The 144179-nt window shown below is 33.7% G+C and overlaps 3 protein-coding genes across 5 annotated transcripts; 2 read left to right on the top strand and 1 right to left on the bottom strand.

The window, feature by feature from the left end:
* Positions 1–28089: 28089 nt before the first annotated feature.
* LOC113497362 lies at positions 28090–115539 on the bottom strand. Of its 3 annotated transcripts, none has more exons than XM_026876898.1 (8): positions 115211–115539; positions 93327–93479; positions 49028–49140; positions 45781–45876; positions 37591–37726; positions 37137–37270; positions 31288–31504; positions 28090–29953 (listed from the first exon to the last, which is right to left on the bottom strand). In XM_026876898.1, the coding sequence occupies exons 2-8, from the start codon at positions 93388–93390 to the stop codon at positions 29814–29816; spliced, it is 900 nt and encodes a 299-aa protein (XP_026732699.1). In that variant the 5' UTR covers positions 93391–93479; positions 115211–115539; the 3' UTR covers positions 28090–29813. The 3 variants fall into 3 exon arrangements, with proteins under 3 accessions (XP_026732699.1, XP_026732701.1, XP_026732698.1); XM_026876900.1 differs by having other exon boundaries at positions 115237–115539; XM_026876897.1 differs by lacking the exon at positions 115211–115539 and having other exon boundaries at positions 93327–93561.
* Positions 115540–123842: 8303 nt separating this feature from the next.
* LOC113497542 lies at positions 123843–125480 on the top strand. The gene is made up of 3 exons (XM_026877128.1): positions 123843–124024; positions 124110–124226; positions 124768–125480. Exons 1-3 carry the CDS (start codon positions 123920–123922, stop codon positions 125254–125256), a joined length of 711 nt encoding a protein of 236 aa, XP_026732929.1. The 5' UTR covers positions 123843–123919; the 3' UTR covers positions 125257–125480.
* A 99-nt stretch (positions 125481–125579) lies between these two features.
* Positions 125580–128399, top strand: LOC113497693 (zinc finger protein 782-like). Its single transcript, XM_026877376.1, has 6 exons — positions 125580–125758; positions 126112–126244; positions 126629–126865; positions 127237–127345; positions 127647–127876; positions 128145–128399. Exons 3-6 carry the CDS (start codon positions 126675–126677, stop codon positions 128380–128382), a joined length of 768 nt encoding a protein of 255 aa, XP_026733177.1. The 5' UTR covers positions 125580–125758; positions 126112–126244; positions 126629–126674; the 3' UTR covers positions 128383–128399.
* The last annotated feature ends 15780 nt before the right edge of the window (positions 128400–144179 follow it).

Below are 144179 nucleotides of genomic sequence, written 5' to 3'. Positions count from 1 at the left end.
AACTTATGAAGCATCTTATAAATCTACGAATAGCAACCTTTTTAAAACTTGTACGTTGATATGACTGGGTGTTATAGGTTATTGAAGGCCTGTATCCAGCAGTGAACTGCATTGCGCTCTTGAATGAATGACGTTGCTACAGCTTTCCAGTAATAAATTCTGACTTAACTTGTAATCATGTAAAGTAGTCCCGCATCTGACCTTCAAAAAAGTAATGTTAACATGCGAATTTAAATAATTCCCGTCTCTATATTAAAGTAGTCTGAACAAGTGACTAATGACTTAGATTAAATCTTATTTTGCTGTTTGCGTCACTAAGATTATTTAACAGTGCACACTAGTGTCACTAGATTGTTAATTCAACGTTTCTTAAACGCCTGTTTAAGGCCTATTAGCAATAAAAACCTTTTTTATTTCGTCAGTTATTATGGCAACTTACTGCCAAAAGACCGAAAGTAAAGTAGCCTCTAATTCTCGAAATATAGCCGCTAAACGTTTACACACTTACTTCGCCAGTTTACATAAATCTTTCCGTGAAACACCGACTCATTTTGTCGCCAAACAACTACATTACCGCCTAAATATTCTAGTGCGTCATGGAAAATCGCAAAAACTCTTTGTTCTTAAATAATATTCATATAAACTGACAATTCTGCGGTATTCTCTATGTTTTAAAGATAATTTATTTGTTTTCTTCTCTTCTCACAAAAGGATGTTAATTTCGAGAATAATATTCTCGAATTGGTATCTAAATGTCGATAACATTATGTTATTGTAAGAAATCTTTTCTTGAAGAACTATTACAAATATATTTATCGAAAACTGTTATATTTCTTTTAAATATGTATCATTTATTGAATAAAAAAATAGTTTTTAATAATAAATAAATAGTGATTGTGTACTTAAACCCAAACTTCTGAGTGTAATTATATTTTAAGAACACAAATATTGGGATAAATGTATTTTTGAAATTCTATACAATTTTAAGTATACTTTTATTGTTTCAAAAACCGTCTTTATTTTACGAGACAAACAAAAGCCTTATTAAATTAGTTACGAATGTAGACTTAAGTGTTTTCTTTACTTAATATAACTTTTTTATAACAACATAAACTGCTCAAGTAACTTGCACACGTTTATCACAAAGATAATGCAATTCTACTTTCTAACTATTCAACTTTGATGTCGTCAAACAAATGTGTTTACTTCAGAACACATTAAGTTTTCAGTCAAAAAGCTTTTCGGCAAATTTCCCACTTTGTTTAATAAAAAAAATCTAAGAAAGTTAAAGGCGACTTAAAAATAATCTGAACCTCACGTTGATTTACGAGTAAAGTTCTCCAAACGGATTTATTAAAGTGGGGTTGAATCAAAGTTCGGTGGCCTTTTTAATAATGTTCGAATAACAGAAACCATTCTAATTAAGATGGATCCGGTTTTTTTTTATATTTTCCTTCCGAAACTCTGGTTATTATTTTGACAGAATCATGAAAGCTACTGTTTTTTATTTTGACAGTTGTTTTAATAGAATGTCATTCCAGCTCTTGTTTTCGAATTGAATTCATTTTTTACCAAGCTTTAGGCATATAGATGGCTACTGAAACGATTGCAACAGACGCCAAATTGTTAGGCATCGTATTTCTTGAATAACTCAGCATTTGACCAAGAACACCTACGTACTTTCATTTTAGTCCCATACGGCAAAAAAAAAATAACCACAGAATAACCAGAGTCAAGGGTTTTTGAAATATTCTTTACTTACTTTCAACATTTTAAATTAGGGTGGGAAACTAAATACTTTAAACAAAAATTGAACTATCAGTAGGCAGTATTGTTAATACAAGTATTATGTCAAACTAAATCCTAAGAAATAAGTCGTTCCCTAGTAAAAGCTGGTAGAGTAAGGGCTTAGGGTTTTTCTATTAAGAAGTACTCAGGACCTTAACAAGTCGGGTTTAACTTTGATAAAGTTTAAGCTGCGTTTGGGTTCTCCACACGAGTACTTGTTGTTGTGGCATTAATTATGGACATGGTGACTTTTTAGTGGTCTTACAAATGGCTTTGTTACTCACCCTACATGTTATATGACATGGCGGTGTCTACTCGTTGTTTAGTTAATAAGTTCCGGAAGGTAGAGTTACTGTCTTGTCAAATATTCTAAACGAATTATGATTGACGAATTCAATATTCATTTTTTTCTTTTTGAAAAAGACGTCAATGATGTAAGGAATTGAAACCTTGTGTCGCAGGGAGTTTCAGAAACATATGCGAAAAGACACATTTAGGACAAGCATTCGTGGATGACACAAATGCAGTATTTTTCTTATCATCTAATCAGAATTTTCGACAGTCATTTTGACTTTTGATACATTTTAAATAATTATGACGTCATCATCTCGACGATGACGTGTGCACGGTTAACGGTTGTATACTTCTCCACTGCCCCGCCATTGACGTAAAATTCCGAATGTAAACTTGCCTCCAATGATTGACTGACACGACAGTTATTATTCAAATAATGTATACAATCACGAGGCTCTCATTCACCTTAATACTCGAATGACGAAGGCGCCACTCGAATCGAGTTTACATAACGAAATGTAAATTTTATTCTATTAAATCGTTCCCAGGAGCGATGTTTACAATACAATTTACACATAATTTATTGGAGCCTGCGCTGCTATGTTTGTAGCTTGGGCTTCGTCAATTTCGCCAAATTACCACTTTCCCTCGAAATGTATGGGAGTCACGTGCTTTTCCTTCACTTGGGTTCAACGTTTAGAGATAATTTCCGTATATCATTATTAATTTGAACGACTCATGATTGAAAATGTCTTGAATGATTTGATAGCGGAACTCTAACTATTAGGCGTAAAAATGATACAGCGAATATGATCGAGGATTCCATTTTTCGCGATGCATTTATTTTTGGATATCGAATACATCATTTAAACATAACTAAAGAGGGATTCACACTAAGGTTTTTTGCACAAAATGCAGTCGGGGTACATCGTTAAATTACATTATTTTGACATAATCGCTAGTTTGTCCGCTATGTGTATGCAAACATAGATAACAGAGCAAACGATTTTGATAAGATTTTTTCTTCTCATTCGTTGCAAGACACGATGCATCTAGTTAGACAAACTATTTACAATTAGTCGCGTAAGAATCGGACTAATTATTTTCAAGATATGGCGGACAAACATGGTGATGACCAATCAAATTTCTTCATCTTAACACCATATTGAAACGTCTAACATAAATTACATCTTTGTTTCTTTGAACGTAAGTACAGAATAAATGGACGTCTCCAACTAATGAGATAAGTTTGTTCTTCTTGTACAAGTGCGTTCTCGATGGAATGTTTAGTCCTCACCATTAATGTAGCTACTCACAACTTTTTCATTGTGATATTTATTAGTTAGAGTATTGAGTTATTAAGAGTAAGAGTACTAGACTTGCGAATACTTAGCGTGAGAAGAACTTTTTGTTATATATTTATTTAGAGGGAGAAAAGTATTAGAACGATTGTAGTACCGAACCTGTGGGATATAAATGAGATGAATTAATATTTAGAAGTACTAATGTGATAATAACAGTCTGCAATTTTCTAACTACTGCATAAAGATCTTTATGTACGTAGTCGACGAAGATGCAAGACGCTTGATAGTCGTGTGATATGGTTTATCAATTTCGCCCGAATAGCTTCTAACCAAACCATCTTTACCATAATTTTGGACTTGGTTGAGCCATAGATATGGGACATGAGATACTCAAGAAAAAAAATATGTAAAAAGACAAAAAAACATCACATAATAAAGTAAGGGATTTGTCCTAACCTGTTACAACAATAACACTAAAATATCAACCGTCAAAACGTAACTTAACTTTAATGAAGATTTAGGAGTCTTCATTGTTACAGTTCCTTCCATCGCGATCTTTAAAACGTTTCGTTTTAAATGTTTTTGTAACAATCTTTTAAGTTAATGGCTCTGTCCAAATTGTCCCTCGTAATTTAATTTTGGATGTTAAATAAATTGTGGGCAATTCCGCGGGTCGCCTGATAGTAAATGTAACACTTATCACTTGAAAAGCGTTTAACTAAAATTAATGCTTAATGTTTTAATCGTTTTTAGGCTAATTCGGGCGTTAATGTTGATTTGTGACTTGAGTCCTCGTTAAGGAAGACTAATATGTAATTCATTGATTAGTAAAATATGTTATATTTGTTTGTAGGTTTGATGATGAACTTCAGTTAAATTTTGTTAGTTCAGTTAAATCATTCTCACGATAGTTTAGTAACTAAATGATTCATTATTAAATGATGTAACGGTTTACTCACGCGTATTTATCGGGGTAGCCCGACTAGTTTCGGACCCAACGCGGAGTCCTTAATCATGAGCTGGCGCGCGTCTAGACCGTGGGTAAACCGTTACATCATTTAATAACTTCAGTTAAAGTGAGATAAATAGAACTCGTTTTTTTTTTAATATTGTAATAGAACTTTACTACTTTTCGATGTTTAATTTCTTTACGTGAAAACATGAAAATAAATAAATAAAGAGCGCCAGCAAAAATATAAAGTCTGTACATCATTTCAATTTAATCTTTCTGGCTTTTGTAGAACATACCTTCTCCGAAAGGTACGGCATCTGAAAACAAAAAAACATCCAACATGGTGACGTGTCTACAAGTAAGTTTTTTTTTTCTTTTTATTTACGGGGTTTTTTCTGAATAGAAGATGTAAGTAAGTTTTAATAATTTTAAGTAAATAGAAATGCTAAAACACCCGCTCATGTTGCTTACCTGTTGATTGAAAGGAAATTTCTTGGTAGTTTCAGTGTTTCCAATAAATGGTAATTTGAAAGGCGTGGTTTCCAAGAATGTCAACTAGTGTAAAAGGAAAAGCAGTAAAACTGGTGCAGTCGCTTCGTTGCATGCTTCTTATGTCCAATTGGACTACCATAATTAACATAAATTCTTTCAGCTGATTAACATCAGTTAGGTTAGTACCTAACCTACTAGTACCTATATAAGAAAAATACATATTTATACATGAAAAACCAAAGGTCATAAACAATATTTTTATCTATAATAATATATAAAGCTGGAGAGTTTGTTTGTTCAAACGCGCTTATCTCAAGAACTACTGGTTCAAATTGAAAAATTCATCAAAAAATTGTTTTGAATAGACCATCATGCTGCGACCAATAGGAGCGAAGATACATTGGAAAATGTAGAAAACCCGGGGAAAATTATTCATCTTCGAGGGCTTCCGTTCAAAAATTCCTAACTTATGTGTGATAGACACATTATTGAGCAGACAAATGTGAAATACAATATCACTTAGACTCATGGAGCCCATCATTTGATAGTGAATATAGTCTAGGGAATTCCGAAGGCGAGAATTTTTTTAAAAAGACAAAAAACAAGTTCTAACGGTTTTATTTACTGAGAGCTCCGTTCGCGATGACGGCTGACAGACTAGTGAACCCGAGCAGCGGTACGCGCTGGCTTATATAGCAACATTCAGCGGGTAGTTTCTGGATCTCAATAGAGTATCAAAGTGCTTCAACCTAAAACCGATAAATTGACGGAAATAACGGTGAAATAGTTTTTTAATTTAGAATTCTAGGGCTATACTGTATGTAATATTGAAGTTTGAGGTTAATGATCAAAATGGAGTAGTTCTTTTTTAAACTGTCTCCCTAACCTCTGTCGTAAAGGTTAACTTACTCGTAGTTAGACTCAATTATTAGTAAGTACGTATTCGTAGTAATATTACTCGTCGATGAGAATATTATACTTGTATGACTCTTATATACCTAACTTAGCCTATTGTTCTGTAAACTTACATCTTTACAAATATTTTTTTAGTCGCCAATTAAATTATTACTACTATGTAACCCAAAGTTACATGAGGAACATAGTTTCCCCAAAACACGTGATGACTTGACAGACCCACTTAACCAAACACCCGTAAGTTAGCGTAATATTATCAATATGTGGGCGAAGAACAGACTAACTTTACCCATAGCTCCGGGCAGAATAACATGACGTAATATACATACAGATTAAACTCATTTCTTATAAACTCTAGTCGAGTTCAACATGTACGTAGGCGTGGGGTTAACCAAACACACACACTCCTGACCTTCAAGTTACGTGAACTTTTACTACGTAAGTCGTTAATTAAGAACGTCAAGGCTGTAAAACATGGAACTTTATGGGCAAACAACACTGCAACACAAACAAAACGTATTGAAACTTTCGGTTCAGAATACTGGGAATGATTAAAAATTCTTGTTCCCGAGGGATTTTGATCGTCTCCTAATCTAAAGTGCTTGCCCGGTACCATGAGATCTGTAGTTCGCCGTGTTAAGAGCTCGGAGTACAGGTACGATAAAGATTCCTTTGATTATAATGTCACTACCACATACACCACTATAGATTTGTGACAAAGCTAGATAGCAGGCAATATATTTGTGGAAACTTAAAAAAATAACATTAAAAGCTTAAGAATCAAAAGAAACTTGTCGGTAATACATAGTGTATAACAACCTTCTTGAAAGAAAATTGAACTACAAGTTATATTCCAAACTTAAAAACAATGATTGACAAAACAGAATTTAACAATTTACCGTCCCAAAAATACAGGTTGTACAAAATTCATAATTACAAGCCACTAAGTGCAAGCTACATTGAGCAAACTAATTTCCATGCAGTCAAAATGTATGAATTCTAATAAGTCTGTTGACACACAGATGGCGGTGCTAATCCAATTACATCTACGCGAGCCAAACTTCACCGATATTTTAATTTAACTTTCATAATTCCAATAAAACCAGCGCTGGGAAACATTAACATTTGTAAATATTATGTCTTGTACTTGTTTGTAATGTAAAAGAGTGTCGTTGTTGCTTTATTTATTGGAACACTTTTTAAGAAGAATGGTTGCAGAATTCAAGGCAATTAAGTTTTGAAAAAGAATTGATTTCATTCAACTCTATCCTCTTAACAACCTAAGTTTGTATATATGGACGTTTGTTCCTCTTCCACGCAAAAACCACTGAACGTATTTTGACGACGCTTGGTACATAGATAGTTTGTATCCAGGATGAACATATAGAATAAATTTTATCCCGATTTTATATTACCGTAGAATCATTTTCGATGTTAGCGGGTGGAGCCGCGAGGAACATCTAGTAGGTAATATAAGTCATTGACTTTGTCAAGTCAATAATTAATTAAATACTGTATTTTTTTCTACTACACGTAGCTTCATAAAATTGGAAAGACGAAGAAACATTTGAAAAAAGTAAGCCTTTAAATTAATCCGGGATGTCACAGGTTTAACAGTATATTGAAGTAAACGAATCAAATTGTTGGGGAGAAGGCAACGTCAAGGAATGATTGACTTGTAGCTTTGCTCCGAGTGCGTGCAAATTAAGTCAAGTTGCGTTTACAGAAGTTTCTTTGTTTTTGGAAGTAATTTATTTGAAAATAATGCTCACTTTGTTATACGTATTAGCCTGACAAATAAATCACGATGTTATTTGATAATTTCAATATTTATGCTCAAAATGAAAGTTTAGTAATTTTACAAAGTGAATGTTCTAGGTAAGTGAGTTGAAATGGCAGGCACCTTTCACACCGACAGTAAAATTGACATTTTACCTAATATATTATGAAGTTAACTATATTTCATACTATCAACTAATGAAGTTTAAACAAATTTAAACTAATAATGTTCTGGATTGGTCATACTGGAACTTTTGCCCACCGGGGGATTTTGTTAAACCAGTTAACTCTTTATGTAGTTTAAATATTAACTACAAACGAACGAGGATGAATGAAAAATAGAACCATAATAAGTCATAAATATTAAAATGTACAAAATAAATACTACCTTTAACCCTCGATGCAAAAAAAGCAGGGAAGGTTTACTTCAACATCAGTGTAAGCTGTCTGTTTGCCTGTCTGTGGCGTCGTAGCTCCTGATCGGATTGAGCGATTAAAGATGCAATATAGGGTACTGTTCCCAGATATACTTGTTAAAAAGTTATGGGGGTGAATGTTTGAAGTTTTTTTTTTATTAACTGCTGCCCTCATATTACAGGCACTGGTTACGTTAATTACATAGATTGTATAAAAATGCCTACACCATTTATTTTCAAATAGTCCTAGATCATGTTACAACTAAATATTTTCACATTCTGGCAAGCAATTAATTGCAGTATCATTTTACAATTACAAGCACATTAACACTTACGTATCTGAATATTGTAAGAATGCTATATGCGTGGTAAGCACTTTGTGTAGTGTGTATTTAATGATCCCACATCAGACATGTCAGCGTGGGGTCTACAACAAAATAAGGGTATCTATTTCAATATCAATTGTTATATCAAAGGTGAAAAGGTGAGGTTGAAGGCTCAAGTCCTTACAACACAGGGCGACTGCGTAAACAATGGACTTGCGAGGGTTTCAATAACTCATTCAGAAGTTGTACTGAAGGAGATTTAAATAATTTGAATAATTTGAGTTCTATCGTATGTTTAAAGCGGGTTAAATTTAATTATAAAGGGAAAATAATTATAAAGCAGTGTAATGTTTAATTATTACCCCGCGTGCTCAATTTTACTATGCTATTTCATTACGTAAATTTAATATATTGCACTATATTTTTAATGAAGCCTTGCATTATCACATGAATATACTCTGAAAGAGGTTCATTTAGGAAACCTAGAAACACATAATATCACTTGCGAGAGAAAATTTAATATCGCTTATGACATATTTTTTTATAAAAAATGCAAGAATGTAAAATATGTTCCTAGTTTCATTAGTCACCCTGTTATGTTGGTGGGTTTTGTTGTTATCTATTGAGCTGTGGCCAATCGCCTTTCACGCGTCAGGTTGGCTCCAAATATGCTCTTGAAGGCCTACCACCATCTGTATAAGTAGCACGTTTGCAGGTGTGAGAGAGAGACGGTGTTCTACGTAGTGTTATTCTCTATCTCACTTGCACTATTACAAGTTTTATTTTGACAGGTGTTAGTAGGCCCCTGAATGTTTTATGGTGAAATGATTTGCACAAACCTATATAAAAATGAATAGATTTAAAAATGGAGTGTGGTATGGACTATTTACGAAACAATGATTTTGTGACTGTGTGGGTATATTTTTTAGATTTGTGGGTTGATAAACTCTTGGTAGACTCTACCGTTTTTGCAGAGCAGAGGCATCGTGACCGACTTTTCTGGAAGGACTTACTTGTGCTCTACACAAATTATTTCTCAAAAACTCAACCGGTATAGAAAGCCTAAATGCCTAATTAATTTTCATACACCACTTGCTAAAGCAACTTACATTCTCCTTTATTTATAGACCGGCGATAATTATTTTACAAAATCTTATGTAACGTCTATATTCCCTCAACAAAACCACTCAGCTATTTTATCTCTAAGAAGCCGAATAATGAAAATATATGTAAGTATAGTCAAGTTCGAAAATATATGAATTCTTTCGTTTGTCAAAAATATATGATCATCAATAGTATTAAACTATGTAATATCTATATCTCATTAAAATATTGAGAGGATTACGTTCAATAATATGTGATCGGATTTCTTTACACATTTGAACTATTTATAACACACGTCAAAACAGTTATAAAATAACATAACTATTTGAATTTAAAGTCATTTTTTTTCAATTCAATTCAAAAGTCTTTATTCTCTTATTGCATAGAATGCAATTTACAACTATAAAAACGGCTGGACCGGTTTTGATAAAATTTGAAAAGAGTGTCATTTAAAACGTGGGTTTTATTCTATTTATTATTTTCTTTTTTAATACGCAGTAACGTTGCCAATGCCTTTTTAACAATGCCTACATATTCACGTACTCGACTGTACATACACAATAGGTTGTATAGTAAGGACCCTTTGGGTGCCATAATTACTTACGAAACGACTCCATTACGATGACTGATGTCTGTCTAGGGACGTAGGCTTTTATACAATCAATGTCATGGGTCTTTGTGCTCGTACAATATTGTCAAAGTCTCTGTTGTGGCTTGTTGATAGGAACATAATGCTAAGGTATATAATAGTGCTGACGTTTGAGTGGTTATATTGATATGTTGATTATATCTGAGTAAAAGCTTGCATGTATATGTGACAAGAAGCTTGAATTGTCGATTTCATGACATGCAGTTTAAGGTGACTGTTGGTGTCGTCAATGGCAATGACAACTTTGGTTCAGATAAGTTTATTGTTGAAATCAATGAATGTATAATTGAACTTTTTCATACGAGAGTAGTCTTTAAAATTTGCCTTTTGGAGTCAAAATCGCGTGGAAAGAGCTGGACATAGATGTTTATTAAAATCTTAAGAAGAAAAAGCCAACCCCGTACTACATAATTAGCCTTGTGTTACGTAGAAGTTACAAATATTATAAATTGATGCACGAAGACACTCAACAAAATATAAGCAAGGAAAACTTTTCGGTCATTGGAGTCATGATTTCCATTCGGCTATCGGTGCAGTAAAACCAATAATTATACTAAAATACCAGATCATTTATTAAAAAAAGCTAATCCTCTAGAAAATAAACTTATCAACAAAATAAGACGGGTCAACGCACTGCTATAAATCAACATTTGCCTCTTCTACTTCAGCCACATACGGTGAATACTTAATTTTATTTAAAGCAAAGTCTCTATCCAATCTAACTTGGAATGAACCGGCGTTGACTCTGCGTCTTGTGCTCAGAAACAATTTTAAGCCTCATTTAATGTTGTTTTTTCAAATAATCAAACTTAACTGTTCAATACTCATTTATTCTTAAATAACTAGGTACTTACTTGATACTAGCGGTTGCCCGCGGTTCCGTATGCTAAAACCAAAAATTATCCCACTGAATCCAAGAGAACATGAAATTTTGATAAAAACCGTTCACTGGTTTTTGCGTGAAAGAGAAAGAAACATCCATACATACAAACTTTTGCGATTATAATACACATTATTTAGCAGGATTTTATTGCCATTAACATTTATATTCAATCTATACTAATATATAAAGCTGAAGAGTTTGTTTGTTTGAACACGCTAATATCAGGAACTACTGGTCCAAATTGAAAAATCTTTTTGTGTTGAATAGACCATTCATCGAGGAAGGCTTTAAACCATCACGCTGCGACTAATATGAGCGAAGATAGGTACAATGGAAAATGTGAAAAAACAGGGCAGGTATAAATCATAACATATATCTTCTACCCCCGGGAACGAAGTCGCGTCCAACAGCTTGTTTTTAATAAAACGCAATTTCATTCTCCTTCGATAATAATTTTGATGACTTACAAGCTTAGATTGACTTTTAATGAAATATGTAACATCTGATTCGCGGTAATAATTAATTAGGCTCGATGAAGCCTGAGCTGAGGTTAATGGTTTGTTATTAATATGATAATAGAAGCCGTCTGACATTTAGTGAGTGTAATTACAACATGGCCGCTTAATAGATGTCTTTATAATCGGTCCAGTCATTATAGACAGCCGTAAGTGGCTGGACTGCAAACTACAGATTAACTTTAGGCCAGGGTTTAAAGGGAGACTTACCAAATTGCACCCGAACGTCGAATGACTGTAGATGTCCATTCAATTAATTTAATTATACTTGTAAAGAAAATGTAGATGATTTGAAAGCTGAAAATTTGCGGCTAATAAATGCATATGCTTTCGATACTTAAAAAGAAACATAGCAAGCTTACCTTTGCTACGAAAGTTGCTGTGAAGCTCCAACTAGAAGTAGATCTAATCCTCGCAAAAATTAATCAAATTAAAACACAAAACTAAGTTCTTTGATTAAACCGTTCTCTCAAGATCACACATGGTACTTAAATAACAAAAAATAATATTTGTCTCTAAATTTTGAACTTCAAATTTCAAATATTGTGGTCGAGAAACCTAAACTGCAGTCTTGTACTCGTATAGGTGACATTCCTCGCCTCCGTTTGTTGAAGTGATAAACTTTGACAATGCTGAATGTTTTCTGACAACAATTTCTGAGTGCGATATGTTTGACTCGAGACGGAGAAATGAGCGGTAAATCTTTAGAATAGAATTGTTTTATTGTATATCGTCTTGTTGGTTTGACAATTTTGTTCTGTTTAATATTGTTTCATTAAGGTAATGTTTTTCGACTGTTATACATTTATTATTCGAATCTACTAAAACTAGCCCTAAATTAAATGTCTTATTTACATGAAATGTGAATTACGTGTGAATGATAACGAGACTGTCTCCAAAAAGTAAGTCTATAAAAACCCTGCAACGTCCCTTTTCTTCTATAGAATGAGGTTTGTGCTCAACAGTGAGACATTTAAAGGCAGGTATTAACATTATAAAATTTATACGATAAAACTTTTGCACACGCCGTGAAACTGTCTATGTAAATGTCTAATAAAACTTTCCATTATATTACTTTTCATTCATAGCTCCTAGGAAGTCTCATTATTATTGAACGGCTATTAATATCAGTAATTAATATGAGCTTAGACCGTTTAGCACTTAAACGATATTAATGGTAAGTGTGCTCGCTAAAAGATTACTAACCTTTCGTTGCAATAATTATATGCAAGTATAGTACTTACTTTTTATCACGTACCTATAGCTAATGCGATAAGCTATGATGTAACACCTATAAAAAAAGTTTTCATTAAATTAAGATGATTGTTGCATTTATTGCCAGCAATAATGCCAGAAAAAAATTTCTGACATAGGGGAATGAAAAATAGGTAATTCCACTTAAAAGGGTAGATAATAACCAAAACATCAAATTTCCCCGATCGGTAAAATTCACAAATTTGTTCGGCGTAGTTACCAGCACCTATCAGGTGTACCATAAAATAAATTTCAAGTATAAGAACAGTTTATGGCGGTCGAACATGAGATCTACAAAATATTTGTAACATTACCGCCTTGGAATGTTTTCCCGGCTTCGCAGGTACATTACAACGTTATCAGAGTGGTAGATACCTTTTCAAGTAATATTATTGCAAATTTTGACTGGCCTGTTGGTCCAGTGGTTAGTGGCCCTGACTGCTAAAACGGAGGTCGTGGGTTCGATTCCCACCCAGGACAAGTAATTGTGTGATAATCGTGATAATTTGTTTTGTGTCTTGGTATTATTTATCTATAATATGTATAAGTATGTATAGTATTTGTCTAGTACTCATAATAGAGAAAGTATTGAAAATAAAATGTAGAAAAGAGATGCCGCTATCGCGATAACATTAAGAGGAGGTGCTACTCTTTCACGACTAAAATAATTTCGTTCACTTGACGCGCAATAAACAGTGTTTACGAGTGGTTTTAGGATATAAATATGTCAGGGTAGAGCCTAAACGAAGGGTGAGATTGTGTCGCGTAGACTTATGTACTTGGAAACGTCTGGCTCGTGTTATTGATAGCCTTCGTCTGATAACAATTGAATAAGAATTGTTTATATTAATGCGAATGTTAAGACTCAAGGCTTTGAGCTGAAAATGATAAGAGTCTATTTTAGGCGTCAGAAATTTAAGAGTATACTTATTTCTGTATATTTCAAGGAACAATAATATGACTTTTAAAAATGTATTGTCATCATCGGCCTAGCCTTTTCCCAACTATGTTGGGGTCGGCAACCAGTCTAACCGGTTTCAGCTAAGTACCAGTGTTTATCTGACCTCCTCAACCCAGTTACCTGGGCGGCACGATACCCCTTGGTTAGACTGGTTGTCAGACTTTTCAAGCTTCTGAGTACCTGTAACGACTGTCAAAGATGTCAGAATAACAGCCGGGACCCACAATTTAACGTGCCTTCCGAAACACGGAGGAACTCCTTATGACACAGATGGTCACCCATCTACGGACCAACCGCGTCAAGCATAGCATATGTAATGAAAAATACAAACGATGTGTTTTTTAACCGATAAAATGCACTCGGTACAATGTTTTTAGTGAAATACCTCAGCAAAGTTATCCAAAGGCAAAATTTTGATTTACAGTCGTTTGAGAATACGATGAAGAATTTTTTTATATTTATTAAGACAACAGCTTAAATAGAAAGCTTAAAAATCCTTGCAAAGGTTTTGAGATAAACCTTTTCGATTTCTGTTTTCTGATACAAATATTATTGAAACATGACAAAGGATTCTCACATGAACCCTATTTACACGGCTTGAAGTCTTAGAGATCTCTTTCCTGAAATAAAGTCTCGCGTCAAAAGTAATCCCCGAAGAGTTCTTGAGATATATTCGAACAATGTGTTGTATCCATGAGATTTATTTGAACACCCCGGTCTTTATAGCTACGTTTTGAAATTGTGGAAGGGAGATGGAACTCTACACCGTGCAGTAAGCTGTCCTGCTTCCACAAGTGTATTAATTGAAGAGGCTGCATTAGGCCCTTTTTTGCGCTAGGGAATCCTCATGGACACTCGCTTCCTCGGTGGAGGATATGGTTAGTATCAGACTCTCACTGACTAAACCTGAACCGCCGTGCTACGTCATCCGCGTTTTTATGTCGGTACATGGCAATGCGTTGCAATCCTTCATACACTCTTTTTTTAAAATTCTATATTTAAAACTACATATATGCATATTTAATTCCATACTTTGTTTAAAATGTAAAATTATATTTTGTTTACAAACAAAATATAATTTTCCAAGTGTTTGTAAGTAATATGAAAGGATATTGTTGGTTTTAAATAATTAGTTTTTTTTCTTATGTTTTTCATGGTATGTTTTATCAGTCACTTGCAGTCGGGACGGTATTTTTTAATTGTATTTTTTCTCAATTTTTTAAGATGAGCAGTTTGTAAATATTTCGAGTGAAAATAATTTAAATGAAAATGAAAGTAAACCCATCTGTGCTCAGGTAAACAACCAGTAACAATGAATAAAGTTCAATTCTGTGCAACATAAACAAGTGCGTTCTAAGTAAGTTATTTGTGAGAGCAATTTAATATCCTATTCCCTTCGCGTGGAACAGCCATGGGGGGTTTTCAATTATATGATTTTCTCCTAATCTCATCTGTTTTGCGCGTGTTCGATGCTCGGTTCGGTTTAATCGCCAATTAATTTAGCGAAACCTTTTCCTATGTGACATAGGTTTCAAACCTTTTATGAATACTGTGTTTATATTATCAATGTTTATATTTTTCAATTGGTATTGTGAATACTACTTGCTGATGATGATGATGATCTTTGCGTGTTTCGTATTGATAAAAGAATGTCAACAATAGTAAAGAAAAAGTAAAATATTGTGTAACTCGACCTTTTTTATCTTCAAATGACAAAATTTTTAACTTTAAAAAAATAATAAAAAGTCGGACCCAATTTATTATGTAACAAAATAGCTAAGAAAACAATTAGAATTATTTGAAAGTTAAAAAACCTTCTGGATTTCGTAAACAGACCGTTCCGCTTCAGCCCTCTTAATACAAAACAATATCAGGCTTATTTAAATATAATTACTTTAAACGGGCTGAAAAGATAATGATCGCATCCTTGTTATTTAATTATATAACGCTTCAAAATGCATTTGTTTCTATAACAATTTGGTGAAACGTGCAAACGACGCGCTAAATCTAAGATGGCGACCAACATTTTGCTGTGTCTTTAGAGGCTATTTATTGTCCTTACTTGCGGGTAACAAATATTCATAAATGTATTTTACAATGTGTATATGGATGTTAGTAATTTACAAGTGATACAACTATCTCAATAGTTTCAATGGTTTGAGGTGTTGAAATTTGCTTTTGGTGAATTGGTAGAAAGTAGATGATTAAGTATTTATAGTTTTAAGAATGAACCTCGACAGTTAGACATTTGATTTTTTACGGATGATGTATGTATGTCTGCTGCCGTTATAACAAGAAATACTAAAAATAAAGATCGAGTTTAGGGTCATATTTTATTTGGTGGGTGAAAACCAATTTTTAGGCAGGGTACACAAATTACTTTTCGACTAACCTTTTCTCTTTAGTCTATTTGTACGAAACCCTTTTTGTCACAAGTCCTACCCACACTTGTACAAATATTTTTTTAAACTAAAAATATTGTCCACAAACTTTACTTAATTGAAACTGACAATGCAGGCTGTAATCTCCGCTACGAGTTTAGAACAACAAAGTGTCCAGCGCCGCTGCTTCGCGAACTACCCATAATTCATAGCTATAGTTAATTTACGTCGAGCTTTATTAGTTTGTGAGAGGGAGAAAACAATTTATCTAGTGCCACTCATCGTCCAGACTTCATTTTATTATAATTAACAAGACGATTAATCTAAAAGTGACAACACTTCCTCAGACTCAACAGATTACATATTACGATGAGCGAAATGTTTTTTCATTTTAATTTATTCGGTGAATAATTTGCGGTGTTACATCGAGTTTTTTGAGACCCCTTAGAATATAATTTTAAGTAAATAGAGGTAAAGATGAGAAAAATTAAGCGCGTAGGTAATTTATTATAGGGTTCTATATACAAAGTGGTACACGTGTAGAGCTTCCACTGGGTTTGCAGATTGAATACAAAGATTATTTAGCTGTATGTTGCTATTTACGTACTAATTTAAAATAAGTTGACTGCCAAGTTAAAGTAATCCAGTTCATTCCCAAGGCACGCAACGACTATTTGAATGTGGTCTTTTAAGAACTGAGAATACCCTTGTGTTAGCGCCCACGCTGGCACACTTTAATATGTCCAACCTAGCTGACTAGTGTCTTGTGGCAATAGGAGCCATGGCCAAAATCGATCAAGATATATAATTTTTGACAATTGGCTAATTTATGATATTGTTAAAATATTATTCATGTTTAAATAAAATATAAGAGCATTTTGAAACGCCTCTCATAATTTCATTTTGTTCTCATATTACCTTATTTTGTCTCTGCTACGCTGTAATATCATTGACCTTTTCAATTAGAATACAAAGTAACTAAAACTACATTCAAATTAAGAAATATGAAACTATTTATTAACATAAGTGTGTACCAGCCACGAAGGTAACGTATATTTTATTTCAACTTTATCCAAGTTAAATAAAATAAAACAAAATTGCACGTCGGTGTAACTAGAAATAACTATACTCCAGCTCTTTGTTTCACAAAATATACAGTTTAAAATAACGCAGACGAGTTTCAGCGCTACTCCGAGCGGGTTTTTCCGACTTCCGAAAACAAGGAGCGACTCAATTGTGTAATTTAATGCGTTTTGTATAAGCCTGCGAAAGTATCAGGCCGCTTGTGAATAACCTTCATAAAGAAATAAATGACGGATTTATTTTATTGGAAATCAAAAAAGTGTTGATAGTCGTTATTAAGTTAGAGGCCAGAAAAGCATGTCGAAAAAATAGTTGAGAGATTTATTATTGTAGAATAAGACAGAGGACATACTTATTATGAAGGGAGAGACTAGGAATAATTTTATTGTATGAATTATTTTCAATCATTATTTCGTCACAATAAATAAAAATGTACTACAATGGTATGTAATTTATTTTGTGAATACGGCACACTATCTACTGCTCTCAACTTACTCTGGCAAAGTTGGACAAACGGAGATACTAAAAGGGTGTTCAAAAAAGTATTAAATTTCGCTGCTCAAGTTTGGAACAGTATCCGCACAACATTCCATTATAAACTAGAACAATGGTAGAATGTACGATAAAAGGTAATTAACAAATTACTGGAAACTTAGCTATGTCGTGACGGACGCATTTACTTTCTACTACGAGGTTCTGTAATAGCGTTTTCGTGTTCTAAGGCTTCCATAAATCCCGCTGTCACTTGATAAGGAAAATCTTGATACAACCATCAGAATAAAAATCAAAAAACCTTCCTTTACTAGTGAAAAGTAGATTTCAATTTATATTGGAACTGAGCCTTGAAACAAGGGTTTCTATAAACAGTGTTGGAGAAAGAGAGTTTGAAGTGAAGATTAAGTGGGACATCTGTAGTTTTAGTTAAAAGTTTTTATGGACGTTAATGGGGCTAAGGCTAAGTTAGTATCGATTTGTGGGTATTCCTTCGAAGACAGCTTCAGATTGTAAACTTGTTTAACTTTGGAATGTCGAACTTCTGTTCTATGTAACCTTTACAATTTGCAGTAGTGCAGAGCTTGATGCAATATTGTAGACATTCGAGCGGTGATCACCACTAAGAATCCAATGTTCACAACGTGTCGCGGATTCGGCACAACCATTTGTGTAAGCCATAAATAGTTCTGTCTGAGTAAGTCTGGGTATCTTTGTGTTTATCATTGTGAAACCTTCAAGAGCAGGGGTCATATTAAAAAAAAAGCTATAATATATTGAATATTTTCACCACCCTAGATCCCTTTGCTGCTTTAAAGGCACAGTTTCGTCGAAACCTCTGTCAATTAGCATCGATTAATTAAAGCGTTCTCTAAGCTCTAACTACACAAATACTTCAAAGGATTTAATTCGAACACTCGTTAATTTCTTTCCGTCTGACCTTTTGTCTCCCTTTAGTTCGTCTTTAAGTTGGTAAGTTGAAACTTTCCATAATTACAGCCCTCGGCAAGACAGTTTCGTATGGACGCCTCGAACGACTCACCTCACTTAACTAACCTTTTGCTTAATTCTCAATAAGTTTTTAATTGTTATTAGTTAAAGTCTAATAATTTTAAGACGACATAAAATTATTAAGAATTTAGACTTGACAAAGAATCTTGGATGTTATCTGAAAACTTTTGTAATTAGCGAGAGCTGGCGATAGGGACCCTAGGATTTAGCTTTTGGGCAGAATTCAAATCTTGAGTTTTCTTAGGCCTTTAAGTTTTGCGAGTTATATCTTTTTCTAACTCCAATAAATATTCGGGAACAATTTCTTAGAAAAATAGTCTTCATTTTCAAGTTATTTTTTGAGTTAGACTCTCTGTTGCCTGTTATCAAAGATAATGCTGGCATAATTGAAGCTTTGTGATTCCTTTATGCGTAATATCGTCAACAACACGGAGGCATTCATTGGGTCGCACCTGTTGGTCCCGACGCTACCCAGCGGATTACTTTGCCCCTCTCTGAATGCAAACAAGTTCATAACTTTAGAATAACAAGGCTCGTAACATTTGAACTAAAACCGGATAAAAACAACGTGTCCCTACAATGTCAGGCCTCCCATACTCCCGGAATTAATTCATTTCTTACTAATGTCTGGAAAGATAATTTTGTTTTAGTGGAAGTAGGATTTACTTCATCATAATAAATCTCTGTCTAATCATTTTGTTTCCATTTTTTGTTAGCAGAAAACTAAAATCTCTAGGTAGGTGGACTCGGGAAAATTGTCGAAGCCGACTTTTTATGCAGTCAAATTTCGTACCTATCTATGTATATACACATAGATAAATACGTATATTTCAAAATGAGTGTCTGTTTGTATTATTGAAATAACTGTTAATGCATATGAATATATTATATTTATATTATTTTGTGTGTGTGTTTATGCCAATCTCTAAAATGGCTGGACCAATTTCGACGAGATTTTTATTGGTAGTTGATTTAATAAGGAGTAGTTAAGGTTTTTAATTTATAAAAAAAAACTTCACTTTAGTAATAAAAGTAATACATCTAAAACTCGCAGAAAACCTTAAAAATTTCACAGTTATATCTATTCGAAAGCCTAAAGGGAAGGACGAGTATTTTAAAATCGCCGTAGTTTGTCGAAATGAATGGTGCAGTTTTATTAATCCTGTTCTGGTCATATGTGTCCCGAACCTATATCCATTAGTCGAACTCAATATCGGGAACTGCAACTGAGAATTTCGCAACAGAAAAAATCCAATTAGACTTTTAGCTTTGCATGGGAAGTGGACTCATGTTCAGAGTGCTAGAATAGTAAATGATTTAGTATGTCCAATTTAATAGATAAATGTCTATTTTTCACATTTTTATTTGTGTCCCACTGTAAAGCAAATGTATTTCTACCTTCTTTTCATTTATTTCTATCTAGGTCACTTTCGCTCTAGTTTAAAAAATAAACTTGCAATTTTATTTATTAAAAGTTTCATAGTTCAAAATATTCAATGCAAAATTCTCATTCATTACAATACCTAAAACCGTTTATCCAATTCGTAATATTCATTTCACAATTGTGAACATAATCAAGAAGCACAATTCATACATCCATACGACTATCGATTACTTAGCTAGTAATGTGTTGTTGTCAGAGCAACTAATGATGTGAGATTAGGTTGAACGTCGCTTACGGCTTCCTAGCTAAATGAGATGTCCCCGGCTGTAATCTAGGCACTGATACCAATTCCCAGCTACCTGAACACACATACACACAGATACAGGTCGTAAAGGGCTGACACATTGAAGGATTTAATACCAACATGTAGAGTCAGCAACAAGAGTTTGCAGGATCCGATTCGTGAAACATGTTAAGGCAATAATTCAATAGTAAATTTTGTTTGTTATCAATGTGATGAATAAGGTTTTGTTGCCCTATTGTATTCTGGCTTGAGAGCACTAACTTGTAGACTCTACCTACTATTACAATCTACACATTGGTAGAATATATGTCCATAAAATTCTAAGAACATCATCTAATTATATAGTTCTGCATCATTTAGTACGGCTCACATGTTTCATCAGAAAACACTCAACCTTCCGTTTACAAAAGAAGCCATTTACTGCGGCAAGTTTCGTTTCAATCGCGGCGCAGTGCGTTTACTATGAACCTTTAAAACAAAACTATTGCCTTAGTGGAAGCGAGATGCCACTACGCGAAATATAATCTACCTTCTCATATTATGGAAATGATCCTGGTTGAAGAGGTCTCAGTAAAGCTCTTTACAGATAAACTAAAGCGCATTCACTCACGTGTTTTACCTCAAAGCAATCATCGGCTTGTCGTGTTTATAGAAGCCATGATTGGTGAAATTCGAGTCGTGATACTTCAATCTCTGGTTTATTAGCTCTCGTGGTCGTAGGTAACGCGATCTCTCCTCGCGTTTTGTTCATCTTACGTAACTTTTTGAGAGGCTTCCCTCCGCATTTTCGCTGCGCATTTGCAAGTTTAGATTACTTTTTGATATTCAAATAGAGTTTTGTTTATGATAGTTTGTTGCAAGTTTTGTTATTTTGAGTAGGTAATAAACGGGAAGATAGTTAATGTTTCGTGTTTATTCATGCGGTGAGCTGTTCATAGAACGAAATTATCATTGTCCATATTGAAAAAGAAGGAGAGTATATCATTTAATCGACTACGTCTGTATCTTTACTGAGAATAAGGCATTATCGTAACATTTTATTGGATACTTTGTTAGCGAGTTAAGTCGTCTCTCTATCCCGTTTACTTTACCTCCCTAATATCAAGATATGAAGCCTCCTTGATACATTCGATATCTAGCAATTTTCTAATATTAATACCGTAATTTGTTTGGGCCACGTCGATGCGTAGTGAATATAAAAGTCCATAACAGTGGGTATAACAAGATTTTCTGCGAGCCGAGGGATAAAAACAAAAGGCGCAATTTGCCCTTCGAACGCGCTTGACTGATCCTCAGCATTATCCTATAGACCAAATCTCACAAAATACGAGTGTTTATATCAGTTCAAATCTGCCGGGACGCTTTCCGATGAAGGTCGGAGTTAACGGCGCGATGTAACAACTTTACTGTTCAACTCTCAATTGTTTTGGATTTATTTCTTCCAAACATGTAGCGAGTTCCTAAACGTGAGCCATTTCTGAACTATTAATGTAGACCATCAAACTTTTCCTTAGAAATGTGCCGTTCTTTTTTGTGAAACAGGCCTCTCGCTATACAACCTATACAAGTGGTACACTCGTTTTAAAAGTTGGGTAATGAGTTAAGCCCTCGGGTGCTGTGAACGGCCGCCGGTCGACAAACGTTTATCGTCGGATGGCTCGCACAACTTTTTACCTATTTTATTTTATTAACTTCTTGCGACGGCCATGTTTTTACAGTCTGCATTAAAAAAGCTATTTAGTTGAAACGTAATTACGCTTTGCTTTCTTCATTTTGTTATGAAACAGTCGACTAATAAACGTTGTTTTAAAGCCTGTTAACTTATATTTAAGTCTTGATTCGGTCTTAAATGTAACTTGGATCTCGAAAGTATTTTAAATACTTACGAAACTTTAGATTCCTTCGGGTAATGAGTTCCAAAAACTGGCACTAACACTGGTTTTACAAATCAGCTTACACAGTCTTAAACTGGATTACAAATGTGACTGGAAAGTCTGCTTGTTAGCACCAAAAACTCCTGAAAAAACGCAAAAATAATAAGGTATTAAAAGTAATAAAATTACATTTAGTGTAGGTAGAATTACTTACCGTATAACGAAGCAAATTAGGGCCTTCTTCGAATCTACGTGTAGGCGGATACACAAGCATTACAAACTCTAAGATCTTAACAATAGATTGAATTTATATGTCATCTAAATACGTTGAGATTGAATTCTTTATAATTCTTGAAGGAAAAGGGAATTCGTTGGTACGCATGCGTTGAATGTGAAGAATGTGTAAGAGGTTTTGTAAGGATTCAGGCGCCTTGGATTTTTCCACGATTCTTGTGGAACGTATTTATTGAAGTCTGCTTTTTCACATGACTGATAATGGAACTTACCGGCGCCTGTCAAATAATGTACAGGAACAGGCAAGGATGAGAGATGGTGATGATCATTAACTGGAGATTATGAAATATTTGATTTTAACGTTATATTTTGAGTAGCGCTTTCGTGTTTGAAAATTGCCTTTCTTAAAAGAAATTGATGAATTACCAAATAATAAAGAATTAATTATTATTATTATCATACAAAAGTCATCAGCTGATCAAAACTGAATATGAGGATATATTCTTTAAATAAACTTTTACCATGTTATCATAATATTATTTGATTTATAACAAAAACATAAAACGTTAATGAAAAAATAATGAAGAAAATAGGTTCACCCAATCCGAGGTCCTAAAAGGTTAGAACCAAAACAATACAGAAGAATTGAGAACCTCGTTTTTGCAGTCGATTGAAAAGTAATCGACACACAGGAACCATGTTTAACCATGATTTGGGTTTGCTGAGACACCCTATGTTCTTATTCTCATTAACAGTCTTATAAGCAAGGTATGATGACTTATGCTGTCCAGTTCACTTTCGTTTACTATAAAATAAATTAAACAAACATGAAAAAAATGAGCGAAACAACTTTTTTTACATCGTACATCGTTCTGTAAACAGTTTATCGATACAGGAAAAGTTCAAAATCGTCCCATCTCATCGTTAAAAACTTTTCAAGTGGCCAAGTGAGCCGCCATAGTTGGGCGTCACTTATACGAAGTAGCGACGTCCGCGTGTTATCTCAAAAAGGACCAGAATATTTAATGGTGTTGGTTTTCTTACTAACTTCACCCAGCCAACACTTGAGAACTCACGACTATTTATTTTGTCTTTGCATTTCAAGCTCTCCCTGTGGTTGTGTACATTTGAATTAATGTGACTCCCAAATGTATAGGGAAATGTTTGTTTTAATATTCATGATTTGAAATACTTGTTATTTTACTATCTAATAATGGATATTACTTATTTGCTGCTATAGTTTGGATGGCTTATTTTGTAGGCCTTAATTAACCAAAATCACATAATTTACACCTTTTTATCCGATTGGAGTAAAAATTGACATAGTATTATGAATATGAGAGCTGAAAACCTGCAGGTTTTGTTTGCCCTACTAACTGTTATTGTAGAAAATTTCAGATAAATTGTATGGCCTTTCATATAGCATTCCCTTTTGGATAGTAACTTAAAAAAAATTGAAAGCTAAGAAATTACTGAAAATTGATTATGAAAGGTGAGATAGCAAATGAAACAAACAAGTTATGTGTAAACCAACGTGTAATACATTTATATTATAAAGAGATAAAATTTCACATCTTGTAAATATTAGACATTATTTTTCATACAAATTTAGCGCAACTGACTGTTACACAAAACACACGATATAATATTACATTTACTCAATACTATCGGCGCAGCAGACATGCGTATTACATCAACTTCATGAGATTTGACAATAGACGACGCACTAGGAGTTTGAACCGCGACGATTATACTGACGTACTAACTGCCCCTGTACTATGAGACCATAAAGTCACGATGTTGATTTTGTGGAAGCAAGATGGCACTGTTAAATGTACGTAGCGATATCTTTTATCTCGCTTCCACAACAGCTGACAGTCATGCTTTTGGGTTGACAGTAAGCGGGGGGCTTGAAAAGAGGTTTTGTTTGGTGGTTACGTCCAGCAAACGAAATACCTAGTGCGTCTGTATGGAGATTCGAATAATACTCAGAATTGGGCTTTGTCTTCACTTGACCAAAGGATCACGTGAATATTGATAACATGACAATTATCCGGCTCAGTGATATGTTCTGAACTGCTCTAGAAATACGCTCGAGTGTTATACAAGAATCCAATAATCTGAATCAGTTATCGTTACGTTTAAAACATCATCAGAAATAAACCTTCGAAATATACATCCATTTATATACATTTAACGCTAAAGGGAGGGTAAAGGATATGAATAATAAAACATATTACGCAATTACAAATTACAATGCGTAATTGACAAATCCTTAATCTCTTTAAAGGCAATCTATGAAGCAACGAAAACACCAATTTCACTGTTTCCAATTATTACTATTACGATATAAAATCTAACTTACAATAGGACTTAAAGTTTATATAAAGAGTGTATAGCAATAAGGAAGACATCGATAGCCTGCATGAATTACATTTTCAATATAGAAAATACAGTAAATTATTAACTGATTTCTAATGCGTTTTGGGTGAGGACAGAAGTAAATTAAGTTTAGAGATTTGCGACAGACGAACAAATGTGTATATGATGGACATATGAGTATTTTCTTTATTGTAAACATGACAATAAAATAGTAAAATAAGTTGTTTATGTTAAAATTGTGCTATGAATATTAAAGACGAACGAGATAGGTACTTAAAATAATTGGGATGACGTCAAGTATTTGTTTCAACTGAGTTTTGTTTTGTGAAATTATATTCAGTTCCTTTTTTATTTTTATTAAGAGAAGATACGTCCTGATCTTTTTCAAAAGCACACCCATGGACAATGTACCATGTATTCAACGTGCAGAGGCCCTGTTGAGAACATTATCCTTTATCATGATAGGGCTACCAGGCATCATCCACAACACTCAATGAGAGAACAGAATTAAGTTTTTTTATCAATCATGTTTATAATACAAAAATCGAATGTCATTAATGAAATCTAGATCGATAGAAAACTTGAAACAAAAATCTAGCTGTTATAATTCTTGTTTTTCATCATTTTAGCAACAAAATTAACACTAACTTTACATATTTATAACATTAATACATTGACAGAATTACTGACATTGATCAAAAACAATAAAACACGTACATCAAAGATTATGTCAATATACAATTATAATTATTTATATTCCGTTAATATCTACAGAAAGTATATTAGCTATTTTATTAGTAATTCTTACTTTAAAACTTTTACACACATTATATTAATCTAATCAATTAACGCTTTAAGCTTCACTAATTACGAGTTTACAATAAAAATTAAGTCGTTCACATATTTATACAATACAATAATTTATATATACTTTCTTTTCGGCTTCCAAAAACAATGCATTCAAAGCTTTCAAGAATCCCTATAAACATTGTAATACCAACCAAACGGTGAAAGCCTCTCCAATTTGACAACATTTATAAAATTGTTTACAAATACTCACTTCTAATCATGATATGTTTTTGTTACACAATTGCTCCTTACCGTTTCTTATTACGAGGTATGGCATCGCGCAAAATGCCTCGCGTGCTGGTATGCACAAGTATTAAATGTACGTCCACAATGTATGGAGGAAGAATGTTTTTAAATGCATAAATATGTACCTAGTTAATAGTATGACTACATGCTTGTAGCTCATATTTCATACTTCTTTAATTCCGTGTTAATACGTAGGTAATTATATTTAGCCATAATTCTTGCGATGTCGACACTATCGCTTGCTGACTTAAGCAAATGACGTGCAAATATAACTTTACGATCGAGTCCCGGCAAAAAACGGTCGTTAAACGCACCGATTTACATAGCATTAAAGTCTCCAACGACTTCGTCCTTAATGTTTCTCGCGGTTTTCCTGATATAAAAAGTAAACAATGTCCTTCCATAGTCTACCTTCGAAACAACAATGGGATTGACAGACGGGTAGACTACTTTCTTATTATTAATGGTGGCTGTGGACCATGGGACATGGGAAAGTAAAAGAAAATGATACTTAGGGTTACGCACACTTGTCACATCAAAAGGTGACAGAAAGCTTTAGAATATTTTGGAAAAAGAACGACTTCTTTTTAATTTTCACTACTAGACGACCAAGCAGGATGAATACTTACTACCTACTACGTTACGCGTTTCTGTTCTATGGCGTGGACGGTAACAAGACCCTTCAGTTTAGTTTCAAAATGGTCTCAGAATATGTCGCTTCGGAATCGAGAGCACAATCATTGTTAGATCATTAGGCGTCGTGTTGCATCCGAGCATGGACTAACGCTCTGCAGCTTCGCCCGGCTTTGTCTACGATGACACAGATTCGTATTACTATACTAGCTTTTCGCCCGCGGCTTCGCCCGCGTCGAGGTCGGTTATATCGCGTTTCCAAGAGAACTCTTCAAAAGTCCAGGATAAAAACTATCCTATGTTCTTTCTCAAGGTCAACTCTATCTCCGTACCATATTTCATTAAAATCCGTACAGACAGACAGACTGACAGACAGACAGAGTTACTTTCGCATTTATAATATAAGCATGGGGTCTAAGTACCCATAACTCTTCTACGTGACTTTTGATTTACCATAAAACAAAAATTCCAAAATGCTGCTCATATCAATCATTGATCTTCTACAAAGTTTGAAAATCGAAAAGCTGTCTAGACAGCCAGCTATCAAACTTCACACGCGTTTTACTCAGAGAGTCAGAATAGAACCAAATACGTAGACAAACGCAAAGTTTTCTCATACATATTTTAGAACAAAAGTTTTCTAGAATTCTTTAGCATGATACTTTATTTCGTGAATAAATCCAAGAGCATTAAGTGTTGTGTATAGTGGAGTGTGCTTCCACAAATGGACGCGAACGCCACTGGCCCACAGGGCTTTCGCGCGGCTTTGTCTTCGCCGTACGGATTGCACCACTGTGCAAATACACTCGCAGTTTAAATTGTGTGGAATTATTCTGAGGAACGATTCACGTACTGTTCTGGTTGATTATCTGTTCGGTATGGAGCTGGTATTTGAATGAAATTTTGGTTTAGTTTGTAGTGTGAGGGCGTGTGTTGATGCCAGTGTGTTGGCTTTAATTTACGCTTTCGACATCCGTCGAATTCTTCGTTCGGCATTTGAAACAAATAACATGGAATCAATTCTCATTATTCGACCTCGGTTGTGTAACGTTTAGGTTCACATAGGTAATACGTTTTTATTCTTTTCTAGATCCCAGGCATATTGCGCGATGCCTAACAACATATCATGTACGTAACAAGTGCCATACTCACTTCAATTCACTTCCATTTACCAAGAACACTTTATAAAACAATTGACATAATATATGATATGCAAATACGATATAATTTACTAAAATTTATAATTTAAAAAACTATCAATTATCAGAATTTTCTAGTCAAATTGATGACATAAATCTCTACAAATTATAACATTAAATAAATATTAATTTAATCTTTGGTTTAGTTCTTAATATGATCAACGAAACATATTTTTCTTCCTTTTAATTAATTATATCAATTAGTTTTGCGTAATAAGTTAAGGGCAACTCACTAATTGCATTTAATAATTTGCCTAAAATATTTCGCTACACTAAAAGCAGTACATAAAATAGACGTGAAATAAGAATTTATTTCATTCTTAAAATGTTACATTTATTTTATTTACAACTTGTTTCAAGTGACATTTTTATTAGCCTAAAAATATTCAGAGGAAAAAAAACATTTACTTTTACATGTAGGTACAACATTCCTAACACTGTAAAAGCCAACATATTTTAAATTACGCAATTATACATCTTTCTGTCTCTGGCTACGCCATTACATTTATATATTACAAAATGGACATACGTGGGTTCTAGCGTCGGAGGTGGGTGTCGAATCGGGTCATTTACATCTCTAACTTTCTAATTCAGTCTCATAATTGCGCATACATAAGTCAAAAGGTAAATATACAGAGGATATAAAGCGCTGAGAAGCTCATCAATAAATAATTCGAAAAGTAAAATCCGCGTACAAATATCTGCCGTCTCGTACAAAAAATATTTGGTTATTGGTCTTGTATTATTCAAAATCACCTGCATTTGATCACGTTCTGCGAAAATAACGTCGGAATAAAGTTTGGAGTTAAATCCGTTATGACATATTCAGCGCGCAATTTGTTTTAGCTTTAAATTGCCAATAACTGGCCGTTATGTTTTACGCATAATTTATTATAGATTGTTTCAGTTCATGCAGCTTTTCATAAAATACGTATTCTGCATTAAAATATTACACGGAAAATGTTGAATCATTGCTCAACGCGACGAAATTAAGTTTTCCAAATTGGCTTGACGTAAGACGGAAGTTTTACCATAACTTCCTTGGTGTTCTTCATTAGACAAGCAATTTTGATATTGGCGACCGAAATTATAAACGTTGCCTGGCCCTTTATTTTGAAGGGATTTGCCTAAACGTCCATAATAAGATTATAACTGGCGTTAATTAAATTAATATTTGTTTGCCGAGGGAATCGCGTTATTTAAAGTTATTCGAACAGATTTTAATAACGATTAGGAGTTTGAACGATAGTCGCCAATTGAGCGGTTACGAAGTTTATTGTTTGGAAATAATGTTACTTTATTATGAACCTTATTTAAATTCGCTGAAATAAACTTTTCATTCGGTTTCTAAATACAGTATGCTGTTATTTTGACAACACAATCTTTTAGAATTCTTATTTTATATTACAACAGTTAAAATATGTTCTCTAATAATATAACACCTGTCAAATTGTATTATACCAAACGAGGGTTAGGACCCCGGTCTGTAGTTTCTGCGGTTTGTGTCGAATTAATACTGGCAACAATGCTTTTGTGGTAGGAGTATTTGGTCATTGATACGGACATTTCGAAGCAAGAATTATATCTCAAAAAACCAAATGAAGTATGTACACATATGCAGCCTGATTTTAATTTGACTAGCCTTTTTGTGTGTACTTGTGATCGCATGTTTTTTTATCTCGTTTTTTCAATTCATTCCTCATTTTAGCACCACACATTTCATTTTTCACAATAAAAAAACTTTGATAACTCACCATACACATACTAAGCTCGTAAATACGTACTAGTAACTTGCTCGTAATATTTATAAAACGTCTATACGACACACCGAATATCATATATAAGGAGGTGATGTGCATATGATATAAAGGCTCCCACACATTATTGCCTGGGCGGGTTTTAATGCAACGCAATCTGTGGCGAATTGAAGCCATTTCAAACAACCGCTGTTAGCCCCGACCTGCCCGTAATAATATGGATCAGCCTTTATGAAACATTTACTTCAAAGCATTACGCCGACGATGTAACTGCGAATGTTATGCTCAACCTAACATTACACGAGAACAAATTTGACAGATGTTATGTTAACAATGAACGTCATATCCGAGTTTAGAAGTAAATATGGCACAGAAATATGACTAAAACGAACAAAACACGATCTACATGACATCGAGCCGATAAATTCAGTTTGGAACTAACAATTTTGACAGGCAGCTGAGTTGGCACTGGTTCGATGCGAACCACGTTGACTGAAAAAGAAAAATGTCATTTGAAAAAAGGAACACTAAATTTCGTTGTTTACAAATGAAGGTAATTTAGCAGGCTGGAATTTAAGCTAACATACGCCCCAGGACTTAATTTCCTGAGGTATTCTACCGTTATAATTCCTGAGTAAAGCGTGTCGCTAGGTTTTAGGAGAATTAAGCCCAGCATTATGCACAGGTATGTCGTTTTAATGTCGCCAAATAATAAACGCCATTTACCTCTTGAGTGTTGACAAAAACGTATTCGAGTTATTTAAGGCTAGACATAATTAAAACTTATTTTTACTCTATAAGTCTTAAAGGTGTAATTAGACTCATAATATGGTAACTACTACAAAATATAATTAGTTCAATGTAACGGTGATTGTCGTCACTAATTTGAATTTGTCACGTATGATTGGAATTTGATTACATCTCAAATTAGGAGCGATGTAAATAGATTAACGAACATCCTTGTTATATTTCCCAAGAGGCACTGAGAATGCAATAAAATAAAACTTTGCATTTCGACGTGAAATACAACTAAACCGGGCATTTGGACAGAATTGATAAACCAAAAATATTTTTTACCAAGAATTCTCTTTTAAATGTAACACGTAACTAAGTTTATGAAAACCCTATTTAAACCGACAAGTCTAGAATTTTAACACCGGGTAGTTTTAGGCAAGGTTTTAAAATTCAAATTACTGCGAGTTCCTCTTAATTACATTAGACTAAATTTATAATGTCAGAGGAGTTCACGGTTCGTTTTTAAAACTGTTTAATAAAAACTCTTTGTGACGTGTAACGTAACATAATTGTCTCAACGTTTAAAAATGTCGCGCTTGTAATTGGAATGTCATTATAATTTAAATTCCTGCTTCTGTTTTGTTCCAATTGTTCCTATTTTAAACCTATGCCTTAACGTGGACCTTTAGTAGAAGTACACATATTTTTATTAAATAAAATTATGTTATCTTGATTATAATTTCCAATACATGTATAATAATGCGATTTTGCAGTTTTGTCTACTTTGCTTATCTTTTATCTCTGTACATTAGATGCATGTTATGTTATTTATCTAATAATTTTATTATATTATTTAAAATTAGTTTTGTTTACATAAGATTTGGCTAGCTCGTAATGCCTGAAATTCAGTATCTCCTAGTTCAGGCATTATTTATTAAGATTTATATCTTTATATAAATTGTAATAATTTTTTTTCAACACCAATGAATGAAGTCCTAAAATCAAAAGTACATTCTATTTCGCTTGGAAACCGATTTACTGCTCACCCCTTTTTACTAAACTTACATGACCAGCTATACTTTGTTTCTTACCTGTGACAGTATGGTTCTGTACATCAGCGAATCCCTCTCCCATACTCGCGTAGCTGGGGATGGTACTCAGACAAGTGATGTCCACAGTCTGGTTGGGGTACAGCTGTAGTGTCGTCAAAGGGAAGTGGAGCGACGTGTTGGTCATCGACAGCGGCATCCCATGATGGTGGCGATGGACCTTCAGCGTCCCGTATGGTACTGTTAGGCTCTCGTCGACCTGTGGGTTAGTGGCTGTTAGAAGGCTGTTGTGGGCCAGAAAAATGAGATTAGGTTGCCCACATAAAATTTTGATGAAACTATCCTATTTATTCATCCAGGTTATAAACTATCTATGTAAATAAAATTTCGTCCAAATTTGTCCAGTGCTTTTATCAAGACAAGATATAAAACATCCATCGAAAAGACGAATTTAGTTAAACATATCTTTCTAAATATTTGATTGTAACAGTAATAAGGTTTATTCTACTGAGATATTTTTAGACTTAACAAGCGAGGAACAAACTAAAATATTCACGCACATTTCCGAACTCCTTTTACTCTCCATATTTAGAAGGGAAAAAAAATACCCGTCGTCGAAAGCTGGTGAAAGGAGTACCAAAAATAGAATTGTCATTCTTTTATCTCTGGCAAGAACGATAAATAATTTACGATATTGAGTCTAATTTTGTAACGAAAGGACTGAAGATTTTTTTCCATTTAGGTATTATCAAATGTCTTTTAATAAATATCGCCCTTCAAATAGCTCCCTGAACGATATTCAGTCATTAGTCCAAAAAACTGAAGTTTGTAAAATATTTGCTGTCTACAAAAAAGATCTTTAAGAGAAATCTGGCATTAAAGGTCAGAATTCCGACGTTTTTTTACCCGGTGCTGGTACCCGGTAAATCCTCGTGGACTTCCTTCGCCCTGGAAAAGGTGAAGGGGTGTGAAGGACTCTTACTGTCTAAAACCACCCTACACAGTAAGCAGCCAAATTGGGGCGCTTTGAATAACCTGATCCTAATCTAGCCTAAGTAATATTTAAGATAAAAGAATACTTTTTTATGGACAACCATTTTAACGAGTATCCTTTTAAAATGTACTATTTTTATCATTAGGCCAATTTGAACTAAAAGAAAGTCAGTCACTTAGGAGTCACTTAAGAGTAGTTCGGAATCCATAATAGCAGTTTAAGTCATACCTTAGAAGTCTGTAATTTGCTGTAAACAAGTATCGATTTCCTTTTTTCTAGATTATTCACTAGTCTTCTACCTTACCGACTAGGCTAATAAGGACCTGGCAATCATAGTTTAAATAATAAAGGAACAAAAATACTTTGACCTAGTTTAAAGGACCGACTACGCCTAGTGATTCTGAACTTCTGCATAAAAATAAAACTGCATTATTCCAGTTTTATTATTCCGCAAAGAGCTCTTTTGATTTTTTATGTGTGCCTGTATTATGATCTCATAACGCGTTTTGTTACTATTGTGGAAGCTAGATGGCGCACTACATTGTGTATAACAGTATCTCACTTCTAACTGCAAAGGCCCTGGTTTGTACTCTGTCCGCGCTAAGTTGACCTTTTTGACAGTTTGTCAAAATGTTGGTGGAGTGATGGACAGTACGCTAGTAATTCGATTTAAAGTAGGATTTGATTTTATGCTGGTATAGGAAAGTACAGGAGCATAAAATGGACGTCCAGGATTTAGAATTCAATATGTCCTGATGTGTTCCAATAATGGACGACATTTTTTTAGGGATTATAGCATACTACCTGGCAGAATTTTTTTTACTATGCCGTTCCGTGGCTTTTGAAGAATGGAGTAACAAACATCCATCCATACTTACAACCTTACGGGTTTATAATTTTAATAGCTTTGTATGCCCATGTTTTAGTATAAATACATCTTTCTAGCATTAAAATAAAGCTCAAAGTAGTATGCAACAACAATATATTATTGTCCGTCTGTATATTTTCAGATAGCCTTTCAACCCTTAAAGAAAAGCCTCATGTTTTAGCCACAACGAACCCTAATCAAAGCGAAATATAAATACTACCTCATTATAGCGTCGTACGTTCAGAAAATGGTCAACTAAACTAAAATTAGCATTCTTGGTGTGGCTAAGCGTTTCCTTTGGGCACGAACTCAAGGTTAATAAAACTGTGCACGCGATACTCATTGGGTTAACACAAACCAACCAATTTAGTTTTCAACAAATACATGGAAACATCGATCATTATATTTTTTTAGGAAAAATAAGTTACAAGCCTTTTGGTTATAATATTTAGTGCCAGTAATGCGTGACCAATTTACCGTAAGTTAAAAATACTATTTTAGATTAGATTTTTTTTTCCTCTGGAGACAAGAAGTAGGTCAAACCTATGTTCGTCTATTATGAACCTATTATATCCTAGTTAATATTCAAAATGCCCTCTTATATGTATTTGAATACTTTAAAAGTCCATCTTATTGTAGCTATTTATTTGTTTGTGATATTGGGGCAAGACGTTTGTATTCGTTCCAAATTAAGATACACTTAAACCGTCCAGAATATTAATATATCACTCTCCATTGTTAGTTTTGAGGTTATTATATTTCCTACCAGCTATGCCAGCGACTGCGATCGCATGGAAAATTGACTTTAGGCAGTGTTTTTTGGATAATAATATATACTTTAAGAATTTATGCTTGATTTTCTAAATTGGCGTAACTTTTTATTCACTTCGATTGGCATAATATACACTAAACCACTGGTAAAAAGACAAAAGCATATATTTCGCTTTGGAGTTTTTAAACCACACAACAAATATTCAATATTCTAAAATCTGTATTTCACTTTTTTACAACGTTACATATCACTATGTAAATAGAATAACATCAGAAATCCAGATAGTAATACATTTACACGCGTCAGTTCGTCATGCTTTGCCCTGGAGGCACCTTGGCACTGTCTCACTTCTGATAGTTCCTGGCACCGGCAAAGCTTTCACATCAAATCCTCCGGCCAGTTGAAGGCTCAATTTTGTGGCATTATTGACAGGCTAATGGAGAATTTCAGCATTTCAGGCGATACCGACAGTTCTACGAAACGGACTGATAGAATATTTACACGGATTTGACGATAGGATAAATCGATGGAACTTCAACCGTTCTAAGTGTTTAAAGATGGGACTTTTGAAACGAATATGAACTAAAGCAATTTAAGAAAATATAGTATATATTTCACATTTCACAAAGTAATTATATAGAAAAAATTTACTATAATCTCAGAATGCTTCGTATAGACAAAATATACCACAAAACCAATCTTCGTTTCCAACATGCACCAGTCTTGATAGAAAATATAATATTTTAACAGTCAATTCAGGTATTCTGAGAAACATTTTAAAATAAGGTATAGCTTTATGTCGTATTTAAAAAAATGTATATGAATATCTAAAACTAGCTGTTGCCCGCGACTTCGTCCCCGTGGGTAGAAGATATCAGTTATGATTTAGGTATACCTGCCCGGTTTTTTTCACACTTTCCATTATATCTTAGCTCCTATTAGTCGCAGCGTGATGGTTTATAGCCTAAAGCCTTCCTTGATGAATGGTCTATTCAACACAAAAATAATTTTTCAATTTGGACCAGTAGTTTCTGAGATTAGCGCGTTCAAACAAACAAACAAACAAACTCTTCAGCTTTATATATTAGTATAGATATAGATTAAAGCAATATTATGACTTCATCTTTTTAATACGATTTACGTAATTTGAAAACATATATTTTACATTTTCACATAGTAAACATTTGTTATTGGACAAATTCACAAAAAGCCTACATTTCCCCGGGATCAAAATTTATGTGACGTCAGATCCGTTCATCCGTTCAGGCGTGATAGATTAACTAACATCCATCCAAACTTTTGTATAGTAACGAAATTTTATTTAAATGAACTCGACATTTCGAATAAGTTTTAATGAATCTGGTAGGTCTATTACATTGTAAACCTGTGGTACAGCTAATAGCGTTGGACTTCCCCTGGGAACTTTACATCTGATTCTCTGACCAACTCAGAATTTACATTTTGATTCAATGTTCTGTAACCGAATTATTCGAGAAATGATGTTATATTACCTCTGAATATAGGGATAAATATGTCCGAAAATTCTTGTTTAGCTTTCAGTAATTAATCTGAAAACTTTATAAAATAATTAATACTTTGTGATCAAATTCATGCTACAAGCATAGTAAAAAGTCAAAGGAGTAAAAAGTCCATCCATTTCATTCTCAAATGACTTAAAGTTTCTTTAAACGTATGCATAACACCACGCCGCTCCCCATGGGTTAAAGCAGAAACTTTACTTACCACGTGCCACTTTTACATATATCTTTTCCTTATTCTGCATTCATGGATATTTTCACACATCCGCTAGTTGCAAACTTTGCCACAGAGCTGGTTTTAAAATCGACAGACTGGACGAAAATTGTTCAATGGTTAAACCATCCGTAAAGTTCTAACGAATCGACGATGAAATTCAAACGTGAAGTAGTATTCACCGCTTGATTTCATAAATATTCATCACATCATTCTATGCGCAGCTATTCACGTTTTTGAATATTAATCTATCATTTTCGTTTTAATCGGTGAAGCGGAAAATTTATGGTATGTGGTTTTAGTTTCGAAATTTTGTTTTATGTGCTTTATCGGGAATAGTGTCATGTTAGTGCAAAATACTAGTGAATTTTAAATGATTTAGTTTTAAAAGCATAAGAGTAAGAGGGTATCACTTTATCATAGTTGCAAAATTTTTGGAGAGGTAAGGAATTCAGGAATTATAGAACATTATAATAGTCTAAATCTTAACACCTTATTGTTTTTTTAACATATTTTTGTAGCCTTTTGATAGCCTACTTTATGTCAATATTCATTCGGTCGGTTCAGTAATATAAATTACATTATTATCACGGATCAAGGCAACAAAATCAATCTTCCGAGATCCAAGTAGACCTAAAAATATCAACTTCAAGATACTCAATCTCTGCCACTACGAGATTATTTCAGCGAAAATTACTAGGTAATATGAAATGTGAAAAAGTCGTATAATCCCGTTCTCCGCTCTATGTAATTCATGGAATAAAAAGTAATACCGAACGTGCTTCATTTGTGGTTGTTACTATGGCAATTTCAAATATTCATATAACTTGTCTATACGCGTACTCGTGTGATAAAGCTTCCAACCCCAGGGGTGTCGTGGTATGTGATTAAGACAAGAAGAATTGGCCCGACATCTTATTATGCGCTAGTAATAACGTACAGAGAACATTTCCCGTGACAATGCGAATTTTCTTTAAAGTTTATCGTCTGAACAATTTTCGGGATGAGGCTCTTGAGAAGTGGGGTTTCTGAAATGCATATGGCAATGTCAGGTAAGACATAACCGAACTCAGATAATACATTTCATTAATAATACTTAATTAATTATTTGCTAACGTAATTATTCCATATTTTTGAGAGCTTAATTAAAACCGAATTTAAACTGGTTTAAAACAGCCCAGCAAAACACGTGGCCCACGGACCGTAGGAGATAATGTGACAAATACAAAAAAAAAACTTTTTCTTTTTTCATAGTTCTATGGTGATATAAATAATATGATACAACATCGAAAAACTGAAAGAATATGGTAAACAAAATAATATAGGTGTGCCGTAAACTTTGTTCGGTTCATCAAAAACTTATAAAATATTCAACAAAAAAATAATCGCCGGCAAAAATCTCTTCTAACTGCATACGCAGCCAAAAATTCCATCATTACTTTTTACGAGGGTCGGAATAAGAGTTATTGTGTGGTGTAATCTATTGGGTAGGATCTTAAACTTACCTTGTTATTATTAATAAACCAGGTGAGGTGGGGGGCGGGGTGGGCCGGCGCGCTCTGGCACGTCGCCTCCAGGTGGTCGCTTGAAGACAACTTTTTGTGCTTTATTTTTATCTTTGGACGGAATTTCTGACGAACTGCAAAGTTACACATTTATTAACTTAATTTATTCTAAGTTCAGTTTCTATAAGGAACGTTCTTTTAGATTATTCTTTTAAATATCAAGAATCTTTATTTATTGGTTTTGTTTATATTATAATCTAAAGTTATATAAAGTTATTATTAATTTAATACCGGTTTACTTATACATATTTATCGGGATAGTCCGACTAGTTTCAGACCCATAGGGAATCCTTATTAATGAGCTGAAGCGGCGACGGAGTTACTAATCGAAAACACTCAGTTCGACTAGTTTCCTTTAAATAAATAATTACAAATACGCATCGCAAAAACTTACCAATGACATTGAGTTCATGTATCTTCGAAACTTTAGAGTATAAAGGGGTTTCGAGAGCGATCTCGCAGGCGTAGGGGCCTGACGCGGAGAAGTCAAGACGCTCCAGCGTTATAGATGTCGGAGATAGCTTTATAAGCTGTGGACAAAAAAAAATTATTAATAAACGTGATAATATAATCTGATCTGAGCGGTCCCAGTTTAATAAGGTGACAACTGTCTATAATGCGGCATCACGCTGTCCGTCAGAGAGTCTACCGCCAAGCCTTAAAGTAACACATAAAACATAGCGTGGAGCCCTCTTTCACACCCACAATTTTACTTCAAAACATGCTGGTATACAATGCTGTTAGTTGAGTAAAACTGTTTATACATTTGAATTTCTATGGTAAATTCCCTTTTACTGCCAGGGAGGAGTATCATCCTTGTGTCATAGCGGGTATTACAAAGGTTCAAGTCACCTGCACAAAGACTCAGAACAAGTGTTCGAGAATCATAGAAATACGGTGTAAAAGGAAAACAACAAAAGAAGAAGGCTTGAGGAAATACTGCCCAATGTTGTTGAATACAAATTCTTAAAAGAAACTTTAAGTTATCAATACCTCAATCGATTAATATTCATGAAATTTCAAAAGGCTTTTCTGAGTTATTTAACAAACCTGTATCATTATGAATATGTTTAATTTGTATAATATCAGTATGTATTTGTCCCATAGCTAGTCACAGAACTTTTCCCGTATAGGAAAGGTTTGAGCATTGATCACCACACTAGCTTCTTTATCCCGGACTTTTGAAGAGTTCTCTTGGAAACGCGATATAACTGACCTCGACGCGGGCGAAGCCGCGGGCGAACAGCTAGTGTAAATATTATTTGCAAAACGTACTCAAAAATTCAAATCACATTATCCGCAAATGAAACACTTAAACAAATCTCGCAAGACTCTCGAAATAAAAACATCATGTTTATAAACGTAAATTGAAATTCAATTTCCAATTCAAGTAGATTCGATAAATCTGGGATTAAATTATCTTGCTTCGGTTAAATCATCTTCTGACAAGATGAACGTTTTACCTAAACAAGTTAAACTGGATTGTGTATTTAGCTTTGATTTTCATAAGGTTGTAGAGATCTGGAGTTTAATGAACTTAGTTTAAACAATCAAGCGCAGAGATAAAATTAAATTAATAATATACGGTTAATTGAGTGGTATGTACATATAGCATAGTACAACCCTCCTCTCACTAAAGGATTAGCGAGGTGTCTAAAAAAATATAACGTCATACACAACTGTCTGCGCCGCGACACAGATATTAAACGTAATTGAAAACAAAAAAAAACTTCTTTACATAAGCACAGTAAAGCTTGAAAGAAATACAGACGGTCTAAAATCTATCCTGTTGCAATTCATATGTTCTGCCCACTCAATCAAACTGCATTGCAAATAAAGGCATTTCACTACACTCTTTTAAACGTGCAAGGATAAGACTACGGTATTATAATAATGGAATGCACCAAGCATTGTTAAAAGGACGAGGTAATGAGGTACGTATACCATCAAGACACAAAGTACCATTACATGTGCCATAACCATTCCCTATTTAATAAAACAATAATAAATAAACAAGTTAAGGGATTACTCCCCTATATAGTTTGTCCCATTCGAGTATTTCAGAGCATTTGCGGTCGACCCGAGAGTGGAAGGCCAAACTTCACGAAAATAATATTTACGTTAGTTCAACTTAAGCGAAATATTTCACAAATGGTTTGTTTGTGTTGATTTATTTGCGTTTTGTATTATGCTAAGTGTTTGCGACGTATTTCGCTTGGAATTTTAAATTTATTTGTAAGTATTTTTTTTTAGTTTATGTTTATTTTGCGTCTGGGTGATTGAATAAACAGGTCGAATAATTTGCGAGCGTCACTCTTCATTAAAGAATAATTTTAAGAACGCCGAAATATTTAAATGTCATGTTAAAAAAAAATGATAAAAATATGATACACAAATTGTATTTTTTTCCTCTTTCTAATTATTAGGAGTGAATTTCTGCTTAAACCTTTCCAAAACAGTTTAATGACAGTTTATTTTTAAGGGTTTACAATCCCTTGGCGGGCTATAAAAGTAATTACAGGGCGGTAGTAACAACTATGTATGATTTAATTTCAACTCTCGGTCTAATATGTAGACTGGTAATTAAGTTTTCAGTGGTAAAATATACTGGTGAAAAGTTGCTTAATACGTATTTGATGCACTTATGGGACAGTAAGTGTCAATACAAATGCTCAAATGCATGAAAATGACACTTTTTTTTTGATGAGTTGCGTGACTTTAACAAAAACGTACAACAGGCTTCAATTAAATACTACAGCTACTTTACCTTAAATGAAAAAAGAATAAATCAAATTGTTCAATCCAGTTCGAAGTACCTACTGAGGTAACAAACAAAAAAATCGTCAAAATGAGAACTCTCCCACAACACTCCTCTCAAAGTGTATGAATATTTAAAATGGTATTCATTTTTTCAAATTTCAAAAGCAGGTGTGTTTTCCACTTGTCTTTTAAAAAAGTTCGAAATTAGAAAAGAGGACAATATTCACAGCGTCAATCGAACACAAACTAATTTCAAAAGCAAATATTTGTTGCGATTTTTTTAAATCTAAGATCCAATATAGGCAAAATGTACTTTTTCTTTAAGTACTAAAGTAAAGAAGGTTACTATTATATAAAGAGGTTGAAGTTCTCAGTTCTCGAAAGTGTGATGTGACTGCCATCGATACAAGTTTTATTTCAGTTATTCCAGCCTATGTATAGTCAGCAAAAGAAGTCAAAAAAGGAAAATAAAATTTCACATTATCATTTCTAACGAGTAGTTTTTGTGCAAATAAGATACAAAATAGGCTTGAGAACTTGTTTAAAAAAAAACAATACCGATTACCAGATCACTGAATAAATCAAACATTTTTGAAATCGGATTGTATTGACTGACTTTTTTGCTGACTGTACCAAATTTACTATGTATCAATAAAAGAAAATATTTTGGCACGTTTTTTTATATTCTTTTATTATTTATGAGGTGACAAGATGAAGGGTATAAAGTGACAGTTTCGGGGAAAGTTACATGTATATGAGTTAGTTATGAGGTGTGTTTGTAGGGACATATTTTAGTGCAATCTAGTGCAGGTCAAGTGGATGAGATTAGATTTATTCAGTCTAGATTTCGTAAAAAGGACATTACGAAAGTCAGTTATTATCAGGATTATTTATAATGAAATGATACAACGGATTACTTACGCATACTCAGTCAGTTCAGTCAGCTCATGGTTAAGGACTCCGGCTGGATTTGAAACTAGTCAGGCGATCGCGATAAATACGCGTGAGTAATCTTTGCTTTACGGAGTCGTGGTTATATCTCTTTATCCGTAACAAATTGGATATAAGAGAAGAGTGAAGAAATTCATTTCTTTTATTTATTCGGTCTTTGATAAATTTCTCCAATATCGTAAAACGTAAACAAAAACAAAATTGTTTATGAGTTTATCATCGTAAATTAATTTCGAACAAAAATATTATTTTTGTTTTGCTTCTGTATGGGACTCGCGTTTTATTTTATAATTTATTTAACTGCAAATAAATAGATTTCTAAACGACTCTCTTTGAATTAACGAAACGATAAGTTCGTTAGCTTTGCTTTGGTTGCTCACAATAATTGTTATGCTTTGATCATAAACGTCACTTGAAATGTCTAGACGGGCCTTGGACGATGGACTTAGTGGAGTGGTAGGGTATCTAAGATAAATGTTCATATAATAATACTGAAGCGATAACTTTTTGGTCTGCATCTACATTTCCATATGGTTGACTAAAAGAGATTTCCACTATTACCAAACTAAGAAGAAGTATTAGGATTGATATAAAAATTAAAAATTAGTTTAGTAGACAACCTGTCCACTAACACCATGCGATAGGGATGATGTCAATTTTCGTTTGCAATGTCCGTCAGGTTGTTTAATAAATAATAATGGATTGGTATTTTTCATTTTGTTCCACATCGACAAAATTACAGTAGGTAAATTCAATTTACGCTCAAATCTTCTGTTTATAAATTTTGCGAAGTCCTTACGTTAGAAACCTCTCCTGAACTTGCCACTTTATTATTATATTATCATTTTTTTTTGTTATATACTTGCAAAAATAGGTGTCATTTTTGTTAACTCTGAGTGAAGGACTAAAAAGAATGCCAGTAACCACAACTTAATTGTGTACTAACCAAAGAGACATACTGATTTGTGACAACTGATAAAAAAAATATCGTGAAAAACCCTTTAGAGAACTTTAAAAATATGTAAAGAAAATACATAGTTTCCCCTTAAAATAACTTTTCACCACATCCATAAACTACATGTTTAACAATAAACAAATCATTTAAAATTATACTTCCTGGTCCAAATGTAAAAATACCTTACCAAAGATCTATATCGGTCAGGTCACCCGTAATAGTACAAAAACCGAGTCAAGTCGAGAGAAATGGTTCTAATTAGGTCACCCCGTATATTATATCCGATGAAATGGAACGAAATGCTATGTTGGAAATTAATTTCGTCGTTATGATTGGATGACGTGATATTTGGCTTCTACTATGAGCTCTCAAAGCGGAGAGAGATAGCGCATAGTATTGTAATTGATGACTTCTCATTTCCACAACAGCAGTTGAGTTAAGTATTGATGCAATATCGTCAAGTGATAGTTGTTTGCCGTTAAATCATTATCAAAGATAGGTGTTACCGGAAAAAGTTAGAGGGATGTGATAAACTAGACCTTTACGCTTTATAGAAATGAGTCCTGCAATACGAAATTGAATTATTGTGCTGTGGAACGTTTCACAAAGATTCAAGTCACAAACAAGAATACAAGGGTCACAAAAATCCTTGTCCTAGGAGGGGATCGAACCCTCAACACGTCGTGCTCCATGGTTTTGGCGTGGAGATCTACCACTCAGCTATCTGTGCAATCTTAAAGTACTTTAAAATGAAAGCGTAAACATACTTACATTAAATTTTAATTTATTTCGCTCCAAAATATATGTAACTCAAACTACTATAAAACAACGGTAAATTTACTTCTATTTGTTCATTCCTAACTGGAAGCACAGTAGATTACCGGCTGACAACGAATATTCCATGTATGCATTAGAAACTGCGCAAACACGAACGGCAATGGAGTTTACACTACGTGATTTTCATTTTGTTCCATAATATTACATTGGTACGTCCGCTGGGGTTATATTTGCAACCGACTTCGGAAACGGACGGTCTTATTGTGCTTCGAGATAAATGATGAAATACATACATACATTGGTTTCACTATTTGTATTTGCTGTTTATGATATACTGGTATTGTTTACAGATGTTTTTATTAGATGAATTCGTGCGTGGTTGTCTTATAAATAGTAAGAAACTATGGAACTTAATAAATAATAATATAATGAACTCCAGTTGTATTGAATATCTAGCAGATATTATATTATTAAATGTAATATATTTTCTTTATTTGTTATGAAGTGGCAACCAAATTATTGCATTACTTGAAATTTAGAATGTCTAGCTATCACGGTCAACCAGTCACAGCCCGGTGACAGACGGATGGACAAACGGACGAGACAGAGTAGGTACGAACAAACATCGTAGCGTAGTAATAGAGTTCCATTTGGTTACGGAACCCTAAAAACTACGTATCAACATGGATATATATATTTTATCCTTATAATGTTGCATTATATTGTTCTGGAAAATAAAAAATCAAGATATTTTAAATTGAAATTTGTCCAGACCGTCACTTCTTGATACAACTTAGGCTACTCAGTTACGTCACCGAACTTTATTATTTTTTGAAAAATAGATAGCTCTGAATATTTTATATCAATAAACTGAAACTTATATTGAATACACTTTTCATTATAACAGAGAATTATACTCAAAAGTAAAACTTGTATTATTGACCTACTCATTTAAAGAGGGCAAACTTTAAAAATGTAAAAAACTTTCCGTCTGATATTGACTTGTGTAACTTTTATAATTTCCTGACTTTTAGGAGACATCAAAGTTTTATTTGTAAAGCATATTGCAACATTTATCCATTTAACTGTACCAGTATAGATGACTAGAAAACATCATGACCCTATATATTTGTGTTTTAACTTAAAAGCTTGTTAACATACGGAATCGCAAATTAAAATAATTCATTTAAAATCGTAGAAAAACACGACATTACATAATAAGATGTACAAGAGCGCTGCCTATTTTAGATAAAAAAAAACATTCTAATTATTTTTCATTCAGAAAAAGGAACTCAATGGCTATAATTTAGTACCGAATCATTAAAGCTAGTAAAAGATCACAAAGGAGGTTCTTCAAAGGCTTTCGCAGGCCAAAGTATAAAACCTAATTATTTTTGAAAGCCATCTTTGTTTGAACAGTGGACCAATAGATTGGTGGTCTAATTAAGATCCATTTTGAAGTTAATGGCTTAGGTTCAGCTAATTTTAATTATGTTCCTGTTGCTTATAATTACAGGCTACAGAAATAATGAAGGTCAAATACGAAAAGCCGGTCAAATGTGAGTCATATGCGCGTCACTGACGGTTCTGTACAAACAGCCAATTAGTTTTTTGAGTTCATCATCATATTTATTTGTCAAACAACAGCAAATGTATGACCTTAACAACGTAGCTTAACGTCGATCTTTATTTTTATTAGTGTTTTTGTTTAAACGGGTACAGAAATACTTCTTTTGTAAAAATTTCAACTGTCAGCCATCATGGTTCATGAGATACAGCCTAGTTCCTTACTGACGTCACATAAAGGAGCTCCAGTAATATGGTACCCTTTTGATACGGATCCCTAAAAATCAAAATCTTACGTGCTAGGAGGCCTCATTGTACATAGTAACACTGAAAAGGTTTTATTATAATCTGAAAATATTTCTAGCATTTTCTTGTAAAATGTGGTGTGAATATAAGAAGCTGTTCCAAAAAGGTCGGTTTGTAAACCTGTCGACAAAGTCCAACAGTCGCTTTATCTCAAGCCAACCCTATTTTGTAACTTGTCATTGAAAGCAAACAATTTTCTCGACCGCTCTCTTTTTGAGTATATTCTAGAAACACTTGCTTTATATTTAGAATTACGGCACTTGGCACCTGTCTATCTGAGTAGGTATCACGATTATGGAACATTCCTTCTTAAGCACTTTTTTAACGTGGAATAGTTACACTGGAGAGTTTTCTTTGGATTTATTTTTGAATTTATTTTTGCGAACCATTTTACATGAAGCAAACATATGTTAAGTGAAATTTACTTAATTCACAGACAAAAATTGAAATTCCTTTTTTGATTTCGCTATCGGTAGTAGACCATACAGTATGCTTTTTTATGACTTATATTTATAGATTGCGACACTTTTGGATGCATCATAATAAAGTTCCGCTTAGATTGACTTTGGTCACAAATTATTAACATATTCTTTTAAATAATGTACCTTATATTGTTATGGATAAGTATACAATTTGTATAAACTCGTTTCTAAACGGAGTGGCTTTCGATTCGGTTTAGTTTAATTCCTTTGGAAATCACGTTAATCCCAGCACTTGACTAATTGGCTAGAGAGTCGATTGTTCAATTACCGAGTATAAAGGCAAGTCCAATCTATATAGACAGATCGCAATTAAAGTTTAAAGTGTCAAGTAATGTTTACATTTGTAATCAAATTATGCATGAATTTAAATAACTTTAAACTTAAGTAAAATATTTGTGTGCAGCAGATATAATATTGATTCTAGCTGACCCAGTCAACCTTGTAATACCATATAAATTATTTGTGGGGAATTTATGTGGTAGAAAAAAACTAAAAAAAGGGTTGAATACCCTAAAAATTTAGTTTCTCAACCCTACTCAATTTGCACACAAAGTTACATGAAAATTAGTCAAGCCGTTTCGGTGACGTTTAACTCAAACAGCGAAACACAAAGACTTATATGTTAGATAAACATTGAAAAAAAAATAGTTATGGACACCCACAAGTGCTTTTTAATCTGGTTCTTATGCAGATAAGATTCAGATGTCCTTACACCATTGTAGAGCGCCATCTCCCTCCCACAACATAAGGGATGATGATAGTCCCTTTGATATAAATGAGTACTTACATTAATTTCTGCCCCAGTGACGTTGTATAGTTCAAATGGAGGGTCCCGTCCTCGGACGAATTTCATTATTCGTTGACCGTTCTTGAAAAACACCACCTGTTCAAAACAAAAGCAGATTTTCAATTGTTTGTTTTGAATAAACAAAAACGAATTGGAGTTTTATATTGAAATATAAATCATCAAACTATAGGGTAAATGTACGATCACAACATAATACCTTAAAACAGATTTTTGTTTCACATCCAGTGTCCGCAAAGTTGAAATAATAAAAAATAGTTATTTTGAGCATATTTATCTTATAAAAACTATTTCGCTTGGAAATAAAAGCTCGGGTGTGCTCTGTTACATGATATCTCAATTCCAATAGCTATATAATATAATATATGTACATAGCTATTCATATATAGAATATAATTTCCAAGGTATTAACATTTCGAGTTACACATACACAATCTAATACATCTGTGTCTGTAAGTCCATTCGATATCATTCCACATTATTTGGTTTCGAGTATTTGATTTCTCTATCGCTATCAATAAGTCTAATGCATTCACTGTTTGAAACAGTTTTACTATTTATTTGTATAGTTTATCAAATAAGTAGATGCGAAGAAAACTGACTTCTGAATTAGGTAACTTTATTTCGGATAAAATAAGCTTTATTATGCAATCGCACTGTTTCAAATCATTATTTTCCGCAGAATTTTGTTAAACACGTATCGTTACGCTTGAGGCCTGTTTTTGGTCAAACTTAATCAATATCCAGACAACCTCTTATCAAAACATTTTCAAAAAAGATACACTACAGATTTCACGACCTTGACACGAACCGCTTACTTGCACAATAACATTTCATTCCGCCAAATAAAGCGTTTAGTATTTGCACGAACTTAATACCAAAAAAAAAGTACATTATTGTATTACCACTATAACAGTTTTGAGAAAACAAAGAACTTTTTATAAGTATTTATTTATTTATTTAATTGAATTGATGAAGATTAGATAACCGAATTAATTCAAGTAAATCCCTAGCTTCTACTAACAGCAATCGATCTGATGTCTGTCCCAGTCGCAGTTTGCGGCGAAACGTCTAAATCACTGAGTTAGGTGCAGGGAAGTTTATTGCGCCATCCCTTAAGTGCATGTTAAGAGGATGAGCGCTCGCAATAACTTTCAGTTATAATCTGTGATCGATAAATTATGAACAGGTACTAACAATTTACCTACATTGAGTAGTAAAAGTATTTATAGCAGACATGCCATTAAAATTTGCGACATTTGAAACATCTTAATAGACAAAATAGTTCATACTATTTAAATCTAAGTTTTAATAAGTATATTAATAGTATTTTACATTTCCATGTCCTAATCAATGTGTATCCAATGAGAATCAACATTTGAAAAATAATTGCCTAAATCATTTTTGTTAACAAAAACAAACAATTTTAATAAAACTTGGTATAGAATAAACAACAATTTGATAACTGGTGTCTATAAGGACAGGGCCACAAACACAAAAAAAATATAATCGGTCTAGTGCGAGTATCATTTTCAACACTGAGGGTTCCGTACAAAAAAGCTAAAGCAAAATATGTATGTATGACCGTACCCCAAAATGTTTAACCTCGCTGTTTATTTTCATTATTTTTTGCTATAGCAACACATCAATTGTGACACTTACAACTGTCACGGTTTACGCGATATATACTGGTGACAGACAGGCGGACAGACAGCGGCGGAGTAATAGGGTTCCGTTTATGTCTATAAGGTAAGGTAATCTTTTAAATAGTCTAGCGTAATTGCCTGGAACGTTTAAAACATCAGAAATACAATCAAAATGAACAGTTTAATAGCTACCCTACACGTGTTATTCAATTACTACTAATAGGAGTACGTTTCACTCATTACACGTTTGCCATGGAATAAATAGCACGTGTAATCCATTTTCCATTACAGTTTACCTGCAAAGGATTTCAAATCAACGTTCGATGGGTGTTCGAAACTTCGAATTCAGAATTTCAAATGCGATTTAGAATTTCGATTCGGATCGGTAGTATGCGCAAATCCTTGAACAATCCGGTCTAGGCCGATTTAACTGCTGTAGCCTTAGTGCTTGGTGTTTTCTCTATTAGCACTAGATGTGTTGGCAGGGTAGGCTATGCACTTATCCTGAATTTGATGATAAATAAAATTGATTCAAATTCCCAGCTGTTTTTTGTATGCCGTATAAGTTTATGGGGAATATAGCAGGAACTGCTAATCTGCACAATTCTTACCTGACCATTTAAACGTTATGGAAAATATAATTTACCCACCGATTCGGTTCTGAACTTTCTTTTGCCAAGCTGATTAATGGTTTGATTAATATAATAAAGAAGTAATTAAATTAAAAAAAAAACATTCATATCAGTCCAGCCGTTTCGTAGGGATTGACTGACATACAAACGTGTTTTGGACCCAACCGGAGTAATAAATCAGCCTTAAAGAGCCTCATAAAGACTCTAGTTGGGTTCAAAACTAGGCAGGCAATCCAGATAATACGTGGTAGTGAAACATTGGATCATTAAATGATAAATTATCATCATGAAAGTTACTACAAAATCTATAATCTAGTCTAGTCAACAAATGTTTTGACTAAATTCACAAACATCCAGATAAAAATAAAACTTCCATATGATCTCACATCTTCCAACAGAATCCGAGCTCTAACAAAATAAAGTGAATTCTCACTGTTGACTTCATTCGGCCATTTTTCTTTCTGTTTTGTGTCGACATTTACATGAGGGTTACTTAAGTCGCGGTACAAAAAATGGACAATCAACAGGTCTATATCGGGGATTCACTTGGCAGATTTTGTATTAAGGAAAAAAGAGATTCATTAATTTGGTTAGCTTAGCTTAGGTTACTTTTTGCTTGTTTAAATGATAATGTGTTGTGTTTTCTATTTAAGGACAGTAGTAAATTACAATAAGGTGCGGGTGCTAATTTTTGAGACGTATTTTTTTATCGCGAAGAATCTGTTTGCCCTTTCCACAAGGAAAAAATAAATGTGGTTGTCTTTTAATTTTTGCCGACTATACATTTGAACTTTAGCGGTGAAACTATAAGACTAGTGATATCATGTGAATCAAATTTTGACATTAGCCAAAATTTTTGATCTGTGTATGTACGTGTGTGTGTATTCACAATATGTGAGGTCTTTTTTTTGATCTGTGGTAGTACAGTCAACGAAAAAACTTATGTAATACCTTGTAAAGCGACTCAGGATCGACGTTGTGGTCACACCGCAGAACAGCGCTGTGCCGGTGTACCACGAAGCGGGGCGCGCGCAGCTCCACCCACACCTCCGACATGCCAGCCACTGGACAACAACAAATGTAAAATAAATATGGATATTATGAACATAACGCGAACTTAAAGCAAATGAAAAGGCTGATGTAAACGAACCTTATACCTTAAAAGTTCGTTTACGTCAGCAGTCAACCGCTGTCAAGAGTAACGCAGTTTATTGTATTTCAACATTTGGTTAATTTTAATTTCGACTACACGGTTAGCCGAGTGGTATAGGTCACCATACCAAAGCCACTGAGTACCATGCCACTGGTTCGAAGCCCGCGTACGAAAATAATATTTTTATTCTACTTGAATTATGTCGCCGCGCTGCGTACAATAAGAATCAAAATATAAATCATTTTATTCTTTGCACAACCTCCACATGTCTGTAATGTACTTAGTAGTTTTTTTGAATCCTATTAATTTTTAATCCTATAAATTCATTCAACAAAGAATATTTTCACAGGCTTGTGTTTTAAGTATAACTTGAAAACCATTTTCATTTCGTCTATCTTTTGATGCAACAGTTAACGTTCATTTTCCGTATACAATCTATTTTCGGTCTCATTTCACCGAACTGTTTATTTTTACAGACACTCCGTTTAATTAAACCATTTTTGGTATAATACTACCTGTAGTAATTTGTCGGAATGTTTGTTCAAATTTTAATGTTGATTTTTGTATTACATGCATTACAAACAAGTAATAAGTGAAAGAGAGAACTTTTGATAACCGAAAAATTATTTTACTACCTTTAAAAAAACCTATTAGCTTATAGTTACAGGAAGATTCAGGCCTGTTCTCATAGAAAGAAGGCTCGTTGATCAGTACTAACTTACTAAGCTAATTGCGGGTTGGATTACAAATTCCAAAGTTATTTTAAGAGTAAAAATATGATATTTGGAAACCACCCCTTGCTTATAACTGTACTGATACTGTATAACTACAGCGTATACCTCAAACCTTAACAGTTGAGCAGGTTACTTTTTCGTTTGGGCAGTTAACTAAAAAACAATATCTAAAAACCAGTCCTTTAGTTTTCACTACAATAATATGACACCTAATATAGACAATACTCAAAGGTGATACACAAAATCGAAACCGTAAAGGAACCGTAAACGGTTTTTCAAAGCGTATAAAACGCTACGTGGCTTTTCATTACGGCGGTAACAGTTGTTTTAATCTTTTTTTTTTTAAGATATGAACAAAGTTTTGAACCACTCTGTATAAAAAGGTTCCATTTTAATTGCGCAGTTCGTTGACTTCTTAATCGTTTTCTGCGAAGGCCATTGTATCCATTACTTGGAGTACTAGTAAATTAGTTATCAAAATAAAACATGTAATAAAATTGAAATCAATAGAAAAATATTTTTCTATCTAAATTATACAAAATGAAGTTTTGTACTATAAAAAGTTGATTTAAATTGAATTATAATCGAAAAGTCTAAAAGTAAACAGGTAGGTATTAAAGCTACTTAATAATATTTAACAAATGAAGGCATAAAATACTTGACGCTCGCGTCTGAAGAAAATAACAAAAGGTAATTTTGCAAGTAAGTTCAACACTAAATTTTAAGTAGTCGCTTCAATTATCCTGCACCCAATTATAAGTTAAGACAAGACAACTACATATGAATATTTTCTGCGACAGTGTGCACTTACAAACGAGACAATGAGGTCCTTAGCCCGTCGCGATAACGACTCACATGAGTACTTAGCCTTAGACTAAAGCCATTGCTACACAACATTAAATTCACAATTTATTTTAATTATTTTTAGTTACATTTGTACGATAATATTAGCTTTATTTATTTTGATTTGTTTGATTAATTTTGATGTGATCTTGTTAGTATCATACTTTGTAATTTTGTACATTGTGCACTTGAATTAAGACTCATAATCGAAAGGTTTATGCATCAAGTATTCCTTTTTGAGGAAATTTCAAGACGCGCAATGAGCGAATCTATTTCTATACTAAATTTGATAACAGTCGGAAATAGCTCAAATTTTACAGAAAAAAAAAACGTTTTTTCCCCCCTTGTTCTCAACTTAACAAAATAAATTGCACGCAAAACATATTCATCCACGAACTAACTACGCACACTATAACACGTGGGAGGAAACGGGAAAATCATTATTGAAAAATTCTTAGAACTATTCCTGTCTTCGTATTTTAAGGGTCTATTGAAGGAGCAGGAAGCTCTTGTTACATTCTGCAGTCATGTTAACAGCCATCAGCTGTTTCATAACGCACGTTTCCAAGAGCATGTTTGCCCCTTAGTTCACGTGTGTCTACCACGCCAGCTTCAATTACGTAAGAATATTAAAATTCTTCCATTTAAGGCAAGTCCCCTTCCGGTTTAATTTTTGAGCACAACCTACATTTAGCTGTTGACCCCGTTATGCCTACAAAGCGGTGTGACGCGACTTTTACCCACCTAGAAGCAACTTTATGATGATCACTTCGCGCGCGAGCCTACCGGGGCTAAATGACACCATATTTCACGTCGCCCCTGAGATCGCAGCCGTAAAGCCGGTGTAAATTTAATCCCTATCTAAATTTCAACCCCTGCAAATCTCGATTTTCGTTGGATTGGAGATTATTTTGAAGGTAATTTCGTAGAGCAGATATTGATTATGTCTGGTTAGTGCATGTGAAGGATTGATGTGTAGACAGTCTTGACTTGGATTCGATCGTCTTGTCTATCGTTTGCCCAAAATGCCGTTGGGACTTGAGACGAAAATCGTATTTAACATGATACCGTACGCTGTTCTTTTATTGAATAAGCCATTGTTTCTTCCATAAATTACTTGAATACACACTTTTATTAGAACTTGAAGTCAATGCTACTTTCTTCTGCATATAAGAAGAGGCCAGCATTGTCATAGTTAATTACCTACTGGGATTGTTACTTAATATCACTCTTAGTTTGCGACCCGGCTTGTACTGTTGAAAAACCATTATACGTTTTCTTTCGGAGGTAAGATATAAAAATCTTTCTTGCTCGGGAAATTGTATATTTGACAAAATAAAATTAAAAGCCCTGTAACAGTTTTACAATTATATTAATAGTTTCCTACAGCTGTTTGATACACGGATTATTACGTATTAGTGGGATTAGTGTCGTCAACTCCACAGTAGTTGGGTACTTATGTATTTAATGCTGTGATTACAACTCTACAATAGAGGGAGGGATTACAATCGAACGCCAACGTTTTACTGTAATATGGTTCTATAACGTAATGGTGTTTGTTTACTTGTAATATGTACTTTTTTATCTAGGATTTTGTCACATTAAATATTAAATAAATAAAAAGCTTTTATGTAAAGCTAAGTTTTAGCTAAAACTAGTTTTTGGATTAATATTGGGCTTACAGATTGAAAATAGAACTAATTTAAATTAGTCAAGTCAATTTGTTATCGTTGGATTACATTTAACGTATCCCTAAATACATACTTTTATGAAGTCAGGCACATGTAGAAATTTAGTAGCGATTTAATTCCAAAAAACCTCACAGATATAAAAAAAGTCTTTGAGAAATCCCAAGAAAATAACAACAACTTAGAAATTAATAACATTAATTAAGAAAATTACTCAATCTTGAACATTACTGGCCACGGTTGCGAAAGTTTTTCACAAAATCCGACAGATGGCGTGCGTACAACCAAGGCGATTCCTTATTTGATACATTTATTATAACCCGGAAAATGTGTCTGTTTCTTGTGAGATATTCGGTCTAATGCCTCTCGATTTTCTCATGTTTTTGTTCTTTCGCCGATATTAAGATACCACATGTAAGAATGAAGACTTACAAAGATATTATGCTAAATGGGTTTATTAAATGAGAATGGGTAACAGCCAAGGTAAATTATGGTATTGAGTAGAAACTGCTAAGGATTAACAGCAATAGTAATGAATATAGTTAAGGTATGTGGTATGTGTATGTAATAATAAATTTATGTCAGATAGATTATGTAAGCAACTATGTATTTAATAAAAGATTTTTGTTTTAAACATTTATCTCACGTGCGTTTATCGGGATCGTCTGACTAGTATCGGACACCATGGCAGCTCTTGATCAGCACGTGCTCATTGGGTTCAGCATGGTTACCTATGCCACTTGACTATCAGTTGGCACTGGTGCAGTCAAGATTACGATTTGCTACTCGTAATGATTTATGTATTCTCAAGGAATACAAAAATAAAAAGAACAGACGTTAAAATGATACCAACTGAGCATCCCATCCCGTTTTAATATTTGTGTTTGGCGCACGCGGCTTAAGCCTCCTCATTACTCATAATCAATCAAGCCACGAAAATAATTTGCTATACTCATTAAGCTTATAAATAACATTCATTATAATTGCTCAGAAATTAGTAACAAAGTAGTTGGGTTATATTGTTTTATATTTAATGTGTGATATACTAAAAGTTTTTCTTGTAGTTAAGTTTACTTTGAATAACAAGAAGATGCTTTAAATTTTTTTAGGCAATAATAACATTCATGATTATGTAATTACGTTCTTCCAAATTTTCTTCTTAACTCAGATCCGAATACACCTTAATTTTCAGCATCTCTTTTAAAGCAAATGTGATGAGGTAAAATCGAAAATCTAATTCTTATTATAACGAATGTATGGTGAAAGTTACAGCTAAACATGAAGTAAAAAAAAACTCAGTGAACGAGCTAAAACAAATACTTTAAGTCATTTCGTTCTCGTTTCCGTAATCCGTAATAATAGGAAAAAGCCAAGCCTCGGTTACGATTGGGTTCCTCATTCGTTCCACTTTCAATACTGCGTACGAATATGGAAGTGGCTTGGCTATTTTACATCGATCGCTCTCGGCAAAGGCAAAGCTCGGTTTACAGTTGAATTTCAAAGTTGGATACTCTATCTTTGGTCATGATTTGTTGTAAAATGTGATCTTTTACTAGTCAAAAATTACATTTTTTTTTAACGCCTTTTAAGTTTTGTTTATAGAACATTTGTCGTAGCGGTTTTTCTTTATTTCTGAAACAAGGTTTTCTTCAGATGATTATGATTCGTTCTTACCGTTTTTAGTTCAATAAAACTTTCAGCTCACGATAACTAAAACGCCAATAAAGGAAAACTATTCCATACAAACACAGTAACTTTAATGAAGATGATTACTTATTGAATAATGCAACGGATCTACATGCGCATATTAATCGGGATGCCCGACTGGTTTCGGGCTCAACAGGAGTCCTTCATCATGAGCTTACGCGGTGGTGTAGCGGTGAGTCGAACTGAAGGGCCTTGGGTCTGAAACTAGACGGACGATCCCAATAAATACGCGCCAGTAAACCGTTCCATCATTTAATAATGAAAAATATTTCGTGCTAAAGATTAAGCAACGTTTCACCATGCCTCAAATAGCTTAGCGTTGAACTGTACTGACTCCTAAATCAAACTTCATATAAATCTCAAATCACCACAAAAGCTATTAAACATACAACCAACCTGTACCAATAAACCTTAAACGTAGATAATATCTCAAACACGTCAACTTATAACCGCTTAATTTGCGTTAATTATCCAATGTTTGGTCGAAATTATATCACAATGAACACCTACCTACTATTAATTATAATTAAACTTGTTAACTGACTTGGTGCCTTGGTCGAAACAGGTAATTTTGTCTCATTTTCTTACTGCTTATAGTATTCAATTTTCTTTGACTTTAAGTAGGTTAATGATTGCACTGCTATGTGGGTCAGCTTTGATGTATAAGTTTATTTCGTGTTTCTTATGTTTTTGGAAAGTTTGCTGTAAAAACTAACAATAGTTCATCGTTGGTATTCAATCTCAATACCACGTTTTAATCCTTACTTATTAGCACTAATTATTGTGTATTTATATAACTATCTTATGAGCAATTTTTCGATATGCCTATTAAAACCTATTTCGTCCGACACCAACAAACTTGAAAAATAGTCATTACCTGCTAAGTATAGGAGACGAACAATATTTTTTTAACTCACACGAGTTATTAACCACTTAATGGGGTGTATTTTTCAAAATTTTTATGTATATTAAGAGACTATATTTTTATAAAAATATTCCAAAAAACCACCCATAATTTACTAGGAAATAAAATGTAAAACATTTATACGAATAAAATATTTCTAAACTAATCAGATATCGTTTACGACGTCAATAACTATATGATTGTTTTGACAGCTTGAGCCCCTGTAACCCTAGAAAGAGATCGATACCAACTTATTTAATATTCCTTATCAAGTCCATCTGTACATGTTTAGTACCGATCAGTGGACAATGGTGAGTCAACACGAAACAATAAAAAGATTATTTATTTATTTCATCAATTTAGGAATGATTTTACGCAACAACTTAAAAAACAACGGTGGGATGATAAGTAAATTTGTCACTTAACACTCCTTGCTTAGCTAGGATCTTTTTACTGTCTAGCTATTATGGTTCTTGAGATACAGTCTGGTGACAGAAAGAGTCGCATTGGAACCTCCGTAATAAGGTTACATTTCACTTCTATGGGCACAAATTCGTTGAAAAAGGAATATAAACTCATAAAGTACCTAAATCAAATAAAAAAAGAAAATCTATAATCTTTTTTTGTTGTAAAATAATAATAAGTTAACATTCAAAACCATTTTTCGTAATACTAATTACAAGTTATACCTAAACTTATTAGTATTTAAAAGTATAGTCGCTTTGAGCAAAGCTCATCTAACTACATCAGAAGAGTTATTAAAACAAAGATACCCTAAAGTAATGTAATAATGAACAACGTAATTAATATGACCACTCACAAGCCTTTGTTACAACATTAAAAGTCTGCCTCTTGATACAAACCTTTGTAACCATTTTGCCTTTATATATTCAAATCTAGGACAAACCAACTACAAACGCTCAAATCTAATTAGAATGAGACATGTATTCTGAACATTGAATATTATTTCTTAATTACATAGTCGTCCCAAGAGCTCTAGGCAGAGGGGTCAAGTTAGAATGGTTGAGGTGGAATGAGAGGTGAAGCTACCCATATCATGTGGCTAGTAATTGCTTTGAGGAGACATGTCTTTAAGGCCTTTGGATATGGTTGTAAAGGAGGTTTTGTCAAGAAAATATGTTGTTTAGTAATGAGTTCGTTAAGTTTGAGACTGTATTAGTCTTTAATGTAAATTCTGAAGCCTTTACCGAGGTTAGTTAGAATATGTCCCCTACTCATCACATGTAAATTACCTTGACCTTGCACATCGATTAATTTCTTGCGTATAAAGTACTACATCCAATAACAAAAAACAACAAAAGCATTTTTAGCCTAAGCCAAAACAAAACCAACATACAGTTTTTAAATTATCAAAATTAGAAAAATAATAATTTTACTAATGGATATTTTCTTTCTGTAGCAAGATCCCGTGTTTAACATCAAATTACAACTGTCAAAACGTTACAACTAAGACTAACGAACGTAAATGAACATTCGTAATACTTGTGTCAACGTTCAACAATGATGTCTTCACGTCGCGAGGTTTAAATTAAAAGGGTTGACGTTACCGTAGGAGCCTTCGGGGAACGCAATAGTTGTGTTATTAAGTAATTACAGTACGTTATGTGTCTTCGTGAGAGAATTAAACCGTATATTGTTCATTTCAAGTATAATTAGATTGAATTGTAAGATGTGAATTAATTTTGAGACGAGAGATTTGTCAATTTGAGTTGTTGTTTTATGTCAAAAACTTTGTTTAACTTTTATGAGATGTCTGTTTATAAGTGTTTTTTTTTTTGTAACGAAATTGTCATCATACTTTTATTATCACAACGGTACCATAAAAGGAATAAATTAAAAAAATATATTTTAATATATTTCGAAATTGTCTAGACACAGAAGAAATGATCGTGCTTTTCGCATAAACATTGGTTCAGTCTGAAAGTTATTAATTTATGTTGCAGTACAAGCAGGTAATTATAATTTTCATTTAATGATCGTGTTACCGCATCTGAACGCAATGACATAGTAGATATTTCATATATAAATTCAATTTGTTTTTCGTAAATAAATTTAAATTATTAATAACTTTGTACTTTTTACATAACAGTTATTGGAGTTATAACTTTAATGAGTAGAATTTATGAAACAGTTGTCGAGGAAGGCATGATAGTGACAGTTCTTTATAAGAGATTGCATTATATTTCCTTTTTCCAGGATTCAGTAGTACGTGAAAAATGAAGCTGATGTAACTCTCAAACTTGTTGCCTTTATAATAACAAATAATAAACGTGTTTAATCAACAATTCATTTATAGGTGTCAATTTTCATTAGTGAACTTTATTTCAAACCCAACAAATTTTGTTGAGATTAAATTTATTCTCGTCAAAATATGAGGAGACTATAAGACTCAATTGTAATACCATATCTCACAAACATACAAATTTAATAAAACGATGCGTATATCAAGATAATATACAGTTTGCGAGCAGATATTTCTTCGGTACGTATAATATTCTCTGCGGAGCGTTGGCTAGACAGTAGACAGTATTAATGGGAGGCGACCACATTTCATGCGCGGCGTCACGAATGCAACCATACCGCACCCAAGTGGTCTTGTGTAGTTTTGTTAGTCCTCCCATCATATTATTACGAAATTTAGAGAAATAAGGCTCATTAATATGTTAATTTTAGTTTGCATATACAATGTGCTTAAATAAGCTCCGGTGTTTGGAAAGAAACATTTTATTACAGAGAACTTGCATATTCTAGAAATATGTATATAAATTACCTTTGTAACAAAATGCTATTAGTATAAACAGATAATTGGGAAACCGAATTCATTTTCTAAAGTATATGCTGGTAGACAGGAGCTTGTAAAATAGTTTTTTTCTTTAAATTACAGAAATAATAAAAAAAATCTCATAAAATCCATAATTTGTAAGTAAACGAAAAAAAATATCAAGCAAACCAAGCACAGTTACAAAAAATGTATCAAAGTTAACTGCGGTTTGCTCAAACTGGACGTTCATAAACCGTCGAAATGTAAATTCAGTTCCGCCATGCTTCCTTTACTCACAGATGGAGATTCCGATTCGTCTTACGGAAACGAGGAATTGCATCGTCGGACAATTCTATTCCCGATACTTTTATTTATACTTCCCGGTACGAATTCTGGTTTCATTTTATGATTTTCATTTCCCACGGCTCTTGATTTCATTGGTGGTCGATGCAATCTTGCGATAGCGCTGGGAGTATTAGGTCGGTACGCAGTTTTGTAGTCATCGCATTCTTGGAACCGCTGGGGGTTTGATTTTCAGTCGGAGCAAAGAGCCTACTTTACGTGCTTTTTTATTAAAGTAGCTAGTGACTTGTAAAAGTCTGAGTAGATAAATAAAGACGGCATTTGTTTTAGTTTCGTGTAGGTCTGGATTCCAATTCTTTAAGAAGCAAGCATTGTTTAACGCTATTCTATGTTATGATTAATTTTCCAAAATCCAGTTGACCAAGTTTTTTATGCCTACTGGAAATCTTGAATGTGCAATCTAGAAGTGAAGCTTCAAGTCAATCAGCTTTGGAATCTGACGTCGTGTTTGATTGGCTGATGCAATTGTGTTTGATTGCTCAAAATGTTACCAGCCTGACTAGTGCGTTTGCATACACGTGTGTGCTTTACTCATTTCAGAAAGGTGTTAACGTAGGGAAATTCTGTAGCTTCGAAAGTACCTTTACCTATTCACTATCTTTATCACAAAACTATAGATATCGATGAGTGTATGGCGTACAACTACGTTTGTTAACTAAATCATAGCATTTACGCGAATAACATTGAGACAATAACCTAAAAAACTATACAAATACGATGACCAATAACTCCCAAACCAAAAATCAATATGGAATACGACAAAGTTAATTGGCTCTCTTTATATCCAAAACATCGGTAGAGGCGCTGCAAATGACATTATCCATTCTGAGCTTAGTGCATCTTGAGTTAAGGCTGTTGGCTGTTGTTGGAGCAAGACGGCACAAATCATAATGTAGAGCAATGTAGAGCAGCGTCCCTTTTCAATAACTTCAACAGTTTTTATAGGGAAGTGGTAGTGCTTGTGGTGGAAAACTTCGGTATTATTACAGTATTCGAATTTAGTTCTGGCTGGTGTTCAATCGATAGATACGTGACGGTAGCAGGCGCGGCCGCGGCTGCACTGTTTAAATGATACTCGCGCCTCAATAACTTTAAATAGCATTCTGGTCTTTTACTTTTTTCGGAAACGGTCAATGCACTCAGTATTTGTAAGAAATAACTACGTGTATTTTGAAAATGTGTAACATGCAACTTCATAGCTCAGCTCTTTGAAGTGTAAAATCACCTTTAACCATCTAAGACATTTTTGACCTTACTTAACAGATAAATAAGTTTCATAATTTAGATAGAATGTACAACTCTAACTTTCTAACAATTTCATACCGATACTCCCTCATACGTAACAAAATGAAACGATATTAAAATCCACGAGACATCCGTAGGCGTTTTAATCCAATTTGTGAATCATCAGTGTGGGAGGAGTTAATTAAAAAACATGTTTACCCAATACCGGTGTTTCTAATTATCAGCTCGGATTGTTTTGACTTCGGAACGATTTAATTTATTATTCGCTTCCATTTATTTTCATGTTTTTGTTAAGTGTCTGTTCACATGTTAATTTACCTATCCCTTTTTATGAACCTAAAATTTTACTTTTAATTGGAAAAGTGTAAATTTTGCTGAGTGTTTTAGCTTTTATAAATATTTGTTAGACGTTAACTCTATATTTACGTTACTATACTCGGTGATTATGTTGTCGGCTTAACTATAGACGAGAAGAGGCAAGGGTCGTTTGAATCTTGATAAGATGGGCCTACGATCTTAACTTATCATTTCACAGATAGATACAGTTACTTCAAATAACATAATATATTTCAATTAAAAGCAAACAAGAGTTTTCGGAAATTGAAAATATAAAACAGAATGCAAAGTAAATAAAATTGTAAGTAGTCGACATCTTAAAGCTACGACAGGTGTCTACGGCACGCTACGGTAAGCTACGAGCGTAGCCGAGCGAGCACTACGCGCGCTGATGCACAAATGCGTCTCAGAAAATGTGGCACTTCGCGCAAATGTAGCGCCTTCTGTAAGGGGACTAATAACGTCTCTTCTTACAGTATATTTAACGGTAAATGTTTTAATGAAATTTCGAAATGTTTTGCGACTGTTTTTCTTGGGTAGCGTGTTTCATTTAAGTACCTACTTCAAGTAAAATGAAATACTTTTGTCGTCGATAAATTTTCACCCGGATTCTATTCTAGCTTTTTTTGTTTTTTTTTTGTTTATATCATTTGTTACGTCAATAAAAAACACAAACTTTTTTAACTTAAGTAATGAATAATAAAATGCAAATAAAACGCCAATCAGAAGCATCGAATCCAAAAATCAACATGACCGGTAACAGCGGTAACGTAATACTATTAAAACGAAAAAAAAGTCATTAAAATTTTATGGCGCGCGTTGTAATCCACCATACAAATCACGTTGGAACAATAAAACCGGGACCTAGTATAAAATGTATGCTGAATTTCAAATGAAATTCGGAGCTAAATAAAGTGAAACTGTACCTAAAACAACATCTCCGGTAGTTAGTTTAGTTTATTTCAGAATTATTTTTCCTGGATATCATAAACTATTTCCTTATTTTAACTGTTTTGAAATAAAAATAATGGAATGCTCTTGTATGGTTATTGGTCATTACATTGCGTATTTTGTTCATGTACTATTTTGAACCCAAGGTATTTAATGTAAATGTTGGCGGCAAAAAGTCAGATCTAATAATCGGAAATTAATTAGTGACGCTAATAATTTATAAAAAGAAATCATTGATGAATGATGTTTTTGACTACCAATATAATTTATCGAAATATAATTATCACAAAAGTAATTGTTTGTCTACCGGAACAGCTTAGACAGGACATCACATTAAACACAGAAACATTCTCATTAACATTGTTCACGTATTAATATCAGCTTCGCAAATACAATGTGTATCTCGTAATAATTGGAAGCCTTTGCACAATTAAATCCAAAACGGATGGAACTATAATTGGCTCTGAATATTTCGTATGCACTCAATTGGATGGCTTGCTCGTTACGTATAAAACGAGTTTTTATTAGTCGGCTGTAAATATTATATTGAATAACTTCATGTCCAGATTTATTTTTGTTGCAAATGTATGAGACGTCTAATTTCTATAGTCTTTTTTAATCAAGTCCCACTTTATGAATTAAATACCTGTCGCTGTTTCACAAATATTCATCTCATGCACAAAGCACTCAAACTAAGGAAACGCATTGGTGATTAAACAAATGCTTGTCCAACGTGGGGATCGAACCCGCAACACGTCTTGCTCAGTGGGTTTTTTGTGGTGATCTCATCCGCTCGTCTATACACGGATAGACGAGCTGTTCATGTCTGTCGTAAAGAGGGCTACGACGAAAGAGCTTTTATCATTTGCAGGATATAGTCAACTGACATCAGTTGATCAATTGTTTGACAGTGAATAGGTAAACCAATAATAAGGTTGTGTAATACTGATATTAATGTCAACCGAAGGCTCGGTGTGGATGCCATTATATTATGTTATGTTGACACACATACGACAAATGAAAACAATCTCTATGCCTTCCGTAGACAAAAAACAACCAACGGTTGGAAAAAAATGTTGTCGTGATTATTTATTTCAAAACTCTGATTATTTATTCAGTTATGTTTATTTTGTTCACGTTCACGTTGATTTTTAGTTTATTTTAACAAAAAAAAAAACCTACCTACGCATGAGCAGCTTCTTAATATTTGTAACACATTGCACTAATGGCTTGCTTTAAACGTCAAAAGAAAAATTACGCGAAAACTTGCCAAAATTACTTTCCAATGCCAGAAATAACAAGGAACTAAATTGACGAATCTAAATAAAGTAACGGTACAAAAATACATTACACAGGTTGATTACTCGTAGCAGGTTTATTTAAAAGCAGTGTTATTGCGCAAGTCATTACAAATTCGGGTCATCGCGGGGCGTCGCAAAAAATGTCATCTTCACTTCTTCGCTTGTTTGTCCGACTTGGGTCAGGGTTTGGGCCGCGTGATTTTAATAATTCGTGTTTTCGGACAGGTGGCCATGGTTTACCTGTGTGACGTAATAAGGCTTGGATGGTAAATTAGCTTTACTTGTTTGTTTATGATATTATTGTCCGGAAGAGTGTGATATGTGCTATGGTATCATATATTTATGCATGCTGTATTTTATCGCTACTAAAAAAGACCCTTTCAATATATCATAATGCACATCTTAGAGTATAGAACTAGCGAGGTTAGCTGATGATAAATAACTAATATCAGTTACGATTTAAATTGCAGGTATTTATGTAAATTTCTATGATATCGATCGAAATTATTTACTGAAGATACATTATGAAATTGATGTATGGGTGAAGGGGTGAACTCTAAACAAACTTCAAAATTTGATCACATTTTATTTTTAACTTTCAACCGACGCTATATTTAAAAATGTTTGGACTGAATCTGGTCAGATTCGATATCGATTCCAATATATTTTGGAATAAAGTAAGCAAAAGAAGAATAACAACCAAAACGTAAAACTGTATCATTTGACGCCCCTTCAAATAGACCAGACATGAGGTGTTTCTGCCATATATGAGCAAGAATTCGTAAAACAATCACATACTAGTTTTAAGTTGATAATAATGTCAACATTGGCCATTATTTTTTGGCTGAGGAACCAGAAGCTATTCTGCATTATAAAGTGATTACTGAACCCTCTCTTAAAGTAATTGTTCAGAATATTCGCAGCATTTATAAGAATTTTGAAGATTTTAAAATATTCATGGCTAGGAGTAACATAGACTACGACATAATCATTCTAACTGAGTGTTGGTTGCAAAATTCAGACTTTACTCCGGAAATTGAACAATATGATGCATACCACACTCGTAAACATATCAATCAGAATAGCGGTGTAGTAGTCTATACAAAAAGTAATTTGGCAAATGTCATTGTCTATGAACCGAATTTTAAAGATGCTGATTGTTTGGTGGTGGAAATTAACAAGACAAATGTATTTATTTGTATGTATAGGTCGCCGTCATTTGTTTCACTAAACAATTTTCTTTTTTCCTTGGATGACCTTTTAACTAAACTGAAACATATACCTAATATTTATTTAACAGGTGACATCAATATCGACATTGGTACCAATAATCATAATTCAAAATCTGACGAATATCTAGATTTACTTGCAACTCATTGTCTGCTACCTAGTCATTCTCTTCCTACTCGACTAAATAAATGTATTGATCATTGTTTTGTTAAATCTAATTCCAAAATGATGACAGTGATATGTGAATCATCTGTAACCGATCACAGTAGTTTATATTTAAATATACCCTTAACGCAACATAATAACATTTATAGTAAACATAAGAAAACAATAAAGAAACTTAATTATGATACAGCAAACACCCTCATTAGTGAATATGACTTTTCAAGCATAACTTCTATAAAAGACCCCAATAATGCGGTTGAAGCGTTTATAAATGTTTTATCAGAAATCGTTAAGAAAAGCACTAGAATAATTAAAATACCAAGCAGGAAACTAACTCGTCAACAGTGGATAACACCCGGTTTACTACGTTGCATGAGGTTTAGAGACACACTACACAAAAGACACTTAAAATCACCAAATGACAAAGATCTTGAAACAACCTATAAACGTTACCGAAATCACTGTAACAGTATTCTACATAATCTAAAAAATGAGTACGACAAAAATAACCTAAATGATAGCAAAAATGACATTAAAAAGACTTGGAATGTTATAAAACGAGTATGTAATTTGAATTTGCAAGATAAATCTAAAGTACCATATGAGTTGCTGGGTACTAAGTCAACAATGCAGGAATCAATTGATTACGCTAATGATTTCCTTGCTAGTATAGGTGCTCAACTAGCGAATAATATTTTACAAAAACTGGACATGTCTGAAGATGATCTGGTTAAAGATTATAAGTGCAATCACACTCCTTTGAACTCTTTTCTGCTGTTGGAAACAGATGAATTGGAGGTACACAGAATTGTAATGTCTCTAAAGAATACTAATGCTACTGGTTGGGATGGTATAACATCACTATTTATCAAAAAAAATATTAATGTTCTTATAACGCCACTTACTTGTTTATTAAATTTATGTTTGTCTTCCGGTACATTCCCAAATGTACTGAAGGACTCCATTGTAGTGCCTGTATTCAAGTCAGAGGAGAGAGACAGTATCACTAACTATAGGCCTATTTCCCTGCTGCCCACATTAGCCAAAATTCTTGAAAAAATTATAAATCATAAACTGGTAAATTATTTAGAGAAAAACAATATCTTGGCAGTAAATCAATATGGATTCAGGAAAAATAAATCAACCGTGAGTGCAATAGAGGACTTGGTTACTAATATAGCAGAGAACCTTGATCACAAGAGAAAATGCATTGGTGTATTCCTAGATTTGGCCAAGGCTTTTGATACCGTCTCAATTCCCTTACTGATACGTAAACTGGAGTCCATTGGTATAAGGGGTGTGCCACTAGAACTTTTTAAAGATTATCTTAGCAATAGGACACAAACATTAAAAATCGGCGATTTTACTAGCTCAAAGTCGAAAATAGATTTTGGTGTACCTCAAGGCTCTGTACTCGATCCTACGTTATTCCTAATATATGTCAATAATCTATGCAAAACTGAAATACCTGATTCAAAAATAATTACATTTGCTGATGATACTGTGATTCTATTTCAACATTCTACTTGGACACAGGTTAAATCATCAGCTGAGTATGGGCTCCGGAATATAATAAAATGGCTTGATTACAATTTACTTACTTTAAATTTGAAGAAAACCACATATATAAATTTTAGCATCAAAAATAATTTGCAACCACCTTCAGATTTGAAATTGAAAGCCCACTCTTCAAAATGCTCTTTTAATACAAATTATTGCGATTGCCACATGTTATCCTCAACCAGTAGCACTAAATATCTTGGTATTGAAATAGACATGAACTTAAATTGGAAAACACATATAACTAATCTTAAATCTAGAATACGTAAACTTATACCTATATTCAAAAAAATTAGGAATTTAAGAGACAAAAAGACCAATAAAATTGTCTATCTTACGTTATGTCAATCTATATCTACTTATGGCATAGCTGCTTGGGGCGGGGCACGAAAAAGTACACTTATAAAATTAGAACGTGCCCTGAGGTGTATTTTAAAGGTAATTAATTACAAGCCATTTAAGTATTCTACTACGAATTTATACAAAGAGTTTGAAGTCTTAAATGTGCGTCAACTTTACATTAAAAGCATTATTCTTAGACAGCACTCCTGCCAAAGACCTGCTAATCAATCTATTCGAAGATCACATGAAGTTTATAAAGTTCCTTCATGTAAAACTTCCTTTGCACAATCTTTTTCTTACTTTCTTGCCCTGCTACTTTACAATCGCATAAGTAAAGTTAAGACTTTACGAGATATGACGGTATTCACTTGCAAGAGGGCTCTGGATGAGTTTCTGAGTGGCATGGATTATGATCGGACTGAAAAATTCATACAAATATGCAAGTAAATGTATTATATTAACAATTTATATACACACACAAATAAATTATATCTATTATTATATAATTATATAATACGTATATTATGTATTCTTAATTCCTTATATGTACTTACATAATACATAATATTTAATGTAGGAATATTCATACTACTTACACTATTGTACAACTTATTTGGTATGATTAAAATATTTATTATAGGTAATATTATACGAAATAGAGATGATGTCAAAAAAAAAAAAAAAAGAAAAAAAAAAATGACAAAAAATAACAAAAAAAAAAAAAAATGTGTTGTCTGAAAGTTTTGCTTTTACTACTTGTTTACGCCAAACTCATTAGCTTATCGCACCTATTGTCCACTTCTTTAAAAAACATTCGACAATGAAAAATTGACCTAATGGCAATAAGTTTATAGTTGGTATTTCTGAGGAGACGAGAATCTTACCTTGCCGTAACACAGTCTTTGACTAGCGCGGAAGGTAAAGAATTTTTATCTGTATACCGCCAATTTATTATTGTACGCCATTTGTTATGTTATTTACTTGGCCATAATTTTTAATCATTATAAATGTAGTTCGAACATCGGTTTTTCAAGTGCCTAGATTGTCTAGAAATCAATAAAAAAAGCGGCTATTGACGATCCTTGTATTTAAACTGTATGTAATCTCTGTCGGTCTATTTAGGAATACTTAGTTTTTAGTTATGGTATACATTGTAACACTTATGTTGAAATAAATTCTATTCTATTCTATTCTATTCTAAGTCTAGGTAATTGTTATGCTTAGAAATGATTTGTAAACTCTCGACCCAAGCTTCAAATTATTTAGTGCTAAGATTAAAAAAAGCTCTATCATTAAAAAAAAGTTTTTATTCAATAAACAAATGAGAATCGACTTCTATCTAATTGTTTCGAGTCTTAAACTTTAGTATTCCAGCTTCTAAAGATCTTGATCTTCCCATCCCAAGTGAAAGAGTAACTTTAAAGTAAAGCAAGAGATCAGACGACGAAGATCAATGTCTTGGATAGCAACAGTTCGGATTGCGATGTCTGTTGCACGTAAAACTAGCTAAATGGTAATAGGAAAGAAAAAAATTAAAAAAATTAAAATTAAAAATGTTTTATTATTATCTTAAACATTGAATACATACATGAACTGAGGCAGCTCCGGTAAGTTACGAATGTACTTGTGTTGGAGCTGTCTCGCATCTTCCCGTAAATGTTACATAATTACAATGTTGGTACCGATTAACAATGGCAATTCTATTATTTTGTTTTAAATACAAAACTTAAAAGTATTTTAATTTAATATTATTTAAAATGCAAAGGTTATTTTATTTCAATTGAATTACATACTTTTTTTTTTTTTATATATATTATTATATTAATATTTCACAACTAAAATTAGAGACTGTATATGTGTGTGTATGGGTGGGTGTATGTGCGGGTGTGTTGTGTGTGTGTGTGTGTGTTGTGTGTGTGAGTGTGCGAGTGTGCGCGCGATTTGTTCTATGCTTTAGCTCATTCTGATAAGGATGTTTTCAGTATCTTCGTACGTTAGTGTATTTAGCCATTTTAGTACTCGTTTTTTACATTCATGTAGCATGAGAGGGTATATCTGAATTTTTGAGTTTATTTTGTTGTAAACGTATGTAGATTGGGTCATATATTGCCTCTGCGCATAAACTGTGCGAACCATAGATGAGTGAGCCATTATATCTCTTCGTCTCTTCCTCTGAGTGGATACATCAAAGGGAAGTGATTTGTGTAGACACAGAGTTAAATTTAGGATATATAATTTCCGAACAGATAGCAACTGACTGACCTTATAGAGGTCAGTTGTAGGAAACCTATAGGGTTTGAAGTACATCACCTTAACTAATGAACGCTGCGCCCTCTCAAGATCAAGGACCTTCATCTTGGAGGCTCCTCCCCATACTGGAATGCAGTAAGCAATTACTGACTGAACCAGAGAAACGTATATTCTATTTAAAAGCTGTGCAGTCATTAAATGGCGCAGTGTTTTAAATATCCAGATAAACTTTCTGATTCTTTTTATTAGAATTTCTAGGTGAGAGTGCCAAGACAATCTTTGGTCAATTATAATACCTAGATATTTTGTATAGCTTACCTTTTCTATAGCCCGACAGTCACAGTTCAAGACACTCCTATTACAGACATGAATTGTGACCCCAAATCCTATATCTGGTTGTGTTCTCTGGTCTGCAGAAAAGCAAATAAATTTAGTTTTGTTGGTGTTTAGACTTAAAAGATTTTCTGTGAGCCATTTTGCTATTTCTGCAAGACCGTTTTCAGAAGCAATTCTTACGTGACTCCATGTAATTCCCGAATAAACAACTGCGGTATCGTCTGCGTAAGAGAAGATTCGGCCACCGTTACTTTTTAAATTACATAAGCTATTAATATAAATCAAAAAGAGTGTTGGGCCGAGCACACTCCCTTGTGGAACGCCATACTCAATTTCTCCTAAGTCACTGTTTAAATTATCAATTTTCACCATTTGTGATCTATTTTGGAGGTAGCTCTCGAATAAGTTGAGAGCTGTGCCTCTTATACCTATGCTTTCAAGCCTACGTACAAGGATAGGGACGGAAACGGTATCAAAGGCTTTTTTTATGTCTATAAACACTGTTAGAACCTTTTGACCTTTATCTACCTTGTCAATAATTTCAGATGTTAGGGCTTTTATGACGTCTTGTGTTGAGAGCCCTTGTCTGAACCCGAATTGTGAATCTGATATGATTTTATATTTCTGCAAATAGCTGATTAGTCTTTTGTTTAATAGCTTCTCTAGTATTTTAGATATACATGGTAGTACCGCAATAGGCCTGTAATTGTTTATGTCGTTTACGTCCCCACCCTTATACACTGGTGTGATCACTGAACGTTTAAAAATTTTAGGGAAAGTTCCTGTTTTAAAGCAGAGGTTAGCCAGTCGGCATATCAGTGGGACCACTACATCCCGTGATAATTTTAGAAATGTAGTGGGGATCCCATCCCAGCCAGGTGCACTCTTTGAGTCTAGACTCATAAGGATACTACTCACTTCCAATGGGTCAGTATCCTCTAGAACAAATGAATTAGAAAAAGTGTAACTGTTTGTGGTTGCCGGTATATCCACCTGGCCTTGGGTGCCAATGCGATCGGCTAGTTGTTTACCTATTGTTCTAAAAAACGTATTAACTCGGTTTAAAGAGTCCTGTGGTTGGGGTGCTACGTTAAGTAAGTGAGCGTTTGAGTTTTTAGGTGTCCTGAACTGCGTTATCTCATTTATTTTAGTCCACAGTTTTCTCGGGTTTTTGGATGATTCCTCTATTTGTTTTTTATGATACTGTCTTTTGAGTTTTTTGATTAGATTGGAACAGAAGTTTCGGAATCGTTTGTAGGTTATTACCAGGATTAAATTAAAACAGTCAATTCTTGTTTGGTGGTGCATTTTGTTTCTTAGCCTAATACATTTTAGTGCACCCGCTGTGATCCAGGGTTTTTTAGTTTTCTTATTACAGGAAACCAATTTGATTTTTGTGTTTTCGAGGAGTGATGATTTTATCACTTCCATTAGTTTTATGGCAAAAGTATCTGGGAGTTTATATGTATCAAAGAGGGCAATGTCTATGTTGCAAAGGGTATTTCGAGCGCTTTCATAGTCTGTTACAGTCACAGTTTTACGTGTTGTTTTTCTTATAGTATGTAAATTGGTTACACCGAGGACTACCATGGCATGGTCTGTTATGGTCGTATTTAGTACAGACACGAAGGCTGAGTATCTAGTTTTATCAAGTCTAATCATGATATGATCGAGACAGTTCTCCTCTCTTGTAGGGAGACAGTGTCCCGGAAGTAAACCATGTGCAGATAGCATATTCAGATAGTTAAGCCTATTGGATCTTTTTTGTGTTGTTTCTGTAGGTTTTTCAATTATGTTTATATTAATGTCACCAATCACCACTATATTTTTATGAGAACCACATGCTTCCAGATGACTGTTAACTGAGTTGATAAAATTTTCGGCAGAGTTATTGGATGGCGAACGATAAATTCCTATTATAGTAAAACCCGAGAAAACTATTTGTAAAGCTGAGGCATGTACTATATTTAATTCTGTTATTATGGGCAAATGGTTATTTTTAACATACGCTACGACGCCATCGTTTTGGTTTAGATGATTTGAAGTGCAGTACGATGTATAATTGGGGAGCAATGGTAAAATTTTCGTATTTGAGAGTCTACATTCAGTGAGCAGCAGTATATCGAGGTCCAAAGCAATTTGTTGCAGATTGATTTGCAGGTCGTCAAAATTACGGTATACACTTCTTATATTCTGCGTTAAAATCTTCATTCCAGAATTTCGCACCTCCCCAGGAATGTTAGTGACGTCAATTAATTCTGACTTGGCAATTTCCACACTGTCCAACTCGCCCAAGGTTATCAGATTACTATCCATACATAAGTAAAAACGCTATTAGGGGTATCTCTACAGTCAAATGTTTTAAAATACAGTTATCGGCTTTTATCAATAAAATAAGACAGTAATACTCGTATAGGCGCGCGTGTTCATTTTGTATGTGTGTATTTTGATATGTGTATTGAGGACAAAAAGTGTCCATGCAGAAGTTGTGGGTTGGGTATTTAGTACAAATTAAGTGTGATTGTGTATATATTAGATAGTTTTTTGTGTGAAAAGTCTCATACAAAAATATCCTAGTAAAGAAACTGTTCAAGCAACTTTCTGTATCGAGCTTATAAAGCACAAGAAAGAACAATAGATTTATAAAAGCAGATTACTAGACATAAAGAAACTTATAGATTTTAGTCAGATACTTTGCATCAGGCTATGCACCTGAGCCTCGCTCCTAACAAGAACGACACTTGCGTTATCATCCTTTCTTATCAGCACTCTGCCGAAAGACGTCCAGCAGTATTTATACTGTTTGGATTTTGCCAGATCTCTGGCTAAGAAAAATAGACGGGCATTTTTCGGAGTTAACTGCTCTGAAATGAATACAGGTACGTCCTCTCCAGTCACGAAACCCAGATGTTTTGCCTGTATTTTGGTCTTGTTCTTCATATTATAAGATTTAGTTTTCTTTAAAAAATCTTGTTTTAAGATCGTAGAGCCTAGGTTTACTATAACAGGAGGGTTTTTACCCTCTTTTTTCCCTTGTGATCTAAAAATGTCTGAAATGTCTCGCTTGCTCATATCAAGATTAATAGTTTTAGCAAAGTAAAGAACCATATTTATTAAATCTTCCCTCGTTTCTTGTGTTTTCCTCGGGACATTTTTTATTTCAATATTATTCTTACGCATGCCACGCTCAAGTTCTTCGATTTTATCCTCCAAAATGATAATATGGTCTTTGTCTTTTTTTGTTTGAAGTTCTAACTGAACTAACTTCTCTTTAAGTTCTTCATTTTGCATTGACAAATTCGAAATGGCAGTTTCTATCTTGAAATTTGTTAGATTAATGTCCTTTAAACTGGCGTTGATATTCTTGAGTTCGTCACGCTGAGTTTCTATAAAGGCCTCAAATAGCTCCTTCATTTCTTGCTTAAATTTATTAAACTCTGCGGGTAAATTTTCTTCCCTCACTCTTTTACTACGCATAGCAATATAATTCGGAGGAGTGACATCAATACACTTTTCAGTGACATTTCCGTCCTCAGACATAGAGCTGTTCATAATTATTGCTTAAAAAGTGGAATATAATAATTATTAATTATAATTTAATGCGTGCTGTCTTCTATACATTTACACGATACGGTTATGCAGGGGAGAGCGAAGCGAAATATTACTTTTATAAATCCAAAAAGATCAGTTGATGACCGGGATCGAACAAGAGACTCTTACATGCGAGTAAGTACAATATACCACTCAGCCACGATGACAATTACCATGTATATTGAAATTGTGCTTCTTACAATTCTGTTTTTTGTAAAAATAATACTTCTTGCGTCTGTTGTCCTGGTACTTTGTGATTGGAATTCATTCAATGGTAAAAGTATATTTGTCTCGCTCACCCGTAGGAGGGGCTTCCCTGGATATTGCGGTGCACCGTTTGACAGTGAACTCTTCGTGGTTTATGCACTCCTAGTACTTTTTCTATATTTTTGAACTTAATTTTATAATATTTTATTTAAATATTTAATTTAAACTGGGTAAATCTGACACACGTCTACTCGTTACCGAGGTCCGGGGGGAAGAGGGCAAAAACACTGAAGCAATGAAACTGAACAATACAGTAAGAAGATAATTAAGTTTAAAATCTTCGGAAGAATCCAAATTTGAGATTCTTTAAATTGTTCGTTGTATTGCGATTCCGATGATATATTTGGTCAAATCAACATCGTCTAGCTATCCCGTGTTGGTTTTTGATTTTCCCAATCTGATTGATTTTCTTCTTTTTTGAGGTTTTTGTACAAAATGGTGTCTAAGTTCAATTCGCGCGCCCGTTGGTATCTTACGTGGTTTGAAATTCAAAGGTAATATACTCATATGTGCTGGTTTGCTCATAATGTTTTTTCTTTCATACCTTTAGTAAGTGATAATTAGTTAGTAACACGCACTTGAATTCGAAAATACATTGGAATACGGAGTTTAAACCTACGACCTTTGACTCGACAGTCCAGTGGTCATTAGAATAGGCTAACACTGCAAGTAATATGGAATAACTAGTTGTTGCCCGCGACTTCGTCCCCGTGGGTAGAAGATATAAGTTATGATTTATACCTGCCCTATTTTTTCACATTTTCCTTTGTATCTTTCACCAGTAGTTCCTGACATTAGCGCGTTCAAACAAACAAACAAACAAACTCTTCAGTTTTATATATTAGTATAGATAGATATAGATTAGTATAGATAAGTTAGTATCAATACAAATGTGTAACTTTTTTAACTCGCGACACAGAAACGACACCCTGTGTCCGGGTGCTTCCACAAATAGGCTGATGATACACACATCGGGTGGTTGACGACCTAATACTATGACTGTTACAACCATTGTCTTACCTCAATCCTTATTTTCAGTATTTTTTATAATTTCACTTGAAATACAAAATCTGTGAATATTTCATCTATATAGATGTAAGCTTTGTTTACTATATGTTGTGTACATAGCCTAGTGTTAAGTTTATTACTCATGTGTACGTCGCCTGAAACTATGACATTGCGTACGTGAACTACATTCTCTTTGGTTGCGTGCGTCACATATGTCAGAGGATTTTTAGTCTGCTCTTTAAAATTATAATTACATAATTAATAAGATTATATTAATAGTAGATAATAAAGATAATAGATAATAGAAGAATAGAATAGAATAGATAATAGAAGTGATCTACTAATATACTGGGATTGAAAACCTTAAATTGTCGATTTTTCTGTTTTTAGGTAAGTATATTGTACGTTTTCAATTTTTTTGTAATATTTGTGCGAAACTAACATTAAACATTTCTGTTTTTAGATAAATCAAACTGTGTTTTTTTCCCGTATCATCCAACATATTAAAAATCGACAATTGTCAGAGTTGATTGGATAATAGTAGATCATGTCGAGATTGCAATTTGAGGTTGAGTTGGCAGCGGATGAAGATCCGAAGAACAATATTATAATCATAAAATCCATAACAACCGAAGATGAAATTACATATCTCATACCGCCATGTTTCCAAGCAGCAAAACACCACCTTCAACTGACAAAGTTGCCAGAATTTATGAAAATAAGAAAAACACTTCAGAGAAGAGGTAATAATAGAAGGGTGTGGATAAATCTTCCAAGTGATATTTTAGCCCTCTACAAAGATGGTACTGGAAATATTATGTTCAATGATTATTTATTACAAGAAACAACTAAAGTCACAAGTCAACCTACTATGGATGAAAAATTGTTAGAAATATTAGAGAAACTAAGTGAAAAAAGCGAAAAACCCACTATTAATAAAGAAAAACATAACAATATAAGCAAATTAACTGATAAGTTTGTTTTGAAAAAGTTTGATAATAAGTTCACTAATGCTAAACAATGGTTGCAAAGTTTTGAAGGTGAATGTACAAGATTCGATTTAACTGCTGATACAGAAAAAATTAGTGCTTTGAGATTGTTTTTGAACGACTCGGAAAGTGACTGGTATGAGTCAATGTTAATTAAGCATAGTTTGAACTCTCAGTGGGAAATATGGCAAATAAGTTTTCTAGATACATTTGCTGATAAAAGTTGGTCCTCTGTTATCTATGCATTGACTTTCAAATATTTTACTGGCTCTTTACTGGAATATGCATTGAAAAAACAGAGATTGCTTTTAGAGTATAACAGTGAGATTGATAACAGAACTCTCACCGACTTAATTGTCGCAGGATTGCCAGCTTATATTAGAAGCAAACTAGATAGACAAGAGATGATGAACCCTACTCTTCTGTTTAATGTCCTACGTATGCATGAAAATCAAAATAAAAATTTTCAAAAAACTTTTACTGAAAGAAAAAGTTCAACTAAACCAGAACTAGAATTTAAAAGAAAAACACCATGTCAAATTTGTAACAAGATGGGAAAGAAAAATAGATTTCACTCTGAAGATCTGTGCTGGTTCAAAGAAGACAAGAACAGTAATGACAGTGTAAAACACTGTAAAAATTTGATGCTTGAGATTGATCAATTTCAGGATACAAAAAACTAAATATTCCCCCACTAATAGAAGTTGAGGTTATACTGAATGACACCTTAAAATGCACTGGTATTTATGACCCCGGCTCAAATATAACTTTAATAAATTCCAAATTAATAAAGGTAAAAAATTCAAAGATGAATTACTTTGAAAATAAATTCAATACAATTGGTGGTGGGGGAAAAACAACAGGATTAATCAAATTAAATGGGAAAATACTAAATATTGAAAAGGAAATAAATGCATTTATTTGCAATGATAAAAGTTTTACTCATGAGTTGCTTCTGGGACTGGATACAATAAAGAGGTTTGGGTTGACCCATGATGGGAACTTAAACATCCAACTTCAAAAAAATGCCAACCCAAGTGTAAATAAATATATGAGCCCCATTGAAGAAAGAAAACATAAGATCTATGAAGATGTTACCAGAGAGTTAGAAGCAGAAAGATTGAATTATGAAATAAATTTTAATGAGGGCATAGATGTGAATCAGTTTGATATAGACATTGCCTACTTGGAAGATGACCAGAGGAGAAAAATTTGTGCATTATTAGACAGTTATAAACAGATATTTGCAAAAGATAAGTATGATGTAGGCAAAGTGAAAAATTATGAAGCATTCATAGATCTACAAGTGGAGCAATATTGCTCAAAAAGACCATACAGATGCTCACTGGATGATAAAGAGGAAATTGAGAAACAAATTGGCAAATTGCTAAAGAATGAATTGATTGAAGAGTCTTATAGCCCATTCGCAGCACCGGTGACATTGGCATACAAACGGGATGAAGGAAAAAAGTCAAGATTATGCATCGACTTCAGAGAACTCAATAAAATTGTTGTACCACAACCACAGCCATTTCCTTTAATAGATGATCTGATGGTAAAAACGATTAACTGTAAGTATTTTACTACCCTCGATATTAATTCTGCATTTTGGTCTATACCAATGAAAATCAGCGACCGAGAGAAGACAGGTTTTGTTACTCAGGAAGGTCATTACCAGTGGACTTGCCTTCCTTTTGGACTAAAAACATCTCCAGCAATTTTCCAAAGAATTTTGACCAATATAATCAGAAAACATAACCTTTCAAATTTTGTAATGAACTATATCGATGATATAATGGTATTCTCGAAAACTTTTGATGAACATATTGAACATTTATCAAAACTGCTGGAGGCGATTGCTGAAGAAGGATTCCGCCTGAAATTAACAAAATGTAAATTTGCAGCACAGTCAGTAAGATTCTTGGGACATATAGTAAAAGGTAATACAATCACACCTCTGAAAGATAACCTTAAATCAATAGCAGAATTTGCAGCACCACAAAACAAAAAACAAATACGACAATTTCTAGGTAAAGTAAATTTTTATAATAAATATATTCCTAATGCAGCAATAACGCTTGATCCAATACACAATTTACTAAGAAAAAACATAACATATGAGTGGTCGACTGATTGTGAAAATGCTTTCCAAACAATAAAAAAATATTTATGTTCGGCACCAATCTTGGCGATTTTTGACAGAGAGGCCCCCACTTTTATTTACACCGATGCAAGTATAAAAGGAATTGGTGCAATATTAAAACAAACACAGAAAAATGGAGAAATCAAACCAGTGGCATACTTCTCAAAGAAATTAAATGCATCTCAAAAGAAGAAGAAAGCCATATTTCTAGAATGCTTAGCCATAAAAGAAAGTTTGAAATTTTGGCAACACTGGCTAATAGGAAACTCATTCACAATTTATACAGACCACAAGCCCCTAGAAAATCTGAACATAAAGAATAGACCAGATGATGAACTGGGAGACATGACTCATTACCTATCACAATACAACTTTATAATAAAATATAACCCAGGCAGAAACAATATGGAAGCAGACTGCTTAAGCAGAAATCCAGTGTATGAAAGCCACGAAAACGAAGAAGATAACTTGAAAACAGTGAATATTGTAAAAATTGAGGAAATATTAAATGACCAGAAAAAAAATTCAGCTATAAAGAATAAACAAAATATTATTATAGAGAATGGTATATATTACAAGCGAAACAATAAGAAGAAGAAAATTGTTTTGTCTGAAGACTACAGTAAGATGTTGATAAAAAAGGTGCATGAGCATTTCTGTCATATAGGAATAAATCAAATGGAGTCAAAATTAAGGCCTTTGTACACAGCTCCCAACCTACTGGATAATATAAAGCTAATTTGCCGAGAATGTGAAATTTGTATTAAGAATAAAACACGTTTAAATAGAAAGTATGGACTAATGTCACAATTGGGACCGGCAGTAAAACCTTTCCAAATTATGTCAATAGACACAATAGGAGGATTTGGTGGCAACAGGTCTTCAAAAAAGTATCTACACTTGTTGATGGACCATTTCACACGTTATGCTTACATTTCATGCTCGAAGACGCAACTGGCTAAGGATTATATAAAACTGATGGAGCAAGTGATCAAGGACAATGAAGTGGAGATATTGCTTTCTGATCAATATCCAGCACTCAATTCAAAAGAATTCAAAAAATATTTAAATGATCACTCCGTTGTTTTAATTTTAACAGCGGTGGATGCTCCTTTCTCCAATGGCTGTAATGAAAGACTGAACCAGACGTTGGTGAATAAAATGAGATGTGCTTTGAACAGCAAAGAAAAAAGAACTGCTTGGACAACCATAGCAATGGATTGTGTGAAAGCCTACAACTCAACAAACCACTCAGTAACAGGTTATTCACCTTTATATCTGTTAAACGGAGAACCAACCGACGTTTTACCAACAGAACTAAAAAAGACACAAACGGAACCTGGAGAACTGGAAAAAGACCGACAAATAGCATTTCTCAGATCAAAGAAATCACATGAGATGAACAAGGCCATTTTTGACCAAAATAGAATAGATTACAAATTTCAAAAAGGTGATATGGTTTACGTAATGGACTGTAATAAGTTGAACAAATCAAAAATGGATGAAATTAGAATCGGTCCATTTGAAATAGATGAAATGATATCAGACTCAATATGCAGAATTAACACTGGAAAGAATAAAAAGTCCCTAGGACTTTACCATGTAACAAAGCTCATTCCTCAGTTTGGTTACTGAAATTAACCATAAGTTAATTTTCAATTTTAGGGGGGGAGATGTAAGCTTTGTTTACTATATGTTGTGTACATAGCCTAGTGTTAAGTTTATTACTCATGTGTACGTCGCCTGAAACTATGACATTGCGTACGTGAACTACATTCTCTTTGGTTGCGTGCGTCACATATGTCAGAGGATTTTTAGTCTGCTCTTTAAAATTATAATTACATAATTAATAAGATTATATTAATAGTAGATAATAAAGATAATAGATAATAGAAGAATAGAATAGAATAGATAATAGAAGTGATCTACTAATATACTGGGATTGAAAACCTTAAATTGTCGATTTTTCTGTTTTTAGGTAAGTATATTGTACGTTTTCAATTTTTTTGTAATATTTGTGCGAAACTAACATTAAACATTTCTGTTTTTAGATAAATCAAACTGTGTTTTTTTCCCGTATCATCCAACATATTAAATAGATATCGCTATCACAGTTCATGAGATACAGCTTGGTGACGGAGGGATATCGGAGTCTTAGTAATAAGAATTAAATTTTACAAAATTCAATGTACCTATTTTTAATTTATTTTATAGCTTGTTTTATCGCTTTTACAAGTATCGTGTATGTTGTAGGCCTAAAGCCGGTGTTATCTAATCGCGAAGGCAGTAAAACTAGCAAGGTTATTGATTTGCTTGAGAACGGGAGTTTCCTTGTGCTTCCTATATAATTACGGTTTCGAATGTCAAGATAGTCGTGAGCTATTGGTATATACATATGTATATGCAAATAAAGGCTTGAATGAATAAATAAAGGACAATAATTAAAATAGATTGCCCTATAAAATGTTGATAGCTTCTAAAAGAAAGCAAAAAATCAAAGAAAGCAATGGCCGAGTTTATTCGACGGATTGATCGCAGCTGACCTATTACTTAGATGTGACATATGAGCTATGATCAATTAAGTTGACTCATTTTTTTTAATAGTGTCACAATGATCAGCCGAGGTCTACATGGTTTAATTCAATTCTAAGAACGGTCAAAACTTCGATAGACTACTTTAATACCCGCACGATAAAGAGAACATTTTTCAATATTTGCACTCTACAGAGCTATTATTCAATCACCAGTCATTTTTTTTTTCATATAATTCTGAATCTATAATTTGATTGATATAGGTACTTGAGAAAAGAAGTACATATTTTATAAATCTTTTTAGTTTATCCTTTAAAATACCGATCGACTTAACGAAGGACAAACAATACCACATTACATTACTACTTTTTTATCTATTCACTGTGTGTCCCACGTACTCCTGGCCTAAGGCCTCCCCAACTCCGTCTACATACCTAGTTTATTTATATTTTCTTACCTTATTGGGTAAATCATAAAGTAACTAGAATGTTCTCGACAATGCCGATATTACGTTAATATTTCATCTCTAACTAACTTATTAGTACTTTATATTCTGGCCTCTAGGGACTAGTATATAAGGATAATAATTAAGCTGCTAATAAGAATCATTTACTTTATATAATAATTACAATTAACAAGGTATAAAATATGAACGCCTAACATACATTAGAAACGTTTGGCTAACGTAAGGAACCTCAAATTTCGCGTGTCAAACTATCATTAAACAGTATCACTTATTTACATAAACATAGAATTCGTGTTTACGCTAAAATTTTGACAAGTTGTTGAGTTTAGTTGTTAATGTGTCACTTTTAATATCACTCTTTTGTATTTGTCGAGACTATAGTTAAAAAAGATTGAGGCTTGTGTCAAGATTTTCCATTATTTCTATGTCTCATGTGATAATGGCACAAATGACAATTATTATTTTGTTTAAAGGTAGAAAAAATGTGGTAAATTCAATGTTTTAATGATTGATGATGGTAATTAATGATCACCTGGTAAGTCTTGCGGTACCTATACCCAGACGAAAAAATCCCAATTTATTGAATTGAGATCTTTAGCTACTTCAACTTAAATTGTACTTTCCATTTATCATCTCCCCTCTTCAACTTTAGAGACTTCAAAACTATAATACTCAACTACACAAATCAAGTTGACTTGAGCATAGTAAAACAATACAGGCTTATTGAACATCCTATCTCATTAGAAAGATCCGTCTTTCCATTAACTGAAAGCGGAATGCTGGAAATAAACTTCGAGAGTGAGCCCCACCTGCGGCCTTCAGGGAAACTTCAAGTCTTCTGTCGAAGTAATTCGGAAAATCTAATTACAGTCGCGAGGCACAAAGAGTTCAGCTCTTAGTAGTTATTGGGGCTCATGGAGCCAGTGTTTCGAGACTGGACGTGTTTACTAGTTGCCAATTTCCTATGTTTTTGGGTTTATAAGAGGTGTTTATAAGCTTGGTTATTAAGTATGTGTGTGTGAAAATAAAGATTAAAGTCATTGTGTGAATTGACTACAAGAGAATGTGTTGACTAGTGAAAATTGTATGGTTATCTATTTTTTTTTCTATAATAATATTAATACCATGGCTGATGTTATATTTTTTTCACCTAAATTAAAAAAGTAAATAAGCTTTTAAATCACTTTAATTGTTTTTTTTATTATAATCTAAGGCCCTTAGAAACGACTCAAACGACTCACTGTCACTGAAGAATGTATAGCTTATTACAATATTTTCTGCAACTAAACACTAGCTTGTTACTACAAAATTAATTAAATGCAATCCAAACATAAACACAAAGTCCATTCATTCATAATTCAAAAAATATAATTGAAGTGAATGTCACCCATTCGCACACAATGGCCCTTTTTAAATAGGTACCCAATTTCCTTGCTTCCGGGGCGGACAATTAAAAACTCGGTCACAGTATCTTTTCACTTTAATTGAAATGAGAATACGGGGAAATACGAGCTCAAATGGGGTAAAAACTCCATTTTAACTTTTGTTAGAAATATTAACACTTTATTTGGCACTCGAGAGAATTTAGTAAGTGGTAAGTAATCTGTAGTGGAATTTAAAAAGTAATTAGTTAGTAACTCTGATGCGTTGGCTTGTTCGAGGATCAAGGTTCGTTCAGCAAACGAGAAATTATGCAAGTCGTATTACATTGCTGGCAATGATATATCACTTTTGATAGTAAAGCTGTGCGGCTGCGCAATGTATTACACTTGCTTGACGTTCCTCGCATCGTCTAAATGAGGCTTAAATATAATTATCACCGGCTAATTATTCTCGTGGACACAAAGGCCGGTATCGCCCGTTTTTGAGTATTCCCAGATCGGAGCATGTAAAAGGTTTCGCTATTACAAAGTAGGAGTTTAAAAGCTGAAATTGGGCCTCGGAGAGATCAGTTGGGCTAGTACCGTACTAAAAATCTGCAGTCGTTTTGTCAAAAGCTTCCAAAATTTCGATGATAAGGTTTTTTAACTGACACACAATTATATTCCAAAAAAAGGAGAGTAAATTGAACATTTAAATAACATGTCATCTGCAAACATTGTTTAAGACGAGTTATTTTTCCTCAGTGAACTACGATAGTATTATTTGAGTACCAACATACGCACCCTCTATCAATAACTGAGTTACAAACAGTCATAAAATAAACACGAAGTGAGTATTACTCATTGAAAATAAAGGTGTAGTCATAAAAGAATATGTATTGTACCATTTGTAAACGAATACACTGACCTAGTTCGTGGGGTAGTGTGTAAACAAAGTGTAATTTGTTGACTTTGTCTACTCAATATGCACAATATAGGTTAGTTTATGCAGATGATATAACTAGTCAAGTTATGTGTTGCTTTCAGAGCGGATTTGTGAGAAAAATGTGGCTAAATGGAATGTTTGACTGTAGTTTACTTTTCAGGTTTGTAATTTTTGTATGCATAAGTGGCCCGGGTCAATTCCGATTTTTGTTTGTTTCAATTTAGTTCTAGCTAGTTATTTAATTATTCTCTAGTCTCTGGCAGACGATGAAGAAAAAAATTGTGAAATAATCTGAATTCTAAATATTGGAATCTGAAATGCAGAAAGCTAGCGTGGAGATCAATACTCATACTGTCTCTATGTGTTGTAGGTTAAAAAAAAGATAACCAACTAAGAAAAAGTGAAAAATATTTTTTTCACACTTGCATGAAAAATTAAACTGTGATTGAATTGTGATGTTATACTCAAACCATCAATCACGATACATCATTTTAACATGACAAACAATGATTTTCAATATACATACCTACGTACATTTTATACATTTTTTATAAATGTGACATCCACTCCTTTAAATATTCCAAGACGGAATGTTGTCAAGAATGAAATATGTAAGAATATCTGTATATTGTGATGAGTCTCGTAATATGATTATACATGTTTTCAACCGACTCTAAAAAAGGAGGAAGTTCTCAATTCATCTTTCTTTTACTATCTACATATCTATGTTATGATACCTCAGTACATCGGACTGGATAAACCGATTCTTGATTCTTTTTAGGGTTCCGTACCTCAAAAGGAAAAAACGGAACCCTTATAGGATCACTTTGTTGTCCGTCTGTCCGTCCGTCCGTCTGTCCGTCCGTCCGTCTGTCAAGACCCTTTTTCTCGGGAACGCGTGGAGGTATGAAGCTGAAATTTATATCAATTACTCAGGTCTACTGTCCTTTGAAGCTGTGAAAAAATCAAACTTCTAAGCCAACGCAATCAAAAGATACAGCCGTTTATGCTGCAAATTTTCGACACTTGTAAGGGAATCAAAACCTACAGGGTGCTTCCCGTGAACTCAGAATCTTGAAATTTGGTACGAAGCAACGTCTTATAGCACACATAAAGGAAAAATTCCGAAAACCTTAAATTTTTGGTTACATTACAAAATATATAACCTTGCACGGAACCCTCGGTGCGCGAGTCCGACTCGCACTTGGCCGGTTTTTTCATTTAACATGCTTCAGCTGCTAAATTTCATCAACTTTGACTCAGTAGCTTTTTATTTGAAGCCGGTCGTATTATTTATAGTTTAAACAATATTGTGATAGAATGTATAGTTCTACACCTCATTCCAATTAAGTCATAAGCCACGTTTGACTAATCATGAGAATAACCCACTATAAGGAATTCTCCCCTGTCATTTGCCCTTCCCTTCCATCCTATTCCTGCTCGCTATATGCCTGCTGTCTGCCCAACTCATCCTCGGTCTACCAGGATTTAGCTGTCCAAGTTCTATCCACAATGTAGTTACAAATACTCCATCTACCATCATCACATCTACTTGTGTCACATTAATTGAAAAAATCTATACATATAATAAAATTGTAGAAAAGTGAAAACTGTACATTGAATATTTAAAAAAAAGAATAAATTGCAGGTTGGTCTACGAACGATTCCGATGCCGAAAATATGATTTTTAGAATTTTTGTCTGTTTGTCTGTTTGTCTGTATGTATGTCCGGAAAGATCTCGGAAAGTACTGGATAGATTTGATTCAAATTTTCAGAGAATATCAACAAGAGGTCCGGTCAACATACTTTTTACTTATTATCTCGCTTTTTGATACAGGGGGTGAGCAGGAGCCTTTTATATCTATAAACAAATATCAAATTATCTCATAAACTACTGAATATATTTCGTTCAAATTTTGCAAGAACCTTATCGTACACATGATACAACAAATATACAAAAACCATAACGCTACTATGGAAGGGGCATGAGCAGTCAAGTTTTAAATTTTTGGACTCATCCGTAACATCGTGTAATACAATTATGAGGTGTATTTTCAACCCATTGAGTAGTAGGCAGCACGGTCATCAATTTACACAAAAAACATCACGCTATTTATCTTAAGACTTTTGGCAGAAGCCCACCGCGACTATTTCACACGTAAAATAAAAGAAACATAAACTAATACGTTTTTTTTATGCAATTGTTACCGTAATCAGTACATTCTTGAAAGAAAGGAACTTAAATTCTTTTTATTTTTATTGATGTACAAAAATTGCTCAAGTTCAAATTAATATGATTTTGTATTTATTTACGATAGGAGTAAATTCCTATGTTTCTAGCTCAGTAATGTTGGCGATGCTACTTCAAGATCAAAACATTCGTAGTGACACTCAACCCAAAGTTGCATTTAGTTCACATTGATCTCATCTCTAATTATGCATAACAAAAAATTACTGAACGACACAGTTAATTACTACCTTGGTTCATCTGTAACAAATAGCAACATTTTTTTTTCTTAAATTTGCAACATTACATAGGCCAAAAGTATTTCGGATAAAAAAAACCCAGAAAACTTGCATAAAAACTGCATAATAGGTATGCAATGTGAGAGATCTATAAGACCAAAGCTAGCAATGAATAGACATTATGTATCTATTGCTAGAATAATGTCTACTGATACCTGGGATTTTTCAATATTTTAACGATTTGATCGGTCTACATTCGCCATTATAGAGACCGCACACGTGGTCCTTCCAAAAATTCATGTAACAATTTATTCTTTTTTCTACTTATTTAAAATTTTCTTCTTTCGTAGCCTGGTAAAAACAGGGCAAGGAAGGAGATTGAATAAGTCTCTGAGATCCCTAAGCCGACGTAGATTAGGAACATATTTTTGGAAATTTCCCCAATAAGGCTGATAATAGCGTGTAGCTATCAGCACTTACACCCGTCATACAATGTCTGGAAAATTCATTTTGGCTGTCGGTATCGACAGCGTAACCTCATAACCAACCTCATGTAGTCTTTATTTAAGTTCCATTTATGCAGTAGGGATGACGGTAGGTATTTTACTTCAATGATCGTCAGGTATGTTAACGAATAAAATACCTAATTTTTCTTTGTAAATTGGTACAGTAAATAGAACTCATGCACATGAAGTCACTTTTATGTTCATATTTTGCTTTGTCGTAACATCACAAATTACACATATCCTATAATTTAGATTTTTGTCATTGTCAATTTTTAAAAAAATCTGTCTGATATTTTTTTATTATCACGCTATTTATTTATCAGCAATACAAAGGGAAATCATGATCAAAACACCAGGGGGCCAAGATAACACGTTTACCAACTTTTTTAATCTGGAAATATTCCAAATGTTTGTGAGGAAGATCAGTTTTAATATTAAGAGGACAATCAAACATAACGTGTTTCCGGAAACCGTTTATCTGGGCGCAATTTTGCAAAATCTTATATCTTATGACACTATGTAAAATCCACAGTTACCGAGCCCGACTCTCACTTCACCAGCTCCGTCCACAAAAATAATTTGACATCTTTTTTATATCGTCAGAAAGCATCGTGTGTGAAAATAACAACTGTCTGGCTATCACTGTTCCTGAGAAACAGCCAGGTGACAGACAGACAAACGGTCACCGGGGCCTCAGTAATATGGTTCTGGTTTACCTCTTTGGTGACAGTACTATAATAATTTTATGATACCTCTTAATCACTGTCATAATCCGTCTAGCAATTTCAGGTGTAGGCTGGCCCAAGAAGTGCTCGAAAATCATAACCCACCCAATTAGTAAATGGAAAATTTTGAAAGTAAAACATTTTCAGCAGAAGTGCTAAGACTGAGTTATACCTTCTGTAATTTTTTCCTACTTGCACGAGGCTCGATTTGTCGAACATGTCTAAACGAAAACTCGCACATAATTCACGTTTAAATTAAAATAGTTATTTAAGTTAGCTCATTTAAATAAAAATCGTTCGGAAGCTATGATGTCACAGACAGACAGGCAGGCAGATATGTCAAAGTTATAAACCCCTCTTTTTGGGATTAAATAAGAAAAAGTCATTAAAACAGCTGTGAAATATTTGGCACCAGGATAGTATCGTAAACGATGAAATGTGTTATACGACATACGTTATTTAGATTCAAACATTTGATAGTTTTTGGGCGGCTCAATATTCATTATAATTTAGAAATAAAAAAGGAAGCTTAAAATATGAAAAAAGCGTTTCATTTTCAATATTGCATTACATTTTTGCTATGATCGTTATTATTAAACTTCATAGTTTTTCACATCTTGAGAATCACGCAGACAAAGTCGCGGGCAACAGCTAGTTAATAATAATTTTCCTAAACACTCGAAGATCCGTCGAATCGAACTTAAAGTAGTTAAATACATCTTATCATAAAACCAATCCCAGACAGTTTATGGTATCAATCGGAGTCTTCCTAGCGTTGAATATCTCCGAAAAATACGGGGAATCTAGCAGATATTTTTACAAACCTAGTCTACACCAGCTCAGAGGTTTTGCTTTGGTTACTTCAAAAGGATTTTTAGAGTTGGGTGTCAAAGGTCAGCCCGGTTTTATTTTTCAGTTCGGTACCGGACTAGGTATCTATCGATGTAAAGGAATTCAATTTTGAAGTTTTTTTTTGCTGCTACCAACCGTGTTTCTGTATGAGCTTTTAAAGGAAATGTTAGCATTGTGGAAGAGAAACGGTGTAAAACACCGCGTATAACAACATCTCACTTTTATAATTCATACAGTGTGCTTCAGCGCCGTGGCAACGAAATTGTAAAACTATTTATGAACTTAAACTTAAGTAGTCGTTTTCTACATTACGAAAAATTTACTTTAAATATGATTGCTTATTTGATTAGAGGGATGAAAAGGAACGACAGCGTGCTGCTGGGGAATTCGTTGCGCCCTTTTCCCATCATTTCAGATCGAGAATTCGGTGCAATTTATGATGGTTAAGTCTGGGTGCTGTCAATCGTGTTTAAACATTAAAAGTGCTTCTTACTAGCCTGACTTAAGTAGATACTTTTCATCTTTATCTAAGGACCATGAAATTTCTTGTACAAACCATAATATGTTAAACAAAAGGATAATCTGGTTTTATGTTCTGCACATAAATGCCTTATTCATGTAATGTAGGTATACATTATAAGCTATATATAAACAAACAGCTTTGTTTTGTCTGACAGAAATCCTTCGGGAAATAAAACAGCGCGTGTTATGTCTGCGTTTGCGTCTATAGAGTGACGTAGCTTTTTGTCAATAAGAAAAGAAACGATGAATACAAGAATATTATAAGTCAAAGTAATATTACGACTGCATGGGTAGCCGAGTAGTAAAGGTCACCACGCCAAAACCCACTATATGCGACATGACGTAGGTTTGATTTCTGCGTAGGACAAGCATTTCGATGATCCATGGATGCTTCACCTGAGTCTGGGTGTCTTTGTGAATGTGTCTTGAATGTTTGCCCTACGCGACATAAGAAATAAATTTGTTACAACCGGAATCATTAACTATAAGAAAAATTTTGGATTTTCAACTAAGATATCTCCGAGAGCAATCGAGATGAACAGTGCTCAATCCTCTGTGGTAAAAGGCATTTCCGCAAAAATGGCACTTATAGGGCTCGTGGTGTAAGTTTTGTATTAAACTTTAGAGTATGATGTGCAAAATTTTAATCTGAAGCGTCAAGGAGCAAAAAGGTTTTGCTAAACTTCCTCCTTGTTCGCAACAGGTAGCCTTGATGTTGTATAGGTTTAGTTAAGCCTTCTCGCGAAAGTTTTTAAATTTACGAGATTACAAAATGTCCAGGAGTTGGTGTCTGCTACAGTTTTATGATTCCGAATTTGAATTTTAAGTATGTGAAAATGTTTAGTTTTTATCGTATTTAAACAAAAAATCAAGAGTGCCATACAACTCAGTTAAAAAAAAACAGAGATTAAGTTCGTTTTAATATTAACAACGTCTTGCGTCACCATATTTATTAAACAGCTAACAATCTGCGAAACAAAATTACAATTAAAGAACATCCCTTAATTACGAAATTCATATAAAAATACACTATCTTTTTGCACGGCAACTTGACTAAAGGATTGTGGAGGATAAAATCTTGCCTACAGACAATTACTACCGAGCGGAACGTGGAAATTTTAATCAGAGGCGTCTAACAGTAAAACGGTCTTTGCTACGGAACGCTGGGCGTCGGCCCACTTTAACCGTAAAAGGTAGTTTTTATAACACAGGAGATAATAAGGTGATTTCAAAATGTAGAGAAGCGATTTGAGAGCTTCTTGTTATTCCTTAACTATAGTTTGGAAGATTGCAATACTGTTAGGAGTTGATCTTGTTAAATTCTGCAATGGTTGGTTTTGAAACCAACTGAAGTATTTAATCATTATATGCTGCGGCTGCAGGCTTGCGTTACTCCTTGACTTGCAGTCGAAAACTTATTTCAGATTTCTTTATGTTGCTGAGTTGCTCTTTAATATCTCAGCACAATCCTGTGCCTTTACCTAAAATAGAGCAACCTATGAAAGGCCCGCGGATTCCCGTTGCCTCGTCGGCTCATGATTAAGGACTCTGGTACGGTCAGAAACTAGTCAGGCAATCTGTATAAATGAGTACCAATCATCCACACATATGTGACTATTTAAATTAAATAGGAAGTTTAACCACATTTGAAATGAGAGAAAGGGAAAAGACAAATAATATTCGCTCACGTTTTATTTCTTATAAAAGATTTTCGATGATCAAAATGAAACATTTAAAATTAACAATAATTGATATTAAATTTAACAATGAAACAGATCTCTGAGGTTTAAACTCTTCCGGAAGGAACATTAAATGTTACTTATTATATAAATAACGAACGCAACCTCATAACGTGACTTACGAAAAATAGAGCTCATTTCTGAATTATTTTATGAATTAAAGGCGAAGGGTAATTTCAACAAACAATAATATTGATCGAATTGCTCAAACGTATTAAAATTTTGGCTAAGTGACGCCAATTTAAAAAAAAAACTAATGTATTTTACAAACACTTAAGCAATTTCTTTCATTATCATCTATACTAATATATAAAGCTGAAGAGTCTCTTTGTTTGTTTGTTTGAACGCGCTAATCTCAGGAACTACTGATCCAAATTGAAAAATTCTTGTGTTGAATAGACCATTCATCGAGGAAGGCTTTAGGCTATAAACCATCACGCTGCGATTAATAGGAGCGAAGTTACAATGGAAAATGTGAAAAAAGAACAGGGCAGGTATAAATCATAACTTATATATTCTACCCACGGGGGCGAAGTCGCGGGCAACAGCTAGTCACCTATAAAATCATTCACGGTAACTGATTGCAAAAAAAAATCTACAATTAAGCTCCCATCCAAGAGATTGCTTGAAGAGATTGCTGTTTAGCGATAAGACCGCTTTTTGTACTCGTCATATTTGTCTGCATACTATTGTCTTATCTATTTTGCTGATCTATATTTTACCCAAAGAATTAGCATTGCCATACAACGTGGCAATGCAGCCAGCCTTCTGGGCACGTTTGCCGACTTTGGCAGGGATGTCTTTTTGACGCTTTGTAAATAATGTATACTTATTTTTCTTTTTATATTGATATAGTTTTAAAAATGTAAATATTATTTTAGTTTAATTTATTGTAATAAATAAGTTGAATACGTAGTTGAATACTATTTGTTTTATCCTTATCGTGTACAATAAAGAGTATTCTATTCTACATATTATTTTACCTACTGACTTCCTATAAAAGCTCTTAAAAGAGGTTTTTATCTCAACTGACAAAGATTTACACAGTGGTTGGTACTCCTGACTGCGCGGCTGTTGCAAATGGCCAGTACGGAAATAAATTGAGCGTAATTTTATCACCCGCCACCGAGGAACTTCTAACGTAACAAGAAGTTAAAGTTCGATAATGTTCGCAAACTAGCGCTACGTAATTAATTAGCTCTAGGATGCTTGTACTGAAGAGGACTGTTTTGAGTGCTCTGAAAACAGTCGGTATTGGTAGTGGTGGTTAAGGATGGTAACATTGTTGAAAAGACTACTGAAAAACATTTAAATTAAAAAAAGAAAATTTAAGAGTTCAATAATTGCGAGTCCCACATTAAATACTGTTATTAAACGTCTGGTTTTAAGTTAAACATCCAGCACGTGTATTTTAAAATTAAAATCTGATAGAGAAATAAAAACGATATGACAATCTGATACTGGCTAGTTACTTGATGTAAAAATTTAATTGTAATATCCATACTTTTTAATACAATACTTTTTGGAGGCCTAAAATAATTTAATTCGAAACTTAGGCATTCGTATCGTAAAGTTCCTTTTCACATTCACAGGTCATTATGCTCTAAAAATACATTGAGTGACTGAAAAATACACTGTATTTTTTAGTCAGGAACTCAGGGAGTAAGTTTCGAAAGTACTGTAGTGAATGGAAAATATATCGCTTGGACTGTATAAATTATAGAATCAGCTGTAAAGCAGTTGATAGACGTTCAATTGTTTTTTCTTGAGTTTTAAGATCGGAATCTTGGACGAAAGAGTAAGCTAACGTTAAAACGAAAAATTAACGTATTAAAAACAATTAATTATTATAATGTATACGTTAAAATGTAACGGGTTTACTTAAAAAAATAACTAGTTAAAATTGAGTTTTGTTAGCATAGGAAAATTTCTCAAAATTCTGACCAATATTTGTTGTAATGCTGTGCTAAGAAATATACACGGTGATTTTTTGCTCATCTTACAAAGGTAGCCCAGTTCATATATCCGACATAAAATACCCCTAGGCGCGATTTTTTTTTATCTTCAACTAAGATAATAGAACAGAGAGTAGAGGTACGAAGAAAAATGAAACATGAGAAAACGCAAAAAAATTGTTAAAACGCTAGGACCGCGCTCGCAGAACTGTGTTTCTAAAACTACGAATTGCATCATAATATTGAATAAAAATTCCATTTTTATTCAAATCTCATAAATACCTATTTTTTTTATCACAACCGTGTTCTAGTCATTGGATACATGAACTGGGCTGCTTTTGTAAGACGACTAAAAAATCACGGTGTATTTCGATGTTACATGAAGGCTTAGATTTTTGCAATATTTCTTTATCTACCTCATTACTTACATTTCAAGGATTGGACAGGAGTTTCCATCCAAAGTGTATCATATTATTATAACCATTAGTCACAAATTCCTCTTCCGCAGTTCTGACGGAATCGGTTGAAATATTTCTGTCTAAAACACCCATGTTTCCCCACGGGGGTTGGGGTGGCGTGCATAGTACTAATGATTGTTGTTTGACCTCCTGTGAGAGGACTCAGGGGATGTGGAACATGGATCTGTAGTGTGCATTAGTAGGTAGTAATGGTAGGTGTTTACTTAAAGTTTAAAATTGTGTAAGTAAGAAAGTATAATGATTTTTGGAAAATGGTTTTGGGCAAATGCTTAAATCAAACATTTTTAACCAGTACACGTGCTTTTCTTTTTTGTTGAAAATTGATTGTTCCACTGGTGATTTTACTCTTCTCCCGTTGATTTCCATCTGTCTGGATATCACCGTGTCTGACTATTCAAGAACTGGTTTTTAGTTATGTTGCTGTCTCCATATACGTTTACCATTTATACATAATGATAACGACGCTAGAGATCTGGGAACTAAACTTAACACATTTTTTTTAAAGTATTGACTTTGATTTGTAGGTACGGACAGACAGCAGAGCCTCACTTAAGTTTCTGTTTCTGTTTTTCTCTTAGAGTACGGAACCCGAAAAACAGTCTGTCATTTTCCGTGCTCCGTTAAACACGAAGTAAAAACAAACAGACAAACTTCTGCATTTAATATAATAATGGATTATGGCAACTCTGCCGAACATTAGAAGTAGTTGTAACAGGTCTATAGATTTCCCAAACTTTTGCTATTACCAGAAAAATGCTTTAAATCAATAAAGGGGTTCGATAAAACTTCCTTTCTAAGTAATTAATTGGTTTCCCTATTCTTGTAACATTAAGTATTTGGAGAATATGTGGAGAGGAGAGATAACTGAGAGATTTAGAAAATTATGTTGATTTGAGAATAAGAACCGCCTTAGCAGTAAGGAATAAGTTGTCATTGTGAATAAACTTTATTTATTTCTAAAATACGAATAAAACATACTTAATCGTAATAAAATAATATGTGTTATTATGGGACATGAGGGGTTTCACAGACCTTCAAGTCATGCACAAAGACACCCAGACTCAGGGCAAGCATTCGTGGATCACACAAACGCTTGCCCTTCATCGATCAAGGATCAAGCCCTCGAAACGTGACTTTATCCACTTGGTTTTCCGCGCCATCAAATACTTGGCAAAAAAAAAAACGTGTCTATGAGACAAGCGATGAGTGACTACTTAAATTTAAAATTACTTTAGTCGCCGTCACTAATTAAGTCACAAACCTAGTCGTTCAACGGCCTCTAAATTACCAAAACTTTCTATAGCGTTCCTAAATTACAAAGATTAGGTACTTATCTGAAACTGAAAGTCGGTAAACTTGCTAATGGTAGAGACGCACGAATAAATTTTATTAGGACCTCTTCACAGAAGTTTGCATGACCGAATGTACGTGAGCGTCGAGTTTGTCTATCGGTGAACGTGAATGTAATACATTGCTGATGTTCTTTTGTTTGTTAGGACGGTATTCGCGAAGAATGTTAGTCGGATCAAGGATCAAGATGTGTTCTGTAAGTATAATCTTTCTTATTCTTTATGAGCCATATGGACTGTCTGATGCGAATAGTTTCAAGTATATGTTTGTGCGCAATAATGAACGTCTCTACTGAGTATGGTCTGAAGACAAGATAAAACTATTATTTTTGTTGTTAGATGCTTGTACAAAATGTGGCAGTAGCAAGCCTTTCTACAAAGATTGCTGTTTTATGGTTACGTTGATTATACCAATTGTTAAGGTAAATTATAAAGCCGTTTATTTTGATAATATGTATATTTCGAACAAAATCCAATTGTGCATTTTCAATAACATTTTTTTTCTCCGTATTTAATGCTTATGATCACGTACCTCTGATAAAAACGAACTAAAGTACCTCTAAGTAACTGAATATAACATAACTAGCTGTTGCCCGCGACTTCGTCCCCGTGGGTAGAAGATATAAGTTATGATTTTTATCTGCCTACCTGCCCAATTTTTGTTTTTTTTTACATTTTCCTTTGTATCTTCGCTTCTATTAGTCACAGCGTGATGGTTTATAGCCTAAAGCCTTCCTCGATGAATGGCCTATTCAACACAAAAAGATTTTTTCAATTTGGACCAGTAGTTCTTGAGATTAGCGCGTTCAAACAAACAAACAAACAAACAAACAAACTCTTCAGCTTTATATATTAGTATAGAAGTATAGAAGTATAGATATAGATTATTATAGATTATTTTTATGACGTCATTTTTCGTGAACATTTCGCTGGAGTCTAAATTAGTCTGAAGGTCAGGTTTATCTATCAAAGGCGTAAATGAAAACCCTATTTCAATTAGCAGGTTAATTAATTAAAGGTTTATGTTACAAGTAATTAATTTACGAAGAATTTTCTGAGATAACGCTTTGACTTCCAATGTATAATTACTATATTTTGCAGTGAAATATGGATAATGGATTTTTAATTTAAATTGATTCTAGGTTTCTTTAACAGATTTTTTTTGTAAATGAACATTTAGGATAAACTATAAGCAAAAAAAAGTATCATTAAAGAGTATTTTTAAGGTAAATTATTTTCGCTTAGCATGACTTAGTCGTAATTAAAAAGTGCCTGTCTAAGGTTAAATAATTGATGAATCTGTTGATTTTAAAACCTTTAACAAATTCTTTTTAATCCGTTTAAGTACAATAATTACTTTTTGAGAATAACCCCCAGGCACCAAAAAGATAAATTTTAAACTTTCGGCAAACAAAACCAAACCTTATACACTATCTCACAGAATACAATATTCAATAACTCACCTAAAATAATTCCAGATAAATGGATGAACAGGAGTAGCAGCTGAACGTTGCTGTGCCGATGCATGTCGTTGGCTCTCACTTACACTTCACAACACGTAATCGAAAATTATCACTATTATACTGAAGTAACACATGGCGTCTTCGTCACGAGACCTGAAAAGAAATACGGATTATATTAAAACAAGTATAAGTTTAGGCCTAGGCACAGAATTCTAAAGAGGTACGTGAGAGGACGCAATTTAATCAAAACTTTTTTTGCCTTTACGCTGAGGTGTGAGAGGATGTTATTGTTTGTCGAAGTGAGATGATGTCTTTGCAGTATAGCACGTTGTCTTGCTTGCACATGAGTGAGTACAGGACTACTATCATTTATAGAAGTGAGAAGCCGTTTTCGGAGTATAATGCGCTGTCTTGCTACTGCTTGACTGTTTGCATTACTGCTGACGTCGTGCAAGCAAGATGGCGCTCTAACATGCGTTGTCACTTCTCGTTTTTGCAACGGCAAATGTCTTGTAAACACTAATTATAGGAGCGAGTAACAGTAGGCTTACTGTAGGAGTTCTTATTAAGGATCACGTAATATAAAGTACGTGTATCAATGAAAATTGACAGAAATTGTGTCTTAATACGTTACTTAAAAGTAAAAAGGTACTTAGCGTTTTTTAAGCGATTCTAGGCATTAAGCAAACTAGTAGAAAAGGGAGGTCTCTAGAGTAGTAATAGGTATAGGTCAAACATATGTATTTATGTTAAGCAAATAGTTGACGAATATCGTATGTAAGTACACAAAACTGTAATATCCAATTTAAATTCACAAACATGACAGATATGGGGACAAAGAACTGAATTATGAACTTTGTATACTCTATGGTATGTTATTTACTCTAGAGGGAATGCGTATGGAACTAATAGAAAATATTATGAAAAACGTAGATAGATATTTGTTTACAGTAACTGAGTATACAGTATGATACATACTGTATGTCATTTTGATGCTGAAAAAAGAATTTTTTTGACAGTGCAATCGCTCTCCCAACTATACGGCCTCCCCAAAAAATTACAACTATTTCTGTTTTCCTCAACATGAAAATATGTTGTGCAATCTAGTCATGCAGTCTTCAAGACTTACTTAGTAAATTATTGTAGTTCAAAATACTGTAATGAATCTAGATATTTACTCCATTCCAAATAAACTCCAATTGATTTGTATTTACGTTTATCTCAAGAAATCTATTTCATTTTTGTCTTGAGATAAAAAAACGTTGCTGCTGAGAGTCCCGCGGGACTTGGGCGCACAAAAATACCGGCAGAAATAGATAAGGGTTAGTATGTGCTACCAACCGAGACCCTTTGTACAAAATAAGAGGTTTCAACATGTGAGAAAAATATTGACGATATTGCAGAGATTTTGCGGCAACACATAGGTAGTATTCGCAAAGTAATTTTCATACTATTGTAAATTATCATCTTTCGTGTTAAATTAAATCGTCCAAGCGACTAAAGCTGTGATCACACCTAATATAATAAAAAAAATGTGCAATTCATAAACACCAAGTTATAATAATTTTTATGTATATGTGCCGTTCGGGAATCGAATCAGCAGTACATCCTGTAATTAGCCACTAGTCAAATTATAACGAGGATTGAAAATACCTTGTTTTCTTTATATTCTGAGAAGTAGTAGTGAGAAATAGTATACATATACATAGAATATAGTTTCAACAGCTAATCAAGTTAGGAGTACCAACACAAGACGCGGAGATAACAGTGACGAATGTAGCGTATATCTCTGAGCAACTCTTACTACCACCACTTAAAGTATACCTATTGCGGCTGAGGAAGCGAGACGGCGCTATCCGTCGCGTAGAGCTTTATCTCTTTCACACACCTGCAACAGTCGCACTTCGGGTGGTTGTGGTAGGCTCTCAGGTGCAAGGAAGCAACTATCTACCATGCACTGTGTACCATGTTTGGTGTACAACAGAACGCTAGGAAACTTGATTTTGCTAATCTAATAAGGTAGTATAGGTTTTGTTATAATTGTGTTGTATTTCAAAGTGTTGTTTTCCGTTCGTGCCGCAATTGTTAAGATATTTTTGACTTGAACTGGGACAAAAATTATCGTTAAAACAAACAGTTATTTTGTTAAAAAATACTAACCTAATAGTTCGTGACAATCACTTTTATTTACAGATTAGAACATCATAATACTACAAGAAATAAAGAATACAAAAAAAAATGGTGACCTATTTATAAAACTCTTTTAAACATTAACGACTGAGGTACTTTTTTTAAATCATGGAATTTAATTCAATAGCCCACGACTTGTAATACCAAAATTTGTCTTCTAAACAGCGCAGTCCCTTTATTTATAGCTTTAAGAAACATGTTTGTTACTCAATCATTCTGTAACGGCTGAACTTTGTGAAGGATGAAATTTACTATAGAGTATAGAGGTAAAATATGTACAGGATTATCACATAGAGTAAATTTCCAGCCGGATATTAATAATAAATCTCCCTTCCCTTGGGATCTTAATAAATCTTGACGCATAAAATATAGTTTGGTTGTTTTAAACATATTGATTTGTTATAGCAGTTGTGGGGAAGAACGGAGAAATTACGAAGATAATTATCTTAATAGTTGTTCTGTTTAATGTAAATTTTAAATAATATGGTTATCTATATCTATATCTATACTTCTATACTAATATATAAAGCTGAAGAGTTTGTTTGTTTGATTGTTTTTTTTGTTTGTTTGAACGCGCAAATCTCAGGAACTACTGGTTCAAATTGAAAAAAATATTTTTGTGTTGAATAGATCAATCATCGAGGAAGGTTTTAGGCTAAACCATCAGTCTGCGACTAAAAGGAGCGAAGATACAATGGAAAATGTGGAAAAAACAGGGAAAATTATTCATCTTCGAGAGCTTCCGTTCAAAAATTCCTAACTTATATTATCTTCTAAACACGCGGACGAAGTCGCGGACAACAGCGACAGACAACAGATTAAACTAATGTCTATTAGATAAGTAAGAACTGCTTATGATGAAACGCCGTTCAATGACAACCTGTACTAACATTTGTCTATGACATGTCAAGCCATAGTTACGAAGACAACAAAATAAAGAACCAACAAGAAAATGACCAACTCCCAAACTTGATAGAACTCAACGGCTCTGCAGATAAAACATAGAAATATCTGTTTGCAAGTACACAATGCCTATTGAATGATAGATCTAAATCCTATCCAACAGTTTACTCACGTGATATTCGAAACTGTACTAAGTTACATCTAGAACGGCACAATCAGACGAAGATCAAACAGGCTAAGCTTTCGGTATAAGCGTGCGAACCCAGTCGTTACGTGCGATCCAATCTTACCAGCTAACCCCGGTTTATTAGCTAGATAGCATGGTGAGGTACTCCTTGCACTATGCTTGTGGTCACACTGGCGGCGAGAAACGAGTGAGATCTTTGTTTGCTTTGTGATAGAAAAACGTATTTTCTTTTTCGACTATTAGTCGATTCATCAAAACTTAAGAATTTAATTCTTGTGTCGCAGGGTTTGAGAGAGCATAAGACATGAGCATAAGACACCCAGACTCAGGGCAAGTATTCGTGTTTCATACAATTTTTTGTCCTTCGTGGGGATCGAATCCGCAACACATCGAGAAAAGGTATTAATTAGTCCACTATACAACTCCACCATGATGTGAGATAATCTCATTTGAGTCAATTTTCTTTTGCTGTTTAGTTTTTTGCAAGCCTTGTTGTGATCAATGTTAATAGATTCAGCAAAATATCGTACAATTATTGGAACGACTGCACAAGTCTCTTCTATTCTTCTGGGTAATTGTTAGCTACTTTACATTGATAAAAAAATATAAATTATATTTTATTAAGAAAATTAAATTTCCATTGTTATTCACGGAGCAAGAGTTTCAAATTACCATAATGTAAGTATTCCGAGGGTTCTAATTTAAAATATTACTTGCGTAGGCATAATCTAATCCGATCATAAAATATGCAAAAAAGTCTGAATGTCACAATATTTTGCACCCACGCAACACGCCTACTTAAATCAACACAATTTTGATCGTCTCATGTCTCTCATAAAGTTAAAAACAATTTTCAATTTAAAATTGGAACTGTGTGCCTTAAACATGAATCTATTCATGTTTAAGACTTTAAAATGAGAGAGCTAGCATGAGTTTTAGAACGAAGTCCATCCAAAGGTCTGTGAAAGACCGCTGTTACTGATTAGACCGCCCATCGCGACACTATATAACTATTTAATTTGATGTGGAAAACACAATATTCTATTCCGGAGGACGCTTTAATATTTGCTCATAGGCGACCAACAAGTACCTAGTTCTTCATTTGTTCCCCGCTGACAGTGGGGCCACGACTTATCCAGGAGATAAGAGATTGATGGCTGGCCCTCCAACAAAAATGGATCGAACTAATCTCGTTACTGTATTATATTTACTCAATCGATGAAACGTGGATTATCTCTAAAGGCCTTTTCTTTATAGTCTTGGATCTTAAGCAGAGGATAGAAGAGATCAAAACATCAATCTGCCATTACTTATAATGCCAGATAGGCTCCGGGCGAAACTCTGTAATGGTATTGTGTAGTCAATAATTAAATTAAGCTGCTTACCAGTTACAGGATTAGGTTGAAGATAATGTAAATAATAGTTTGTGGATAAATAATAGTAGTTTTTACTCTATATTTTTTTTGTTTCTGAAATAAAGGAGGTCAATTTTAATTTGTGACATAACACAGATTTTATTCAGATATTGTCGTAACTTTTACTGGATTTTAACCGCATCGTTAAAGTTTTATCGTAATACTAAAACTCTAGGCTCTAGACTTACAGACAGCTAGGTAAGCGAACAGCTGCTAGCATTTAAAAAAGTACAAAAAATACAGTTTCAACTTTACACTTAAGAGTACGAAGAACGGGTGTTTTGAAAACGCCTTTTAAACTCTGCAAAAAATATTGCAATGTTGTATTTTAAGGCGGGTGTCTGTCGTGAAGCGGAATGTACAGTCGACGACAAAAGGTGATGAATGTTTCATAATTTGTCATCGTTGCGTGAAAAGTATACTTTTCTCCTTGGGTTTTCGTATGCAAACTAGATGGGAAAATCGGTCAAGTGCAAACTGGAGACACTGAGAGTTACATATAAAAAAGTGGGAAAAAAACGAATCGTAATCGATGGTAAATCGTCGTGACCAAAAATTTTTTTAACGTAAGAACTGTTGTCGATCCACGATATTTTAGTCATAGCCGCAACATAAAACAATAAAATACGCTTTCAGTATTGTGATCCTTGCATTGCGTGGGGTTGTAAAAATCTTCAAATCACATGCACAAAGACACCCAGAAAGACCCAGACCTTGCACAAGCATTAATGGATCACACAATAAATGCCTGTCCTATGTGGGAATCGAACCCACGACACATCGGGCAAGGCGATCGATACTACTCGACGACCCATGCAGTCATATCCTTAATAGACATATCGTATTACCAGCACACTTAATCTAATTGATTAATGATTATTGAAGTGAGAGGCAGCTACACACCGAGTTACTTTTTCGCCCAAAAAATGTCAACAATTATGATGTCGACCCTCAGGTAATAATACAGAACCATGTACTATCTCTTTACGTCTTCGCATTATATAGCATTAACTATTGACCGTAGAAAAGCTGTTTTTATAACTGAATTTGTGCCAAACTTTAGGTGAGGGCAGTACTGTCCCTTAAAAACTATCGTGACAAAATCCAGTCAGAAGTCCTTTTTTATCTCAATGATACGAACCCCGCTCATGATCAAACTAAGGCTTTAAACAAGGAATAAAGTAAAGCAGAGGGGTTTATAAAATATTTTCTAGTTTTATATTAGTTCTAGGAAAGCTGAAGCTTTTATATCGCGAGAATTCTGCGATCTTGCTGAAATCAAGAAGGCTGTTATGGTAACTTGAGATTCTGTAAGAAGCCAACTATTATATCTAGCTTTAAGAAGGCTAATAAAAGGATTAAGAATAAGAACTTACATGACAAAATTTGATGTTAATTTAATAAGTGATGTAAAATAGCTCAAATTATGAGAAAGTACGTACAAAAGTCAAATTACAATAATAAATTCAAAATTGAATGTTATAAAAGCAAATATGATTCTATTGACATATATTTAAAACGGAGTATCTCAAAATTGATATCTTTTGTTTTGACTTTTCCTTAAACGATTCAAAAAGTTGAGTAAATTTCTTGGAAGCAAAACAAATGTTTCAAAACATTTATCACATGTAGATTCTCAGAAAATATCAAACATTGGCACGTGTAGATGCTGTTACAATTGTAATGTTGATAGCCGCTCTTGGGGATCTACTACACCCATATAAAATAAAATATATGAGGACTGAAAAGGACATGAAGAAGCTTTGGTGAAAGAAGAAAACTCAGAGACATAATTATACACGAGACTTAAAACCGGTCAAACAGTGGATCTTCAATAATAAGATTCCGTATTTATCATTTGGGTATGAAACCCTGAAAAATATCACTCTTTTAAGCTAATCGCGATAGAGGAAATTGAAGTTTAAATTTATCCCACATAAGACACAAATTTCCAGTTCCATTATAACCATCACTTATAAAACTTTTCAATAGTTCCGTCACAAAACTTAGTACTCGCGACTAATAATGCAGGCAAAGTAAGTTTTAATTTGATCGAGCCATCATTTCGACGTAATTAACAGCATATTTCCCGGTATATCAACATCCCTGGAAAATGACGAACATTTTCCATTTTCCAAAGTTCGTAACGAGAAAGTTCGGTTACAACACTATTTGATGTTCATTTACGATGTGAAATGAACTATGATGAGCTATCGCTGTTCATGGTTACTTCATTTGATTTTACTTACTGTTAAGAGCATGGAAACAACACATGATTGGGTTTTGTAAATTGTTGGCGAGATCGTGTGGAATAGGTTTGCCAGATTGTTTTAAACTAACCATAATAAGATCAGCCTATTTTGTCTCATAAGCTATTTTCGGCTGGACACCACGCTGGCTCATTGTGGGTTAGCGATTTCAGATTCTAAAATTTGGAAATCTAAGTCTTATCGCGGCCTTTTCCCACAAAATCAAAATCAAAGTTATTTATTCAATTTAGGCATTGCTAGACCTCCATTAGCGTCGACCCTGCACCTCGTATATTAAAAAACCGTAAGGTTTAAATGACAATAATAGGTACATTTCATTTTATTTGTATCTCAAACCAACGACTTTAAACAAGGCTTAAATATTTGCACAATATAAGTAATGTCTAATTTTCTACTCAGCATATGAGCAAACACACATCAAAGCTTTCGTTTCATATGTTTCTCAAGAACGAGCTCAAATAAAACATTCTCGAACTCGTACATTTAATTCATTCTTTTCCTTGTAACATACTTTAAGCCCGCGGCTATAATTGTTCCTCTCAATACATATTTAATACCAGTAGCGATGGCCCGGACAAAGACTCTTAAAATTTCGACCCTAATCACAGCCCAAAGTCGTGACACGTGAGAATGTGTTTTATGATAATCAATTTAAGGTTTGTTTTTTTATAAAATGCCTTGGTTTGGATAAAAAATCGTCTAATTTTATCTTATTTCATATTACAAAAGCTTCATAATATACCATGCCATGTGTATACCGAACGTGTATTGATCAGCATGCTAATATAAGAAAGAAACACTCAATAAAGTACCATATTTATCTAATTATAAGTTTCAAATTAGAACACTCGTAATCTAAACATTAAACCAGATAGGTTCACAATACAGTGAAATTGAGCTCGCAAACAAATGGGTGACAATTTCGTGAGTGAATTTGAATGGTTAACTATTTTCAATTAACTAAGCGCTCACTTGTATAACGAATACACTAATACTTTATGATGATAGTAATCGAGCAAATCCTGTAACTCTATAGTATACTAGAATGTATAAATATAATTCTTCTTATGTACATTCGTAAGTAACTTCATACCTCCTAAAAGGCTGGATCGACTGTTGAGTGGTTAAGATTCACAATTCATTTTCGTTCGCTTTCTTCTTTTACCTCAAAAGATGACGGAACACGACTTAAGAGAGAAAGTTAGCTTCATGCTTATTCAAAAATATGAATTTAATTCGAATGTAATCTTTCTCCTTTTATGAGCATTTTACTTTCCAACAATTCCTAATCAAGGATTTTAATTCCGTTTTAAATCGATAGCTCATCCTGTTTGTCTTAACCATAACAGATTATTCGGCACACGTACGATATATTTCAAATTGTATTGTGCGCATCTTATTAGGATGTGTGTGAATCAAGACGTGGGCTCCTTACGTTATGTTCATTATCATATTTAAAAGCAATATATTACTGTCAGACTCGACCTTGTTCGGTGCATTTGTCGCATTGTTATCTTAAAAGGAATGTGCCATTTACAAATACCTATCTACTAAAGGAAAATGTAGATCAATCAATTTTGGAAATAGAAATACTGACTGAATAAAAAAAAAAGATCCATGTAAGTAGGTCAATTGGGTATAAAAAAAGAAAATTGTCTTTTGACGTTTTCGTTAATTAAACAATTCCTGTCTTTATTCGGATCAAGATTTCATGTACCTACTGACAAAATTATACTAATCGAGGATATTTCATTGTAACCTGTTGGGCATTAAGATCTGTCATCATACTTGTTCATTAAATAGCCAGTCAGTAACAAATTGACCAAAAATAAAATACAAGTTTTTGTGTTATAAAAAAAGCAACTTAAAGACCTCGAATCTTAGGTCTAATGAAAGCTTCATTATATTATATTATGGCCAGTTATTGTTTCACACATTGGCACTCTCAAAATAGTGTCCAAGCGTAGCTAGCCAAACAGAATAAAAAAGAATGTTCTTTTTCTGCTTTCAGCGAAGCCATCGATCTCTCGTTTGACATCAATTCCACGGATGGATGATTTCCAGACTTTTTTTTCAAGTCGCTTCAATGCCGACAGTTTTAATACTACTAGGTTTTTGAAATATTACTATATCACCGCTGTTCTAGTTTTCAAAATTATAAGATTTTATTTGCCGTTTTGTAGAAATCTTTAGGTTTATAATCAGTCTTTTCTTTAATTTTATTTCAATCTGTTCAAAAAAATAATTTGGAGAATACTGATGATTTTACTAAGCATCTTTTCAAAACTTCTGAATAATTAGAAACCAGATATGAAATAGTTTGCTCTGCTCTTTTAACAAAATGTTATCACACTTTGTCAATATTTGTCACTTGTTTTAGCAAGCTGGATTCGATACCTACACACTAGATAATTTCTAATAAAATACCAAGTAACAAACAACACTCCGAAGGAATACATGGTATTTTCCCGGTAACTTAATAACTAAGAAACCCACCTAGATACGAGAACTAAATTAAATTAATTAATAATTTGATGTAAAAGTTTCCGTATACCGGGAATTTGATACACAGCCCTAAACTTGTCTGCCAATGTATGCCAGCAAAGGGGTTAGCTGTGAATTATTGCTGCGGTCCAACAATGGAATATTAAAAGGATCATCAGCCTTTGACAAAATTATACTATACTGTCATTGTTGTACACAGGTTAACTGTCATTGGAAATTATGGAATAGATTAGATTTCGGTTTTGCTACATTTTCTATTACGAACTTTGGTTGCCTTTAAAATCAATTTAAGAGAGAGACGCGATCTTTGGTAGTTTCCTGTAAGAAGCTTGATGGGAACATCAAATATTTAAATCCAATACATCATAATATACAATGAGATTGACAGGTTGCGGTGCGATGTCAGTTTTCAAACAAAATTTTCCTCATTTTCGAAAACTGAAGCAAAAGTTAATTTACGCACAATTAATACATTATGATAGCATGTTTTCGAAGTTTGTTTCCAGCTCGGTGCGGTACTAGGAGCCTCACCTGCCAAGCCTGATACAAACAACTTTGCTAATTAACTTCCTGCTACCTTGTTAAGAGTTTACCGTTTCATCTATGCACATTAGCTACATACACCTTTGGAAATTCAGTGATATTTAGCATAGTTTAAATTATATTGGAAAAATTGTATTCACAAATCTCGATTGATTGTTCAGACTGCAAATTTTCACATACTGTTGTTAGCGTTCAGTAATTAAAAAACATTATTCTTTAAAATTCAAACAATTTTTTTTTGTCTATTTTGTTGGATAGTCTTACTTTTATATGCCAGTGACATCGTTCGCGGAAAAGGTGTATTTGGTAAAACGATTTTATTAGTGACTAGCTGTTGCCCGCGACTTCGTCCCCGTGGGTAGAAGATATAAGTTATAATTTATACCTGCCCTGTTTTTTCACATTTTCCATTGTATCTTCGCTCCTATTAGTCGCAGCGTAATGGTTTATAGCGTAAAGCCTTCCTCGATGAATGGTCTATTCAACACAAAAATAATTTTTCAATTTGGACCAGTAGTTCCTGAGATAAGCGCGTTCAAACAAACAAACAAACTCTTCAGCTTTATATATTAGTATAGATTAGTATAGATTTTCCTCTACATAATCGGATTATTTGAATAAAAAATTCTAAACATATATCGTTAGCACCGTTTGCGTTTTGTTTTTCACTTACAAACGTTTGCTTAGACTCAGTTTGTGCGTGAGCATTGTTTTGTCAATATTTAGTTTTGTTACCTGTTGGAGTTGTTTTTAATGGAAAATATTTGTTTTACAATAGTCCTGATTGTTTTAGGCAAATATGCACGTGATGATACAGCAGACAGTATATTATAATAGCTTTCTAGTCCTAGTAAATAATTAGCGCCGTTTCTTCTCTCACAGCAAAAGCACTTTAGAAGCGGTAGAGGGTGGGCGAAACTGGGTGCTGTCCAATGTAAATGGTGCTGACCTTCAAAAAGTGCTACTTAGTAGCCTAATTTGAATAAATGAATTTTTGATTTTGATTTTGATTAAAAATATCTAAATATTTTGGCATTTATCTAAGAGGTACACAGATTTTAAGTTCTAACATAATGAATTTAGAAAATGTGCACTAAGAAGTGACGTCACACGTCCATTCACTGCGTAGATATTGTAAAGAGACAAAACTACACAGCCAATATGATTATTACAAGCAAAAAAATATGTAAGTACTACGTCACAGTCTCATTAATATATACCTTTTAAAAGTGCAACTCTAAATAGGCTAATAAGTAATGTTTCATAACAAATTCCGCCCCTTAATTAACCAAGATGTTTGCACAGACGTGGTCTGTTAGCACAGGTTACAAAGTGCCTTCGACTCCAACTCGGGGTGTCGTTTTATATCGAAAGGGCGTGTGCCAATGTAGGTCGTTACCTTACTTGTTGCTTGCACAGAACTATGAATGAATAGATAGAGCTGTAACTCTTGTTTTATGCCGGATTGTACAGTTTTATTACTGCTTTTGTAGCATTTTATTCGTGCAATGTCTTTATGTTTATTCTGTAGTAGATATGTATACGCTGTCGTATTTTAACACTATTATTTCAGGATTTGAGTAATGTTTGTTATGTAACTTTCTTAGCGTATTTTGTTTTGAAAAATACATCGATTTTGATGCCCGAAGTTGTATAAATACGTATAAATTAGCCGATACTCTATCTTAATATTCCTGAACAAAAAAAAAAACGCAGCTTACTAAAGAGGTTTCAGCCAAAATCTCACAAAGCAATATAAGCCTAATAGCGGTCACTACGGAAGAACCAAAAGCGCAGACAAATTGTTTAACAGATTTTCTGTTAGGAAGTCCTCGGCGGGTTTGGAACTATGCCAGTAGCTGATTGGCCACATTAAACAGGACTTATTGCTGTTATCGTTTAAATGGGAAACAGTGAACCTTTATTTACAGCTGCCTTTTATAGTCTTTTATACGAGCGTTTGTTGTTTTTTTTTTGGTGAACGTGACATGTGATTGGTGGCGATCGATCTTCAATAACATATGTTTGTATGTTCATGAGTTTTGACATCAACATTCCTACTTTTATGGAAAACATAGAAACTTGCGATCGATTACCTCATGGATAGCCTTGAGGTTGATGTCACCACGCTACCCGATGTGCGTATAAAGCTGAAAAGTTTGTTTGTTTGAACGCGCTAATCTTAGGAACTACTGGTTCGAATTGAAAAAATCTTTTGTGTTGAATAGACCATTTATCAATAAAGGCAATAGGCTATATAACATCAGGCTGTGACTAATAGGTGCGAAGCTAAAATGGAAAATGTGGAATAAACGGGGAAAATTATTCATCTCTGAGAGCCTCCGTCGCGTGGGCTGCGAAAACGGGTGAAGATCTTCTAATCATGTGGACGAAGTCGCGGGCAATAGCTAGTGTAATACTATTTCATTACTATTATAAATATTTTAAAACATTGTTTTGGATTTTCTGTAATAGTTTTATTAATAACAAATGAATAAACAAATCCTGTATTTACAAAGCTCAAATAAAAAATTAAAAAATGCCATTGTATTACACAATGTAAATATTCTTAACATCTTTATCTATTATTTGACATGTTTACCAACATCAGACACAATATATCTAAAGCCTACAATTCCGAATTCCCTTGATACAGGTTCCACCAATATATATTAGATCTACTCCTAGAACAAAGTCTAGTTCTCTCATGTGAATTTTTATTAGCTTATCTAAGCCAGTGCCTGAAGCAACGCCGATGATATATGAAACTCGTGTATCAAGAATGTATTATTCATGGTATTACAAACATATTGATATATTTACAAGTTTATTATCACGCACTACGTGAGATCTTAAACTAATTCACGAGCTTTGTTCTTTTGATTATATATGCTACTTGTTTTGTGACGAAAAATATTTTAATGCTTATGGATAAAAAAATGAAATGCAGGACGAAGTTTTGTTATCTGGTAGACTAATTATCGGTAAATATATAAAATGTAACTATTTGTGTGGTTTTAAAATTTTGAAGTTTTAGAGTGGGAGTAAAAATCCACAAAAGTCTAACAATAGTAACAATAGTTTAATAGTTCCGTTTGTTTAGGTACCTAATTAGAAAACGACGACAATCTTCATCTTTACCTTATAAGTTACCACTTTAAAACTTTTTTAAGCATCTAAATAAATGGAAAGTAACTGTGACACATAACTGAATAAGCCATTGAATATTAACGAAAATTTAAAACAAAATATCAAAAAACTTTCAAAATAACATATAATTTAAAATCGAACAAATTAACCCAACACTGTTCACCAACCTCACGTATTGAGAACTTACAAAAACTCCTATTAACAACTCACGCGATACGATTCACGAGAAAATCTATCCAGGAACACCGTGCGTGTTCCAAACACGTTTAATATAAAATATATATGTACCTTTGTTGCTATTTCCACCACAATTCCCTCTGAAAGGACTGGCTGTATTTGTTCTTATTGAATAATGCAAAGATGCCGAAAGACTTTGAGATGTCAAATAGGTCAGAATGGTTTGTATGTGTGCGTAGATGTGTTGTTTAGCTCGTGATGTATGGGGAGTCTGATTTGGATATATCAACTATATCCTACATGTATATGGTAGAGTGATTCGGATTGCTAATATTAGGATATCGATATTAAAATTGATGTAAGACAAGTGAATCGACAGAATCGTATTTTTTGTAACTGAAAAAGGATGGTTTAAAAATAGTTATAACTCTTAACTTTGTGAGAGACCGGTGCCTGAATTAGGTGTTATTAGGAAAAAAAAGCAATGAACCTCAGACATGACTTAAACTTGCAATACCTGGCTAAACGCAACAGTAGCTTTTTTAAGCAATCGGAGATCGAACAAAAAACTAAGCAGTGATAAATAGATGTTTTTTTTTAAACAAAAAAGACTAGACTGTTTTAATATTTAAGAAGCCAGACTACAGTCTCATAACCTATTCTCGATAAAATATACTATTAGGTCACCGAAATTCGACAATTTAAATATTCTTAGCTATAAATATAAGTTGTATGCCTTGCATATTTGTACCGTGTTAGTTAATACCTAAAACCGATTTAAAGGCATTTTTTTTTAGCTTTGTAAATATGGGATTTGTTTATTCATTCTTTATTAATAACACTATCACAGAGAACCAAAATAAATGTTCTAAAACATTTTAAATAGTTATGAAATACATAAACATCACAACTTTAAAATGTGTACATGAACTATTAAATAAATAAATAAATAAACTTTTTTTATTTACAACCGAAAGCTATCAAAATGCGTCACTTCGGAACAGAAAAAAATCAAACGCCTTAAAATAACGAGATAGTTTCAAATCGCAATGTTCAAGCTCAGTTTGGTCAGATTATACCCGCATTACACAATTTCCAGTGAATATTATAATCCTAGAACTGGATAAGCTTTGTGTAACCAGCAACTAAAAGTAATTGGAAAGCGCACCCTAATGAGTCGCTTGTTGGAAACTGTATCTTCGCTCAATTAAATTAAATCCTAACTACGATACGAATGAAATGTATAAACATTTATATCCATTGTTTTGAAGTAATCATTATACGTTTAGATATTGTTTTTGGGTAACATTAAATGCAAGTACATTTTTTGCAATATGTTTTATTCTTTAATTTATTTATTTTTTGTGTTGAGAAAAAGCTAAATCTTTGCACTTGTACTGTAGAAAAATGGGTTTTCCCGGTTGAAATTAAGCACTGCTGTTCGTTTTGCTCTCGTCTATTCCACTAACAAAATAGCAATAAACGTGATTTAGAGGTTTCTCCAAAACTGAGCAGACATACACAAATGCCGTCAAGAGCAATAAATGATTTTGCTTAAAAATTGTACCTACTGCTCTGGCGTCCACCCAGGCCCGGGCCCGTGCAGGACGACATGTTACACGCACGCCTCAAAGAGATGTCAGCAAACTTAGTGGGGCTCCGTTAAGAAAGATGTCTGCCGACGCAACGGGATTGTCCGAAAGGGTTACCGCGTTACACAAAGGACAAAAGAAGGAACATGACTGGGTTTTTTTTTAATTTCCCATGCGAAAGAAGTTTGGTTTTTGGTAATCGATACTTTTTTTATTTCAAATAGTAAGAAATATTCTCCATCCCCACTTGAGCTCCACAAAAAAATCACGTGGAGCGTGGATTTCTATAAACATTCAAATTGCATGGGCAATAGACACTAGATTCTAAACACCCAGAAGCATTCGTGGATCATAGAAGTACTTGTTCTACGCGGAGATCGAACCATGCACGTTGCGCTCTCTAGGTTTTTCGTGAATAAGCAAAGTGAATGCAAGTAAAACCACACACCTCAAGTAGTATCCTTATAAATCAATTGCCCTCTACACAATGGAATATAAAATATGATAATGACGGGTAAGATTTATGAGCAGTTATGACTGTTTTCAATAAGGGTTATACTTGTTCGAAGATATAACACAAAAGAGGTCATAAATAGAGGCAGGTTTTACTGGGGGTCGTTGACCCTACAGTTTTTATAGAATGATATCACCCGAATACTTTAATCGAAAAAATCATGTCATGGTGTATGAAAAAAGAAACTACCTAATAATACACCGTGATTTTTAGTCGTCTTAAAAAAGCAGCCCAGTTCATGTATCCAATGACTAGAACACGTTCCTGATAAAAAAATTGGTATTTATGAGATTTTAATAAATTTAAAATACAATTTTTATTCAATATTATGATGCAATTCGTAGTTTTTTAGAAACACAGGTCTGCTGCGAGCGCGGTCCGAGCCTTGTAACAATGGTGAGGGGCGCGGGCGGCGGCGCTTTTATCATTTTTAAGAGTATATTTCAGATTTGTCTTATTTAATTTTTCTTCGTACTTATTATCTTAGTTGGTGATAAAAAAATAATAATCGCGCCTAGGAGTATTTTACGTGGGATACATGAACTGGGCTACTTTTGTAAGACGACTAAAAAATCACCGTGTATATTAAATAGTATAGAGTATAGATGTGTATTTTCATAAGGCTTTAAAGTGACGAGACAGCTTGACACTTAAGGTGACATTTAGCTGAGTGACGTTTATAAACTAAACTTTATATTTTTTTTAAACTTGAAAAAATAACTTGATTAATCCGTCGCTTCGATATATGATGTTATCTATGGTACAGTGGTTCAACAATTAACTGGATTAACCTTCAATATCAATTAATAACCTCACACGGCGGCTATCAACACGAGTGGCCCTCAAACTAATTAGAGCTACCACCGACACATTATCAAATAAGAAGATTATATTAAGTTGCTGTACTTAAGTCTTGGTGGCCTTGAAAAATTCACTTAGAGCTAAAAGAGACAAACTTAAAAGAAAAGAGATAAAATTACGTTAACACTGTGAACGGAATGGAAGAAACTACCCTTTTTCTCTCAAATAACCTCTTACTGTAGTCGGGATTATAACGACGATGTACTTAAAATTTAAAATGGATTTAATTAATGTGAATTTCACTAGCCCTCCTTGCTCTATTAGTAAGTATAACTCGATATATAACTGAAAGAGTCCCGAAACAATCAAATGAAAATCTACGTATTTTTTATGCAAAAGTTAAGAAAAAATCTCATTGAAATTCGATTCGAAAACAAAAGAACTTGTGTACCGATTCTAAGCAAACAAATACGCAGCACAGATAACATATAAAAGAACATAAGAAGCTTTTTAATCTGTGTCGCAAGTTCCCAGGGACTAAGCTAAGAGTATGAATACACTTATCATACGTTATCATTTCTTGTATTCAACAAGTACGTAATACGCGATAATACTGTTTTTTCTAACAATGTTGAATAATGTTTTCTGATGCGGGAATTGTAATGTATGATGAAATTACTTTATTTACTTTGGAGGCTGTAAAAAGACGATACCTGACGTCAGTATTGAAGTGTGTTAAAGAAATGTTTTGTATTTAATATATTACTTACAATCACTTTTTTTTTCATATTATATTTTTGTCGATTTTGTTCAGTGAACACTAAAACATCGAAATCAAAAAGATGTTTATTTAAGAAGGACTTATTCATACTTTTGAAATGTTGAAATTAAAGACTTAATTTGCGCGGTTCCAAAATGACATGGAGAGGAATCGGCATAGTTCATCATAAAGTACTCATTTTTTTTTTAAGACGTGACAGTTTTAGCTACCCTCAGTGGTCTCTTATACAGACTTACGATTAACAAGCTAGATTAAACAGAAAAATCGCAGCCCTAATTGATACTGGCCACACACAAAAATATAAAATTCCAAAAACATTTTTTTAGAACAATATTTTAATAACTTCATTTTTGTTCCACCGAAACAAATGACAAACAGTAACGCTTACATAGTTGCAACTACATTCAACAGATGTTTTTTGTGAGATCCCACTATACGTTCTCCTGAGTGCTAGGAATACATGTCGGTGGGTGTTCACACTTTTTGCAAGCTTTTTGTTCACGAAACATGTCAGCACCACTGAGAATAATTGCACTACACTTACAATGTCGCTGTTGAGTGCCAAAAACAAGGGAACAACCGTGTGTTTAGAAAGCGCCAATAGCGAACTGTCTGTTAAAACAAACAGTTCGAGAAATTTGTATTATTGAGCTTCGGGCACTTTATTAAACGGGTAGGAATGGAGTATTTTGAAGAATACTTGTTTATACTGAAATGTACGTAGCGGTATTGTGTAAATGTTTACGGTGGAAGATGTTTCGTATGATGTATGTATAAGTTATGTTTAAAGACTGAAGTGAGTTTATTTTTAATATTGGAAATGAAAATTGGTATTTTGTATATTAAATAAACTAGAGCATTCAATTCGAGAGCAGCATTTAGACTTGAATTTTTACAGATCTACTCAGAGTATGATCGCGATGAGGACAAAAAAATTGTTGCTTAAAGTATACTTTGTAACCCAGCGTATTGGTCTATAATAATTATAACATATTTAACATACTTGATCAATAAATAAAAAATAGTTCTTGAATGATCAAGACCTATCCAAGCCCCTTCATGTAACAGTTTATAAACAAGCTAGATTAAATATTACTTACATTGACATATAACCGTGTTATCATTGGTGACAATCGAGGTCAAACAAATGAAAATCAATAACAATAGATCTACGTGTATGTAGTGAATAAATACTAGACTCAATTGTGAACAAAAGTGACTGTTAAAATTGTTTTCAAAATATCATGTATGGAACCTAGTCATAGTGGTGTACTACATGCATAATTGCATATGTACGCATTATTAGGGTTTGCATCCATTTCAAAAATCGGTTAGTAATTAAGGTAAAATAATAGGGCTCCTTTGTCAGTCCGTGCGTTTCTCACGTGATTTTTAGACTTTATGTATGTTATGTTTGTAAGTAGCCGTTATAACAATCAATAATAATTATAATGTAAGTTAAGCTTATAAGTTTGATCATTGACCATTTTTTTCTATTTGTTCGAATCCTCTGACTCGCATTTCACTGATTTTTAAACGAATAAATCTTTACACGTTTACTTACACTTCAAATCAATATTTTTTACATATTTTTGCAACCTCAGCTAAGACCTCTACGATCTTTCAGTACTTAATCACTCGACTAGTTACGACACGTCCGACTCGCTCGGATTGCAATAGATTGCTCCACCGCAACCAATCTGGCAAATTCAGTCACAGCCTTCAACTGTAATGGAAAGACGAGAAAACTGGTGGAAATGTTGCCTTCTCTTGTTTTGTACGAGCATAATAAAACAATTGCAATTAAGCGTCGACTAAATACAAGTGGGATGTTAGGACGATGTCTTTGTCTTATAGTGACAATGTGATGAATTTTCTCGCGTTAGATGAAATCTACCTATTTATTTAGTACTTTTTAAGTTTAAAAGGTGAGAAAGAAGGAGAGACCGGAAACCCCTTCAATATACAAAATCAGAAAAAAATAACAAAAATAGCTAAATATTCGTGACAAATAATAAAAACGCTGCACAAAAAAAATGAATATTCTGGTTTTTGTTTGTCGTAGACGACTCAATATTTTTAAAGTAGTAAATGGTAGAGTAGTTGAGCAATTAAAAACGCTTTTCATACTTTAATACAAACAATATTATTCAGTTAACGTGTTTTTGCCATATACACAAGATTGAATCAAGCGCGTAGCACTGCTGTGTACAAAACTATACTTTTCGTAGCACCGTCGTAGATGCTCGTTCTACGACACCTCTACGCAAAACGTCAAACGGCTAATTGCTATTATGTTATTGAATTGATATCTTTGTATGCTATAGGATATTTTTATGTCCGCTCTGTATGTTAAAATAAAAGATTTATTCAAGTGGCGTTCCACAAACTGACGTTCAAAACAAAAAGTAGAAATGTATTTTATTGAGCAATGGCATTTTTAGAGGAGTTACTATAATAAAACTTTTATTTTATGGACACATAAAATTTAAACCAAATAAATAATATTAAAATTAATAACAAAAGGGCACCATATAATAAAATTCTCCCCGCGAAGTCCAGTAAAATTATAAATTGGAATTTTATGGACATTTTTAAAGCTATAAATGTCGCCATTTTTACGTGTGACAAATATATTTACCATGTATATCTTTATGAAGTGAAGATAAAAAGAAAGCGTGAGACTAAATCTCGTGTGCCTGTACATATTAGGGGCTGATGATCAACTTTATCGTGATAATTCTCACGAGCGGGATTCAGTTTCCGAAAATTTACGAATAGTGACGGAAATAGCCGATGTACTTAATAACTGGCAGCGCGAAGCCACCAGCCGAAGTAAGTAATTAAATTGAGGAAGACTTATTAATAAGCTCGAGGTATAGCAATGAGCCGGTGCGCCCGAAATCTGACGCTTCCAGATGAGTGCAGTCGCTTACACTCATTTATATTAGTGGCACTAACATATCTTATCAGCATTGTTTGGTTAAACATGGCGTGATTTTTGTGCTTGTGATTTAATTCATTTTTAACTGATTTTTATGTTTAAATGTTTGATATCTAAATCTCCAATAAGTCAACGGAGAATTGAATAACGGTGATTGAACGGTGATTTAAAACAAGATTGTAAATGCAATAATATGAATAATGCAATCAAGAACATCGAGTTTAGTTTTAATTAAAAAGGCATTCGTAATCACACTGGAAATTCCATTCATCACTTGTCTACTAGGTGTCGCCCGCTTAGACTTCAGTATTTTTTCAAAGCCTATATCCCCATCAAAATCGGCTGAGCAATTTGGCAGCTTATGGATAAAAATCAAACACTTTTGCATTGACAATATTACACAAGACTTCCTATTGCAAATCGGACAAGGAAACCAACGCTCAAAACCCTATAGAAAGATTCTCAGGATCCACTTGAGCGGCCCATTAAAAGGCAACTAGAGTCCCGACATACACATACCACAGGAACCGCGCGACAGATTAAGTAATGCAGCTTTTTCGTTTACTTTACTTTTTACTTCTTTGTCTACCTATTATTATTTGTCCTTAATTTAATTTTAACTTTTTTTATATGCATGTTGAAGCACGTTTACAGCACTATCCACGGTTACAAACTGCATTTTTTAATTTCATTATTTATTTTTGAATGTGATAAACTTTAACTGGATTTTACTAAATTTATTTAAATAGTTAAAAAACCTTCATAAATTACTAATAGCCTACGAGAATATAGAAATATAACAAGTATTTTTAATACATCTGGGAGCAACAACTTCCCATCAGACTAATCACAAATTATTGTGATCTCCGATCCATTTCGTACGCTCAAGGCGATCTGATCTTATGGGACTTCTTTATAGCGGTCTAAATGACCCATATTTGCCAGAACACGACCTTTCGTTAATACAATTGGTACTAAATATTCTCTAATGATATAAGATATTAAGCAGTCTTCAATAAAAATAATAATATTTTGCTCTAGCAGTCCCAATACACGATTAACTAATAAATAGCCCCGCTGTTTCATATCAAGCATTAAAACTAAATAATCACTAATCTCTCGGGTGCCATTATTTTGATAATGACGTTAAATTCAAAGTATTATCACTATCATTAATCATAAACTATTTCATGTAATTGTAACTGATAATAGTGAAGCTTCAATTTTTTTAAACATGTTTTATTGAAGCCTATTTTACGAAATAGGTCAGAATGGTCGTCGAAAAAACTATTGACAGTCAACACATCTAGCGGTTGTCAATTTTCCACGACCAAAAAATATGTGGCGTACTCCCTCAGAATCCACAAATAAGGTTATCAACTATTTGGAGACCGTCATTTATCAAGCAATTTTGGGATAAACCTCCTTAGATTTCACTCAGCCGTAATAAAAGTGTGTGTTGAGATAACAAAGCGGATAAACGTCACAATTTCCTCCTCATTGATATAAATGGCCGCCTGCGACCACAAATCATCAGGTGGGCGCGCGTACGTGAATACAACTAATGCTTGCATACTGCTTACAACAATTCCACAACGAGAACGTTCTAGAAAATTCCATACTACGATTAAAGAACAGTCCTCCAGTATGTAATTTTCCTCAGCACTTATTTTGTAGCCTTCACAACTTTCGATTATAAAAGCTTTCGAAAACTTTGTCGTATCGTCATTTAACATCACATTAAGCCAAAACTCCACCAACAATAAGTAACACAGAACCTCACTAAAATCAAATAATCGTAAAATTTGTTAGCAAAGTAACTTCTTAAGAATATGACTGCAAAACTCATAAAAGTTTAAGCGAACGATTTAATAAAAGTACAACAGAAGTAAGAATTATTGCACGGAATCACCATTTAGTGGAAGTTACAATAACGACCTGTTGAAAAGGGAGCTGGCTGTAGTGTCTCTTTCTATCCTCGATGATTACGTATATTTGTCTCGTTTCGCCGATGGCAGGGTCTGAGTGCGAGGCGTCCGCGCGGGCCGGCACTCCGGTACTCACTGGTTGGGTTCCCTCGATCCATAAGCGTGGAACTACGCCCCCACAGCGAGCACTTGAATAAGTAGGGCGGTAAATAGCAGCGGACACCTGCCCCATAATGACGTACGCACAGACATTACAACTCCTATCTCACTGACTCAATCTGAGTGATCGAACTCATTCGATTTTTTTTAATGCACTGATAAAATTATCGAATTTATTTTTCAATTTATTGTAATGTTACGAATAGTATATTTAGGGGGTTAAAAAAACTAAAAATCTTTGTTTTTACCTATAAAATCAACAAATCATTGTTGGATAAGTTCTCGTAAAAATCTTTTTGACATGATTCTAAGATAATTTGAAACAAAGTCAGTTCCTATGAAAACAGTTTTATTCAATAAGTTTTGATTTTTTTCATTTTATAATTTAAGTATCTATTAAGTATATAAATATTATAATTTTAAATGAATTAGTTTTATATATATATTTTGTTTATAAGTAATAATATACTAGATTAAAAAAATCTACTAATCAACAAAATAATATTAAAAAGTTTCACGTGTTTACAACTTAAGAAAGCAATGCGATAAAATCTCCATAATGTTAAAAAAAAAAGCTACTTATTATGTCAGAACGCAAACATTGTTAACTTTTTATATTATTATTATAATTGTGGCTTTGAACGAAGGTCCTCAGAAAACAACAATAAAAAAATAAAGGGAATGTTATGACGCAGTCTCTTGCGGGACTAGCCACCCGCTGCTGTCTTTACCACAGCATATATCAGATAAGCACAGAAGATCCATTTGGACATTGTATGTTTAATAAGCTGCTCATTTAAAAGCGACTTTAAAAAGAGGCGGATTATTTTTATTTGTTTCTTGAACTGGAATCGAAACTTCTGACTGGATGAACCGATATTGTCGATTATTTTTTTCATTTAACCTTAAATTCTTTTGGCATGAAATTTCATTCAGTTTGGTTTAGTAGTTTTTTTATTTGAAGTTGTTGTATGCTTTTGTCGTTATAACCACATATTCTTAAAAATAAATAAAAATCGGTTACAAATTCCAAGTTACTAAATGCATGGATATAGGGTTTTAATCAGAGCTACCACTGAACATTTCTCATTATTAAATGATGTAACGGTTTACTCACGCGTATTTATCGGGGTAGCCCGACTAGTTCCGGACGCAACCGGAGTCCTTAATCATGAGCAGATGCGGCGGGATCGCGAGTCGCAGTTCGACTAGTCGGGCTACCGACAGTTAACAGTTACATTTACATCATTTCATTTCAATAATGACTCATTCTCAGGATAGTTACTATCAACATTTCTCATTTTCGTTCCAAATGGACTTTCTGGAAAATTTTCCACAGTGGCAATTTTACGTTTAGAATATTTATTATTGAAGCACGGGTTTCGCGCGATACGTTCACCGCTTGAAGCTAATGTTATATTTAAAGTGTGTGCATGCTTTTAAAATGCCATTTGTATACGTTCAGATTTCAGCTTACGACTTTCCGATTACGATTTCGAACTTGCTTGACTTATTGGAAGTCTGCAGCCTGTTGATTTGTGTACGTCCATATTTTATTCCTCGTTGGATATAATATCGGATATAGGATTAAAAATAGAAGGTATAAATGTCGTTCTTTTTCTTTACTTGTATGACGATTAGCGAGGTGACTCCTTAAAGGTGTCAAAAAGTACTGAACAAAATAAAGTCAATATATAAGGTAAGCCTACATACGTCCCACTGCTGGGGCCAGACCTTTTTCCATATTGGGAAGGGTTAAGCATTGATCTCCACAGTCACCACGCTAGCTCACTACGGGTTGGCAATTTAGATTTCAATATTTGGAATCCAGGTTTCTTTTCGACGCTTTCCTTCATAGTTTGTTAGTGTTATCATTGAATAATTAAACAGTACATAAAACTTTGATAAGCTTCATATTGGTAATATACTTTCGCTGGGATCGAACCTGCTCATGAGGTGCAGGTACATACAGATCCAATCAGAGAACCGCAAGACCACCACGAGTTATGCGAATACTTGCGTATAACAAATTTTAGTATGAACTAAAACTATCCATTGTCATCATAGAGCTGTTTGTCGAAAATCGTTCGATATATATCAGTTGGTACAGTAGCTACGTAAAATAAATGATCACACGTCCACAGTGTCGTTTTCCAATAAATAATAGTTGAACCAGTGACAAAATCATACCATTTATCGATTCTTCGTTCGAGAGAGACAAGAGTATGATAAAAGTTGCTGCGGTTTTCGTTACTGTAGCAGACATTTATGAAAATAGAAGTTTGATTCAATCAAGTCTGCAAATCATCGATAATACTGACATAATTTTGTGGTATTGTCATTTTTAAGTATATTCTGCTGTAATCTGCTATAATTGAATTAATAATGCGGTTCTGGCATTGAGAATGTGTCGTAATTATTCGTTACTAGACTTTACAACAAATCCTTTAAGATAAAACCCTTAAAATACATTATAATATGCTCTAAGATAAACCACTTGAAATCTGCTGTCTAATCATTAGCCTACCTGCCAACTCAGCCGTCTTACATATTGTTTTTATAATTCATTCAAAATATAAAAACATATAAAACTTTCGTGAGGCAAATATTTAATTGTGTAAGAATCGTGATCGCCCGACTAGTTTCTGTCCCAACCGGGGTACTCAATCAAAAACTAAAGTGTCGGCAGAGTCGCGCAGGAGATCTCAATAAATACGCCTGAGCAATTCAATATCTTTTCTTTGTCCTTATTTAATCAATCAGCTTGAGAATAACAAATTACATCACGAAATGGGCTAATAATAATATCAATCAACTACCTTATCAAGTAGCACTCAAGTAAGTGTTCTACCTTCCTCGGAGTGGAAGCAACAAGTCGGATTAGGCGATCAAGCACAATGACCGATTGGGATAGCAGTTTTTCATTGAATCCCCTTCGTAACGTAATGTCATGGTGATATAGTGGCTTTGCTGGGTTCATGTAGGGTTTAAGATGATATTGTTAAAAATCACAACGTTAAAAGTTACAATGATTGGACGTCTTGGTCAACAAAAACACCAGTACATTAAAAGATAAAAGAGCTATGAATTGATTTTTCTTAAATTGAAAACGGATAATTAATTTTGTAAAAAATAAACGAACATACCTAATTAACAGGATCTCAATTACCTGAATATTATAATAATTTATTTCTGTATGCACGGCAGATCTGTCTACGCAAATAGAAAAACATGACTTAAAATGTTTAATTGCTAGATAATCAATTAGGAATATTCCCAATCGTCCGTTTGGCTGCCGTTTGGCTCCCCATCATCAATGAGTAAGCATACAATTTTGTTCTGGTGTGAAATTTTCCTGGACAAGTAAACAGTTTCGGGATGAAATTACTTTCATCACTTTTCATCAATAAATTAAACATACGAGGACTAACTATGGGACGCTGTAGACAATGGAAACGTCAAAATATAGGAAGACCGCTAATAAACACTGGTGCTATTGGTATTCTAGTAACAACCAAATAAAAGTGTATAATTATGTATATTTCGAGTTTGTGAGAGGCTATTCTTAATCTAAAATATTAACAACTCATCTTCGATAAGCATGTTTTCTTAGAACAAAGATAAAACCAGTTTCAAATGAAAACTACTGAGTTAAACTTGATGAAATTTTATGAAACCATATGACCACGCCTCGGCATACGTAAACTCAGGCACGGTGGAGTGATGACTTCCGCAAGACGGCTGGCAGGAGCTGGATGCGAGAAGCCGAAAATCGATCTCAGTGGCGTGCTCTTGGAGAGGCCTATGTCCAGCAGTGGACTGCGATAGGCTGATGATGATGATGATGATGATGATGATGATGATGATGATTCCTTTTTCGTTTTACGTGAAAACGTTTAATGAAAGAGGAATCCGTCAGTCCAAAGTTCAGAAATAACAAAGTCGGTTGAAAAGGAAATCAAACAAAAGAGGACTTAGGGTACAACTAATTTAAAAGACTAGGTAGGTACCTAAAAATTCAAAATAGAAAATGATAACTAGTTAAAAACCGTAAAACCTTAACGCTGATCGTGCTCGAGCTTAGGATCAAAATTTATAATTTATAAAACCTAATACACTTAGCTATAAAAGGTATCAATTTCAATCTTAAGCATAAAGTCGATATTGAAGCATATTTTCGAACAATCTCATCAAGCTAACAGTGTTTCGATAGCACTTGGCCTAGTTATAGCAACCGTAAGCCCAACCGTTCAAGATTAAGTAAGTGCACGTGTAGTTTCAGGGTGTTAGCTTATCGAATGTAATTTAACACCAATATTGATATATAGGCCAATCACGATCTGGCTTATGTTCGAAGTACCACCACTTACGTTAAAATTTTGCATCCAGAGCTTGGTTCTTAAAGGGGTAATATTAACCTCTGTACCTGGCCCATAAACCTCATAGCGGATAAAATTTTATTTTACGATGTTATATTATTGCTATAGAGAAAAACGTATTTTTCGATTCGATAGCCAATTTCACCAAGAATATTAATAGTCGTCATCACAAAAAAATAGTATTCTGCAAAAAATATACTAACTAAAGAACAGAATCATCGTCATCATCATCAGCCCATATTCGTCCAGCGCTGAAAATAATCCTCTCCTAGGCGTCAATTGCACGCCATCGAGAACAGAATAGAACATTGTAATTCTTTAATGCACATCACATAAGTACAGGGTTTCAAAGATAAATAGTTATATGATGCCACTGCAGTATGTAACCAGCTGCATTTTACATATATCCTTCAAATAATGCCGAAACTAAGCAGTTTCCTATTGCTACAGCTAAAACGAGCGATAAAACTGCAACTTTACGGTTACTGCAGAACCCTTGTAATTTTATTTGATATCCAAATTTATTACCTGCGTCACGGAAGGCTATGACGGACGATGTTGACACCGGAGCCTACATGTTCCAATTTAAAAGCATTACCTATTTGATTTATGAGGAACGCCCCCATGCCTTTGTGTAAAGTTATTTTTAATGCATCCACACTTATTCCATTAAGAGAGGCTCCCAAAAACTCGTTAATGAGTGCCTCGGGGCCCGCTAAAGTACGCCGAGTTTCTGGTTTCATTTTGCGTTCCATTATGGGCGGTAACAATATTCCGATTATGTGCATAATGTACCAACCTAGCTCCCTTCCGTAAAAAGGTTTGGGTAAATACCGTTTGTATAATTAAGTGCTCTTTTATTTATCATTACTTCGTTATGATTACGAGTTGTTCAAATTGGTACTTTTGAGAATAGATGGACCATGTTTCAAAATGAAATAAGCTTGTTTGTAATAGGTGGAATAGATTTTTGTGTAATATTTTTTGCACATAGTCTGGACTTGTCAACCATTAAAGGAACAAGTGATTTTTTATTTATTCAATTTTTGTATAATTTTTGGACATTTCTTCGTTAATCATTTTTAAGCCGGGCGAATGTTTGTTTTAGCGGATATTGAAAACACGTAGGTAATGCGGAAATCGTTTAACCTCTTTTAACCCTTAGTCTCGAATATCCTGGTTTTTTGAATGGGTACTGAATAAACAGTGATAATCAGCGCTATGTTCATCTTAAACCATTTCAATTGTTTATATTACCAATATAAACAATTCAAATGCGATTAAATTTTAGATGTTAATTAAGATAAAATTGGATGCGAGGAGACAAAAAGGATTGTAGTCTAAACGGTAGGTATTATAAATAAAGGATCACAGAAAAACACTGAACAAGTGAGTAATAAGTCGGTAATAAAAGTATGAAACAAGCAACTATGTATGTACTTGTTCCATAATCTAGTATCAGTATATGAATTAATAAAAAGGAATAGTAATAAAAGCTTAGTGCCTATTTAGGGACCTGTTCTAGCCTCTCTGGTACAAGTAGTACTGACTCATTTTTCTTAGTTGACCCTCAAGTCTCGCGATTTTCACTCGGAGATGAGCAACTGTAAGCCTCAATGTTTTTCTCTCTTATTTCATTTTGCATACATAACTACGTTCTACTAGAAATATTTACAAGACATTCTACTAGATATAGATGCGTACCATTTTTGACTAAGGTACTTATGCACACACGTCCTTACTTGTATCGATAAAAATATCTACCATATCCTAAAGATTACAAAGTTAGAAAACAAAGTACGTAGGTATGTATTTATGTAATTACTAGCTGTTGCCCGCGACTTCGTTCCCGTGGCGTGGGTAGAAGATATAAGTTATGATTTATACCTGCCCTATTTTTTCACATTTTCCATTGTATCTTCGCTCCTATTAGTCGCAGCGTGATGGTTTATAGCCTTAAGCCTTCCTCGATGAATGGTCTATTCAACAAAAAAATAATTTTTCAATTTGGACCAGTAGTTCCTGAGGTTAGCGCGTTCAAGCAAACAAACAAACAAACAAACTCTTCAGCTTTATATATTAGTATAGAGAATAGATTGAGAAATTGGTCAACCGACATCTTAAAATCATTTCAGGCACTAAAACAAACTCAATACAAAAAAGGAACCTACTTTAAAAACCTAGGTACTCATAAATTACCTAACGTACCTAGTGTACCTACCTCAAAAACAATTTTAAAACGAAAAATATAGGTAGTGAGGTAAAAGACAAAACACCCGTCCATAACTTACCTGTTCTCCATAGAAACTACAAGCTAATAAATTCAACATTCGCATCTGTTCGATTACTCTTATATTCGAAGTATCTATAATGTAGAAATAGTTATGCCAAGTAGCGGCACGTAGTACGGGCAGACGCACAAGGGAACTACGTGGACAGAATATTCACCTTTGCCTTTGAATTTGAAGATTATCATCGCCATTCCGATGCCAGTTTGCCGGTATAAATTATTTTTCGTGTATTTATTTACTCTTACTCAGGTAAGTTTTTGCAGATAGCTGTCGATATTTTTTGATGTTTTAAGTAGGTTAGTAAGAAGGGGAACTTTTTGTCTAGGTATCATTTGTATTGGTTACGCGTTGGGATTAAAAAGTCAGACTCTTACTAACAAAACCTGAACTGGCGTGCAACGTCTTTCGCATTTTTTCGGTGGGAGGAAATGCAAATCAATTCATCACGCACTTCTCTTCTCCGGTGTTTAAAGACCAGCCATTGATGCACCTACATCTAGGAATTTCCAAAAAGAAACGATGAACGTCATCTTTGATTTTAACACCCCTTGTGGCAGTTAAAGAGATTTTAAAATAACTTACCTAATTCCCGGTATCAGTACCTACTAAACCCATGACAAAATATGAGTCCCTATAAGAAAAAAACGAACGCCTATGAAATTGCTTTGACACATGCACAAGAGCTGAATAATTTATTGATGTATACGTAGAATCTGCTTAAATTAGGTAAACGTCCCATACAACAATGCTTAAGTGTTCAAGTCTTACTCAATAGCTAGCTAGTAAAAAGCAAGGGTTGAATTTATGTTTTTGTTCCTCGTAGAATAATGTGAGCGCTTAAATTGATCTAATGTTTCCCTCCATGGAACACAAAAAACTGACTAGTTTGATAAATTGGGCAATTTTATCTCACTTTTGCCTCATACTCCGTGAATAATTCGCAGAATTTGCCATAGATCATAAAATTGGGTAATTTGGTACTGATTTTGAAATATGACAAAGACTTCCTCTACCCTAAAACTTAAAAATATCGATACTTTTAATCTTTTGTACACAGGTCAAGTATGTTAAGTGTTAAATAGCCTTCATGTAATAGAATCTTCAATTAAAGTTCGAGGAGGAATACATATTGCTAAGTTATTTCTAAATAATCTAAAATTTCTCGCGTATTATATGTATAAAAAAATTCGCGTCACGGTGTACGAAATTGAACTCATCCGAAACGGCTCGAACGATTCTCATGAAATTTTGTGTGCATACTGGGTAGGTATGAGAATAGGACAAAATCTAATTTTCATACACCTATTATTTTTTATTCCCTAGAACTAATAGCAAAAGAACGTTTTCTGGGATGTGTTACTTATAAATATTACCTTTTTTGTCTTCTTATTAGTAATTACTGCCTGCTTCCTAAAAAAATAATTTCCGTATGCTCACTCTAGAATTATGGGCTTTCCGTTTTAGTATTAGCATTTTAATATTTAAGTACATTCCATTGCAAATACTAAGATCAGATCAAAAAGTATTCAGTCAATAACGTGCACAATGCTCAAGTTATTAAATAATTATCTTGAAAACATAGAAGTAACCTGAAACGCAACCCTCGAATGTTGGACAAGTATTTTACCCAATCACAATGCACCGTTAAACTTGTCTCGAATCATGATTGGCTGGCTTATAGTGTCTCATAGAACATTAGCAAATAGTGGTAAAGAGTGGTAAATGACATTTAACTGACATCCCAAAAGAAATGTCAAACATTGTCGTGTTTGCAATATAAACAAATAAACAAATAGAAAATAAGACTAAAATAAAAATTAAAAGAACTTATTTCTTATGTACTTTAAACGAAAAAACATTAAAAATGCGAGAGTGCAGAATATGTCGTGACACGGAGTGTTCAAATATGGTAATAATAGACGAAAGCAATGGATTTCTGAACCTTTACAACTATTGTTTTGGTTTGGCGGTATGTTGATTAATTTAAAAATATTATCTTCTTCTTATCAAGGTATTGTAGTCTGTTTCATTTTCAATTATTTAACTTCTTTTAGGTCACTACTCAAGATGTACCCCGATATCTGTGTAAAGAATGTGCAGAGAAAGTTACAAAGTTTTCGTGTTTCAAAGAAGAATGTTTAAAATCCGAACAGCTTTGGAAATCAGAAAAAGTAAGTACCTATTTAGTTTGTTTTATATCCTCTTTTAGCTGCGCAAGGGTGCTAACCGTTGTTAAGTAGGCTCAAAATATTTAAATCCATTTATTTATTTATTACTCTAACAATATAACAACATTACAGTAAAAAGATCAAACAGTTTTTCTTGATTCTCTTATACTGTAGAAAAAGAACAAACAACGGAGTCCATTCATAGGGTATAATAATTTTAACACCTTGTATTGTATGCGGGGTTAGGTCTTTATCCATATTTTAGGCTAGCAAGCACTGACACACACACACACTACAGTATAATCATATTCTAACACCGATTATTAGAAATTAATTTAGAATAATAAGATGGAACACATTTCAACAATTAATTCTATCCAGCTATAATGTCAACTTTACCAGAAGGCTAAAGTGAAATAAATTTTAAATATTAAGAATGACCTAGATTGCTATGGGTTGTATTTATGTACAAACTTACACACTACTCGATTACAATATAATCATCATTCAAAACTATACTTGTTTAAAAGAAAATATTTTTTAGACTGATCCTAAAACAATATACAAAAATATAAAAACTGAAATCGATGCTGAAAATGAGGAATCAAGAGATAGTTATGTTTCAAATGGGGCGTCATTCGAAATAAGTTCTTATTTCAATGAAAATAATGACGAAGATAGTAAGCCACCACACATGGAAGATCCCATGAAATTCACAACAGACTTTATAGAAGAAAAAGGTAGTAATTCGGATATAGAAGATGATACTGCAAACAAAAAAACTGATGAGAAAAGCAATGATAAAGGAAAAGGAAGGATAATCAAACAATTTAAATGTAGAAAGTGCAAGAAAGTATATGGTATGTATTTAAAAGTATTTTTTTTGCGGCGACTTACTGGTGCTACCATAGTAGCGGGATGCCACACTACACTGGGTATAGTATTGTCTCTTTTCCACATGGACAGCAGTAGCACCAGTACTGACATACCAATGTGTTTATGTATTTGCTTGCATTGCACAATGGTTAATTGACCTTTCTTTAATTATGCTAACAGATTGATATTAAAGTATTGTTATGTTATTCTGCAAGTTAACTTATAAGGTCCGATAGGACTGACATTATGGCTTTTGTGACTGTTCTATCCAGAGATCTAGATTTTAAAAGCAGGTTCTATTTCAGAGAGACAAAAGTGGTATCTTGGACACATAAAATCATGCCAAAGAATCATTAATATTAAACAAAGGGAAAGGTTGAAATCAAGTAAGTTTAACAAAATTATTTATTAAGATAATATGTATACCATAATTATTCAAATTTTCAAAACTCGAAATTATTTAATTAAACATTTCGAAACATTCTGTTATTTTATAACTAGCTTACACAGTGTGTCAATCTTGGATTGTATTTTAGATAAACAATATGTCCAACCGACAAGAACACATAATGAAAATGTAGAAAAAGAATCTGATCTGAGGGTACAAAAGGAAACAACAATTAAAAGCAATGTTAAAAAAGATGATATTTATTACTGTGGTGAGTATTTGCTTCCATTTTAATTGTATTACCATCTAATCTTACATTGTGGATTTGCAATAAAGAATATGAATATGAGGGAAACCTATTCCAAAAGTCCCGCTATATGTCTGTTAACATCCTGTTTCTCTTGGACTATGATAGCAAAGCAGTTGAAAACTTCACAGATGATCTTTTCTGTAACCACTATGGAAAAAAATTACGAAAATTACCATTAGAGTTAAGCAAGTTAGTAAGGTCATAAACTTGATGGGTGATCTTTTTTAGTTGCATATTTTTTTTCCTAGTCTGCACGATTGCGACTCGCACTTGGGCTGGTTTTTTTTAGTAATAATTTGGAAGTGTTTTTTTAGGTTTGTGTGAGGCGACATTTACAAGTGATTACGCCATTTCGATACATTTAGACAACCATTGGAAAAATCAAGAACTTGATTGTAAGTTGTGTGATTTTGTTGCGGTCGACTTAGCAGCTTTAATTGTACATAGGTAAGTTTTTAATTTAAGATTTTCAAGTATTAGTAATATTTATTAGGGATTAGGATTTGGTATTTCAACTTAGAGATAAATTATTGTGCTTTTTTAATTGTTTTCTAAAAGTAATAAAAGCAGTCTTGACCTATTTAGCATTAAAACTTAGTTATAAAAAGACACAAAATGTTCATATTTTTTAAATACCTAATCCAATAGAGTATAGGTATAAGGTATAAAAGCCATTTTCTGGAGGGTAGCCATTTTTTCTTTTATCCAGTTTCTAAATACAGGGCAATATCAAATTTAAATGTTCTTTTAGAGATATGGTGCTTTGGGCCTTGACTTAGTTGCCTTAAATTACTTCTTAAGCTTTTGTTCTAAAATTCAGCTTTATTGTAGATTCACACACTATCCAGCGAAACTAAAGCCTCGGTATAATTGTCATATGTGCGATAAAGCAAATCGTTTACATACTGCAAGCGGTTTGCAGTTCCATTACCGGTCGGTACATTTGAAAAAGATTGGCGGTTTCTGCTCCAAATGCAATAAGGAGTACAAAGGTTTGCGTTCGTGGAAGAAACATGAACTAAAACACAAGAAAACTCGTGACTTCATCTGTGATATTTGTGGAAGAGGGTAAGTTATTTAAATGATAAAAGGGAATCAAAAGTGTCAGTTGTCGAGGAAGAAAATATATTCTTAGGTTTCCTATAGACAATGCGAGGAATAGCGTGGTAATATTTCTATTTGCGTTTCTTTTATTCGTTTCGGTGAATATCGTGTTTCAAACGACATCCTAGTTTAGCTTGCTAGTAGTCACCTGATCTGGCGATTTCGACGCTATATTTGAATTTTATTTATAACAAATATTCGCCTTTGACATTTTCGTTCCATTCTATTATCGAAGACTAAGATCATCATTAAAAAGTGCAGATTGTTAACAAAATGATAAGGGGGTGTAATAACCTATAGTTTTCCTTCTTTATTATTTTGTCGAACATTTCCAGATTCTTTTTCAAGTACCAAATAAGAGAGCACGTGATGGATCACTTGGACCTCAACAAGTACGTTTGTCATGAGTGTGGGAAAATATTTACGCGGTCCAAATATTTGAAAGTAAGATTCTTTTTTTTAGGATTAAAACTGTCGTTTTCGTTTCAGTTTTACATAAATTTAATTTATATTTCAAGATTGAGACTTTTGTTACATGTAGATTAGTGCATTTACCACATCTCTTCGATCTTAGTAGATCATAAATGATCGTATCTGATGTGAAAGCGAGACAATGATCACACTATAACGCGCCCTCTCGCTTGTACACTGTTGAAACTCTCTTCAAGTATGATTAATACAGTAATTTCCATCATATTTTTTTACTTTTGCCTGGAGGACTCCTTTATGCTATATTGTTTCGTAGATACATATGGACGGTGTTCACGCGAAAACGGGTTCAGTGAAATGTTCACATTGCAACAGAATTTTCAAAAGCAGTAAAACTTTGAGAGTTCATCTGAGTATAGTGCGGAGACCAAAAAAACTGAAATGTCAATATTGTCCCAAGGAGTTTTCGTCAGCTTGCTTCTTAAAAGACCACATGGTTATGCATAGTGATGCTCGACCATACTCCTGTCATATTTGTGGAGTAAGGTAGGATATTAATATTTTTGTTATTAAGTAACTCATTAAGAAATTCGAAAGTCTATCGTCCATTAAATATTTATTCTATCCTGTCTATAAAGTGGTTAAAAACTGTTTATGTTTATTCAAAACTGACAGTAGGTTACCAAATTCATAGTTTTATGTTTAATTGTAAAGCTTTTTCTATATTCCTTAAGTAAAATATGGTCGTGAGATTTTTCTGCTATGAAATTTTTATGGTAAAAAAACGGGTTACAAAATGTTTTCTCTGTTACAGTTACAAGGCAAAAAGCTTGCTGAAGGTCCATATTGTTACAAAACACACAGGTCTCAAGCTTCACAAATGTGATTTGTGCGCGAAATCTTTTGGTCGTCCTGAGCAGTTGAAAAGGCATTTGAGCGTGCACACTGGATGCAGGGCACACAAGTGTATGCAGTGTGACAGATCGTTCCATGAGAGGAAGTTGTTGCAGAAACATTACGAGTTACGTCACAAGATGGCGGATACAAATTAATAAACGACTACCGTCGATTATCGCTGTTTTATTTTTAAATTTTTAATATAGGATTCGGGGTTTGTAGGAATTGTTATTTGCTGTGCATGTTCTATAGTTTTTTGGATGCCGGAGGGTGGTATCTTTAATTAATTGATTAGGATCTCCATCTAAAGATAAACTTGTGGGAGACTACGGCATGCCCATAGAACTAAATAAACCGTTACCTATTTGCAGTTCCCAAAATAGGAACACAAATTGTTAAACTTGCACGGTTTTAGTTTTTCTATCCCACCAGATATTTTAAACCGGTTTGATATGTAAAGGTGCTTCCTTGCGTTACAAATATTTACATTAAAAACAGCTATAAAACTATTTTTCCATTCTCAGGTAGGCTTGTGCTTGCTTATTGCTTATTAGTATTTTAATAAAATTTTATTCTGTGTCAATAACAAAGAATACGGCTCTTTACTCTTCAACAAATAACTGTTCAAACTGTAAAGAAGGTACACAAGAAAATTCCCCTTAACTGAGCGCAAGAACAATTCATATTTAATTCACGACTTCCTACTTTACTAGGAAACGTCGCGTTCTTACAGCAAATCACTATTTTTGCTACAAGAAGAGCCGTGTTAGCAGTCTTGTCTACTTCGCTCCACGGGTCTGGAAAATTTCAATAACCTAATATTTTATGTCGGGGGAGCGCCCAACCTTTGCATACACTGTTATTGGTCCATTTTTTACGCATTTCCTCTCGTCCTCGCATTTATGCGAAGGGGAAAAAAGATAATCCATCACCGTCGGAGGCAGCGCGTCTCGTTAGCATAATGAATTAGTGGCTCATAGTCGTGACAGTTCGACGGTCCTCGCGATCGCGTCATGCCTGATTATGGCGGTAATTTGCTATCTTAGCGTTACAGTCATGTAAATTTATTAATAGTCCGTCGCAGAGATTGCTTTCTGCCTTTAGAAGTGACAGTTATGTTATTAGGAAGCCCATTATTTTAGATCGGGTTGCGAAATTGTTTTTGTATTGAAATGTAAGATGATCTTGGCCCTTTCATACTTTGACACATCTATCTAAGCTTTTACTTCTTGTTTATTATGTATGCGTATATAAACCTAATGGTGACAAGTAAAACACAAATAAACCAAACAACTCACCTATTAAACGTAATTTGAAATGACCCCGCTTTCCATTGAAATGTTTAACTAAATCAAATATTTAGGATAACAGTTTTGTACGTACACGAGCGGTTAGTTCGCGGTCGGCAGTGTTTTGTTACAGCTAAATAAGTGTTGATAGTTCACGTCGCGTGCTGCATGGCATCGCGCCAGCAGATACAACAGCCAATTCGTGCAGGGTGTAAACATTTTAAAGGAGCTCACATATTTTCTAGTTTAAACTTTTATTCGAACTCTCTGCAATATCTCTAAAAAGGTCCTATTTCCAGGTATGGATCTACAATATTCTCCACTCGGTCTTTGTTAATCCCATAATATTCTCCACTCGGTCTTTGTTTACCATTAAGCTAATTTCATCCACTTTCAATTCTCAGTGGAGTTTTTTAATTCTCCTAAAAGATCTGGATTGAGCGTTTTTACTTTTTTCATTTTAAGATTTACCTACCTAAATGATGACATCTGATTGCGAAACCTTTTACTCAGTAACCTTGAGGCCATATTTTTTCTTTCAATCGTAATGTAAATAAATGTAAAGACGTACCTACATTTATGTATGAATATTCTGATATCGTATCTATCAATCAATTTGGTAACAAATGACATCACGCCCGACGCTGCGCTGATGCTTGTCTTGAATGTGTAATGTGAACTCAGCGGAGTATATATTTCATAGAACCAAGGTACATAATCCTCGGAAATGACAGCAATGTCATCATTCGTTATTTTAACGCGAGAGAATTTAACTTTTGAATTAGTCATTCGATTTTTTGCCTGGAATAGGGAACAACAGATTTATAGGTATATGCTATCTGCTCCTTTAGATACACAGTAGTTATGGCAGGTTTCTAGTAAAATTTGGATTTAACCTAGACGTTGTCGTTTCAACAAAATGATACGCCTTCAGTGGTAACTTAAAGTGCTTTTTAAGGTGAAAAGCGCCTTTGATGTATAGCCTTCATCAAACTCTTGGCTGCGGGAGCACAGCTTGGCTTACAGATGGATACGACGAGGTATCCATGTAAGATCCCGGAAGATCGCGTCATAAATTACTCGTACTATAGTTGGGCTTTTAAATATTTAAAACTAGATAACATGGATGCCATATAACAGTTGTTTGGAATAGTGGTACATCAATAACTTGTACTACAGATAGTGAATCGTTGCAATTAATGTTTGTACGTGAAATACGGAAATTGTTATTTTAGTGCAGAGAGAAAGAGAGGAAGATACAAATCACCTAAGCACGTTTTACAGTTGTCTGTAAATTCCAGGTATGTTCCATTATTACAAGAATCTACACATCATCAGCATAGAAACTTGAGCACTAGACGAGTACCCGTATCTACCTGACGGACTTAATTTCATTAGATACATTTTCGGCGTAGATTAGATAGATATTCAATTTAAACAGTTATGTGGGTGTGAGGTACACGGGTGCCCAGACTCGTGCCAATTAACTTAGAAATGTGTGGGATATTAAATTAATTGCGTCTTGGAGCTAGGATTCTCGTAAACTTACCCGTCCTGCTGTGTTTAGCAGTTATAAAATAAATGCCGCTAAATTAGTTTTGAAACTAGATTAATTCTGCGGTATTCTCTAGTTTTATTGGGGACTGCTTCCCCAATAAAACTTACGTTTACGTTTAAATAAAAGTCTAAAAATAAATGTTTCTTTGTTTTGAATCGACGTGACACATACAACATTAAAAAAATAATTTAAATAGGTTGTTGAAGAAAATTTTCAAGTAACCGCCGAACAATTCACTAACGTCTGGACTTAATATTTATATTTACTTATATACAAATGTTAGCCAGTTACGGTAGGAGGAGGAAAGAATATTCCATTCATCAAAAGTTCTGGCTTGTTATTTATAAACATGCATCCATCAGGCAGAAGGTAATGTGTAGGTTTCTATGACGCAAGTTCAGAATATTAGAAACAAAGTAGTATTTGTGATCTCCATTGATATTTTTATCTCTTCTTTTCTTTTATGTTACAAAAGTATATGTGGAAAAAAAAACTATAATAAAGCTGCAAGTATCAAGGAAAAGTCCAGTTGTACGTTGGAAGTCCAGGTTAATTATAAAATGTATTTTAAGTAATTGTAAAAGAAACCAATCTAATAATATTTAAATCTCGACCTCTTAAAAGTATCAAAAGAATTTCAAAATATGATTCCTCATAATATTGTCTTTCATACCGCTTTATTCCGAAGCTGCCCTCATTTTTAAGATCGGTTGAGGCATTTTCCTCCCGTTTACAATCTGTATAATGCCCCATTACCATTACTGCAGGCTTCGGTATCAGATGTAAGTCAATTAAGGAGAGCGGGATTTAATGGCTTCCGTTGACAATTGATTACATCCCACGTTTGTTTTGCTTTCTGTATTTCTGACCATTGGTTGTAGGTACACACAGTATCGTAGGTAGGTAGGTATATACCCTTTTATAGTCTGATTACAGCTTTTGTTGTTGGTTATGGTATGAAGCAAAAATTACCCTATTATGTGCGAAATGTGGACTTTGAACAATTGCTGGTGATTAGTGAAATACAGGAAAAATCATTTTTTCTGGCTTATTATCCTGGAAAATGATGGCAGGTGTTTCCAAAAACCAGGAAAACTTTTCAATTCTGATCCTTACTCTTGGCTACCTAACTTTACAAGTATTTAGGTACACCTCAACAACTATATATCTATAGCCCAAAAACGAGTTGTATAGTTGATATTTCGAGCCTAAAATAAGTACCCCACGGCTGGGCAAGGCCACTTTTGTTCGACTTCCCACACTCAACGAGCGTTCGCTATATTTGTGCAACAGGTTAGTTATAATAATTGCCCTAGTTTTAAATAGGCTATCTATATCCAGGCTCTAATAAAATCAATTAAGTATATCAGATTGAAAGCAGGCGAGGTGAGAATGCCGCACTCTCCAAGTCTTGACCTATATTTCATGAATAACTTTCATCTTTAATGTTAGCCCAGGCACCTACCTACTTAGGTACGTAGGTATCTTTAAGCGTTTCTTACGTTTGTGTCCTCATAACATAACAATACTCAAATTATGTCCTTCAAACCAAGTACCTACCTAAGTACTGGCTTTCTAGTCTAAAGATTAGTTTTCTGTCTTCATATCTAAACTATTGTCCTCAAGCTCGTAGGTACATCTCGATACAAGTAATAAAAACCTTCGTCATAACATCAACATATCTCAAGCTCCCCAAGTCAAAATATTAAAAGTTCTTGGCAAAATATCAAGTCAGCGAAAAGTTTGAAAGCAAAGCGTTATGGTCCATACAATATCGGGCGTGGATACAAAACAGGGCCGTCTCACAGGGCATAACAATTCAATAGAATAAGGTAGCTAACCCCTAGTGGCGAATAAAGCTTTCAGCTTTTGCGATACAAAGGTCAGCATGGAAACGACTTTGGGCACCCTTAATATTGCGTATATAAATATCATTTTTAGTACGCCAGTATGTATGTTTAGATGTAGAGTTGTTATTGACTGGCGTGATGATCGTTTGTATGGTAACCAGTGAATAAGATACATTCTTATCGCCAAGCTTTGAAGGATGGCCGAACATTAACGTCGCGTCGCGTCTTCAAGTGTAGGGAATAAACGCAATGGTTTGTTTCGCGCAAAGTTCAGAAGCAGATTTTCAGATTAGTACCTACCGTCAATATAACGAATTCCCGACGATGGAAACACTAATTTTAGAAATTTAAATAGTTTAGTAATTGAGTTTTGATTTTTAATTACCGAGACAACTTCAAGCTAAAATGCATAATGAGCGACAAAAAATTCCCGCTCAAAAAGAGCTTGCTCGTGAAGACTGGTAGGGCATTTTTCATCATCTTCGTTTTCTTCGTATAACATCCCTACTCCATCAAAATGTCCATACATTGAGAATTCGTGGATACAAGTCGCAAGTTTAATAGCCATGCAACACTTTTGCCAAAGGGCTAAATGTTAAAATATGCTTGAATATCTGAAGCAAATCTGTAATGCTTTCAACAGTTTTCATATTATGTAGTCGCCTTAATGTTGACGACATAAGCTTTCGCGTTAAGATTCTATTATCACTTAATCTTACTACTTAAGTATAAGATGGCTTTAAATATTAAATGACTTCTTAAAACATCCATTTAAAATTTAAATATTCACGTAGGTGTTCTTTTAACTGGCAGTTTCTTCTTAAAAATATATATAATTATTATCGAGGCAATTTTGACTAGTACTACATAATCTGAAGCGCATAGTTAGTAAAACTTACCGAACTGATTCGGAATTATTTATTAGACAACATTATTCAATTGTTTATTTTTTATGTCACTGGTGCATAGGGTTAGTTATGACGAACAGCAACAATAAAGCAATCTCCTTAGTTATTAAACAAGCAATAACCAGAGGCTTTGTTCTTTCAGAGTCGAGTCGTTTTAATCACCACTAGTTTGTCACAATGGATGAATCAGTTTTTATTTTATATTCTAACTTTGTGGGAATAAAACAAAGATTTGTTATAATTTTTTATTGAATGTAATATAGCGCAACTATTGTTATAAATATTTATTTGTGGACCAATTTCCAACAAATCTATAAGCAATTTCGTTTTTGATGCACACGCATGAGGTGATTCGAATATATTGCCGCCAAATGCCAGCTCCACTCGCCCACGCGTCACTCCTGAAACGAATGGGATTTTCCACATACTTATGTATAGAACGACCAATATAAATTGATCCCTCTGAAGTATGCTCAGAAATATCGTCTTTTCCTTCTTATTTTTTCGCTTATGTATTTTGCATCTCGCTCGCTTTATGAAATGTCCAACTTCAGACAGATCATGTTTTTTTTAAAGTGTTGGTATGTACGAAAATAATGGGCTAAAAATGTATTGGCCTATCTGGAAGAAGTTTCTTGGATTTTGATTATCGTCAATCTAAATCGTATGATAGCTATAATTGGGTACGTAAGTGGCTGGTTTAAACGGGGGTAGATTCCAGTAATGTTTAAAAATACGCTGTGTAGAAGATCCTATCTTTACTTATTTATTCGCCATAGCTAGTAAAATTTTATACAGCTTTGTTAAATGTTGAATTCTCATTTTCCTCCTAAAATTTCCAGAAATTGCAATTGGCTACCTGGTTTCAGTTGAGGCATCTAATTAACTAAATTATTAATCACTAGCTATATTGATAGGTCTTTCGGAAACCGGTTACGTTAAAAATGACAGCCAACCTTCTCATCTGTACATTCTTCACCAATTCGTCCTTAAAAGTACATACAACGTTTTACCACAGCACAATAATCTGGCAACGAAACATCCAAATTTCTTAAGAAATACGTTAAACGATTGTTCGAATGTCTGAGCTAGCGGCTATTTACCTCGGCTTCAGAGAGTACGTTATATCCTGTAGTCGAACGGAATAGCGTCCGTTTGGAAAGCACCGAACTTGGCTATTACAGCATTGATTGTGGACGTCTCTAGGGGCGATACAAAACTGGTGTGGGAAGCAAAGATATTGATAAAATAACGTTTTATGTTCACACGTTTAGCGTTTCGGAGATCAGGATTGTTTGAGAAATGCTTTTAAAAAGGTTTTTCTAGGTTCAAAACGTTCAATTAAATATCTATGGAGTTGTAATTAGTAGCTACAAAAGATCGTGTAGCTAAAAAAATACAGCTTGAAAAGCCCACTTGCTTACGATGGATAATGTAGGAAAATATCTAGTCATATATAAAAAATAGAGAAATACAAATATATAGACTTATAAAAATAAGTAGATACAACTTAATAAGTGATAAACTTGTGTCATCAGAAAATGCACTTAATTATTAGGAGACTCCTTACAATCAGAAAAAAAGCGCATATTTTCAGAAACCGTGTTTACAAAAAACGTTTACTACATTATAAATCAATACCACCAACTTATACATGCATTAAAATCAACCCAATGTTTTACATCATAAAGCAAAATATTCCCGAAGTAAAGCTGCAAAGTATACAAACTACCAGAATGTAAGCAAAAACGGCTTACAGTTCTGCAAAGCGTTTTACATACGAACGACAAACATAATATTCCACATTCATACCTACATAATATATTTATAACTTTAGTTGAGCTTCAAATAAGCACATTTGGAAGCATTAGGTATGGTTAAGGCGTTTTTACGTCGAGTCGATCGTGTCTTGAATCTTAACGGAATATTGGCTAAAAGTTTCGAGCTTACATAAAACCTCTTTCGAACCATAAACGATATTACTTACGGGGAAAACATCTAAAATAATATCTATGCGATATAAAGTAACAGTTTGGTGTTGTGGCTTTGAGTGGCGACTCGTTGTAAGTTTTACTTTTAGACCGTGTTTTATTTTAGTGGTCGTTTGAAAATATTTGTAAACAGACGTATTGTTTACTCTTGGCGATAAATTAAATCTTTGAATGCTGAAATAAAAAATTAACCGTTTAAGTGCGAGTTACACTAGCGACACGGGGATTCCGCACAAATAGGACAAATAAAAACATCAACTTTCGTCTGAATGACCGTATAGCATATAATGTGATAGCGGCAAAAGAATACATCATCTCAAAAAAATGTCCAGCTATCTCGGTTCATGAGATACAGCCTGCAGCCTGGTGACAGATAGTAGTTCCTCAGCAATAGAGTTCTGTTGTTAAATTTCTTTGGCTATAAATAATACCTACTAAACAAAGATTTGATTTCTTCGCACAGGAATTTGTGCCAAACGTTAGTATTTTGTCCAAATGATGACTTGGCTAACACAACTTGTGGCCTATTTAAATGGAGGTTGAATGAATTTGATATTTGCCTGGTCACAGCTTCTCGAATAATTTCCCGTTTAGTTACCTATAGAAATGAATATGCTTCAGTACTCAAATCATTTTAGACGGATAATAATCTGTTTTATGCTATGCTATTATGGTATTAATAGCCTGGTCCATAATACATAGTTAATATTGGCCTGTCCTAAGCAAACATTGTAGCTTGTTCATTGATAGTCAATGGCTACGTTAAATACATTTATGTCACACTTAATGAAGATCTAAGTAGTTGTTTTGTGTAAAAACTAATGTTATTTATACATCCTTTTGTTTAGCTCTACCTATCGCGTGGTCTCTCATAAAATCTTGCGAATTAAATTTAACCCATTTTCCAGATTCCGATTGATCTGAAATTTTGCATGCATGTATGATGCGCGACCATCTAATGCAATGTTACCATGATATATTATGAAGCAAATTTCAGATCGGAATTTATAAGAGGTCAGTTATGAATCATCTAGTTTGGATTGTTTTGACGAGTCTTTGGTCCCAAATAAAGTAAACACGCTTGTTCTTTATTAATTCCTGTTTAAAGTCTGGCATTTAAGCCTAGGTAATAACCATTGATTGCTCTATAAACTACATCGTTAAAAAGCCTTAACAAACGATACAAATAATTTTACACTAATGGAGTATTTAACTATTTACATATAGATTCGTGTGGTTACTTATTTAATTGTTACCTTTTTATTGTAACGTGTTTTGATTGTATTACAATGTGCATTATTAGTATTACAATTAAAACATTTTTACAGACCTTTTTTTCGCCTCGATTGGCAGTCCCAGTTCCCTGGCCTATTTTTCAGACCACCTTCTTCTTCTTCCAGACAATCTCCTTTGAAAAATCGTAATAAAAGGGAGAAAATAGAAAAAAAAAAACATTATTAATGGGAAAACCAGAGAAAGAAAAACTTTACGCCGGATAATCAGTATTTAACACCTATCTAAAATGATTTTATGCAGATCAAGTCAGTTTTCCAGCTGAATGTCCAATGTGATTATTATCTAATGTGTAAATGACGGTATTTGCATATTCATCAATGAGTGAAAATTAGGTGGTAACAAGACCTTAGGTAGGTATAGGTTTGTTTTTCATGTAACAATGCCTCGTTTTCGACGTGGCGGGTCACGATTTCAATTCCCAGACGTGCTTTTGTTTTATTTGAAAATGTTTTTGTTTTTGAACCGTGTTTAATCTGTACATACTGATACACGTACTTTATAACGAATGTAAAGCAGAAAAAAAAATGTGGTTTCTAGGGCTATTTCAATGGTGGTTAGTTATTAATTTTTACAGACAGTTATTTTTCTGAATTTCGGAAGGAAAGCAGTTTTAGTAAAACCTGTCCCTGAGGGTAGTAAATGATGTGGATGTGGACTATATCGTATACTGATAGATGAAAGACAGTTAAACAAGTAAAAAAGCAAAATTTTAGTGATGAATTCTTGTTCGAAAATACTTTATTAATATATTACTGGTAAAAATAAAATTTAGAAATCCATGAACACAAATCAAATAAATTGAATTTATCCGTTTGTCTGTTGAAGTAACTTTCCTGAAAACAGGAATACAAATGTTGGATGCATAATCTGAAGTTGGTAATCCAATTAACGCGGTTAGTTGAGACTTTGTTGTTACGTATTTTTAACTCCGTTCGACTGTCCTTGTTAATATTTGTTATTTTTATATTCGTATTGTTTTTTCATTTTAGTTTATTTCATAACGAATCCAATAAGTATCGCGTTTGAATGAAAACTATTTTATTTTTATGGCGCGTCTAAAAAACTCATACAGGTAATCAATTTATTAAATATATTAACTTTGGGTTTGCTCTTCGATAACTATAGACTGATTATATTATTTGAAAGAATGGATAATGGTCTATAATATTTTGTCAATGTATTCTAGTAGTATTGTTTAAGTTTTTTTATTATTTTGAAAAGTATTTAAGGATAACGATGATTTCGCGATATCATCATTATCAGCCTAGCCTTTTCCCAACTGTCCGGATCAGCTTGAAGTTTAACCGGAAGCAGCTTTATTCCATTGTTTAACAAGGACTGAGTGCTCATCTGACCTCTTAAACCCAGTAATCTGGGCAACACGGTAAGACTAGTAAACTGGTTTTCAGAATTTCTAGCTTCTAACTACGTAACGACTGTCAAAGGTGTAATTATGACAGCCGGGACGCACACTTTAACATGCCTTCCGAAAAATGGAAGACCTGTTGGATTTAATGATATTAATCTTCTTAATACCATTATAAGTATAGGTTTGCATACACAAATATACCTTACACACACAGAGACAGACACACATACCGTTAACATCTGACTTTTGACGTCATTCCTTTATTTGTGTTACGTCAAAGCAATCAGTATGGTTGGAAGCTTCCAATATTATTCTAACATTAATTTACACGTGGGTTGGAAATCATATGAACCGACTGACGTAGTTGCTATGTGAGTTTTGTTATACGCTCTGACAGAAATTTGGTCCCTCTTGGCAATTTGAACTAAGACTTACGCAGGGGTTACTAAATACACAAACCTGGTGGTGTCTGGTAAGGGTCTATCTTTATCAAATCGTTCAAATGAATGACCTTGATTTCTGATCCAAATGGCTGACAATTACTAGTCATATATGGAGGCAGTTTAAAAGCAGTATATATCACTTCTCTTTTGGGAATAAAACCAAAAAAATGTTGTTCAGTTCTGAAACAACTGGCCCGTTACCAAGTTTATATTGAGGCTGATTGTCCATGATGTACGCGTATAAGTAAACAATGTCTCCGGGGACAGTTATTTTCATGCTTTCCTTTTTTAAATAGGATCTGTAACACCTGAATGTATGGTATTAATACTATTTATTACGTTTAAATTGGTTTGAAATTCATAGATAAAAAAAATTTTGATGGCTATCAGTTTTTAAGGCATCCTAGCATCCTTTTGCACCTTCCGTTTTTTTACACTCATGGCAGAAAGAGACTTACCAAACTAAGAAGATTTTTAAAAAAGTATTTTGAATTGCCATAAACACTACTTTCCCCACAAAACAAATCAAATTACTCTCAAAACTCAATCTAAAACAAAACACAATCATCTTGGAAAACGATAAAGGCCAATAATGTGTAACATCATAGCGCTTATTATGAGCACGTTGAGCGTCCAGCCGAGCGAAACTTTAGCCGTTACGGCCCCTATTGTCTCCTGAGGAAATTGAACTGCACCGGAGGACGCCGGCCCGATTTAAATCTATGTAATTAGTTGCCAGTGTAGAGTCAAGTGATCAGTAATAAAATTGGTTATATGTTTTTTTTTAAAGCGAGTTTTGATGCTTCCGTGTAAGCAATTTATTACTTCTATAGTTTATCATTATTTAAACATGACAAATTGCAAGTGTCCGTTTTTGTTCAGCTTTTAAATTTTAGTTAAAAACTCTGTATTCGTAGATTTAAAATTAAATCTTATATACTAACAAAATTGATGTCCGACTTATGGCAATATTCATCTTCTACGTTGGTCCACAAAACCCAGACGTCCTTGAGCCAAACACAATCTTCGATAAATTATAAATCACTGCATAGATAATTCAAGCATTTTATTAGATAATCCGAAACCATAATAACTTCATCTCCTATAACAAAATCCTTTAATTACAAAACTCTAATTAACCTCTCTGCTTACTGAGCTACTATAAACCTACAAACATAATTACGCAAACGTAAAAGTTTAAATTAACTCCATAACTTTTTTACTTCTATATCAAATGGATTTGTTATGGAGTTTCAAAGATTTCGCCATGTTTCCCGTTACCATGTAATAATTTTGCCATGAATATTTTGGTCGCGCCGTTAACGTTTTTACACTGCACATTATGATGGTAGCTCATAACCGCTTGGTCCTATGCATACTGATGAATGGAAGCTGAACTGGTGGGACAAGGCGAGGATAACATTTTGTTTTATTTTTATTTTTATAAACATTGAAGGGATATGTTTTTGTATTGTGTAAGAGCATGATCGATTATCGTTTCATATTTTATTTAACTGTCTACATTTATTTTACCACAACATGACTTAAACAAAGTAAAAAACATGAAAAGGAAATATTGAAAAATAAATACGAAAAATTAATCGAGTTTTTTTTTGTTTATTACATTTAAACTAAAACAAACTTCAAACCCAATCCAAATATGATTACCTTGTGTTGACCCAAATTGAACAATATTTCGCCTTAAATGCAGACTTAGAAGTTGCGACGTAACTGCGAGCATTGCTGCAACTACGTAATAAACTCAATACTCTATTGTTGCCCGCGGTTAAAGATATTTGAAGATAACTGTATTAGTTCGTGTCTGTATTTTATAGCTTAAGTTGAGTTCAAGTGTTGGTACGTTTTCTAAGTAATCACTTAGAGAGTTTTCGTTAAGACACTTGTAGGTTTAAACTGTCAAATCTTCACAAGCTTCTTTGGGCAGAGCTTTTTTGTTTGTAAATCCAATGAGGTTATGGGGTTTCCTAAGCAAAGCCATGCTGTTAATAAAACAGTAAACCGCGCTCCTCGCGTTTGGTCAGTAGACGAGTGACCAACACTTTTTCGAGTCTTGAAAGTTATTTTTATGACATGTGTTTTGATTTCAATTCACTCAGACAGTTTCACTATTGTTATATCTGAAAAGGCTGTAAATTGACTAAGTAAGCTGAGAAAACGTTTAAAAAGAAGACTTAAAAGACGTAAAAGGTTTTACAACAGGTGCTCCTTCGCCTTTATTATAAAATAATCATAATTGTAACTTCCAACCCAAAACATGAATTCCACAGACGTTTAATTAACTTCATTAGCATATAACGTAGTTTCAGAAGGCTCTATAAATATAATCCGTAATAAATTTCTCGCTCGCGATACTTATTCAAGTAATCTACAAGTAAATCTTACTTGTTAAGTAGGCGAATGTCTCAGAGATACTGCTTATCGTATTCAAATAGGCCTCGATGCCTAAATGTGGCCTCTAAGTCTTCGTGACTCAGTATCTAGATTGTAATAGGCCTAATGTAGAGTTAAGGAAAGTTTTCAATTGTTTTAAAATGGCTTTTTTTCGTTCTTTTTACATTGAAATAGGCTCATACCGGAAAGAAAGAGATAAAAAGCAAAGCCCGTGTATATGGAATAAGGAGTGGATTTTGTAGATTAATAATTATTTTAACAAACAATTTAATGTCATTTACATGATGTAGAAGAGATAAGTATAAAAAGGTAAAAAACCAGCTTCTAAATGAAGTAGACACTTATTCTGAGCTAAATATTACAGTTTTTAAAACGGTCGTCTGAAATCAATATTAACTTAGATGTTAAGTCACCCATTGGACATTGTAGAGTCGTAAATAATAGCAGTGAGCAATATCTTAAACAAAGTAAGTACGTAGAGATACATTTAGTACGTATACATACATCGCAGAATCCCTCCTACGTTCGAATCAAAACCAGTATTTTATTGGTAGGCTTTCCTCATAAAATATATGACCATAAAATATGTTGCAAAAGTTTCAAGTTTAAGTATCAATAACACACAAAGTGAGTAAGTAAAAATACTCGTGTTCGGTATTACGTATTTTGAAAATAGGAAGCTACAGCAAAATTTTGCAGTAGAGTAATAAACAACAAATTAGCAAAATTAAAACCAATTCTTGCACTTTTCGTCGTGTACTGTTTTGACATTGCTTTGCGGTTGCAAGATACGTAATGAAGAAATAAGTACTTTCCAAAGTGTTTCATCATTATCTTAATAATAGCTCAGCATGAAACTGCCTTAGAGGTATAAATTACACAGTTAATAGATTGCTCACGCGATCCTCGAACTTCTGTTCCGTGTGTGAAAGTGCGTAGTCCGTGATGCTGGGTTGCCAGCGTGTATCTTATTTTATGTAGGTATTTTAATATACAACAAACTATACAGGGTTAATTTTCAATGATCAGCCAAATTTCATCAGGCCTGTAATGTGATGTAAATGATGATGATAATGAGTGAATATAAATGTAAAATTAATGTGAAATGTTTCTATAGAATAATTTAATCTCTAAAATAAATTGTTTTTAAAAGAAAACTTCAATTCTTAGGTATATTGGAACAATTTTATTACTTTGAATAACAAGTATTTTTTACATCTTTTCTCTGGTATTTTACGAACTACTTCGAGTTTGTGAAATATGAGAATGGGTAGACACGTAAATAGCAAGTATTTTTCTTGAAAATTAAATCACATACTTTAGATTCAATAAACTCCACGTTCATATTTGAAAAGAAAATTGTTTTCTCTGAAATGACATTGCATAGGTATAGGTTGTTCATTTTTTAAGTTAAAAATTGTTTATCAGCCAATTATTTTAGTAAAATGTAGTTTTTATCCTTCAACTCTTTAAAATAAATGGAAATCAATTTAAATATGGCAACACACATGTTTGAGTATCGACGCGGCTACTCCCTTTTTTCACGAAACGATTTCAGCGTGGTAGGTACATGTACAGTTAGCAAAAAAGTCCGATAACACAGATTATTTCAAAGTGCCAATAACATGTACGAATCGATGTTTAGTAGATGTGTTTTTAGTATACATAAGTCAAGTTTATTTTTTTACCTAATAACACCAAATCTGAATGTATTAACCGGCTTTAAAAGATGCTGACCGTACTTTCTGGGTAAGTGTGCACATAAACAATTTATTTATTACATACTTTGTTCTATAACCAGCAATATTCTATGATATTTTATTAGACAACCGCTTCATTTTAGTTTCAAATATTTTACAAAGTTTCTAAGTCTTATGAATATGAATTGTTTCGTTGTTCCTCTATCCGATCGTTTACTTTAATTGATTTAACTTTGTATAATATTCATCAAATTGTATTCTGACTAAGTTTTCGATAACAAGAAAAATATATTGAATATATTTTTTTTATTAACGTCATGAGTTCGTTAGCTTTTAAAAAATTGAAATAATGGTCCTTTGAGCCGACATTTTCAATTCGACTTATAACTAAATACCGAGGATTCGTGTTATGAAAACTTTCTAATTATATTGAAATTGAGTAAAAATACATGGTGGTGATCATAAAATCGAGCCGTCCTTCAATTTAACATGCCATTAATTTTATCGGACCGTATCAGATGAAACCAAAAAAAAAATCGAATACTCCTCACATAATGGACGAGGTTTTGATATATTAATTGCTTTTTAGCATCGGGTAAATACTTGATTCAGTCAGGGTTTTGAAATATGACTGGTATTTGCAAGAATTTGTACCTTTTTAATGAAAAATTGAATAAAAAGTTCAGAAAAGGGGTTAATTCTGATTTCCTACATTTTATCCCCAAAATATAATAACAATTACAATTAACATAACTGTAAAACAATATGAGCTATAATATACATCTAAAGGCAAGGTTTCACTAAAAAAATCGGGTAAAATCATAATTCGTCCTTCACCTCTCGACATTGAAGTTTATTTTTAAACAAGTGGCTATCCGCCATTTTTTGGTCCTTCGAGCCGGATGCTCTAACGTTTTCATTAGAGTCTATAACACTCAACACAACCCGTAACGCCGGCGACAGTCTTTTCATAAAGATACAGTATTACTCTATAAAGCGGCTCGTAACAATGTTATGACAGATGGTCTTCAGAAAATGTTTATCTTTTATAACTAGTGTTTATGGATGTAAGGCTCAGAGGAAATTTGTAAAGGTCATTAAATCTAATTGTAATGAAGGTGGTAAGAGTCGTATCT

This window comes from Trichoplusia ni, chromosome 9, assembly GCF_003590095.1.
Source record: "Trichoplusia ni isolate ovarian cell line Hi5 chromosome 9, tn1, whole genome shotgun sequence".
NCBI lineage: Eukaryota > Metazoa > Arthropoda > Insecta > Lepidoptera > Noctuidae > Trichoplusia > Trichoplusia ni.
This window is presented reverse-complemented; position numbering and strand designations above follow the sequence as displayed.

Bases quoted from the DNA above. Each gene is read 5' to 3' on its own strand.
- LOC113497542 (XM_026877128.1), top strand. From the start codon at position 123,920: ATGCGAGAGTGCAGAATATGTCGTGACACGGAGTGTTCAAATATGGTA. The intron at 124,025-124,109 runs GTATGTTGATTA...AACTTCTTTTAG, and splicing joins ACTATTGTTTTGGTTTGGCG to GTCACTACTCAAGATGTACC. The intron at 124,227-124,767 runs GTAAGTACCTAT...AATATTTTTTAG, and splicing joins AGCTTTGGAAATCAGAAAAA to ACTGATCCTAAAACAATATA.
- LOC113497693 (XM_026877376.1), top strand. From the start codon at position 126,675: ATGTGCGATAAAGCAAATCGTTTACATACTGCAAGCGGTTTGCAGTTC. The intron at 127,346-127,646 runs GTAAGATTCTTT...ATTGTTTCGTAG, and splicing joins CGCGGTCCAAATATTTGAAA to ATACATATGGACGGTGTTCA. The intron at 127,877-128,144 runs GTAGGATATTAA...TCTCTGTTACAG, and splicing joins TGTCATATTTGTGGAGTAAG to TTACAAGGCAAAAAGCTTGC.
- LOC113497362 (XM_026876898.1), bottom strand. From the start codon at position 93,390: ATGCATCGGCACAGCAACGTTCAGCTGCTACTCCTGTTCATCCATTTA. The intron at 37,727-45,780 runs GTAAGTACTCAT...TTTTGTCCACAG, and splicing joins TCACTGGGGCAGAAATTAAT to CTTATAAAGCTATCTCCGAC. The intron at 31,505-37,136 runs GTAAGTTTAAGA...ACTAACCCACAG, and splicing joins GGTTTATTAATAATAACAAG to GTCGACGAGAGCCTAACAGT.